Below are 144,179 nucleotides of genomic sequence, written 5' to 3'. Positions count from 1 at the left end.
TTGCCTTGTTCCTGGTCTTAAGGGGAATGGTTTTAGCTTTTCCCCATTGAGTATGATGTTAGCTGTGGGTTTATCATATATGGCCTTTATTATGTTGAGATATGATCCGTCTATTCCCACTTTCTTAAGGGTTTTTATCATAAATGGCTGCTGGATTTTATCAAATGCTTTTTCTGCATCTATTGATAAGATCATATTATTTTTATTTTTCATTTTATTAATGTTGTGTATCACATTAATTGATTTGTGGATGTTGAACCAAACTTCCATACCAGGGATGAACCCCACTTGATCATGGTGTATGATCTTTTTAATGTATTGATGAATTCTGTTTGCTAATATTTTGTTGAGGATTTTTGCATCTATGTTCATTAGCGATATCAGCCTGTAGTTTTCTTTTTTTGTGGTGTCTTTGTCTGATTTCGAGATCAGGGTGATAGTGGCTTTGTAAAAAGGGTTTGGGAGTCTTCCCTCATTCTGGATTTTTTGGAAGAGCTTGAGGAGAATAGGTGATAATTCTTTTTTGAACGTTTTGTAAGATTCACCTGTAAAGCCATCTGGTCCAGGGCTTTTGTTTGTTGGGAGATTGTTGATTACTGATTCAATTTCCCAGTTGGTAATCAGTCTATTCATGTTTTCTATTTCTTCTTGGGTTAGCCTTGGAAGGTTGTACGCCTCTAGAAAATTGTCCATTTCTTCCAGATTGTCAAATTTGTTGGCATATAGTTGCTCATAGTAATTTCTTAAAATTTTTTGTATTTCTGTGGTGTCTGCTGTCACTTCTCTTTCATTTCTGATTTTTTTAATTTGGGTCCTCTCTCTCTCTTTTTAAAAAAGTCTGGCTAAAGGTTTGTCAATTTTGTTTATCTTCTCTAAGAACCAACTCTTGGATTCATTGATCTTTTGTATTGTTTTTCTGGTTTCTATTTCATTTATTTCTGCTCTGATCTTTATTATCTCCTTCCTTGTACTCCCTTTGGGCTTATTTTGCTGTTCTTTTTTCAGATCCCTTAAGTGTGGAGATAAACTGTTGATTAGTGATGTTTCTTGTTTCTTTAGGTAGGCCTGCAATGCTATGAATTTCCCTCTTAGGACTGCTTTTGCGGCATCCCATAGATTTTGGGTTTTCGTGTTTTCATTTTCGTTTGTCTCGAGATATCTTTTGATTTCTTCCTTGATCTCCTGCTTGACCCATTCATTATTTAGTAACATGTTATTCAGCCTCCATGAATTGGTGTGTCATCCAGTTTTTTTCCTGTAGTTCATTTCTAATTTCATAACACTGTGGTCAGAGTAGACAATTGGTATGATTTAAAATTTCTTAAATTTATCAAGACTTGTTTTATGGCCTAACATATGGACTATCTTGGAAAATGTTCCATGTGAGCTTGAGAAGAACGTGTATTCTGCAGCATTGGGGTGAAATGCTCTGAAAATATCGATTAAATCCATGTGGTCCAATGTGTCATTTAAGGCTGTGGTTTCCATATTGATTTTCTGTCTGGAAGACCTGTCCCTTGTTGTCAGAGGTGTGTTGAAGTCCCCTACTATGATAGTGTTACTGTTGATCTCTGTCTTTATGTCAGTCAATATCTGTTTTATATATTTAGGTGCTCCTATGTTGGGTGCATAGATGTTTACTAGGGTTATGTCCTCTTGTCGGATCGATCCCTTTATTATTATATAGTGCCCATCTTTGTCTTTTAATATTTTCTTCATTTTAAAGTCTATTTTGTCAGATATAAGTATTGCAACTCCAGCTTTTTTCTCATTTCCATTTGCATGAAATATCTTACTCCAACCCTTCACTTTCAGCCTGTGTGTGTCTTTTGATCTGAGGTGAGTCTCTTGTATACAGCATATACAAGGGTCTTGCTTTCTTATCCACTCAGCCACCCTATGTCTCTTGATTGGAGCATTTAATCCGTTTACATTTAAAGTGATTATTGATAGGTACATAGTTATTGCCATTTTTAAATTTGTAGATTGTTTTCATCTTCTATTTACAGAAGTCCTTTTAGTATTTCTTGCAATGCTGGCTTGGTGGTAATAAATTCCTTTAGCTTATTCTTTTCTGGGAAGCTCTTTATCTCTCTATCAACTTTAAATGATAGCCTTGCTGGATAAAGCAATCTAGGTTGTAGGCCTTTGTTTTCCATCACTTTGAGTATCTCCTGTCACTCCCTCTTGGCCTTCAATGTTTCTGTAGAAAAGTCATTTGATAGTCTTATGGGAGTTCCCTTGTATGTAACCCTCTGTCTTTCTCTTGCTGCTTTTAGGATTCTCTCTTTGTCTTTAACCTTTGCCATTTTAACTATAATGTGTCTTGGTGTGGACCTGTTTGGGTTTATCCTGGTTGGAACTCTCTGCACTTCCTGGGCTTGTATGTTGGTTTCCTTCATCAGGTTAGGGAAGTTTTCAGACATTATTACTTCAAATATGTTCTCAATCCCTTGCTTCCTCTCTTCACCTTCTGGTATTCCTATGATGCGCATGTTGTTGCACTTGATGTTATCCCATAGGTCTCTTAAACCATCTTCATTGTTTTTTTTTTTTTTTTTCTGTTGTTCTGTTTGTGTGATCTCTGCTAACTTGTCTTCTAAGTCGCTGATTCGATCCTCTTCTTCATCTAACCTGCTGTTAATTCCTTCAGGTGAGTTCTTTATTTCGGTAATTGTGTTCTTTAGTTCTAATTGGTTGTTCGTTATTTCTACATCCTTCTTTATGTCATCTCTAAGTTCCTTAAACATTCTTATCCTCAGTGTTCTGAACTCTGTCTCTGATAGGTTGGTTACCTCTTTTTCATTTGGTTCCATTACTGGAGGTTTCTTCTGTTCTTTTATTTGGGACATGTTTCTTTGTTTCTGCTTCATCATTACCTGGGGACACTAAAGGGGGGGTGACCTGTGACATGCATTAAGGTCACCTCCTTTTTCTGCCCTAGGTCCCAGAAGTCCTGCCACATGGCTTGACCCCACAGTGGATGGTGTCCTACCAACTAGTTTTGGTGTTTCCATGTAGGGACCCACAACATTAGGCCCCGGAACACCACCCAGCTGTCAGTACAAATAACTAGGGGCCTGGACTCGTGGCTGATTACCATCCATATAGCCCGTAATTCAGCCCACTGGCTACTCTGGCTCATCCCAGTATCAAACCAAATGGTGTCTGTTTTGTGCTGCACACCAATAGCCATCCAAACAGCTGCAGCCCCTTGGCTAGACCCATCGGTAAACCAGGCATTCTCAGGTACTGGGGACTGTCCTACTTTGTAGGGTGAGGGCTCCAAGTCCTCCCCTCTAGGCAGAGCGCTTGGCTCAGCCTGGGATACAAGCTCCACAGGCCCAGGACCTGTTGTAGCTCTGTGCTCAAAGGGCTTGAACTAAGGGTGCTACATTGCTCCAAGTAGACACCCCACTTGGCGAGGGTGGTGGTCTGTGCCACCCCTGTTTTGGGCCCCTGGGTCCACATACGGACCCACCCCTGGATGGGATAGGTTGTTCGAACCAACACTCGCGCCGTTCTTATGATGGCTTCTGGGGCCACTAGGGCTGCGTACACAGCAGCCAGCTGTTTCTCTATGAGAGAGTAGCGGACCTCCGCTCCTTTCCACAATTGGGACCAAAATCCCACTGGCAACCAGAGACGTTCCTGCCGTTGCCAGAGGCCCCAACCGTACCCCTCTTGGGTTACGTGAACATCAAGTTCAAATGGGCAGCCAGGGTCTACTACTTGCAGAGCCTGTGCCTGCTGCACTGCCCGTTTCGTGGCAACGAAAGTTTGCTCTATAGCCTCTGTCCAATCCCATGAGGCCCCTTTTCTATCATGTTAATAAAGGGCCTTGCCATTTGTGCTAAATGGGGTACAAACACCCGCCAATATCCTAGCAGATCCAAATATGTCTGCAGTTGGGAGGCCTCAGTCAGCCAGGGAAAGGCTTTTATTTTGTCAATAATCGCCTCTGGTATGACCTTTGTCTTACCCGACCACACAACACCCAAAAATTTGACGGATAAGCCAGAGCCTTGGACCTTTTCTTCATTCACCGCCCAGCCACGTGACTTCAGGTGGCGGAGAAGATAGGGAGCTGCTTGCTCTAAATCTGAAAGAGAATCAGATGTTAATAAAATATCATCAACATAATGAAACAAAGCCACAGAGGACGGGTGATCCCACTGTGCCAAATCCTGGGCTACGCACCTGTGTCATAGAGTGGGGCTGTGCAAGTATCCTTGTGGAAGGACTTGAAAAGTCCACTGCCACCCGTCCCAAGTAAAAGCAAACTGCTTTTGACACTCGGGTTCAATGTCAATGGAGAAAAAAGCATTGGCCAAGTCCACTACATAGTGATATGTTCCCTGGAGGACAGTCAGACGATCCCTCAAATCGTGAATTGAAGGCACTGCCGTGTGCAAAGGTGGCATCACCTTATTTAACTCCCTATAGTCCACAGTCATTCGCCAAGTCCCATCTGGCTTCTTGACCGGCCATACTGGGGAGTTAAAGGGAATGCGTTGCCCTCACAATATGTGCCTTCTCCAATTCCAATATTGTACGACCAATCTCCTCCTGTCCTCCTGGCAGGCGGTACTGTCACACTGTAACCACGGGCCGGGGCTGTGGCAACACTTGAGGAGGATGGTGAGCATGCCCGCGTGTCACCGCTTTCACCACCCGGATCCGGAGACGGAGCTCTCCTACCAACGTCTGTAAGCTGAGGCCATGTAGCACATCCACCCCTAGAATATACTCTGGAACGGGGGAGACATAAACCTTGTAGGTACGAGGGGGAAGCCTCCCTATACCCAGTGGTAAGGAAATAAGTTTTACAGTCACAATCTTTCCCCCGTAGCCATCAATGCAGTTTGCTGGTCCGGGGAACATTTCTGGGTTCCCATAAACAAGACTGCAGTCTGCACCAGTGTCAACTAGGGCTAAAACACTCTGCATATTAGAAGGGGACCAATGTATGGACAGTTCCACGTGGGGCCTCTGGTCCCTGCTTGTCCCCTCTGACCAGGTACCTTGGCCCTACCCCTAATCAAGCTGAAAGTAATCAGCATCAAGTGGTCGCATGAAGTCCTGGAGGGACACGGGTCACACTTTTCCAGTCTTCTTCTTTAAGCTTCTCCGGAATTGCTGTTCTGGACGCAACTATTTCTAAAGTTCCAAAAAGAGTGCATTGGGTTATTCGTCTATTTTCTTCTGATCGACCCCTCCTGCCATGAGATCACGCCACATCTCTGTGCGTGTTACTCTCTGAGGCCCGCGACTTTGCCACTTTACTTTTGATTTGAGCTTCCGAGTCTCAACTCCTCGGACCTCTTGTCTTAACTTTCTTTGCCTCCGGCTTTCAACATCCCCTAGAGTGGCCATGGCAGTTGTAACTTCATGGATTCGTCGCCCCACATAGGGCATAAGAATGGCGACCAAGGATCCAAAAGCACTCACAGGGGCAGTATCCAAAACCAGATCTGTCATGCTGGCTGTAAAAAGCTCGTCATCTGGCCCCTGCATATTAGGGTTGACAATAGCATGTCTCATACCCATTTCACAGATGATTTGAGTAAGTTCCGTATATGACTGCCATTGAATCACAGTGTCTGGCAGCTCGCCAGCCTGTCCCCATACCATGCGTACCGCTGCAGTGAGCCACTCCATTAGAGAATGGTTGCCCTGGTCTTGGGCCAACCTATGGCAGTTCTGTAACCTTTGTCGCAGGGACGGATGCACTGTCACGAAGGCTAGCTTTTCCATTTCGCCTGGGGAGCAGAGAATGTTGTCTGCTCCCTCATCCCATAAACGTAGTAGCCAAGCCGAGACTGGCTCTCCAGGGCGCTGTGGGTACTGCCTCCCCAGCTCCTGCAAGTCAGTGGGAGTGCAAGGGGTGTGGGTTATGAACTCAGTCACAGCTGGCTTGCCGCAGCAATGCCCCTGGGGCCCAAAGGTTGCTCACATTTTACCTTCTGCTTCAAGATTGTCTGGGTTTGGGGGTTGGGAGCTCCATTGTCTCCACTCTCTTCCTCTGCCTCTGCCTCAGAGTCTCCACTGTGGGGCCCCTCTTTTAACAAGCGGACCCGAGCTTCCAGCACCTCCAACTGGGAGACCTGGTCAGGCACCTGGGCTATTTCATTAGGCGCATTTTCTATGTTGAGACTCAAGGCCTTGAGGAACATCCAGCCCACGCGGCCGGCTGTAGCCTTCTCCTCCTCCAGCAACCGCTCAGCTAGAGCCTGCAGGGCCCTCTCCACACTGGCCGGAGAGCCGTCCATGTCCTCCCACCCCTCCTTGGGTGTCCAACTCCTGAGAACAGTGGCCACCGAACACCATACACTGTGTGGGGGCCACACGTCCTCCTGCCCAGAGTCAGACGCCATTCCTACCTGGCTGGAATCCTGCTCGCCGTGCCAGGTATCTGAGTGGGTGGAGGCCTCTGTGTAAGATGTACACAACCCTTGGAGCCTAAGGCCACAGCACATTACCAAAATGAGGGCAACGCCTTCCATGGCCAAGAGGGTGGTGTGTCATCTGGAGGCTTGAGTCACCCAGGCAGACTGCACCTCCCGTTCCCAGTGTCACTCCTCATGGCCCCCCCGAAGCTGAGCTTTCACATGCACCAAGCGCTCCACCATCCTTTGGTAAGTTTTGGCTGGCACCATACCTTGCTTGCTGCGCCATTTGTCCTGCGGGGTGGCCTGTAGGGTCTCTAGTCCCGCTCCCCACATAAGAACGCAGGATATGGTGAGGCCAAAAACGAACACCCACGGAGCCATAGGTGGGGGAGTCATACCATTATAGTCTCACTGGAGGCACTATAGTCTCACTGGAGGCTGGAGTCACATGACCCACAACCCGCCGTCTGCCTGTCTGCCTGCCAACTGACCAACTGACTCGACTGGATTCTCCAGTGCAGCCACAGCAGTTATATCAGGGGCTAATTGGCTAACTTGTTACAGCTGATGGTCAATTAGCCACAGCTGACGGCCATCTACTACCTGAGCCAGCACCTTTCTACATGAGGCCAAGAGCCTGGAAACTGCTCTCTGGGGCTCTGTCCCTACAAATACTTTAAGGTATTTTACAGAAAATAGCAATAATACAATAACTCTGAAAGATCAGCTATGTGCAGCATGCAGGTGTTTACAAAATGCCGTATATCTCTGGTGATTATATTTCTCCTCTTTGTTGGCAACCATTGTTTTTGGAATGATATCAACACAGAATTAAGATTTACCTGCAGAAGTTTCTCTTGGGTATTCCTTCCAAGAAATTCTTATCTATATCTAACTTAAAAACATGGAAGAGTTCAGAGGTATTAGATGAGCTTGATGAAAATAGAGACAATAACCAATGGAGAAAAAAACACTGCTATAGAGCAGTGCTATGTTTGTATTGGAGTGTAAACATGTAAAAGAATTTATACAAAAAGTAAATTATGTTATGTTACCTTGGAAAATTGGAATTGAAGAAAAAATATTTCCTTTGTATTCCCAATGTATTGGAAATTTCCCTAGAAAATAGTAATAGCCTTTCTCATTAGAGAAATGTGAAGTAGAAATCTTACAGATTGTGTTTACTATTTGGTTGGTGATCACTGTTTGGCCCACAATATGCAAGAAATCTAAGAGAATTTTGCACAAATTAAAGAGAGCAGAAGAAAGATTTGATTATTAAACATATCTCTCAAAGTAAGATACAGCAGTTGAACCAATAGTAATTAGATAAAAATAATAATCTGGTTTATTCATTCATTTAAACATATTTATTAAAGCTGATTATATTCTTGATTCTATGAGTACAGTTATGAATATAACACAGTCTTTACCCTCATGGGGTTAACTTATAGTGAAGGGAAAGGATAATAAACATAATTAGTCACAGATAGTAATTAGGGCCATGAAGACAAATAAATCAATAAAATTGTGCAGTTTTTGAAGGCCATTGGATGCCTCATGGGCCATTATAAAGACTTTGGGTTTTGTTCTAATACTACTGGGAATCCCTTGGCTGAGTTTAAGCATAACAGTGAATTTCCCTCATTTATGTTTTAAAAAACATAAATGGAAATACTTTAGGTTCTCCCAAGATGGAGTAGCCCAGTTCATCCCTGGTTTTCCATATTGCAATGAAAACCCTAGAGACAACACAATAAAGAAGCATAGGGAGACTCTAAAAGGTTGACAGTCTGGAGACCCCAGAACTTAAGGAAAGACATGGTGTTGACTTCCAAGTGTTTCCTTCTTTCTAGATATATATCCCAGTAGGGCACTGCAAAAGTCTCCAACCCAGAAGTACCAGTGGGTTCAGACATGGGAAGCTCTAAGGAAAGCCTGCCCCACAGCCCTACAACACAGAACGAGGTGGTATAATAACAGAATACTTATTTTTGGCAATACACACCCTATCATATAAAATATCAAAGGAAAAACTGCAACCAAACCCCAGGATTTCAGCAGGTCTGAGCAAGAAGTGGCTATATTAATATCAGAAAATTAGTCCTCAGATCAAAGGAAATTTCTAGAGAGAAAAATGGTCATTACATAATGATAAAGTGGTTAATCCACCAGAGAGATAAAAATCCTAAATGTGTATGCACCAAAAACAGAAGATGAAAATACATAAAGCAAAAACAAATATAGCAATGAAAGTAAAAATAGATACATTGGACTACAAAAATATTTAAAACTGTGCATCAAAGCACACAATCTACAGAGTGAAAAATCAAATGTATAGAATGGGAGAAATTATTTGCAAATTATATATCTGATAAGAGGTTAATATCCAGAATGTATAAAGTACTCCTACAACTCTAAAACAACAACAACAACAACAAATTGAATTTTTTAAAATGAACAAAAGATTTGAATAAACATTTCTCCAAAGAAGGTATACAAATGTCCGATAAGTACATGAAAGGATGCTCACATAACTGGTCATTAGAACAATGCAAACCAAAACCATAATTAGAAACCATCACACACAGATTATGATGGCTACTATAAGAAAATCAGAAAATAATAAGTGTTGGTGAGGATGTAGAGAAATTGGAATCCTTGTGCAATCTTGGTAGGAATGTAAAATGAAATAACTGCTATGAAACAGTCTGATGGTTTCTCAAAAAATTAAAAATAAAATTATTCTGTAATCCATAAATTTCACTCCTGGGCATAAATCAAAAATATTTGAAAGCAGGGACACAAAGAGATATTTGTATACCCATGTTCATAACAGCATTATTCACAACAGCCAAAATGTAGACGCAACCTAAGTGTCCATCAACAATGAATGGATAAAGAAGATGTGCTATATACATATAATGGAATATTGTTCAAACTTAAAAAGGAAAGAAATTCTGACACATTTTACAACATGATGGAACCTGAAAACATTATACAAACTAAAATAAGTCGGTCAGAAAAGGACAATTACTGTATGATTCCACTTATATGAGGTACCTAGAATAGCCCAATTAACTTAGAAACAGAAAGTAGAATTGTAGTTACGAGGACTTAGGTGGATGCAGATTGGAGAGTTATTATTTAAACAACATAGAGTTTCAGTTTAGAAAGATGAAAAAGGTTCTGGAGATGAACGGTAGTGATGGTTGCAAAAAATGCGACTGTACTTAATGGCACTGAACTACAAGGTCAGACAATTAAGTTTGCATATTCACCTAGAAAAAGTGCTATCTACCTCATTGCTGAATATCACTAAGGTCACCATCAAAGTACTCCCCTTGGGAAGCTATGCACTGACGCCAGTGCATAGTCCACCCTTCAAAGCAATTTTGGAACTCTTTTTCTGGAATGGCCATCAGAGCTGTCATTGTATTACCCTTGATGTCCTGAAAGTCATCAAAATGTCTTTCAATATTTCCTTTATCTTGGGGTAAAGAAAGAAGTCATTGAGGGCCAGATCAGGTGAGTAGGGAGGATGTTCCAATACAGTTATTTGTTTACTGGCTAAAAACTCCCTCACAGACAGTGCTGGGTGAGCTGGTGCATTGTTGTGATGCAAGAGCCATGAATTGTTGGTGAAAATTTCAGGTTGTCTAACTTTTTCACACAGCCATTTCAGCATTTCCAAATAGTTAACTTGGTTAACGGTTTGTCCAGTTGGTACAAATTCATAATGAATAATCTCTCCGATATCAAAAAATGGTTAGCAACATTGTTGCAACAAGTTTGAGAACTTAACTGTCAGAACTTGTATACACTTAAAGATTGTTAAAATGGTCAATTCTATATTTTACTACAATACAAATCAATTTGAAAGAATAAATATCTAAGAGAAAATCTTTGGGACCCAGTCTAGAAAAAGAGTTTTTAGACTTTACAACAAAAACGTGATTCACAAAAAGCAAAGTTCATAAATTGAACCTCATCAAAATTAAAGAATTTTTACAGGTTAAAGAACCTGTAAAAAGAATGAAAACACAAGCTAAAGACAGAGAAAATGTTTGTAAACCCCATATCTGAAAAAGGACTATGGTCTAGAATATATAAAGAACACTCCAAATGCAACAGTAAATACATAAATATATAAATATAGATTACGTATATAATATATAATATTTATATATATGTATACATATATATGTATACATATATATAACTCTCAAATTGCAACAGTAAAATACATTATATATAATAATTAGAAAATTGGCAAAAAACTTGATAGACATTTTACTGTAGAAATGGCAAATTAATTATATGAAAAGATGCTCAACATCATTACACATCAGGAGAATGCTATATAAAACCACAATGAGGTATCACTACAAACCTATCATAATGGCTAAAATAAAAAATAGTGGTAACACCAATTGCCAATGAAGATGTAAAGATATAGATTTTGTCCTACATTGTCAGTGAAAATATAAAATGATTCAGATATTCTGGAAAACAGTTTGGCCTGTCTTAAAAAATATATACTATACGTACAATAATCATATGACAGATGGTTTGCACTCGGCATTTATCCCAGAAAAATGAAGAATTATATTAACACAATAACAAATATACAATGTTTATAGATGCTTTATATTACCAGGAAACAACCCATATGTGTTTCAATGGATGAATGGTGAAACAAATTGTGGTATATCCATGCTATGGAATACGTCTCAGCAATAAACACAAAAGAACTATTAATACACACAACAACCTGTATGTATCTCCAAAGAATTACACTGAGTGAAAAAAGCCAATACAAAAAGTTATACACTGTATGATTCCATCTATTTAACATTTTCTAAATGACAAAATTATGGAAATATAGAGCACATTACTAGTTGCCAGGCATTGAGGGGTGAGAGAAGATTGGATGTGAATATAAAAGGGAAAGAGAAGTTACCTAATAGTAAACACTTGAATAATACTTTGCTCTGACTGTTATGTGGATATAGACTGTGGAGGACAAAAACAGATGCAAACAGATCAGTTAGGAGCCAGTCATAAGAGTGGCTTGTCCTATAGTCATACCTATGGATGTTGCATAAGTGTCATACCTTGGGTACATTTTGAAAGCAGGACGAATAGGATTCTTGATAGACCGATATGAAGTATAAGAAAAAGAAAGAGATCAAAGGTGACTCTTAAGGCAACTGGATGCCATTTATTGGGATGGGGAAGCCATAGGAAAAAGCAAATTTCAGAAGTAGTGGTAATCTGGAGTTTAATTTTTCATGTATTAAGATAGAGATGCCTGTTGGAAATCCTAGTAGAGATGACAAGTAAGCACTTAGATATTTGAGTCTGTGATTCAGAATGGAGGTTTGAGCTGGAGATACCAATTTTGGAGTCTTCAGTATATCATTAGTATTTATAGCCATGAGACTAGATGCAGCCACTTAAGGATTTAGCAGGACTGAGCCCTGGGAATTTCTTAAAAGTAGACTTGTACAGAATTAAATAGATTAATTAATTTAAAAAGTCAGCAGGAAAAGAAAAAGTCTGTTGTCACAACAGTGAGATAGAAGACAAATAAATAAACATAATGTGAAAAAATAGCTTCCAAAAGGCAAGGAGTAATTAACTTAAGTCCAGTATTTCTGAGACACCTTGTAAGATGAAGACTGAGATTTGGCTATTGGATTTGGCAACATTGGGGGTCCTCGTCAAGAGACGTACTAGCAATTTTGGTTTCAGAAGATTGGGCCGAAAAAAAAGGTTAATTGAAGTAGTTCCAGGGGAAATCGTGATATAAAATGACATTAAGTTTAGCAGTTTATCTGAATATATCTTTTTACACTAAAGAGGAACAGAGAAATGGAATGATAGAGAGAGGCTGTATGAGAATTTTGTATTTGATGAATACAATATAGCAAGTCTGCATTTGGAAATGAGCCAAAGTAGTTGAGAAATTAATGATGCAAGAAAAAGAGAAATAATTATACAAGCAGAATCCTTGAGTATGAGAGAGGAGATGGGATCTAATGCACAGGTGGAATGGGGGTTATACAATTGAAGCAAGAAGAATTCTTCCCCTATAGCAAGAGGAAGAATAGCATCTTTTTATAGCTATTTATAAGTTGGTAGTTTTTGTGGTGGAAAATACATTTTCTATTTTTTTCTCAGTGTAATAAAAAGCAATTTCATCAGCTAAAACTGAGGATATAGAAGGAAACTGAAAGTTTTAAGATAGAGAAGATATAAAGTTATTTTAAATATTGAGAGAGTAAATTGGCTAGGCAGGATCACTGAATTTGACCAGGACGTGTTAAAGACTCAGTTAACATCAGTAGTCAAATATTTACAGTAAGATAACTTGGCAAGTTTGTGTGTGTGTGTGTGTGTGTGTGTTCAGACTTTTTCAGCTGCTTGGTACAGGTGTGGAGTGGATGGTATATTGGATCCAATCAGTGTTGTTTTTTTCAGAGATAAAGTGAGGGATCAGAGGATTGAGAGGGACAGAGTAGTTACTATAATAGAATGATGAGCTATGGAAGAATGCTGGGTAAAGAAGGATTTAAAAATATAGCATGAGTGAGGGACAGTGAAGAGCTGGTAAGGTCAGTAGAAGTCCCAGCAGATTTGGAGAATTATAGGAATGGAATAATAAAGATCAAGTTGGAAAAAATAGCAGTTTCAAAAATGTGTCAGTTGTATGAACCTGAGATTTTGGAGGTGATAATTATTGGTAAAGACAAAGCTATGACCATACACAGATGAGGCTGAAATGGATGGAGGGGGAAAAAATCATTTTAGGGGAGAAAGTAAAGAAATTCACAATTGATAATATTGGATTAATCATTTCTATGAATGTTAAAATCACTAAGAATCACCACATGAGTAGTGACGCTGACAGAGAACATGGTGAGCCAGATGTTGAACTATTCAATGAGTGAGAGAGAATGCCTGTGAGGATAGTAAATAACTACCGCAAAGAGGAATAGCAAGAGTCATCTAGCATGTATACATTAAGAAGGGGGTGGGGGGAAAGCTAATGAGAAATAAGCTCCAAGTTCTGATTTCGTAATGTTTTGAGAGTACGATCAGTGAAAGACTGACCCTGTAAAAGTAGAACTATAAATGTTTGGGGCTCTAATGTGAGCCCTGGACTTCTCTGGGAGTGTTAATTCTATTTTTTTTGTTTTGTTTTGTTTTGTTTTTTTCATTATGAAACTCATGCCTACATCTTTAGTGTTCCCCAGGACAGGACATATGGAGACTCTTGAAGAGAAAGCAAAGCATGGATATCCAAGCGATATCCATGACAGGCCACATATTTTCTGAGAGGAAAAATACGTATCTATATGATAGCGAGAAAAGATAGGTGGGTAGTCAGTATGATTTTTTTTCTTTCAAAACTTCTCAGCACAATTCATCTTAACAATCTTACAATTTTAAACATCATCTTCTTGTCTTCTCAAATAATAGCTAATATTTATTGAACACTTACTGTGTAAGGTACTGTTCTTACTGTTTCCAGGCTCTCGGCCTCACATGGAAAAGTGCTGGCTTAGGTAGTAGGTGGCCGTCAGCTATAACTGGTTGGCCATCAGCTGTTACCGCTTAGCCATTAGTCACTAATATAACTGCTGTGGCTAAACTAGCAAGCGTTGATTGCAGTTAGCAAGTGGTTGGTTGGTTGGTTGGTTGGTTAGCAGAGAAGTGGAAGGTGGGTTGCGGATCGTGTGGCTCCTGTTTCCTGTGTCTCCAACCCAGCCACCAGTGAGAATATAGTGGTATGATTCTCCTATCTATGGTTCCATTGGTGTTCCTTTTTGGCTTCACCATTGTCACGTGGGGTGTCATGTGGGGTCTTAGCTCCCACTCCCCACATAAGAACGCAGGACATGGTGAGGCCAAAAAGGAACACCCATAGAGCCATAGATAGGGGAGTCATACCACTATATTCTTGCTGGTGGCTGGGTTGGAGACACAGGAAGCAGGAGCCACACTGTCCTCAACCTGCCGTCCACTTTTCTCTGCCAACCAACCTCACTTGCCAACTGCAATCTGCTCTTGTTAGCTCAGCCACCATCTACTTGTTAGCCCCCATTTTCTGCTAGTGTAGCCACAGCAGTTATATTAGTCGCCAATAGCTTACTGGTTACAGCTGACGGCCAACTAGCCACAGCTGATGGCCATCCAATCACAGTTGATGGTCATTTACTACCTGAGCCAGCACCTTTCTATGTGAGGCCGAGAGCCTGGAACACTAGAGCATTTTTTGTTATAATATTTGACCTTTGATTCCAGTTCCTGACACAATTCCTAAATCCGTTGCAATTTTCTGGGTCATAGGAACATCTTTTGTTCTAATAAGGTGACTCTTGATAGGCTCCTAGATACCTTCAAAATGAGGGCTAGTCACCAGAAAGACCAAGCCATGATTAGCAGTTTGGAACATTCAGCCACCCCGTCCCCTCATTCTCCAGGAAGGGTAGAGGAGTTGGAGATTGAGTTAATGATTGATCATGCCTACTTGAGGAAGCCTCCATAAAATTCCCAAAAGTATGGGGCTTGGACAGCTTCTACGTTGGTGAACACATCCATGTGTCAGGATGGTGGCACACCCCGGCTCCATGAGGATAGAAGATCTGTACTTGGGACCCTTGGAGACCTTCCCCTATATATCTCTTCATCTGGCTGTTCATCAGTAGTAGTCTTTATTATATCCTTTATTATATAATAAGCTGGTAAACATAACTAAGAGTTTCCGAGTTCTGTGAGTCGCTCTAGCAAATAATTGAATCTGAGGAGAAACTGTTGGAGCCTTATAGCTGGTCAGTTGAAAGCACAGGTAATAATTTGGACTTGCTACTGGTGTCTGAGGTTGTGGGGGTGGGGCTCTGAGTGTTTAACTTGTGAGGTCTGTGATAACTCGAGTTTGTGTTTGAATTGAATTGTAGGACATCCAGCTGGTGTCACAGAGAATTGCTTGGTATGGGAAAAAATAAAATAAAAACAAAAACTGGTATCAAAAGTGAAGTACTGTGAGTGTGCATAAAGAAAAACAGTGAGTTTTCTCTAGGCACTATGCTAATTGTATTAACCCTGAGATGGCAAAGTAATCATGCCAAGATTTTATCTGTTGGACTTTTTCGAGTCAAATGTGCAATAGGATTTTGTATTAGCTGTTCCAGCCAGCCGCTCAGAGCAAACATGAAGGAAAGGTAACCCCAATGCCCCCGACTGAGTAGCTTATTTTTTTTGCTTGTCCTGTGAGAGATATTTATCTCTTTACCTAGCAATGGGAGGATACTATAATAAGCATTCAGGCTGTGTCATTAACCTAGGTTTATTATATGAGTAAGTTGTACCTTATTACTGAAAAATAATCTTTTAAGATGAAGATATTAAGAGTCCCGTCTCTCTGGTCTGACCCTAACCCTCTGAACATTCCAAAATAATAATGATAATAACACTACTAGCATTGACCAACCAAAGAGTATTAGAATGTGTTAGGCATCGTTTACATTTCTTGCATTTCTTATCTCATTTAGTCCCTGCAACACACCTATTCTACAGATAAGGACATTAAGACTTAGGTTAAATTACTTTTCCCAGTCACACAGGTGCTAATGTTAAGCTGTCTGATCACAAAGCTGTTGCTTTTAACTATTATGCTTTACAGATAGTACACTATAAAATGTCAGATGACATCAAAAAGAAGGTCTAACTACTAAGGGTGATGACAGAATCCAGATTCAAAATTATTTTGGCATAGCAGAATATTAGCTCACACTGATCACACTGCAAGAAATGAAATTTAACTGGTAGGAATTAAGATCTGATTTTAAGATTTTAATTAAAGTCAAAGAATGGAGGATGTCTTTCTTGGAAGCAATGTGAAAAAAATTTCTCAGGGGAAATGGTGGTGAACAAGTTTTCACTTGCCTATAAATAATATATGTATAACACAAAGTAATGTAACTATTATAGATGTGAATGAACTCTATTACTACATCACTAACATCACTAGAAGTGATTATAGTACCTGGTGACCTGTGACATTATGTTTAATTCCAGGCACTGAAATATCAAAGAGAATAGTCAAATTAAACTACTGTTTAGAGCAGAGGTTGGCAATCTATGGCCTGTAGGCCAAACCTAACACAGGACCTATTTTTGTAAATAAAGTTTTATTGGAACACAGTCACTAATATAAGTTTTGAAATTGTCTGTAGCTGCTTTTGCATAACAATAGCAGAGTTAAAGAGTTGTGACATAGACCACATGGCCTATAAAAGCTAAAATAATATGTGGCCCATTATAAAAATGTTTACCGACCTCTGCATTAGAGGAATGTCACCAGCATGATGAGATGATTTGGAAAACTGTGCTAAATGTCAACTAATTAAAGTAATTAGGGTTGAGTAACCTTTAGAGAAGAAATATAAGGGAATGAGAAGAAACAGTTACCTTTAAACATTTAGAACATTTTTCATGAGTAAGAGTGAATAGACATGTTCTGTAGCTCCAGAAAACAAACGTGACATGAATGGATTGAAGTTTTAGTGAGAAAAATTTGGCTGCATTATTAAAACTTTTCTTCCACTTAAAGCTGTATAACAACAGATAAACAATGGTTGCTTAATAAAATAGTGTAATTTGTCACTAGAAATATTTAAGCAGAGGGTAATTCACATATTAAGAACACTAGAGAGAAATACTTTTCCATACTCTAGCCACTAAACAAACAAACATTGAGTTATACACTATACTTTCCTTATTAACATTTAAGTTCAATATAGGGAGATGTATCAGAATAGTCAGTGGAAATTGTGGAAACGTTGAGAAATAAAGAAAGACAATGGAAGAAGATTGGAAATGATATCACAACAGAGAAAGCCACAGTTCTCTACTCCTGAGATGACCCTCAGAGAACTTTTAAGCTTAGAATGGAGACACAAGAAAAGAATACTGGCTCAGAGATAATTAACACTGTGATTGATTGAGGAACTAAATTCAGAATAGCAGAAACATCTGCTACCAAGCAGCCACGTATAATCTGTGTGAATGGCACTCCCTGCAGTTAGTTAGTGAACAATATGCACAGATGTGGTTGCCAGACCATATAGACAGAGTAGCTAAAAGCAATGAATTTACCTTCCAGCTGAACCCAAAGAACCGTTGTTGTTGTTGTTGTTGTTGTTTTTTAAAAAAAAAACTCCTATTAATTGTCCTGAAGTTTGAGAAAAAGTACATACTGATCTAACTCCACACCTCCACAATAAACTTGGAAGAATAATTAACAGACAAAAAGTAAAACAGGAAAAGCAACTATGCCCAGAATTGAAATACTCCAAGTGTTCCACTCCACAGTGAAAGCACTTTTTTAAGAAATGTGAGAATCCATCCTTGCTTGCCTGCTCTCTGTTCATGTACCCATAGGAATGCTCTGCCCACTTTGAATACAACCCGCAGTCAGAGGACTGTAGAAGAAAAAACTTACAAAATCTTAGGCGAACAACTTATTCTAGATGACATAGCACTATATTGGTGAATATGGGCACCCAGGCAAAGAATAACATTTGATAAAAAAATCAATAACACAGTAAAGGAATAAAGTATAGTTTCAATTGTTTTTAGTTTGTGCTCAGACACATTGGGGAAAAAAGCAATTTCATCAGCTAAAACTGAGGCTATAGAAGGGAATTGAAAGTTTTAAGACAGAGGAGAAGATATAAAGTTATTTCAAATATTGAGAGAGTAAATTGGCTAGGCAGGATTACTAAACTTAACCAGGATGTGTTGAAGACTCACTTAATATTGGTAGTCAAATATTTACAGTAAGACAACTTCAAACCATAAAAGATAAAAAGAAAATTATGAAAGCTTCTCTGAGAGAGAAAAAAAAAAAAGTATCTTCAAAGTTACAGGAATAGGCTTGTCCCTAGAATTCTCACAACCAGTGATGGATATTAGCAAACAGTAAGGCAATATCTATTTAGGGTAAGTTCTGAGGGGAAATATTTTCACCTATAATTCTATACCCAACAAAATTATCAATCAAATATGAAGCCAGAATAAAGAAATTTTCAGACATTTTATACATTCCTTATCACAGAAAAAAATATTCAAGAATTTATTGTAACCAAATATAAAAAGACTATATGAAAGAGGATGATGTGTAATGCAAGAAATAGAAGCAGCTAAGTATAAACTAGAAAGAAATAATAGAAGCTAGACTTCAACATTAAATAATGCATCTAGCAATAGTAGTCAATCGTTGCTTAAGTTAAAAGCTGATAGAAAACATTATAATGGATGTATTACACTGATAATAAACTCCCTGATGGATTAAGCATCAGAAAATTAGAAGAAACCAGATGCTATATGCCTCCTGATGGGATCGAATAGAAAGTTTATAACATGATGTGTGAAGCAGTCTTGCCAAAGCCTGAACTGGAATATTATTAAGCCTCATATTAAATTACAGTGTTACAGGAACCTAGGTATGAAGCAATGTGTTAAATGACATTAAAAGGGAGCAATCATCAGAGTCTACAAATGCAGAAAAATCTAGAAGACAAGATATGTGGTTTCTTCAGAAAATAAATATCAAAAAACAAAATAGGGACAGAAAAACCATTGAATTTACAAACACTTTGAGCAAATGTAATGTGTACATTTTGTTTAGATTATAGTTTTAAAATTAATCATAAAATAAAAATGAGACAATTGAAGAAATGTGAATTTTTTTTTTTATTAAGTTTATTGGGTTGATAATGGTTAGTAAAATTACATAGGTTTCCAGTGTACAATTATATAATATAATACATCATCTATATATCACATTGTGTGTTCCCCATCCAGAGTCAATTCTCCTTCCATCACCATATATTTGATACCCTTTTCCCTGTTCTACCATCCCCATCCCCCCTTACCCTCTGTTAACGACTAAACTGTCATCTGTGTCTATGAGTTTTTGTTTTTGTCTTGTTCCTTTGTTGCTTTCAGTTTTATATACCACATATCAGTGAAATCATATGGTTCTCTACTTTTTCTGACTGACTTATTTCACTTAGCATAATCTCAAGATCCATCCATGTTGTTGCAAATGGCAGTATTTCATCTTATGGCAGAGTAGTATTCCACTGTGTATATATACCACATCTTCTTTATCCATTCATCTGTCGAAGGACACTTTGGTTGTTTCCATGCCTTGGCTACTGTAAATAATGCTGCAGTGAATATTGGAGTACATATTATCTTTATGGATAAATGTTTTCAGATTTTTTTTGGTAGATACCCAGGAGAGGGATTGCTGGATCATATGGTAATGCTAGTCTTAATTTTTTGAGGAAGCTCCATACTGTTTTCCATAGTGTCTGTACCAATTTACATTCCCACCAACAGTGTATGAGGGTTCCCTTTTCTCCACAGCCTCTCCAACACTTGTTACTATTTGTCTTGTTGATGATCATTTTTTAATTGGATTGTGTTTCCCCAAAAGATATTAAAGTTGTACTGGCCAGAACCTGTGAAAGTGGCCTTATTTGGAAATAGGGTCTTTGCAGATGATCAAATTATGATCAGGTCATTAAGGTAAGCTCTAATCCAATATGACTGGCCTTATAAAAAAGGGAAATTTGGACACAGAGACATGAATATAGGGAAAATGCCATATAAAGATTGGAGTTATGCTGCCCCAAGCCAAGGAACTACCAGAAGCTAGGAGAGAGGCCTGGGACAGATTTTTCCTGAATATCTTTAGAGGAGTATGACCCTGTCAGCACCTTGAATTTTGAATTCTAGATTCCAGAACTATGAGACAATAAATTTCTGTTGTTAAAGCTACATAGTTCGTTATGTCAGTCCTAGGAAACTAACAGAACATTGCCTGGATATTTGATGATTAATAAGTGATTGTTGTTAATTTTGGTTTTTATAATGGACTTCTGGTCAGGTAAACAAATGAAGTCTTTATCTTTTAGAGATACATCCTGGATTTATGGATGAAGTGGTATACTAACTAGGATATATTTTAAAATAATTCAACAGAGTGGAGTGGGTGGGTCATGTGGTGATAATTTTTTAAGCTAAGTGATGGGCACATGGAGTTTATTATACAGTCATCTCAACTTTTTTATGTTTTAACATTTTTCATAAAAATATAAACAATATAAATTAGATTTTTATATCTCAAAGATACTCCTTAAGTAACAATGTTTAAATATATAATATTAAATATTTATTTCCGGTGGAATGTCCAACCTACTACTTGTTTCTATAATACACCATAGTTACATATATAATCATATGGTGCATATTAATAATTGTGATTTTATTTTTAGAATCAGTCAGTTAGATAAAGCATGTTAAACAATTATAATTATAGAACAGAATAAATATTATAGTCTTTTATCATATAAAATAATAATATAACTAATAAAAATGAAGGTGAGGAAGATATATGGAAAGAAGTTCTGTGTACTAATTTCTATAATTTTTATAGCATAATTAATTGGCACTGTGTAAAAGAAAATAAACGAAGACATAGAATTATAATAGATATTATTAGTGCTTTCCAACATTTCCAGCTCTCCTCTTATTCTCAATTACACAGAAAACTCTGTACCCCTGCCTCCTTTTAGTTATACGTGACAAATGATATGTGAATAGGAGTGACATGTGTCCATGTTAGGTGGATGCATTTAAGAGTCAATGATAGTTCTCCATGTTCTCTTTCCCTTGTACTACAAACCCTGAGCCTTTGTATTAAAATAGTGAAAACATAAAATTGAAAGCCTATTACAGAAGAGGTCCCTAAGTGACTGTGATGAACACAGCCTATTGATCTCAAGTGACATGTACTGTGAGTGACAAATAAACATATGTTGGTTTTAGTCATTGACGTTCTGTGGTTGTTTGTTACTGCAGTGTAACGTAGCCTATACTGGTTTGGTAAAAAGGATATAGGTATTTGGTTTAATATTATAATCAAGCCCACCAGAAGAACTAATTATGAAAATTATTAATGGTGGTCATCTCTACAGAGTGAAATTGTGGGTGAAGGTGGGGTTGGAAAGCAAGTATTTTATTTTTTATATCATGCTTTTCAATATTTTTGTAATTTTAGTGTTTATATACATTTATTTTATAATAAAATAATCAAATTTATTAGAATAATATATAGGCAGATATTTATACAAGCATTCAGTGAAATAATATGCAGATATTAAAATAAATGAGATAGATATTTCATTTATATTTATATTATATATTTCATATATATTAAGATAATATCTTAAATATATATTGTTGAAGGAAATAACATTGCGAAAGAAAATACATTATACCACTTGTATAAAAAGTATATAGCTACATTGATACAAATATATGCATATATTAAAATATATAGTTAACTTTCTGTTCATTTGTTTATGCATTAAAACATGGAAAGATACAAATTATACTTTATTATTGGTAACTTCTGGGGAGTGGATTTGGAGGGAAAGAGGAGGTCTTTTACCTGTTTATTAGGTTATTTGCCTTTCTTTTATCTGAATTTTTCTTTTTGTAAAAAGCATGCATTTCATATGTATTAATCAAAACATTTAGAACTATTTAAACTAGTTCAATACATTATGAAACATTTGCATTAGACAATTACCTGTATGAGTATGAAGGACGCAGTACTAAAAGATGTCATTATATATTTTTTTGTTATTTTCAGAAAACTAAAGTACATTACAAAGATGTTTTATCTTTTCTACCTCCTCCCTTTTGTCTCTTCTTTTAATTCTGTGCTAGAACAACAGCAGTTCTTTTGTTTTAACATGATAGACAGACATAGAGTATCTCATTTGTGATCACCTCCTCAGTCAAATTGCCCTCAGACTCAAAGGAGTAGTAATTTGGGAAGGTCGTGCATGTACTTAACAGAAGGCTAGAAACATTGTATAAAGGGTTGTTCACAGGAGAGATATTATGAGTAAAAATGATAGTTTTAATTTCCCTTTCCCCATTTTCATTATATTTGTCTCAAATCCTAAATGTTCTCCAGTTGTCAGTCACCTATGTCATGCCTTAGACATTAAGAGAATGGAAGGCTGTAATAGCAAATGGAAGGCTTTGATATCTTCACCATTTACTTTGACAAATCATTTAAACCCTCTGAAATTGGTTTATTTAACTTTATAATGGTTATTATACTATCATAATGAGGACCAAGAGAATGTAGTCTATTAAAGTCTCTTGCAGGAATATTATTTGTCATAAAAAAAAAAAAGAAATTTTGCCATTTGTGACATGGATGGACCTAGAGGGTATCATGCTATGTGAAATGAGTCAGACAGAGAAAGACAGATATCATATAATTTCACTTACATATTAAATCTAAAACAAACAAACAAACAAACAAAACAGAAACAAACTCATAGATACAGAGAACAAACTGATGGTTGCCACATGGGAGGGAGGTTTGGGGGCTGGGTGAGAAAGATGAAGGGATTAAGAAGTAACTATGCATGGTGCCAGGTGGATACTATACTTACCAGAGGGATCACTTCATAAATTATATGAATATCTACTATGCTGTATACCTGAAACTAATATAATATTGAATGTCAACTGTAATTGAAAAAAGGCTCTTGTAATCTTTAAAATGATAGCTACACTTAATTGGGAAAAAAACTGAAAGCTTTTCCTCCAATATCAGGAAAAATGCAAGGATGCCCACTCGTGTCACTTCTATTCAGCATAGTAAGAAAAGTGCTAGCCAGGGAAATTAGGAAAGAAAAATAAATAAAAGGTATCCAAATTGGAAAGAAAAGTAATATTCCCCTTGTTTGCAGATTTCATAATCCTATATATACAAAATGCGAAACACTACAAAAAATAGTTTGAACTAATAAACAAATACAGTGGTACCTCGGTTTTCAAACGTCTCCCTTGACGAACATTTCAGTTTACGAACGCCGTAAATTTTATGGATCTATGGTATCATTAGATAGTAAAATTCATGCTAAATTTGCAGTTTTAGGGGTTGATTTTAAAGGTCTGAAACAGATTAATCCATTTTGCATTACTATCTATGGGGAAACCATGCCTCAGTTTTCGAACGTTTCAGAACTCTAATAGTCTTCCGAAACGGATTATGTTTGAAACCTGAGGTACCACTGTACAGTAAAGATTCAGAAAAAGAATGAAACTAGACTGCTATCTGTCACCATGTACCAAGATGAACTCAAAATGCATCAAAGACCTAAACATAAGACTTGAAAAAATAAACTGTATAGAAGAAAACATAGGTACTAAGCTCATGGACCTTGGGTTCAAAGAGGATTTTATGAATTTCACCTCAAAGGCAAGGGAAGTAAAAGCTATCAACCTAAAAAGCTTCTGCACAGCAAAATAAACCATCGACAAAATAATAATAGGAGAAAACATTTGCAAACAATGCCTCCAATAAGGGAATAAACCAAAATGTATAAGGAACTCATACAACTCAACAACAAAAAACAGCAATCAATTAAAAAAATGGGCAGAGGACCTGAATAGACATTTCTCTAAAGAGAACATACAGATGCCCAATAGACATATGAAAAGATGCTCAACATCACTAATCATCAGAGAAATGCAAATAAAAACCACAATGAGATATCACCTCACACCTGTTAGAATGGCTATTATCAACAAGACAATAATAACAAAAGTTGGAGAGGCTGTGGAGAAAAAGGAATTCTCATGCACTGTTGGTGGGAATGCAGATAGGTGCAGCCACTATGGAAGGCAGTGTGGAGGTTCCTCAAAAAATTAAGAATAGAATTACCATATGACCCAACAACCACTCTCCTGGGTATCTACCCCAAAAATCTGAAAACTTACCTGTAAAGATATATGTGCTCCAATGTTCATTGCAGCATTATTTATGGTGGCCAAGACATGGAAACAACTGAAGTGCCCTTTGATAGATGATTGGATAAAGAAGATGTGGTATATATGCACAGTGGAATACTACTCTGCCACAAAAGATGAACTAGTGCCATTTGCGACAACATGGATGGATCTTGTTGTGTTTATAGACATCAACAAACTATCAGAAAGAGAAATTAAGAAAATAATTCCATTTATAATAGCATCAAAAAGATTACAATATTTAGGAATAAACAAGTAAGAAAGGAAAAAATCTTATATACTGCAAATTACAAACCACAGATAAAAGCTTCAGCACAGCAAATGAAACAATCAACAGAGTGAAAAGGTAACCTACAGAATGGGAGAAAATGTTTACAGATCAAATATTTGATAAGGGTGAAATACATCTATCTATCTATCTATCTATCTATCTATATATATATGTATGTATATGTATATATACATACATATCCTACAACTCAATAGCAAAAACAAAAACAAACAAAAAAACTAAAACTGGATTAAAAATGTGCAAAGGACTTGAAGAGACATTTCTCCAAAGAAGACATATAAATGGCCAATGGGTATATCAAAAAAATTTCCAATGTCACTAATCATCAGGGAAAAACAAATCAAAACCACAATGAGATATCACCTTACACCTATTAGGATGTCTATTACAAAAAAAGTCTTGGTTAGTATATGGAGAAATTAGAACACTTGCAGACTGTTGGTGGAAATGCAAATGGTGCCGCCACTATGGAAAACGATATAGAGGTTCCTCAAAAAACTGAAAATGGAACTCCCATATGCATATGCATATGAACCAGCAATCCTACTTCTTGGCAATTATCCAAAATAATTGAAATCAGGATCTTGGAGATGTTAGTGCTTCCATGTTAACTACAGCACTATTCACAATAACCAAGATGTTGGAAACAACCTAAATGTCCTTCAACAGATAAATGGATAAAGAAAATATGGAAAAAAGGGCTTCTGTCGTGAGTGGCACACGCAGGGCAGCTTGATTGTTCTGCGTGCGGAATCGACATCAAGAGATTTCGGAAGCATAATTTTTTGATACTTGGGCAGCTGGTGATCGTTGGTCCTGGCGCCCTTGTTTTAAAAAAAAAAAAAAAAAAAATATGGTATATACATATCATGTAATACTATTCATCTTTTAAAAAAGAAGGAATCCTGCAATATGCCACAACATGGATGAAATTTGAGGACATCATGGTGGGTGAAATAAGCCAGTCACATTAAGACACATACTGCATGATTCCAGTAATGTTAGATATTGAAAATAGTCAAACGTATAAAAGAAAAGAGTATAATGGTAGTTTCCTGGAGCAGGGTAGAGGAAAAAATGGAGTGTTGCTAACCGATGGCTATAAAGTTGCAATTATATTATGCAAGATGAAGAAGTTCTAGTGATCTGCTGTACAATATTGAACCTATTAAAAACAATCTTGCATTGTACATCTAATAATCTGTTTAAAATGTAAATCCCATGTTGTGTTTTTACCACATAATAAAAACAAAATAAAAAAAGAGTATGTTAATGTAATTACAAACCATTATGTAAATATTATCAACAATATATTTTCTATGAAGCAAGACAGACATCTGCCCAATATTCTGAATTAGAGAATATCTCCAAATTCAAAAATAGGCTAAAAATAAAATAAAATAAAATAAAATAAATAAAATAAAATAATAAAAACATAAAAATAAAAATAGAATCGCAAAAAAAAGAAAAAAAAAAAAGGAAAAAAGGCTAATTTACAATTGCATTGCCAAGATAATTCTTTCACAGGACTTGAATTTCCCAGCAGTACTAAAATTTTCTATTGGGTTTAGTGTTGGTGTGTGCTGAAAATAAATATCAAGCATGTACAATTTCATTATCACATTAAGATAGGTAATCTCAGTAGTGCCAGAATTGTATGTTTTTAATGGTGAGGAAGGTACATTAAAATTTAATACAAGTTTCCCCTGTTACTTGACAGTAGAGTGGTCCTATAAAACTTTTGTAAGCCACAATGGCATAAAGCTAGGAGTCTCCTTCACTTTCAGAATGTTTACATTATTTCCTTTTACAAAAGACCTGTATTAGTATGATAATAGCTGTTTTTGTAAAAGCAAAACTCCTGTTAGGATTTCTTTTAGTTAGTGATTAGGATTTCTTTTAATTAGTGAAAACAGATGTGTCTTTTGTAAAAGCAAAGTGGTACAACACAAGCTTTGAGAAAGTGGGATATACCTGTATAGGTGTATGTGTAATAGGAAACAAAGAAGGCATCAAAATTTTCTTAGACTACGGTCACCAGGTAAAATACAGGATGGCCAGTTAAAGTCAAATATCAGATTAACAAATTAAATTCAAATTTAACAGGAAATGCTGTATATTTATCTGCTAAATCTGGCAACCCAGTGTTACATCAGTCTTCTGTGTCATATTTTATATCTATAAGAAAATTGAATCTGCTCTGCTATTCCCAACAATAAGTAATGCATTATTTTTGAAATTATGATCATCCCCCATCCCAAAACATACCCTTGCACACTTATCTCTCCAATGCATCCAGAATAAAGCCAAGTAAAGGGAGTGTAAGTTGGGAAGAAACAACCTACAAATTTACCTCTAGGCCTTAGGCCTTAAGCATAAAGAAACTGTTTGTTTGTTTGTTTGTTTGTTTGTTTTAAATTTAAATTAACCAACACCACCCATGAGACTGATTTACCTCTTGTTCTATTTTATAGTTGGTCTACAGTGGCATCCATTTGTTTTGTACTTCTCTGGGAAATATTTCAATTTGATATAAAATCGTAGGAGACTGCTGGGCAGGTGAACCAAGTTGCCTAGTCCTCCATTTGTGGAATGACATGGATAATAAAGAGTAAGAAGCAGCTGATTTAGGTTGTCTTACTAGGGTCCAGGATGTAGGCAAAGCTTGACAATTGCTGCTGATCATTTTTCCTGGTTCTTTCAGGCACCAACTATATTGGATATTAGTATAATTACAAATTTGTATAATTTGCGTAATTGCTATTTCTTAGGAACGAAGAATTCCTTAACTTGTAAGGTTGTGCCCCCAAAGTAGAAGCCAGACATGCGTTCCCAGCCTACCTTGCAACCATGTCAGAGGCATACAACTTAAACTCTCCAATCAAGTTTCTGCAAGAAACTTTGATTGGGAAGATATGACATCAGTAAGCAGACATACATTCTGGTAAGTGTGTATTCAGTTTTCAGAGAAATAAATGGCAGAGTTTTAGTGCACACCATCAGAAGTACAAGCTGTAATGTTTAACTCAGCAGTGATGGTGGTACAGTCCTTCAAAGGAACAGTTCTGTGAAGTTGCACTTGTCCCTAACTATGCAACTTACAACCATTATTTTTGTGGCCTTATCACAAATTCAGTGAACTGCCTAATATTTTAGAATATATTGTTTGATGCTTACCTAGTTAGAGAGTTTTTTTTTTGGTAATTAAGAACATTAATTTATTTTTATATGATAGGAAAATGATTATATCTGCCAGTGCTAAGAATCTACAAAATCCAAGGAATTATGCCAGAACTTCTACATACATTAACTTGAATCTCTGCAATTAACTTAGAATGTGATTTTTTTTCTTACAAAACATTTTTTACTGAAGTACAATATACATACAATGCTCATATAATAAGTGTAGAGCTTAATGAATTTTTACAAACTGTATATACCAATCTACTCGCACCCAGATCAAGAAACAAACCATTAGCACTAGCACCCCAGAAGTCACCTTCCTGTGCTGGAACTTTAAATTGTAGAATTTTGATCTTATCCCATAAACATTTTAGAATAGGGAATGAAATAATAAATGGTTTTTTTATGAATAGAACGAAGGTTTCTAAAAATACTTAACTATGTATCAGAGACTATGAGAAGCCTCATTTTTATCCTCCAGTTATTCTCTGTGTTAGATGCTGATATTTCCCCCATTTTACAGTTGTGGAAACAGATTTAGGCAAGTTAAGTAATTTGCCCAGGAGTCCCAGTTGACAAATAGTAATAAAGATAGTAGTAATTCGCATATGTGATGGTAAAAAGTTAGACTTGACATCTTTGCATATAATATTTGCATATAATTATTTGTTGAACAAACTGATTGTTTGTTGAAGCCATTTGAATCCTGTTTTCTTCCGGATACCAGAAGAGCCGAGGCAGTATTAGGCCCTCCTTTCTCTGTTCTCTTAGCACTTTTTATTTTATTTTGTATTTTAAGATATTTATTTAAAAATATAGCTAGCATATAACATTACATCAATTTCAGGGGTACATCATAGTTTTTCAACATTTATATACCTAAAGAAGTGATCACCAAGATAAGTCTATAATTCATTTTGAGTTGATTTTTGTAAAGGGTGTTAGGTCTGTGTCTACACTCTTTTTTTCCCTTCTTTTTTTTGCATGTGAATGTCCAGTTGTTCCAGTATTATTTGTTGAAGAGACTATCTTTGATCCATTATATTGCCTTTGTTCCTTTGTCAAAGGTAAGTTGACTATATTTATAGGGGTCTATTTCTGGCCTCTCTATTCTCTACCATTGATCTCGCTATTGTTTCACCAATAGCACACTGTCTTGATGACTTTAAATTTATCATAAGTTTTGAAGTTGAGTAGTGCCAGTCTTCCACCTTTGTTTCTTAACTTCCATATTTTGTTGGCTATTCTGGGTCTTTTGTCTATTCACATAAAATTTAGAATTAGTTTGTTAAAATCAATAAGATAACTTGTTGGATTTTAGTTGGGATTCCATTGAATCTATAGATTAAATTTGGATGAATTGACATCTTGAAAAGTATAGAATATCTCTCCATTTATTTAGTTCTTTGATTTTATTCACTAGAGTTTTGTAGTTTTTTTCATGTATGAGTAGATCTTATACATGTTTTTTGTATATTTATGCCTAAGTATTTTATTTGGGAGGGTGTTCTAATATAAATGGCATTGTTTTTTAATTTCAAATTCTGCTTGCTTAGTGTTGGTACATAAGAAGGCAATTGAATTTTTTATATTAACCTTGTATCCTGCAACTTTGCTATAATCACTTATTAGTTCAGGGAGGTTTTTTTGTTGTCATTGTGTTGCTGATTTTTTCAAATTTTCTATATAGATAATCATGTTATCTGCAAACAAAGACTGCTTTATGTCTTCCTTCCCAGTCTGTATAGGTTTTATCATTTCTTCTCTTGCCTTTCTGCATTAGCAAAGGCTTCCAGTCTAATGCTCAACAGCTGTGGTGAGAGGCGACATCCTTGTGCCTGATCTCAGTGGGAAAGCTTTGAGTTTCTCACCATTAAGTATAACACAAGCTGTAGGTTTCTTGTAGATAGCCTTTATCAATTTGAGAAACTCTCTTCTATGTGTAGATTACTGAGAGTTTTCATCATGAAAGCGTGTTGGATTTTATCAAATGCTTTTTCTGCATCTCTTAATATGATCATGTAATGTTGCTTTTTCAGTCTGTTGGCATATATAGCACTCATTTAAAAAATAATAGTGTCCACCTCTTGAGGCTCTGGGCATTCCTAACATGTTTTATTAACCAGAATGCTACCTAATTCTCTCTCTATCTCTTTGGCAAGTGAGTGGGTAAACCTGTGTGTGTGTGTGTGTGTGTGTGTGTGTGTGTGTGTGTGTTATCTTTTGAGTTCAAGGAAAGGCCCAGAATATCCTGCTTGGACCTTCCTCAAGGAGCTGATATGTAATTTTTTTTTGTAAAGATTTCATTCTGTAAGTGATGAATTCTCAAATGAAAAATATTGGAAATATAATCTAATCAGATAGTGCTATACTATTCTAGTAACATCCAGCAATACAATAATTCTGAAAAATTACTGAGTTATAGCCAATTATGATAAAAATACATTTCTAGAATTCCAACAATATCAACTACCAATTAAGTAGCTTGAGAAACACTTTAAAATATATAATGCAAAATAACAATAATAATATTGAATGAATCATATTTTTAAAAAGCTAATAAAATCATCTCTCTAGAGAATTGTGTGATATCAAACAGAATTTGGATGGATTCAAAGGGTGATAGCAAGGAGAAATTTCGAGGAGTGAGATATTACTTGTTTCCTCTCATATCTCTGCAAAATCAATCTGAAGTTTTCTTAGTTAGCCGGAGGCTATTGGACCCTTGCCTGCCTGCCCACAAGCATGTTCTAACCAAGCCCTTCTCTATAAATTTTTATATTCTGTGAATAAATTATGAATAAAATTTCCAAATGTCACTAAGCAGACTATCAATATGTATCAACATCCTCAAGCTACTTTTTGGCAATAAATATCAGAAGAAATTTTTATGGGTTTTAAAGCTTATTTGCAATTTAAAATGAGCTTTTTGAAGGACCCATTATTTTATGAGTGAGAACAACTGTCAAATAAATGTATTTGTAATGTCAGGACTTTTCTTACCACATGACTAGAGGCTAAAGTCTAGGTGCTAAGCTGCTCCTGGGTTATCTCTCAGATAACTTTTAAAATATGGGGTATTCCCTTACAACTTTTAATACTTTTTATTTACCCTTTTAAATTAATAATTTAACTTATATTTCTTAGTACCTTGTTATCACTCATCTATTTCATTAAGGAATCATTGCAGCATCAGAGTTTATAGCTTTACAGGCAAGGGAAATATATGTATTAACCAGTAGTTTTGAGTTACGCAGCAGTAGCTGTAATTTGCAAGCTGAGCCTAAAGCAATGTGGATTTTACGTCATTAGAGATCTTTTCATCTTTCTGTATTTAAACCAGAAGGATGGTTTTAATTCTTTCTCAGAATAATTTATATCCTGTAGATTTTTTTCTTATTCAGCAATGAGGCTATAATATTAAGATTGAATATATAAATCTCATAATTCAAAAGAAGAGAACTATAACTACTTGAGAACATTTTATTATGAATGGGATTCTGTCATAGCCTTAAAAAGGGTACATTTAATACAAATTAAAGTCTTAGAAACTTATTCTTTAAGTACTTAATTTTGTATTTTATAAAATTCAACCAGTGCAATGTTGTTGTTATCTAAAATATTGAAAAACTAGTAAATATAGGATGAATAGTTTTCTTCCTGACGAGCTATTCTTAAATATTTTTTTTTTTTATATTACTGATCTGTGTAGGTAATGGAATTTATAATTCTATTATTCAAATTATAGGACAATTCTGTTTCTTTTTAATACAACATTATAGACCATCATAATATTTTCTAAATTCTATTTCACATTGAATTATTTTAGATGGCGAAACTTGTGTTCTACACAGTTATCATTAAGACGAATCTTAGAGATATTTGAAATGAGCATCATTGTTTCTAAACCAAATTATATTAATTATATAGATTAGTGGTATTTATAAATTACAATTGCTTCCTCCACTCCCATCAACACACACACACACACACACACACACACACACAACTTCTATCTTTGATTTCTGATGGTACTGTCTTAATTAGTACTATTAATTCTGGTGAAAATTAGACTTATGAATTTCTTTGCTTACATTCAAAAAGATAAAGCCATTTGAAGAACACAAAATATTAAATCTTGATAAACTCTACTGTAAGTCAAAATAAGTTCACAAATTGTATATCAGACTGTGTGCATGAAAACATCATAATGATTCATCATTATATGCCATAATTTTATAGGCTCATGCTTTACCTAGTTGTAACTGAGCTATATATGACATCAAATTTTAAAATAGCAAATGTAGTCCAAATATTTTGTCACAGTGATTCATACCAGCTTGTTTTTCCCCCATAAATTGTATAATTGCATTTGAGTTCTATAGAGCACTCAGTGCACAAAAGGTGGAATATTGAGACAACATTTAATGTGTTCCTGAATATACACCTAATTTCTGTCTTAATGTGAATAAATCTCATTTTTAAGACTAGCAATAAACTTAAGGTGAAAAGACAAAAAGTACTTTATTTTTTATAATGGGTGCCTGTTGATAAAGATTTTATAGCAAAGTAAATCAAGGGATATATATACATATATATATATATATATATATATATATATATATATATATACACACACACACATATATACATATATATACACATATATACACATATATATGTATATATATATACATACATGCACACACACATATTAGTATGACGAATAAATAATGAGATATAGAAGAGATAATTTAGTATGTATATAATCTAATCTTCTGGGTTACTATTTTTTTCAGTAGGGAAATATCCATTTTAGTCTTTTGATATTCTTTTTCCATCTGCTTTATTGTTGAGTGGGTGGTTGCTAAAAACTAGCAGAAAACCTAAGATTTTAATTTGAAACAAAATTATATTCAAATAAATGCTTTAGTCTCTGGTTTATATAATTAGAATACTACAGTTATAATAATAATCACATTATTTCTAGGTATCAATTGGGACACTTACAAATTATTTGTCAATGACAGAGTCAGAGCTTTAGTTGGATTCTTTGTCATTATCACCTGAAGAAAATAAGCAGTACTTTAAAAATGAAGTCATGTTTCTTTTCTTTCAACCTTCTTAATTTCCCCTATTTTATGGTATTATTTGGGATGTTGCCTTAAGACTACATCACTGCTAAAGAAGACTGGGAAAGACTTGGCTAGAAGACTGTCAGTCCTGTTCCTAATTGGCTATAGAAATCAATAAATCAGCCCCTTGCTCACCTGAGGGTTTAATACATTCCTTCTGCAGAATATGTAGTCCCCTATGATCAGAAAGTTGGATAGCAGGCTTGGTAATCAGATAGTATTAAGTATTTTCATTACAAGTAAAAATACCTTAAGATCTCCTAAAATTTGGAAGAGAGAGAGAAAGAAGATTGTCCAATATACATATGCAAAATGTTCATAGCTCAAAATTTAAAAGCATGTTTCTGATTAAAATATCTCCATTCAAAAACATAATTTGAAAAAATAAACATTGATGGATAGTATATTGTGTGGTGCCTATAATTTATCTAACAAAGACTTCAGAGTAGTCTTTATAAATATGTTTAAAGAACTAAATGAAACCATAATTAAAGAAGAAAAGGAAGGTATAATGTATCATCAATTAAATAACATAAAGAGAGAAATTATTGTAAAAGTAGAAATTCTGGAGTTGAAAAGTACATTAAGTGAAATAAAAATTTTATAAGGAGGCTTAAAAGTAGATTTGAACTGGCAAAAGAGAGTTAGCAAACTTGAAGACAGATTGATAGAGATTATGTATTCCCAAAATCAGAGGGAAAAACATGAGTAGAGAAAACCTCAAAGAAATGTGGGACAGCAATAAGCACAAGATACGTGTAATGGTAGTATCAGAGAGAAAGGGGTAGAAATAATGTTTAAATTAATAGCTAAAAATTTCCAAATTTAATTAAAAACATTAAACAAGAATTTCAATGAAGCCAAATGGGATAAAGCAAGGAAATCTACACCCAGACAAATCATAGTAAAAATACTGAAAGCCAAAGATTTAAAAAAAAAAATAAAATTGTAAAGCAGCAAAAGAAAATGACTCAGGTAGAAGGAACTCCAATAAAATAAACCACTGACTTGTCATCAGAAAAAATGAAAGCCAGAAAGCATTAGGATGACATATTCCTCTGTTCATGTTTTTCTTCTTTTATTCGCTTGTAAATCCAATCTAATTAGCTTTTGTTTCTACCACTCTACCCAAACAGCTCTTGACACTATCACGTTTGGCCTCCACATTGCTAAACACCACATTAAATTCTCAGTTCCTAACTTACCTGACTTCTCATCTTAAATCTTGAAATACTATCTTCACTTCGTTTCCATGACATCAAATGTTGATAATAGTCTCCCTGCTCAACTATCTGTTGACTCTTTTCCTTTAATGTTCATTTTCTACTGGATTCATTTATCTTACCTTTTATTCTCCAGCCATTTTCATTTTCATGGTGATTTCACATAGTTACTTGGCTTCAAAAAGTATTCATATGTTGATGACTTCAGAATTTATATATTACCCCTAAGTATTCAGCTGGAATACTTGACTGCCTACTCCACTTTCCTATTTAGATATAAAAAGACATAGTAACATGCCTTAATCTGAACTCATTAGGTTCACCTGATCCAAGCCTATGACGATTAATACTGTTTTTTATCTCATTTAATTATTCCAGGTTATCAGATAAAAATGTTTGATTTCCTTGACTCTTCTTTGTTTTATAACTCATATCATAATGATTAGAACATCCTATTAACTTTCCTTTTAAGAAATACCCAGGATCTGACTATTTCTCACCATCTCCATTGCCTCTACCTAGTCTTGACATCATTGTGTCTCATTTGGATTATTGTAGTAGACTTCTATCTGGTTTTCATGCTTCTACTCTTGTCTAATTTTGTTTCAACAGCCCGAGCAAACCTTTGCAAAAACATAAAGTCTATGTCACTACTTTGCTCAAAACCATCCAATATCTCCTTATCTCAGAACAAAAGTCTAAATCTACTGTGTCTTACAAGACTATATGATCTGCCCCTTCTGCCTTACCCCTCTGACCTCAGTTTCTCCTACTTTTCATTTCTCTCTCCTCCTTCTCACACTGGCCTCCTATCTGTTTCTAGCACCGGCCGTGCTTTTCCTAGGCTATGCCCCACCCATTTCCCCTCTTGTAACACTCTTTCCCACATATCTGCATTGCTCACTACTCATCTACTTCCAATTTTTGGTTTGACTTAATCTTGCGGATAAAATCTACCCTAACCTTTCCAATTAAAGTGTACTCCTGATCTCTTTTACCTTTTGGGATTTTCCCATATTACTCACTGCATTTTAACATATTATATAATTGCTTAATATATACATTGTTCATTGATTCCTTCCTTTCACCAGAATATGCACTTCACAGTTTCATTGTTTTTGCTGTTTATTTACTGATGTGTCTCTATTACTTAGAATAGCCTCTGTCATAGTAAATTCTCAAGAAATATTTAAGTAATTAAGGAATGAATAAAATATTTGATATCCAAAAAATGTTTACATGAGATCAGATTTAGATGTTTTTATTTGGTAAGTGCCCTCCCAAGCTCTTCACAACCTAATAGATGGATCTCATGAAGGAGACTAAATTGGTTATAGAAATACAGGAGCCAATAACGTCCTATTTGCTTTGTATATCAGAATAACTTTTATATGTATGTGTGTGAATTTTGATTACATAAAATGTCAGTATTTGTCCAGTATTCCTAAGAATGCATGTGCAAAGTACAACCTTGTTATAGGTTGATTATATACCTAAACTAGAATATAAAGTCACCTTGAGACCAGAACTTGCAAAAAAAATGCGGAAATTGATTTATTACAGTCAATATAAGGAAATGGAAGGGCTTGAAAGTCTACTTCCCTTGCCTGGACAATGAATTTTTCAGAGAAGAGAATCTAATTCTAGGGTTAGTAACCCAGGCACAGTGTGTAATGGACTGGGACAAATCTAGAGAGCATTTATTTTGGGGAAGAGACTAGTTGCTTCAGTGAAGCATAGAAGAGAACTCAGTAATATAGAAACTAAGGTTATCTTGGCAAATCTCAGGAAGGCAGAGAATGGACGCACACTTGTTTTAGGAGAGACAACTGAGTGCACATAATTTTCCTTTTTAATATACATGCAGAGATCAGACTGAACAATGATTATTTCAAGAAAGAGAGAGATTGGAGTTGATGCCTAATCCACTTTCTATTGACTTTACTCACTTTACTAAGAGACATGTTCCCATATCATAATGATGTCAAACCACCAAAACATAATTCTAGGGCAATTTCAGTTTTGCCTGATGATATGGTTTAACTATGTGGACTATCCATGTGGCTAACAGAAGGAAGTTAAGCCTATAGGAAATGAAAACCTCCAATGGTAAGAGTTACAATTTTCAGTTGATACCCTGGATGCTGAATAAAAATGGAAGAACATAGGGCAAGTAAAAGATAAAGAAAATAGATTTTTGGAAGCAGAAGTACCAAGATGATGTTGAATTCTCTATGGAAACACAAATGCTTATTTGGGAAGCAAATATTAATGATAATAATTTTGGATTTTCCCTTATCATGAAGCCGTTTTTTGTCTTTCCTCCCTTTCCACCTTTAAGTTCTCCAGGGAAGGCAATTGAAAACAATGCCACCTCTGAATGGAGGAAGATAGTATATGTGAGAAGTATCTGCTAGATAAAGGAAAGAATCATGATTCCCTAAAAATAAGACCGAGTCTTATATTAATTTTTGCTCCAAAAGACACATTAGGGCTTATGTTCAGAGGATTTCATCCTGAAAAATCATGCTAGGGCTTATTTTCTGGTTAGGTCTTATTTTGGGGGAAACACAGTAAAGTCCAGCTTTACTCCCCAGCTAGAGTTGTGGGGAGGAGAAGAAAGAGAGGTAGGCAAAGCAGGTCATCATGAGTGGATGTGTCCTGAGTTGTCCTCTCTTGACCAACTCCCAGAGAAGCAGGGATATTAAGTTGAAAGAAACATCAAGAGCAGTGTTGCACTGATTCCTGTTTTGATCCCTGGGATGAGATAGAGACACCACCATGTAAGATGGCCTTGTACCAAAATAGGAAGTGAGGTAACACATCTGAAGTAGATATGGAAAACTATTACTAGATATGTGATTGTGTATACATTTAGACAAACTTCCTCTAACTTTCCTACCTCTTACCAGCAAGAAATATCTGAGACTCAGAAATAAGTAATTTGTTTAAGGTCTTATGGTTTGTTAATGGCATAAATGGTAACAAACTCCAGAATCCAAGTCCATGATTGTCCAACTTCTCTAGAATTCTTTTATTAAGCCCTTCTTATCTTAGCCATTTTTATATAACCCATGAGTAAGTATGCATCTTTAGGTCTTGAAAAATATAATCTCAATCCATCTCACATCACCACCAAATACATAATGATCTAATACACATACTAAACCTTTCTAAGATAATCTGCATCTATAGAGCAAGGACGATAAAAATCTACTGTCTAAAACATTATCTCCAAAAGCAATAACTCCTAAATAATAATCAGAACTTCTCTATTTGTCAAAGTGAGTGCAATAACTCTCCCAAAGTAGTCCTCAAAACAAAATATTAGGTAAATACTATGCCTACGGCCTCCCAGGATCACATAAAAATTACGAATAAAGAACAATCAACCTCAAGAATCATCTGAAGACTAGCTGAACAGAAGCCCTATAACTGTGGATCTGGAGAAGAGGCCATATCAAGAATGATAGGAACTGTGGAGATGTGAAACAGGCTGACTACAAGCCCACAGATAGTGGTTGAACACCAGGAGGGACACCTCATGGATGGAGGTTCCCCCAAAGGAGAGAAAAGTCCCAGCCCCACAATGGGCTCCCCAGCCCAGGGGTTTTGTGCCAGGAAGAGGAATTCCCAAAATATCTGGCAGTAAAAATCAGCAAGGACTCTGTCCAGCCCAGGGAGACGGAAGGTGCCTAGAAACCAAGACACCCTTTTAAAGGGCCTGCACACAGATTCAATTGTTGCAAACACTTACCTGGTCTCCAGTGGAGGGGTGACAGCTCGAGAGGGGCCAGAGACATACTAGGAAAAACTGATTTTCAGGGCAAAGGCTGGAGAGACAGTAGCCATTGTCCCTGTGTGGAGCCTGCCTCACGTGTAGCCTACAGGAGGTCACCATCTTTTCTATGTTGAACCCTCCCACAAAGGACCAAATCTGAGATCACATTGGGCTGGTAAAATCAGCATGTGCTCACCACATTGGTAATGCCCTGGGTCCCCAACCCACATAGCCAGGACTGCATTGCCAGGGGTTCTCTCGGCTCCTAGACTGCTGGCCCTGCCCCACAAGCTGCAGAAGACTTTTAAAGCAGCAGACAGCCTGCAGCTGCCCAGAGAACTTTTGGTGATAAACAGTGAGCTACAACTTGTGCTGCAACCTGTCTTGGGCAGCTCTCAGGGAACTGTAGGGTAGAGGTGAGTGGTGGCAAGCTGTGGTGTTCTCAGGGTGTTTTGCGAAGTGGTCACAGGCCAGGCACTGGTGCAAGAACTGAATCTGCATTAACCTTATAAAAACCACCAGCCATGCCCTGTGGACTCTCTGGGACCCTGCTCCGCAGAGTTAGTGCTATATTGCCGGAGGCACTCTCAACACTGGGTCGACCAATCTGGCTCATGAACCTAAGGAGACTCTTTCAACGGTTAAGCCACATGGGCAGCCAGCGGGTGGCAACAGGCCTTGGAGTTCCTGCGCCATTTGCTAAGCTGCCTTGGGCCCCATACTCTTGGTAGCCAGCCTCAATTCATAGCAAGGTCACCCCCACATGACTCTAGGTCCAGCAAATGCGTCAACCAACCACATATAGCTTTGTAGCTCCTACCAAGTAGCCCCAATCCGGTCATAGGTAAGGCTGAAATTGGCCTGCACAGGAGCCCCTCCCAAGAGATACCAGAAACAACACACACAGAGGCCAGCTTCAGACCACACCAGAGAACTACCTGGTTAGCCCCACAAGAGGCACATACATAGGGCAGCCTCAAAAGACACAAGAGCCCACCGGGGTGAATCCCTCTCTGAAGGGTGAGCCTCCACATAGCAACTCATACACTGAGGGCATAGACAACCCTCACAGTCAGTCAACATGGGAGTAAGTTCCACTCACTGGCACACCAAAAGCAATCAAGGCTCAAATACAACAGGAGAATACACAGAAAACACTCAAGGGGCACTCCTGGAAACATGCACAGGAGACCAGAGAGACTGCGCCATTGGAACACACAAGACACATACTACATAAGTCTACCCAGCAAAGACATAGAGGCATAGAAGATTAACCTGATACATAGAAGCAAACACAGAGAGGCAGCCAGAATGGGGAAACAAAGAAACATGTCCCAAATAAAAGAACAAGAGAAACCTTCAGAAATAGAACTAAATGAAGTGGAGGCAGCCAACCTATCAGAGACAGATTTTAAAACACTGGTTATAGGAATGCTTAAGGAACTTAGAATTTCAACAGGGAGTAAGCATAAAGGACATAAAAACTATTTTTAAAAAGTCAGAAATAAAAAATACAATAACTGAAATGAAGAATACACTAGAAGAAATCAACAATAGCTTACATCAAGCAGAGAACTGATTCAGCAATTTAGAAGACAAAGTAGCAGAAAACACCCAATTGGAACAACAAAAAGAGGAAAGAAAAAAAAGAATGAAGATACTTTAAAAGACCATTGGGACAACATCAAGCATAATAATATTCACATCATAGGAGTACCAGAAAGAAAACAGAGAAAGCAAAGAATTGAGACTTATTTGAAGAAAAAAATGACTGAAAATTTCCCTAACCTAACAAAGGAAATGGACATACAAGACCAGGAAGTGCAGAGTCCAAAACAAGATAAACCCAAAGAGGCCCATACATTATAATTAGAATGGGAAAGGTTAAAGACAAAGAGGGAATCCTAAAAGCAGCAAGAGAAAGACTAGTTACTTACAAGGGAGCTCCCATGAGATGATCAGCTAATTTCTCAACAGAAATGTTGCAGATTTTGAAGGAGTGGCAGGAAATATTCAAAGTATTGAAAAGCAAGGGCTTAAAACTAAGACTACTTTAATCAGCAAAGCTATCATGTCAAATTGAAAGAAAGATGAAGAGCTTCCCAGACAAGAAAAAGCTAAAGGAATTCATCACCACCTAGCCAGTATTACAAAAAATATTTTTTAAAAAATTCTTTAATCAGAAGGAGAAAACAAACAAACAAATGAATATCAAGCATGAATAATAAATGGCAATAACTATGTACCTATCAATAATCACTTTAAATGTACAGGGGTTAAATGCTCCAATCAAAAGACATAGGGTAGCTGAATGGATAAGAAAACAAGACGCATGCTATGCTGTCTAAAAGAGACCCATCTCAGATCGAAAGACACACATAGACTGAAAGGAAAGGGATGGAAAAAGATATTTCACACAAATGGAAATGAGAAATAAGCTTCAAGAATTATACTTATATCAAACAAAATAGACTTTAAAATAAAGAATATAATAAGAGACAAAGAAATACCTTACATAATAACAATATTATAATAATCAAATAAGAAGACATAACTCTGGTAAACATTTATGCACCCAACATAGTGCACTTAAATATACAAAACAAATATTGACCAACATAAAGGCAGAGATCAACAGTAAGACAATCATAGCAGGGGATTTTAACACCCCACTGACAGCAATGAACAGATCTTCCAGTCAGAAAATTAATATGGATGATGTCATAGAAATGGCAGCATGAGGTGAGCCTCTTGAAATCTCCCCTGGAATTTACAACAAATTGAACAGCTATAATTCCACAAAGGACTCCCCGTGCAGCAGACAGGCAAGACTAAGAGAGGTACAACTGAAATCATTTAAAGGTGGGCAAGTTGGGTGAGTGGAGGAGGAGGGAAGCAGTAAGTGGGCAGACACGGGCCACAAGGGTGCAGGACACAGACTTAGCTCAGAGCTTGCTGCATTCCAGAGCTGTTGCAGCCATGTTGTGGGGACAGAGCCAGGACTGCAGTTTCCAGGCTCTTGCCCTCACGTGGAAAGGTGCTCACTCAGGTAGTAAATGGCCATCAACTGTGATTGGATGGCCATCAGCTATGGCTAGTTGGCCATCAGCTGTAACCAGTGAGCCATTGGCCACTAATATAACTGCTGTGGCTATGCTAGCAGAAAATGAGGGCTAGCAAGAAGATGGTGGCTGAGTTAGCAGGCGGATTGTGGAGTGTGGCGGATTCTGTGGCTCCTGCTTCCTGTTTTTCCAACCCAGCCACTAGCGAGAATATAGTTCTATGACTCCCCTACTTATGGCTCTGTGGGTGTTCCTTTTTGGCCACACCCTATCCTGCATTCTTATGTGGGGAGCTGGACAGGAGACCCCGCATGACACCCTGCATGACACATGGGAGAGGGAAGAATTAATTTGGACTGCTAGTGGCCCACAGTCCCACCTGAGGGATTAACATATAATACCACTGAACCCAAGGCTCACGACAGAGACCTTGGAACAAAGACTGAGGGAAGAAAGGTGAAAATGGAGGTTTAAGCACTCACTGCTGAGCAGAGAATGGATGGCTTAGTCACGGAGCACAGACGACCACACCCCACATTACCAGAGCTCGTTCCACCCCCACCATCCCAGTGCTAGAAGTGGAGCAGTAGCAGTGTCAGAGCAAAAGAACAGAGTATTCACAGTTCAGAGAACTGTGAACACAGCCACGGACACACAGTCCAAATAGTTCCAGTGAAGGGGAGAGAGCCTAGGGTGCCGACTGGCTGTGGTGGTGGTCACCACTATTGCTCTGGGCCACATCTCACAAAACACCCCACCCCTGTCCCAACTTATCTGGGCATATCCCTGCAGGAGTAAACAGCGCTGTTGAAACACAAAGGCTCTGAAACTAATATAGGAAGAGCTTTGGAAATTGAGAAGCTCTCCACATCCCTCCAAGGAGGCAGTGCCCTATGACCCAGGAGACGTGTTCACACAGGAGTAACCCAACTTCCAGGGAGTCCTGCCATGTGTGAGAAGCCAGAACAGTGAAGAGAAAATATAACACTACAGTGTGAGAGAGAATAAAAAGTTGCAATCAGAGAGAAAATAAAGCATTCTACCAATGCCTACTGGAAAAAAAAAAAAAAAAAAAAAAAAACTCTTCCTATCAACCTGTCGCAGAACCACTCCTTTAGATGAAAGACAAATAACAATTCACTAATTGCCAACAATGACCAAGGTAACAAGACAGCTCAGAGAGAAAATGAAAAATCTCCAGAAAATGAACTTAAAGACATGGAAATATGTGACTTAAATGACAGAGAATTCAAGATTGCAGTCCTGAAAAAACTCAACGAGATACAAGAAAACACAGACAGGCAGTTCAATGAACTCAGAAACATAATCAAAGAACAAAATGAGTATTTTACCAAAGAGACTGAAATTTTTAAAAAGAACCAAATAGAATTTCTGTAGCTTAAAAACTCAATAAAAGAAATGAGGAATGAAATAGCCAGCTTAGGTAATAGAGCTGACCAGATGGAAGAAAGAATCGGTGACATTGAAGATAGAAATCTGGAAATGACACAGATCAAAAAACAGAGAGACTTGAGAGTTAAAAGAAATGAAAGAGCTTTACAAGAACTTTCTGACTCCATCAGAAAGAGCAATACCAAATTAACAGGCATACCAAAAGGGGAAGATATGGAGAAGAGAATAGAGAGTATATTCAAACAAATAGTGAACGAGAACTTCCCAAACTTGGGGAAAGAACTGGATCCTTGAATCCAAGAAGCATATAGAACACCTAATTACCTCAATCCCAACAGGCCTTCTCAAGGCACATCGTATTTAAGCTGTCAAAAATTAATGACAACAAAAGAATCCACAAGGCAGCCAGGGAAAAGAAGACGGTAACCTACAAAGGAAAGCACATTAGGTTATCATCGGATTTTTCAACAGAAACTCTACAAGCCAGGAGGAAGTGGACACAAGCATTCAAACTATTGAAAGAAAGAAATTATGAGCCAAGAATAATATATCCAGCAAAGATATCCTTTAGACAAGGAGGAATAAAGACCTTTCCAGACATACAGATGCTGAGGGAATTTTCTAACACATGACCTGCACTACAATAAATACTGAAGGAGGCTATTCGACCAGCATAAATAGGGATAATTTGTGACAACAAAAAATTAAAAGGAGAGAGAATAAAGGTCTGAACTGGTGTAAGGGAATGGAGAAAGTAAGCATGTTGAAGAAAATGGAATACTCAAATATGAAACTTTCTTTTACATAAACTTAATGGTAACCAAGCAAAAAAAAAAAAAATCCAGAACTGAAATATGTAACATAATAAAAGAACAGGAAAAAAAAAAACCATACAATATTACCACACTGAAATAATAGAGAGCAACAAAAAGGCATAGAAACAATAGAGACACACTCCTACCATAAAACCACAGATAGAATGATAGGAAATCCTCATATATGAATATTTACCCTAAATGTAAATAGACTGAACTCACCAATAAAAAGGCACAGAGTAGCAGATTGGATCAAAAAACTAAACCAAACCATATGCTGCCTCCAAGAGACACATGTCAGCTACAAAGACAAATGTAGACTCAAACTGAAAGGCTGGAAATTCACACTCCAAGCAAATGGTATTCAGAGAAAAGCAGCTGCAGCCTTACTGATATCAGATGAAACAGACTTCAGGATAAAAAGGGTAATAAGAAAGAAATCTTACCATTTGCAACAACATGGATGGACCTAGAGAACATTATGTTAAGTGAAATAAGTCAGAAAGAGAAAGACAAATACCATATGATCTCACTTATATGCGGAATCTAAAGAAAAGAATAAGTGAATGAACTAATCAGAAACAGTTTTGGAAACATGGAGGAAAAACAGAGGGTTGCTAGAGGGGCGGGGGGGTGGGGATAAGGGGAAGGTGAGAGGTTTGGGGAACGTACAGAGGGATAGTGGATGGGGGGAGGGGGGTTCACACAGTGTGAGGGATATAAATGATAAATGTCTAAGTTTTGCTTTGTCTTGTGCACCTGAAACTAATTAAAAAACACACACACACACACACACACAAAAAAAAAAGGGTAATAAGAGACAAAGATGGAAATTTCATAATGACAAAGGGGACTATACAACAAGAAGACATAACAGTCATCAATATTTATGCCGCCAATCAGGGAGTACCAAAATATACCATGCAACTACTAACAGAACTGAAGGGAGAAATTGACCAAATCACAATTATAGCAGGGGACCTAAATACATCATCGACAGCTTTGGATAGATCATCCAGACAGAAAATAAATAAATAAATATCAGCCCTAAATGACACATTAGATGAAATGGACATAATTGACATTAATAGAGCATTTCATCGTGGACCATCAGACTATATACATCCTTTTTAAAAAAAAATTCTTTATTTTTAATTAAAGTTTATTGGGGTGACAGTTATTAGTAAAGTTACATAGATTTCAGGTGTACAATTCTGTATTACACCATCTATAAATCCCATGGTGTGTTCACCACCCAGAGTTAGTTCTCCTTCCATCACCATATATTTGATCCCCTTTACCCTCATCTACCACCCACCTTCCCCCTTAACCTCTGGTAACCACTAAACTATTTTCTGTTACTGAGTTTTTGTTTCTCATTTGTTTGTCTTGTTTTTTCATTGTTTTCAGTTTATACACTACATATCATTGAAATCACATGGTTCTCTGCTTTTTCTGTCTGACTTATTTTGCTAACCATTATAATCTCAAGATTCAATCATGTTGTCACAAATGGTCCTATTTTATCTTTTCTTACCACCGAACAGTATTCCATTGTGTATATATAACACAACTTTTTTATCCATTCATCTATCAAATGATATTTTGGTTGTTTCCATGTCTTGGCCACTGTGAATAAAGCTGCAATGAACATTGGAGCACACGTGTCTTTATGGATAAATGTTTTCAGATTTTTCAGGTAGATAACAGGAGAGGGATTGCCGGGTCATATGGTAATTCTATTTGTAATTTTTTGAGGAACCTCCACACTGCCTTCCATAGTGGCTACACCAGTTTCCATTCCCACCAACAGTGTATGAGGGTTCCTTTTTCTCCACAGCCTCTCCAACACATGTTACTATTTGTCTTGTTGATGATAGCCATCCTGACTGGGGTGAGGTGATATTTCATTGTGGTTTTTATTTGCATTTCTCTGATGATTAGTGATGTTGAGCATTTCTTCATATGTCTATTTGCCATTTGTATGTCCTCTTTGGAGAAATGTCTCTTCAGGTGCTCTGCCCATTTTTTAATTGGATTGCTTGTGTTTTTGTTGTTGAGTTGCATGAGTTCCTTGTATATTTTGGATATCAGCCCCTTATTGGAGGCACTGTTTGCAAAAATCTTCTCCCATTCAGTTGGTTGCCTTTTTACTTTGTCGATGGTTTCTTTCGCTGTGCAGAAGCTTTTAAGTTTGATATCGTCCCATTCGTTTATTTTAGCTTTTACTTCCTTTGCCGTTGGAGTCAAATTCATAAAATGCTCTTTCAACCCAAGGTCCATAAGTTTAGTACCTATGTTTTCTTCTATGAAGTTTATCATTTCAGGTCTTATGCTTAAGTCTTTCATCCATTTTGAATTAATTTTTGTACATGGTGACAGATAGCAGTCCAGTTTCATTCTTTTGCACATGGCTTTACAAGTCTGCCAGCACCATCTATTGAAGATGCTGTCTTTTCTCCATTGTGTTTTTGGCTTCTTTATCAAAAATTATCTGTCCATATTTATGTGGTTTTATTTCTGTGTTCTCTGTTCTATTCCATTAGTCTGTGTCTGTTTTTCTGCGAATACCATGCTCTTTTAATTATTGGTGCCCTGTAGTACAAGCCAAAGTCAGGAAGTGTGATAGCTCCAGTATAGTTCTTTTTTCTTAAGATTGCTTTGGCTACTCGGGTTCTTTTGTGATTCCAAACAAATCTGATGATTTTTTTTCTATTTCTTTTTAAAATTCCACTGGTATTTTGATGGGGATTGCATTAAATCTGTATATTGTTTTGGGTAATATGGCCATTTTAACTGTGTTGATTCTTCCAATCCATGAGCATGGAACATTTTCCATTTCTTTGTGTCTTCTTCAATTTCTTTTAAAAATATCATAGTTTTCAGTACATAGGTCTTTCACATCCTTAGTTAAGTTTATTCCTAGGTATTTTACTCGTTTTTCTGCAATTGCAAAAGGAATTGTGTGTTTTGTGTGTGTTTTTTTCACTTTTTTTTCTGAGATTTCATTGTTAGTGTATAGGAATGCAATGGAATTTTGTAGTTGATTTTGTAGCCGGCAACTTTACTGTATCCGTTGATTGTTTGTAATAGCTTTTTGGTGGAGTCTTTAGGGTTTTCTATATATAGCATCATGTCATCTGCAAAGAGTGATAATTTAACTTCTTCATTCCCAATTAGGATGCCTTTTATTTCTTTCTCTTGCCTGATTGTTCTGGCAAGGACTTCCAACACTATGTTGAAAAGCAGAGGTGATAGGGGACAACCCTGTCGTGTTCCTGAACGTAGAGCAAAGGGCTTAAGTTTTTCTCCATTAATTATGAGATTAGCTGAGGGCTTGTCGTATATGGCCTTTATTATGTTAAGGTGTTTTCCTTCTATACTTATTTTATTAAATATTTTAATCATAAATGGATGTTGTATGTTGTCAAATGCTTTTTCTGCATCTATTGATATAATCATATGATTTTTGTCCTTTATTTTGTTTATGTGATGTATCACATTGATGGATTTGCATATGTTGATCCATCCTTGTGCCTCTGGGATGAATCCCACTTGGTTGTGATGAATAATCTTTTTAATGTATTGGTGCATTCGATTTGCTAGAATTTTGTTTAGGATTTTTCCATGTGTATTCATGAGAGGTATTGATCTGTAGTTTTCTTTTTTTGTGCTGTCCTTACCAGGTTTTGGTATCAGGGTAATGTTCACCTCGTAAAATGAGTCAGGAAGTACTGTCTCTTCTTCAATGTTTTGGAAGAGTTTGAAGAGGATTGGTATTAGATCCTCTTTGAAGGTTTGGTAGAATTCACTAGTGAAGCCATCTGGTCTTGGACTTTTGCTGTTGGGAAGGTTTTGGATGACTGATTCAATGTCATTACTGGTGATCGGTCTGTTTAGATATTCCAGTTCTTCATGGTTCAGCCTTGAAAGGCTATATGTTTCTAAGAACTTGTCCATTTCTTCTAGGTTATTGCATTTGGTGGCATATAGTCGTTCATAGTATTCTTGGGTGATCCTTTGTATTACTGTGGCATCCGTTATTACTTCCCCTTTTTCATTTCTGATCTTGTTTATTAGTGTCTTAGTGTCTTTTTATCTTAGTGAGCCTAGACAAGGGTTTGTCAATTTTGTTAATCTTTTCAAAAAACTAGCTCTTTGTCACATTAATTTTTTCTATTGTCTTTTTTGTTTTATATTTCATTTAGTTCTGCTCTGATTTTTATTATTTCCTTTCTTCTGCTACTCTGTGCCTTTTTATTGGTGAGTTCAGTCCATTTACATTTAGGGTTATTATTGATATGTGAGGATTTCTTATCAATCTGTCTTTTATCTTCTGGTAAGACTGTGTCTCTATTGTTTCTTTGCCTTTTTGTTGTTGTCTATTATTTCTATGTGGTGGTATTCCATGATTTTTCCCTCTGTTTCTTCTTTTATTACAGTATGTATTACAGTTCTGGATTTTTTTTGACTAGTTACCTTTAAGTTTATGTAAAAGAAAGTTTGATATTTAGAGTATTCCATTTTCTTCAGCACGCTTACTTTCTCCATTTCCATATTCCGGTTAAGGCATTTACTCTCCCTGTTTTTATGTTTTGGTTGCCGCAAATTGTCCCTGTTTATGGTGTTTGAATAGCCTCCTTCAGTATTTTTTGTAGTGCAGGTTGTGTGTTAGAAAATTCCCTCAGCTTCTGTATGTCTGGAAAGGTCTTTATTCCTCCTTCATATCTAAAGGATATCTTTGCTGGGTGTATTATTCTTGGCTCATAATTTCTCTCTTTCAATAGTTTGAATATTTGGTTCCACTCCATTCTGGCTTGTAGAGTTTCTGCTGAAAAATCAGTTGATAATCTAATGGGCTTTTCTTTGTAGGTTACCATCTTCTTTACCCTGGCTGCCTTGTGGATTTTTTCATTATCATTAATTTTTGACAGCTGCAATACAGTGTGCCTTGGAGAAGGCCTATTTGGGTTGAGGTAACTAGGTGTTCTATTTGCTTCTTGGATTCGAGGATCCAGTTCTGTCCACAAGTTTGGGAAGTTCCCATCGACTATTTATTTGAATATGCTCTCTGTTTCCTTCTCTCTTTCTTTTCCATCTGATATGCCCATTATTCTTATATTGCTCTTTCTGATGGACTCAGAAAGTTCTTGTAGAGTTCTTTCATTTATTTTAATTCTCAAGTCTCTTTCTTTTTCCATCTGTATCATTTCCATGTTTCTGTCTTCGATGTCACTTATTCCTTCCTCCATCTGGTCAACTTAAGCTGGCTATTTCATTCTTTATTTCATCTATTGATTTCTTATTCTCCAGAAATTTTATTTGGTTCTTTTTCCTTTCTGTGTTTTCTTGCATTTCGTTGAGTTTTTCCAGAACTGCAATCTTGAATTCTCTGTCATTTAAGTCACATATTTCTATACCTTTAAGTTCATTTTTTGGAGACTTTTCTCTTTCTCTCTGAGCTGTCTTGTTGCCTTGGTTATTCATGGCAATTAATGATTTATTATTTCTCTTCCTAGGCATCTACAGGAGTGGGTTCTGCAACAGGTTGAGAGGAAGAGGTCTTTCTTTTGTTTTCCAGTACTTGCTGGTAGAATGTTTTATTTACTCTCCAGCTGCAGCCTTTTTTTCTCTCTCACAGTGTAGTGTTGTTTTTTCTGCAGTACTCCAGCTTCTCACACAATGGGGGGATTCCATGGAATGTGGGCTTCTCCTCTGTGAACAGTTCACCTGGGCCATAGGGCACCACGTCCCTGTGGATATGCGGAGAGGTTTTGAAGTTCCAAAGCTCTTCCTGCACCAGATTCAGAGCCCGAGTGTTTTAGCAGTGCTGTTTACTCATGCAGGGATCCCCCCAGTTAGGTGGGGAGAGGTGCGCAGTGGGTTGTGAGAGGTGGCCCCAAGCAATGGCTGTGACCACCACCACAGCCGATCCTCCTTCCATAGCTCCCTTCCCTTTGCCGGAACTAGTTGGGCTGCGAATCTGTGTCTGCGGAGTACAGTTTTCAGAACTGGAAATTTTCTGTTCTTTTGATCTGACACTGCTGCTGTTCCACTTCTAGCACTGGGCAGGTGGGGGTGGGGTGAGCTCTGGGAGGGTAGGGAGGGGGCGTCTAGTCTCAGTGCCTAAGGCTTCCATTCTCTGTGGCAGTGAGGGCTTAAACCACCGTTTTCAGCCTTCTTCCCTCAGTCTTTGCTCTGAGGTCTCTGCTGTGAATATTGGGTTCAGCCGTGTTACATGTTATCCCCTCAGCCCTGTGAGCCATAAGCGGAGCCCTAGCAGTCCGAGTCCTTCCCTCTCCTGCAGCTGTGGTAGTTCCGGGATGCGGCGAACTTGGAGCACTGAGCGAGGTCTGCGTCCTGCGCCTCACAGCCCCGTCTCCACACTTCTCCCTTCCCTCCTACCCTGCTCACGCAGTTTTACCACCTTTAGGTGAATTCAGTACTGAGCCTCTTTGTCTTGTCTGTCTGCTGTGCAGGGAGTCCTTTGTCTATACATTCTCTTCTAGTGTACATGAAACATTCTCAAGGATAGACCATATATTGGGAAATAAATCTAGCCTCAGCAAATTTAAAAAGACTGAAATCATACCAAGCATATTCTCTAACCACAAGGCTTTGAAATTGGATATCAACTGCAAAAAGATAGCAGGGAAAAACACAAATATGTGGAAATTGAACAACATGCTTTTAAAGAACAACTGGGTCAAAGAGGAGAGACAGAAAGAGGAGAGATCAAAAGATACATAGAAACAACTGACAATGAAAATGCATCCTACCACATTTTTGGGATGCAATGAAAGCAGTTTTAAGAGAGAAATTTATATCATTACAGGCCTATCTCAAGAAACAAGAAAAATCCCAGATAAAAAACCTCACGTTACACCTTAAAGAACTAGAAAAAGAAGAAAAAATTAAACCCAAAATCAGCAAAAGAAAGGAAATGGTAAAAATCAGAGCAGAATAAATGAAATAGAGAACAAAAAGACAATAGAAAAAATTAATGCAACAAAGTGCTGGTTCTTTGGAAAGATTAATAAAATTGGCTAGACTCATTAAGATAAAAAGAGAAAAGACACAAGTAAACAAAATCAGAAATAAAATGGGCAGTTATCATGGATGCCACAAAATAGTGTTTGAACATACATTTGGAAATGAAATTCCTATTTCTATATTATTCATAAATTGAAGTCATAAAAATTTAAAATATTTATATCTGAAAAAAATGTCAATGGTGTGAATAAAAATAGATGTAGCAAAAACAGTATTTGAAGTAAAACTATTTGTCTTAAATGCTTATATAATGAAACAGGAATCAGAAAATTCTTTCCCTAAAGGCCCAGGTATACAATTATTTTCGGTTTTGTAGGCCAAAAGATCTCTGTCACAGTTGTTCAATTCTGCTTCACCTCAAGGAGCCATATACAATACGCAAACACACGAGTATGGGTGTTAAAATAAAACTTTATGGACATTGAAATTTGAATTTTATACCGTTTTCATGGGTTACAAAATGCTATTCTTATTGTTTCAACCATTTATATGATGTTATTAATCAATATTACCTCAATAAAATAAATTAATAAAATAAATACATAAATAAAAATAAGAAAATAAAATTTAAATTTATAAAAAAGGAGCTTTCTACATCCTAATCTGACTCTATTCTTCTTTTCCCATTCCCTTTCAAACTGCATCCTCTTCCATACATGGAACTTTTTATTTTTGTGGCTATAAGACTCTATTAGGGTTTTATATATATCAGATCACCGGGAGGTGATAGTATTCTAAGATTTGGTTTAAAAGAAAATCATTTTCCCATTCAGTCCTCAAAATTAAATAGCGTGAACCAAGAAAGCTTTGTCTTTTCTACTTATTGAATATATTTAGCACAGGACCAGCTAATAATAAAGCTGTACTTTAATTATAGTTTTGTTATTTTCCCTTGGTTTTAAAGCTCTATTTAGACCTTTATATTAAGGAGGTGTGGTTGGTTAGGGCAAGATTTGGACTATTTCTTTTATTCCAGCCAAATTAATAAAACATTTTCAAAACCTCACCATGAGATCTAATATCTGGCATTTATGTCCAGATAGCTGGTAGTTATTAATATTAAAGTTTTTGATTAGGGATATTTGTATTTCTAAAAATAATTTCACACCTCAATCCTATGAAATGAAAGCAAGTCGCAACCTAAAATCTGCCACGTATACAGATATTTGTTAGCAAGCAAACCCCAAATGCAAGATAAATTAACCTCAAATATTTTTTCCTTTTAGATGCTCTTATTTCATCTTGCGTGTAGCAATTCATTTTTGTCTCTCCAGAGTGTGGTAACCAAGAGTCCTCAAAAGTCAGTACCTAAACCCAGAACCACTTAGAAATCAAACCTAAGGGGTCATCTTTAATGCTCTAGACAACTGAGGTCACTAAATGTTTATGCCTGTGCATGGAAGTATGATAATAACCTTAAAATACTTCTACGCAATGCACATATTTTGAACTGCAGAAATTTCACCAATGAAATTTTATTTATAACAGCACTATGCTATTTAACAAAGTCTCTACATGGCCCATGCATGGATGGGTATATCAGACACTGCTTACTCCCCAGCTCATAGCCTCTCAGCTCAACTTTTATCCCATCTACTACTTAGGCCACCAGCTTCAAGTAGGTGTAAACTGACAGCTTCAGTTTTTGGCTGAACAATGCATCTCTCACATTCTGCTTCAGGCTTCACTAAATCTGTGGAAAGGATGTTTTCAGAAGCCTGCTTAACACTTTCTTGGTGCTCAAACCTGGAAGAGGATGAAATCCAGAGGAAAAGTACTCCTCTCCTCCATCCCTAAGGTGGACATTTCCCAGGCACAATCAGCCCAGTTTCTCAAAGGGCTCCAGCCTAATTGACCCATAGTTGCCCACACCAGATATCAGCTCAGTAATGCACCCTGCCATGGGATCGCTCTCCTTCCCTAGTTCACTCTGCCTTATTTTCCACTTCAATTTCCTGGGATCATTTTCAGGAATAATCAACCTGGACACAAATTCTTAGACTTTGATTTCTGTGGAAACCCAACGTAAGACAGTGATACTGACTCTAAAATATATCTAGCCAATCCAGATATCAGGAATATTCTGAATTTCACCAATGAATATCCATTTGTTACATTCAGTATGCTAATTTACAAAACCCTCTGTGTTGATCAGAGATAATGCTCATGGAAGCACTAGCAGTAGCTACCTCTACAGTGTGGTCTTTTTTGCAAATGCTAGCTAACCACTCCTGGAGTGTCCGTTCATGAATAGGATGATTGGGTCACCCAAGGGTGCTGTTTAAAACTAATGTACAGAAGTATAACATATTATGAATGCTAAAATAAATGAAAAAAAAAAAAAAAAAATATATATATATATATATATATATATATATCTCAGAGAGCCTATATTTGAGAGCCTATATTTAATTTTCCATAGTACTCCTTCATATTATTTGGGGAAATAATTCATGAACATTTAATTTTCTTTTCTAAAAGGAGCTGCAAGTTCTGAGGTTCCATTTTATTGTTATATCTGTATTAAAAAAAGAAAAGTTGATCAAAGTTGATTAATTAAACTTTGGGAACTTTCCTTGGGACTAAATGGGATTAAAGGTTAAGATAATTGTGAGAGGAGGTTACATTTGGCAAAGATAAAAGAAATGACAGAAAACAAAGTAAGACAGATGTATATACACTTATAAGTAGGATGCAAAGTCTGTATGAGTACATTACTCAGGTGATCTATATCAGAATCATCTAGGGCATTATAAAAATATGCAGATTACTAGTCTATACACCAGACATATTGAATCAGAATTTCACAGGGTGGAGGCCAGAAATTGCTATATTTAACAAGCTGCACAAATGCGGAATGTACACCTAAGTTTAAGAACCATAATAATAAAAGGTAGTCACGTCTTGAAAATTAGCTCTTGGTTTTAAATTTTCGCCTTTCCTTCTTTTCGCTGTGGCTTCCTTTTTGTCTCATCTTTAATGGATCCTTGGCATAGAAGGGTTATCACTCTGGTTCATTATAACCACAGTGGTCAAGAAAGATTTGTGACAGCCCTTTATCTCCATTAGCCTTAAGTTTGGGGAATGCCACATACCCCCTCCATGGAAAAATGCACTACTGTACCACCAGCCAAAGCCTCTGCTGGAAGCTGCAAATCTATTAGACAGATTCCTTAAGGACATCCTGGTGTTTGCATTTTGATTGGGTTAAGTTATGGTATTGCATCAGAGTTAATTTATTTGGTAACATCTTATTGCTGAGTTTCAGAGAGAAGTCCCCTGAGGGTGTGAGGAACAAGTAAATTTTGATGGGAGACTAACAGAAGAAAGGTGAGGTCTAAAACATAGTATCACTTCATATGGAAAGACAGAGGAACCGTGAGGTCACACGATATCTGTGTATGGTTATATTTGTGGTAAGGGAAAAAGTACCAAAAAGCCAAGGATATATGAAAGTTGGAACCATGAAAAGGGGATGAAAATGAAACAAATTTGCCTAATGCAAAGTTGTGATATATTACTAAGAGACCATCATACTTATTCAAAATGGAAACTCAGCCTCATGTAGCCCTACATTTTGTTTTAATTTGGAAGCTAAAAAAGCTTTCTAGCTATTTTTAAGTGTTTTCAATAGTTCAGTGCATTTGTAACTTAAAACTGACAGTTTCAAACGTGAGGTTGTAAAGGGGAACTAATATAATGTACAAAAAGAATCTCTTATGTTCAGGGCCATATAAAATTATTCAAATAAACTTTGTAAATGCTGACCATTACTGTTTTAAATTAGATTAGATTGTGTTTATGGGATAGTTCAATTGGATGGCAGGTAAAATTAGGCATTCAGTTTTGTATACTGTTGCAATTTGTTATTTTTGAGATGTTTAGAGACATTGCACATTTCTCTCTTTATGGGGAAAATGTCAAACTTATTTAAAGAGACATTGAGAACTATCAATTGTACATTTCCAGCCATAAATGTAATATGCTTCTTGCTGATAAAATTTCTAAAATGACTACTAAAAGCACTATATTCTCCTGGAAATCTCAGCTTAAGCACACATGTACACCCTTCTTTAACTTCCTCAAAGTTATGTATCAGAGTTTAAAAGCACTGATAAGGAAAAGTATCTGGTTTAGGTACATTATGCTTCTATACTTGATAATTTATCTACTTCATTGGTGCTAAAAAAGTATTGATTAATATCTTTTTTTGTGCCTAGCCCTTTGCTATATACTTGTAACAAGTGAAGCAACATTTGGAGTGGAAGCTGGAACCTAGGACTAAAGAAACATAAGATTATCTCACTGCCATTGATGAGTTTACAATCTAGGTGAAAAGAGACATGCAAGCATAAATCCAAGAGAAGAAAACAGATAATATGATCATGAGTCATTTTTTATAGTATGTTTAAGCACTAGAGGAAGTCAGAGAAGGGGCCAAGTAGGCTGGAGTAGTCATAGGAAGTTTTACAGAAGATGTGAGGCTTGAATCTAACCTTGAAGAATGGGTGGAATTTGAACAGAAGAAAAGGAAAGAGATGATATGCAGGACAAGAACAGTATGAACAAAGTTGTAGAAGAATGATTAGTATGTAATATTGTTCTGGGAAGCAATAGGGAGGTAAAGTGGGATTATTTAGTAGTGAAGAAATTTATAATTTCCTTTTGTTTCTCACATCTGACAAAATCACTATCATTATTACTATAATCGCATAGTATAATTAATTTTTAGTGAATGTGGATTCACTAAAACATTGAAAAAATTAGCAGAAAGACAGACAGACAGAAACAGTCTAAAAGTCATATTACCACTCACTTGGAAAGGGCAGCTACAGAAGAAACTTGCTTAAGGAATATTGATAATGCCAAAATGTCATGACATTATTAGAATTAGAAATTTGGCTTGGACCACATGAACAAGACATTCCAAATTGTTGAAAACCTCAGACATTTTGAATTCTTACCTAATTACTCTGCAGCAGAATTAATTTGCCTTAGAAAAAAATTTCCAGTTATTTCTCAGTATGAAGTTATTCAATATTTCTCCTTCATTCTTTCAGTAATAATATAAATTTATTAAAGCATTTTACTTTATATATATATGTGTGTGTGTGTGTGTGTGTGTGTATATATATATATATATATATATATATATATATATATATATATATATATATATGTAGTCTTCCTTCATTGATTCTCAAACCACTGTAGCCTACATTTGGTTCACACCAAAATAGTGACTATCTCTTAATTGGGTTCATGAATACATCCTGTCAAATGTAATGATATTTTCATGTACTAATCTAAACAGTTTTGACACTGACAGAAATATGACATTTTTGACTACTTCATCATTCTTAAAACTATCTCCTTGTTTGGCTGTTATAATGTATACCTTGTTTATCTTTCACTGTTCTTTATCAGGTCATTCATTACCTTTATTCTTCAGCCTGCCTTTATGTGTTGGTATCATATTATATTCTCAATCTATTCTTTGGGCAGTCTCATCATTAAAAAAATAATAATGTCAAATATATCAACCTATCATCCCCTCTGCAACCAGCTTCCAAACTTGTTCTACCTTCCATATTCCCTATTTTAATAAATTACATAACATTTACTTATATGCCCAAGCAAGAATTCCTAAGATTAACCTAACCCTTTTAATTAAGTCATTATGAAGTTCAATAAGTTCTCACTCTAAAATGCCTCTCAAATCTACCCTCTCATCCCTCCAGAGACCCATGTTCTCATTCCATCTGGCCTAAATTAGCCAATGAACTCTTCACTGATCCTTGTCCTCAATTTCTTTGCTTTTCTTTTATATCCTCCTTAGTGCCCCCATAATTAACTCTGATCACGTCATTTCCCTGATTATTGTGGTTCAACCTCCACTGACTACAGTGATTTTCAAATTTCTTAGCATGGCTTTCATGGTTCTTCTCCTATCATCCTACCAGTATCTATGAATCTATTAATCCCTTCTCCTCAAAATACATTCTGCATTTAGCTGAAAAAAAAAAAAAGAAAAAAGAAAACACACACGAAAATCCCAAAATACCATCTAGTGGTTTCCTCTCATCTTAGCAGTAAATTCCTTACTAAAAAATGTTAACTTATGACTATTTAAGATGTGAGAACTCCTAGGAAGATCGGCATTTCAATAAGACATTTTTGAAAATGAAAATATTTTCAAATTTCACTCTCTCCAGTGAGTACATTTCAGGTACCATATTAAATGATGAAATGTTATGTTCATATCAAGAATTCTGAGTTTCTGTGAATAAGAAGAAATAATATTTATTGATCAGCTGCTATGAATTACTCACTGTAGCAAATGGTTAATATATGTTAGCCTACCTAATCCTCACAAAACAAATATATTATTTACTCTAGTATTAGTGGTCTTTTACATCTTATGTTCTTATATTAAAATATAGTGGATTTTTCTTTCTAAAACTAGGTCAATCTTAGTTTGTCCAAGAATTATCCCCAAATCTTTGAGCAGACTGCTACTATTTTACAATAATTTACTCAGCTTTTAAATAAGTTGTAAAATATAAATACTGCTTATTGGCATGATGACTGATACTCCAGATTTGCACACAATCCAATTATGAATGCATATTACAATCTATAATGAGTGTGATACTTGAATTCACTTTTTAATTAAAACCTTGTAGATGTTACATAAATTACAGTGAGAAATAAAATGTCTAATATTTATAAGCAACAGTTTTAGAACAAGTTGCTCTCCTATAGAGAGAAATTAGTATGTTTTCTCCATCTTACAGTGAGAAAAGTTAAATTTAAGAGTGTTTGTAAGTTGCTAAAATTGCACAGCTAGTTAGTTGCAGAGTAGGATTCTAATTTAGGACCACATGAACCCAAAACCTAGTCTCGATCTATTCTACTACACTATCACAGCACAGGAATTGCCACATTAGCCTCATTGCCTGGAGGTTGTCAATTTGAACCTTGCATAGGACGAAATACTTACACTGAACAGAAAGGACTTTAAAATAATCTGTCTATCTCTCTGTCTGCTCATTTAACCATCCATCTATCCATCCATCTGTCCATCCATCCATCCATCCATCCATCCATCCATCCATCCATCCATCCATGTGTCCTTCTTTCTATTTGTCCATTTATTTCATAGGCATGGTATGCTCCAGTGTGGAGATTTCAATTTATTTTGTTTGGCTACGAAAATCTTTGGTCAAAAAAACTGTTCAAAATAATATAGATTAAAAACAGAATGCATCTAGTCTGGAGATATAATGTATTATGTGATTCCATTGATATGAAATGTCCAAATATAGGCAAATCTATAGACATTGAAGGTGGATTACTAATCGCCTAGGTCTGGGTATTAGGGGGTAAAACGGTAAGAGCTAAAAGGTATAGGGTTTCTTCTTGGGGTGATGGAAATGTTCTAAAATTGATTATAGTAATGATTGCAAAACTATATATGCTAAAAACCTTTGAACTGTACAATTTAAATATATGATTTATGTGGTATGTGAGTTGTATTTCAATAAAGCTGTTACTCCCTGAAAAAAAAAAACAAAAAAAAACAGAATGCAACTAGTTAAAATTGAGGTTTGAATTGTTGAAAATTATTTATTCAATATAGTTATAAGTACATGTCAAAGTTTTATTTCAAACTTACAAGGAAAGGGACTAAAGCAGGTTAAGTCAAAGAATACCTCCTGATAAGTACATTTCATAGAAAAAGAAAAATTGTTACATAATTAATGTTAAACTGGATACAGGGAAGAGAATGACTCACATTAAGCTGATAGTCATCCAGGTGAGGCAGGAACCAGAAAACTTACCTATAACATTAGCAGGGACTGAAGCAAGTGTATACATGGAGGTCCAGATACCATAGGTCTGAATATTTAAAATTTATTAACCAATCTAACAAACTGTTTAACAAAATATATTCTCCTTGACAAAAAAAAACCTTTCATAAAGACCTGGAAGGTCAGATTCTAAGTCAGAATAATCAGACTCCTTGGCTATCTTTACCAAAAGGTGGCAATTTCAGGAGAGCTGGTCCATAATCTATATGTTATCTTTTCCCACCCCTGACTTCCCTGAATTCTTTCTCAAGGAGGCTTTCATGTAAACGTGTGGACACCCCAGCTTGCAAGTGTAAGCATTGTCCACACCTCCACCCTGGCCTTCAGCTACCTCAGACCTAGAGATGTGTAAACCAGAAGACGGTCTACCTTAGTTGGATGAGTCCAGGGAAAAATGTCATCATGGTCTTGGAAGCAGGCTCAGAGCCATTTGGGTAGAGAATATTCCATATTCTAGTAGATATAGCATAGCTTAGAAAGGAAGCGGTGGCTAGGTGCTTAGGTGGGCAGGTACTCTTTGCCTGTGGACTCCTCATATTGTGGAGAGTGGCATGGCCCTATGAGGGAGGGGCAGAGTGGGACCCTCTAAAGAGCACAGAGGTCCAGGGCATGGGCCCTTTCTTGCTTGGGTCTTAATCAGGTACCTAGTAACTAGTTTCTTAGAAGAGTTCTTAGTCATGTCAAAGTTTATCTAAAAATTGCTTAAGAATTTTATATAAAAACTTTTTTTCAGAATTTATATCACACAAAAATGTTTTATTATATACTAGGTTTGTGATAATCTTATTTATTAGGAGTAGTAGCTACCATCATCTGCTCTCCCTCAAAACACACACACACACACACACACACACACACACACACACACACACACACAGAATTATAAATACAGCTAGTAGGTTTCATCAGAGTTTCCAAGAAGCATAACACAAATTTCTGGTCTACTGAATTCAAATATCGGTTGGCCCTTGCCTTTTTGTGTAAACTTGAACAAGTTAACATCTCTGAACTCAATTTCCTATTTACAACATAGGGAGTTTTAAAAATGTTTTTTCAACAAGCCGGGAGGTGGGGGAAAGCATGTCTAAATTTACCTTTAGTTACCAGACATCCACTTCCTGAGGTCAAGTTATTACAAGTTACAAAGCATAGTGATTTGGTGACATTTGTAAGGAGATTCTACAGAGAAAAACAACCTCTATGAATCAAAATGTGAAGAGTGGTCTCCAGTGTATATATCAGACTTTCTCAGTCTGACTTATTTTACTTAGCATAATATTCTCTAGGTCCACCCACATTGTTGCAAATGGTAAGATTACATTCTTTTTTTATGGCAGAGTAATACTCCATTGTATAAATGTACCAAAATTTCTCTATCCATTTGTCAATAGACAAATTCGATAGACATTTTTGTTGTTTCCATATCTTGGCTATTGTGAATAGCACTGCAGTAAACATAGGAGTACATACATTTTTTTGAATTAGTGTTTTGAGTTTTTTTGAATAAAGTAAATACCCAGGAGTGGAATTGCTGTGTCATAAGGCAGTTCTATTTTTAATTTTTTGAGGAACCTCGATACTGTTTTCCATAGTGGCTAAACCAATTTGCAATTCCACCAACGGTGCACAAGGGATCCCTTTTCTCCATATCCTCACCAGCATTTGTTGTTTGTTGATTTATTGATGATAGCTATTCTGACAGAACTGAAGTGATAGCTGATTCTGGTTTGTATTGGCAATTTTTTTCTAATGATTAGTGACATTAAGCATATTTTCATATATCTATTGGCCATCTGTATATCCGCTTTGGAGAAAGAGGTCATCTATTCAGGTCGTCTTCCTAGTTTTTAATCAAATTGTTTGTTTTTTGGTGCTGACTTGTATGAGTTTTTTAATAAATTTTGTATATTAACCCCTTATCAGATGTATCAGTGGCAATTATCTTCTTCCATTCACAAGGCTGTCTTTTCGTTTTGTTGATTGTTTCCTTTGCAGTGCAAAAACTTTTCAGTTTGATGCACTCCCATTTGTTTTTCTTCCCTCCCCCACCCAAGGAGATATATCAGTTAAAATATTTTTAAGGGTAATGTCTGCTAGTTTCCTTCCTATATTTTCTTCTACCATGCTTCCCTGAAAATAAGACCTAACTGGAAAATAAGCCCTAGCATGATTTTTCAGGATGACATCCCCTGAACATAAGCCCTAATGCGTCTTTTGGAGCACAACTTAATATAAGGCCAAGTCTTATTTTCGGGGAAATGCAGTAGGAATTTTGTGGTTTCGGGCCTTACATACAAGTCTTTAATTAGTTTTGAGTTTATTCTTTTATATGACTTAAGAAAGTGGTCCAGTTTTATTATTTATTTTTTGCATATATCTGCCCATCTGCCAGTTTTTTCCACCACAATTTATTGAATAGATGGTCTTTGCCCCAATGTAAATTCTTGCTTCCTTTGTCGTAGGTTAAATGACCATATAGGCATGGATTTACTTCTGGGCTCTCCATCCTGTTCCATTGATCTATGTGTCTGTTTTTATGTCAATACCATGTTTTAAATTTAATTTGATATCAGGTAGCGTGATACCTCCACCTTTGTTCTTTTTTCTCAGGATCACTACGGTTATTCAAGGTCTATTATTGTTCAGTATAAATTTTAGTGTTATTTGAACTAGTTCCGTAAAAACATGTCACTGGTATTTTGACAGGGATTGAACTGAATCTATAGATTGTTTTGGGTAGTATGGAAATTTGAACTATATTAATTCTTTCTATGCATGAGCATGGTATATGTTTCCATTTATTTGTATCTTCTTTAATTTCTCTCTTCAGTGTTTTATAATTTTCTTAGTACAGGTCATTCACTTCCTTGGTTAAATTTATTCCTAAATTTTTTGTTTTGTTTTGTTTTTGGTGTGTTTTTTTATGCAATTGTAAATGGGGTTGTTTTCTCAATTTTTCTTTCTAATAGTTTATTATTGGTGTATAAAATGCAACTGATTTCTGAATATTTTTCATCCTCCTACTTTATTAAATTCATTTATGAGTTCTAATAGTTTTTTGGTAGACTCTTTGGGGTTCTCTATATATAGTATCATGTCATCTGCAAATAATGACAGTTTTACTTCTTCCTTTCCCATTTGGATGCCTTTTATTTCTTTTGTTTGTTTCATTGCTATGACTAGGACATCCAGTACTGTGTTGAATAAAAGTGATGAAAGTGGACATCCTTGTTTTGTTCTTGCTCTTAAGGGGAATGCTTTTAGCTTTTCCCCATTGAGTATGATATTAGCTGTGAATTTGTCATATATGACCTTTATTATGTTGAGATACATTCCCTCTATTCCCACTTTGCTGAGAGTTTTTATCAAAAATAATGCTTGATTTTGTCAAAAGCATTTTCTGCATCTATTGATATAACCATATAATTTTTAATTTTCATTTTGTTTGTGTGGTGTATCATATTACTGATTTTTGGATGTTGAACCAATCTTGCATACCAGGAATGAATCCCACTTGATCGTGGTATATAATCTTTTTAATATATTGCTGAATTTGGTTTGCTAATATTTTCTTGAGGATTTTAGCATCTATGTTCATTATAGGGATATCAGCCTATAGTTTTCTTTTTTGTAATGTCTTTGGTTTTGGAATCAAGTAATGGTGGCCTCATAAAATGAGTTTGGGAACTATCCCTCCTCTTGGAATCTTTTGGAATAGTTTGAGGAGAATAGGTGTTAGTCTTTTATGAATGTTTGGTAAAAATTTACCTGTGAAGCTAGTTGGTCCAGCACTTTCATTTTTTGGAAACTTGTTGATTATTGATTCAATTTTATTAGTAGTAATTGGTCTGTTCAGATTTTCTGTTTCTTCTTCATTCAGGCTTGGAAGATTGTATGCTCCTAGGAATTTATGCATTTCTTCCAGATTATCTAGTTTGTTGGCTTATAGTTGCTCATAGTATTTTCTTTAAATTTTTTTGTATTTCTGTGGTGTCCATTATCACTTCTCCTCTTTCATTTCTGATTTATTTATTTGGGTTTTGTCTCTTTTTTTCTTGATGAGCCAGATAAAAAATTTGACAGTTTCTTTATCTTTTCAGGAAAGCAGCTCTAGGTTTCATTGATTTTTTTAAAATTGTTTTTTAGACCCTATTTCATTTATTTGCCCTCTGATCTTTATTATTTCCTTCCTTGTATGCACTTTGGATTGTTTGCTATTATTTTTCCAGTTTCTTTTGGTATAAAGTTAGATTGTTTATTTGAGATTTTTCTTGTTTCTTTAGGTCCTGCATTGCAATGAATTTAACTCTTAGGATTCCTTTTCTTGTGTCGCATAGGTTTTGGGTCATTGAATTTTCATTTTGGTTTGTCTCAAGATATCTTCTGATTTTTTCCTTTATCTCATTGTTGACCCTTTTATTATTTAGTAGCACGTTATTTATCCTCCATGTGTTTGTGTGTTTTCCAGTTTTTTTCTTGTAATTGATTTTCAGTTTCATACCATTGTGGTCAAGGAGACACTTGATTTGATTTCAGTCATTTTAAGTTTATTGAGAATTGTTTTGAGTCCTAACATGTGATCTATCATAGAAAATATTTCATGTGCACATAAAAAGAATGCATATTCTGCTGCTTTGGGGTGAATTACTCTAAAAATATCAATTAAATCTATCTGGGCTACTGTGTCATTTAAGGCCACGTAATTTCTTTTTTTTCTTATTTTCTTTTTTAATTAAAGTTTATTGGAGTGACAATTGTTAGTAAAGTTACATAGATTTCAGGTGTACAGTTATGTAATACATCATCTATATATCACATTGTATGTTCACCACCCAGAGTTAGTTCTCTTTTGAAAACCATATATTTGATCCCCTTTACCCTCATACCACACCCCTCCCTCTTTACCCTCTGGTAACCACTAAACTATTGTCTGTGTCTATGAGCTTTTGTTTCTCATTTGTTTGTCTTGTTCTTTTGTTGTTTTCAGTTTTATATACCACATATCAGTGAAATCTTATGGTTCTCTACTTTTTCTGTCTGAGTTATTTCGCTTAGCATTATAATCTCGAAATCCACCCATGTTGTTTCAAATGGTGCTATTTCAACTTTTTTTTTACGGCTAAATAGTATTCCATTGTGTATATATAACACAACTTCTTTATCCATTCATTTATTGAAGCACACTTTGGTTGTTTCCTGTCTTGGGCACCATAGATAAAGCTGCAATGAACATTGGAGCACATATGTCTTTTTGGATAAATGTTTTCAGATTTTTTATGTAGCTATCCAGGACAGGATTGCTGGGTCATATGGTAATTCTATTCTTAATTTTTTGAGGACCCTCCATACTGCCTTCCATAGTGGCTGTACCAATCTGCATTCCCACCAACAGTGTATGAGGGTTCCTTTTTCTCCACAGCCTCTCCAACACTTGTTACTTTTTGTCTTGTTGATGATAGCCATTCTGACTGGGGTGAGGTGATATCTCATTGTGGTTTTTATTTGCATTTCTGTGATGATGAGTGATGTTCAACATTTTTTCATATGTCTATTGGCCATTTGTATGTCCTCTTTGTAGAAATATTTCTTCAGGTGCTCTGCCCTTTTTTTAATTGGATTGTTTGCTTTTCTGTTCTTGAGTTGTATGAGTTCCTTATATATTTTGGATATTTGCCCCTTTTCAGAGGCATTGTTTGCAAATATCTCCCGTTTGATTGGTTGCCTCTTTATTTTGTCGATGGTTTCTTTCGCTGTGCAGAAGCTTTTTAGTTTGATATAATCCCATTCATTTATTTTAGGTTTTAGTTCCCTTGCCTTTGGAGTCAAATTCATACAACCCTAGATGAACCCAAGGTCCATAAGTTTAGTACCTATGTTTTCTTCTATGCAGTTTATTATTTCAGGTCTTATGTTTAGGTCTTTGATGCATTTTGAATTAATTATGGTACACAGTGAAAGATAGCAGTCTAGTTTCATTCTTTTGCATGTGGCTTTCCAATTCTCCCAGCACCATATGTTGAAGAGGCTATCTTTTCCCAATGGTGTTTTTTGCTTCTTTGTACAAAATCATGTCCATATTTACATGGGTTTATTTCTGGGTTCTCAATTCTATTCCATTGGTCTGTATGTCTGTTTTTTGGCCAATACCATGCTGTTTCAATTATTGTTGCCGTGTAGTGCAAGCTGAAGTCAGGGAGTGTGATACCTCCAGCATTGTTCTTTTTTCTCAGGATTGCTTTGGCTATTCAGGGTCTTTTGTGGTTCCATACAAATCTGATGATTTTTTTTTTTTGTTCTATTTCTTTAAAAAGTGGCATTGAGATTTTGATGAGGATTGTATTAAATCTGTATATTGCTTTGGATAATATGGCAATTTTAACTATGTTGATTCTTCCAATCCATTAACATGGAACGTCTTTCCATTTCTTTGTGTCTTCTTCAGTTTCTTTTAAAAATGTCTTATAGTTTTCAGTACTTAAGTTTTTTACATCCTTGGTTAAGCTTATTCCTAGGAATTTTTTGTTGTTGTTGTTGCAATTGCAAAAGGAATTGTTTTTGTTTGTCTGTTTTTTTATTTATTTTTCTGAGGTTTATTTCATTGTTAATATATAGGAATGCAGTGAACTTTTGTACAATGATTTTGTAGCCAGTTACTTGACTGTATCCATTGATTGTTTCTAATAACTTTTTGGTGGAGTCTTTAGGGTTTTCTATATATAGCATCATGTCATCTGCAAAGAGTGATACTTTAACTTCTTCATTCCCAATTTGGATGCCTTTTATTTCTTTCTCTTGCCTGATTGCTCTGGCAAGGACTTCCAACACTATGTTGAAAAGCAGAGGTGATAGGGGACAGCCCTGTCGTGTTCTTCATCCTACAGCAACAGGCTTCAGTTTTTCACCATTAGTTATGATATTAGCTGAGGGTTTGTCATATATGGCCTGTATCATGTTAGGGTATTTTCCTTCTATACCTATTTTATTAAGTGTTTTAAACATTAATGGATGTTGTATCTTGTCAAAGGCTTTTTCTGCATCAATTGATATAATCATATGATTTTTGTCCTTTATTTTGTTTATGTGATGTATCACATTGATGGATTTGCATATGTTGATCCATCCTTGTGCCCCATGGGTGAACCTCACTTGGTCGTGATGAGTAATCTTTTTAATGCATTGTTGTATTCGATTTGCTAGAATTTTATTTAGGATTTTTGCATCGGTATTCATCACAGATATTGGTCTGTAGTTTTCTTTTCTTGTGCTGTCCTTACCAGGTTTTGGTATCAGGGTAATGTTGGCCTCATAAAATGAGTTAGGGAGTACTGTCTCTTCAATTTTTTGGGAGAGTTTGAGCAGGATTGGTATTAGATCCTCTTTGAAGGTTTGCTAGAATTCACTCGTGAAGCCATCTGGTCCCGGACTTTTGCTTTTGGGAAGGTTTTGGATGACTGATTCAATTTCGTTACTGGTGATCAGTCTGTTTAGATTTTCTAGTTCTTCATGGTTCATCCTAGGAAGGCTATATGTTTCTAAGAACTTGTCCATTTCTTCTAGGTTATTGAACTTGGTGTCCTATAGTCCTTCATAGTATTCTTGGATACTATGTATTCTTAGATACATAGTATTCTTGGAGTGCTAGCAGTCTGAATTCTTCCCTCTCCCGTGGCTGCAGTGGTTCCGGAATGCAGGGAGCTCGCAGTTCTGTGCTAGGTGTGCATCCTTCTTCCGCACGACCCTCGTCTCTGCACTTCCTTTTACCCTCCTCCCCCACTTGTCCAATTTGCCCACCTTTAGATGATTTCAGTTGCACATCTCTTTGTCTTACTTGTCTGCTGCACAGGGGAGTACTTTGTGGAATTATAGTTGTTCAATTTGTTCTAAATTCCAGGGAAGATTTCAAGAGGCTCACCTCATACTACCATTTCTATGACTTCATTTCCAAATTTTTATATTGATAAATTTGTTTTGCTTTTCATACCTAAAAAAGTGGAAGTTATAATTTCCTTCTTCTTGAATTATATTATTTAGAACTTACTTTAGTGGAGGTTTTGCTGGTGGTAAAATATTTTCTTATTTATACAAAATTATATTTAACTATTCTATTTGAAATAAGTTTTTTAGGATACTTAATTCTAGTTTTAAAGCTATTTTTCTGTCATCATTTGATATTATTGGATTTTTTCCCCCTTTGGCTTCGATTGTTGCTGTTGAGAACTCTGTTATCAAACAAATGGTAACAGAGGAGGTAACAAAACTGAATATTTAGAGGTACCTTTTGCAAAGCTTATAAATAACCTTTAACTTATGCCTATAAAATGGAACCCAGAGGCTTGCTTTGTTTGTTTTATTTTATTTTTGCCCATCAACAAGAAGATGCTATTAAGTTCTCAATGGGAAAATTATCCAAAATTATCCTTCTTAGTAGTAATATGTGGTATTCATTTGACCCCGTGTTATGACTTTGTTAAATTAACATTTGTTCAGTGGAGCACACGGTGCCAGATTGTGAGTCACAGTTCGACAACAGAGCTGAAGAAAAATTTAGATAGAGAAGTTATTACTCTCAGGTCCTGGAGGAAATATATGGCATGCCTCCAGGGGCCACATGGGGAGGTCAAGGCAGAATACAGACAGAAAGAGCAATAGAACCCAGGGCACATGCCTTTATTAAGGTCTGTGTGTAGAGTGCTTTGGGGTTCCCAAGCTAAGGCTGCATTGGTCAATTCAAAACAGAAGAATGGTGTTCTGGTAAGCTCCACAGGAGTCTTATCTAAAGGGCACACAAGGGAAAGACCCTGAGGCAGAAGAGAATGTTGATCACCAGGGCTGTTGATGAAGTCATGTCAGGAAATTATATTTTCTTGTGACTCCGAGGGCTGTTATCTAGGGCATGTGCTTGCATGAGAGGGCTAGTGTCAGTTTAAGGTTCCTGCAGACCCATTGGCCAAACAAAATGGATGCTGAAGCAGCAACATCACGGGAAGCTTAGCTAAATTCTCAACACCCATAATTTTTATATTTAAGAGTTATTCATCTTTACCAGGTACTCTGGCTGAGGAAAAATGCAAACAAATAAATTACATGACTGGCAATGAACATTTCCAGCTGAATCTTCCAGTTAATTTCCAAATTAGGCTCCTAACTCCCTAAGACTCTCAAGCACCTGCTACTCTTTAAATTTCTTTTATTTCTTCCCTGCCCCTACGCCCGATACACTCAGACTATCACTGGATATTAACTCCAAAATGAACTATATTTGAAACATGTTTCTTTCTAAATACCAATGGTTATGAAATATCCAGAGCATTAAAACCTCCTAGCAGGCAGGAACACTGTAAGAGCTGGTAGCTTTGTTTTCATCTTCTGTGCTGGGCATGTTTGTGAAAAATCCAATTCTTTTTCCTCTAGGGTACTTTCATTGGGACAGTTAATCTAATTTCTTGCTGCTTTATACTTTTGTCCTATCATTTTTTCCTCTGACTGCAAAGATTACAGGACTTCAAAAAATATTTTATGCTGCTGACTATAGATAGATTTATTGAGGAAGTTACACTGACTAAATTCTCATCTTATCCCTGTTCTCCTCCACATCAAAGGGTGAGGCAAAGGAATGCTCTTGCTAAAAATCCTCTTTAGTTTATCCAACTGCTAAATTATTTACCACTTTGGTTTCTGTATAAAATCTTTTGATAGAAATGAAAGCCTCAGCAATAAAGTGTGATTACTTTTTGTAGCTCAAATGATCACTGCTCAGAGATGCAGTATGAGGATGATTTTGTGTAAATCATTTTTTGAAGAAAAAATATATGGTGTATTAAGAATCCTGTTCAACATGGCTTTATGTGACATACATTCAAATATACCGTGGGTCATATCATGACCTCTAACAATTTACTAGTCATGGTAAAATATAATAGAATATAGCTGGTTTCTTCCTTCAACATCAACATTAGAAATAATTCTGTTATACCTTCTAATATGAGATGGCATAAGTTACTTACAAACAATATGGCATTAACTGCTCATTCATAGTCAGACTCTGTCTCTACATACTCTTACCTGTTTTCTTTTGACTATGACTTATTAGTTGTTGTAGCTATACTGTCAATGAAGTCCTGATCACAGAACTAAAAACAGAATTTTTGAGACTCAGTTTTTGCTTTCTTTTTCTTTGAAACACAGTATGGGGAATATAATCAATGATGTTGTAAAGATTGTGTAGGATGCCAGATAGGTACTGGACATAGCATCATTAACTTTTTGTAGAAGAGTGAAAAGAAGAGCAAAGAAGACCCGAAGAACCTGATTTCTAAGTGTAGCTCTGCCACCAAACAAAGTCAGTTATTTCGTTTTTCTGGATGTCAGTGTCTTCAACTGAATACAATAAATGTTGAATCACTCTAGTTCTTTAATAATTCCTGAATATTCACAATTATCATTATTTGGTATTCAACAGTATAAATGTGAAGTAGAAATAGTTCTTATTGAAATAAATATAAGTAAAGATGAATGACAATTAGTATTAAAATATATAGAAAATAACACCATGTATGAGTGAACTTGAGGAAAGAAGCATAGCTTTTGGAAGCAGGATTACCTAAGGTTTAAAAGCATAAGCTTTGGTCTCAAGCACAACTGGATTTATATATGTAAATTGGCATGAGACCAGGTAAGTAGAAATCATGTAAGATATTATAATTAATATAAAGATTTTGACTTTTTCTTTGAATGAGATGGGAAAGCACTGGAGGATTTTGAGCACAGTAATAACCTGATATGAGCTATAATTTTTAAAGACAACCCTGGCTGCAGTGTCTAGAATAGACTTGGTGTAGCAGGCAAAAGCAGAAATAGATAGACTATTTTGGAGGTCTTGTTTATTTTGAGAGGCTACTGAATTTTATAATGAACTGAATATGTAGTGTGAATGAGAAGAATCAATGATGATGCCAGGGTTTTGGCCTGAACACCTGGATGGTTGGTGGTACAGTATTAATGATACAGAGAACAATATGCAAAGGATAATTGTGGAGAGAAACAGCATATGGTTGATATACATAATTAACTCCACACGTATTTTAGACCTTCAAATAATGATGAGACTAGGCATTTAGATATATGAGTCTAGAGATAAAAAGAGAAGTCCAGGTTAAAGATACAGTTGTGGGAGTCACCAGTATATCGAAGGTATTTATGTACATTGGACTGGTTGAGATCACAAAGAGAATTAGTACAGACAGAAAATGGAAAGGGTCCTAAGATGAGATGTGATTAAACAATATGGTGGATGTTTAAATAAAAACAATTTCATTATAGTAAAAGACCCATTGCTATTAACAGCCCTCAAAATACTGCCTCTCGCTTCAAACACACCCCATCATTCTTGCCACTTTCTGAAGCAGTTTTGGAATTCCTCTTTCATAAATGTCTTTGGTTGTGCTGTCATTGCTGCCTCAATATCCTGAATCCTTTTGACTTCGGGGAGGAGCCAGAAGTCGCATGGTGCCAGATCTGGTGAATAAGGTGGATGAGGACACACCATAATGTTCTCATTAGATAGAAATTGCATATACCAGAAGTGATGTGTGACATGGAGCATTGTCATGATGGAGAATAATTTACAGCACACTTTAAAACACACCTCTCAACCATAGCTCATACTCGACTGACTGCACCGAACAAGTTGAAACTTATCACACACTGTTACTAAGGTTTGATGTGCTGCTTCCCATATTGAAGATCCCTGCCCTTCTGTTGGATGGCACTCAGCAGCAGCAGTCACAGTATTTTGTGATCACAACAGAAAAGCTCTGGATCACATAATACTTCTGATATGGCAATATCTATCAAATAAACACATGATGGTGTACCACAACTTCTTTATCCAATCATCTATCAAAGGACACTTGTTTCCATGTCTTGGCCACCGTAAATAAAGTTTCAATGAACATTGGAGCACATATATCTTTACGGATAAATGTTTTCAGATTTTTTGGGTAGATACCCAAGAGAAGGATTGTTGGGTCATATGGTAATTCTATTCTTAATTTTTTGAGGAACCTCCATACTGCCTTCCACAGTGGCTGCACCAGTCTGCATTCCCACCAACAGTGTATGAGGGTTCCTTTTTCTCCACAGCCTCTCTAATACTTGTTAATAGTCTTGTTGATGATAGCCATTCTAATTGGTATGAGGTGATATCTCATTGTGGTTTTTATTTGCATTTTACTGATGATTAGTGATATTGAACATTTTTTCATAAGTCTATTGGACATTTATATATCCTCTTTGGAGAAATGTCTATTCAGGTCATATGCCCATTTTTCAACTGGATTGTGTGGGTTTTTTTTGTTGTTGTTGTTGAGTTGTATGAGTTCCTTATATATTTTGGATATTAGCCCATTATTGGAGGTGTTGTTTGCAAAAATCTTCTCCCATTCGGTTGGTTGCCTCTTTATTTTGTCGATTGTTTCTTTTGCTGTGCAGAAACTTTTTAGTTTGATACAGTCCCGTTCATTTATTTCAGCTTTTATTTCCCTTGCCTTTGGGCTCAAATTCATAAAATGTTCTTTGAACCCAAGATCCATAAATTTAGTGCCTATGTTTTCTTCTATTCATTTTGTTGTTTCAGGTCTTACGTTTAGGTCTTTGATCCATTTTGAACTAATTTTGGTACACAGTGAAAGATAACAGTCTAGTTTCATTCTTTTGCATGTGGCTTTCCAATTCTCCCAGCACCATACATTGAAGAGGCTGTCTTTTCCCAATTGCATGTTTTTTACTTCTTTGTCAAAAATTATGTCCATATTTACATGGGTTTATTTCTGGGTTCTCAATTCTATTCCATTAGTCTGTGTGTCTGTTTTTCTGCCAATACCATGCTGTTTTGATTATTGTTGCCCTGTAGTACAAGCTGAAGTCAGGGAGTGTGATACCTCCAGCACACAATGGAGTACTATTCAGCCATAAGAAAATATGAAATAGTACCATTTGCGACAACATGGATGGATATTGAGATTATTATGCTGAGCGAAATAAGTCAGACAGAAAAAGTCAAGAACCTTATGATTTCACTGATATGCGGTATATAAAACTGAAAACAACAAAAGAACAAGACAAACAAATGAAGAAACAGAAATTCATAGACACAGACAATAGTTTAGTGGTTACCAGAGAGTAAAGAGGGAGGGAAGTGGGAGATGAGGGTAAAGGGGATCAAATATATGGTTTTCAAAAGAGAACTGACTCTGGGTAGTGAACACTCAATGTGATATATATAGATGATGTATTACAGAATTGTATACCTGAAATCTATGTTACTTTACTAACAATTGTCACCCCAATAAACTTTAATTTAAAAAACAAACAAAAAAAGTTATGTTGTGTCGTCATCCACCTTATTCACTAGATCTGGCACTATGCAACTTCTGGCTTTTCCCCAAAGTCAAAACGACCATGAAAGTAAACGTTTTAATTCGATTCAGGACATTGAGGCAGCCATGACAGCGCAACTAATGACACTCACGAAAGAGAAATTCCAGAACTGCTTCAGAAAGTGGCAAGAAGGATGGGATAAGAGTGTCCAAAGCAAGGGGGAGTATTTTGAGTGGCATTAATAGTAATGTGTCTTTTACTGTAATAAATTTGTTTTATTTAAACATTCACCATATTCTTTGATCACACCTCTTATATATTCCAAGAATAAGTAATGTTGTTGGTGCCCTGCCCATATCCCTTGGCACTGACATTTTTGTGCAAACCAATCCAACTTTCAAGAGTCAGCACTGATGTATCTGTTTTTGTTTTGGTTTTTCCTTGGGGGGAGTTGTTTTTCTTTTTTAGAATTATCTTTTAACACTAAAGTCCACTCTGTCATTAAATACAGAAAACTGATAGTTTTTGGGTATTTAATGCTACTCACCCAGGAGTAGATGCCAACATAAGTTAAGAGTTGATAGATAAATGTGTTAATTTTTTTCATCCCTTGTGTGGGAGAAGTACAACGTGTATGCTATACACTGCCTCTCATAGTTTCCAAGTAGAATTAAGTTTCTCTAGCACAGAATGAAAACCTGCTTGATAACCAACCTTACATTTTCCTCTTTCCTTGTTTTATTTCTGTTACTTTTACTGATATTTACACAGGTTTTTCGGGTGGGGGAGGTAATGAGATTGAAATATTGTAATATTTGGATGTTGAGCAGATACAAAGAAAAAATATCAAGGTGGCTCAAAATAAGTGGGTAGTGAGATAAGAGGAGAATACTTTATCACCTGTGTTAGATGCTACTGATAGACCAGGTAAGGTGAACGCTGAGAATGGCTATTGGATTTATCATTATACAAGTGATTGATGACCTCGGAAAGAGTGGTGGGGGCAAATTTTTGTTTAAAATGAGTTGAAGAGAATGAAATAAGAGAATTTGAAGAGAATATGTTATCGACCACTTGTTCAAGAAGGTTTGCTCTAAGGGGAGTGGGTAGAGAAATGCATGGTAGCTACAGGTTGATTGTGGGGACAGAGCCAGGAGTGCAGTTTCCAGGCTCTTGGCCTCACATGGGAAAGTACTCACTCGGGTAGTAAATGGCCATCAACTGTGATCAGATGCCCATCAGCTGTGGCTATTTGACTGTCAGCTGTAACCAGTGAGCCACTGGCCACTAATATAACTGCTGTAGCTACACTATCAGCGAATGGTGGCTGGCAAGTGCAGATTGCAGTTAGGAAGTTGGTTGGTTGGCAGAGAAGCAGAAGGCAGGTTGCGGATCATGTGGCTCCTGCTTCCTGTGTCTCCAACCCAGCCACCAGTGAGACTACAGTGGTATGACTCCCCTATCTATGGCTCCGTAGGTGTTCCTTTTTGGCCTCACCATGTCCTGTGTTCTTATGTGGGGAGCAGGAGCTGAGACCCCACATAACACCCTGTGTGATAATGATATAAGACAAAAAACATGTACTTCGTTTTTAGATTAAAGAACTAACAATGTTTTCATTCTGATGAAAATGATCCAGTAGAGAGGGAAATTTTGATCATTAAGGAAAGTGAGGAAATAGCTAGAGTGATATGCTTGGGTAGTTTAGTGTGGCTGAGCCAGAGTGCACAGAATAGTTGGCCTTACGTAGAAAGGACCGCAGAAAAGTCGCTCAGCAGTGTAAGGAAAATCAGAATATACAGAGAGGTTGTGTGGTGAGACAAGCAGGAATATCTAAAAATTATCCTCAGAGTACAGGATGGGTTGCCTGGACAATGATACAGCTGGTTCTAGTGAACAATTTCATCTCCCAGCAGGATGAGCTGTACCTGAACACAGCTTCATAGGTGACTGTGGCTCTCTGTCCTGTTCTCCATCCAAGAAGGGGAGTTTTCATCTTCACTCAGGTCTTCAAGATGCCAGGGAGTTCACTTTCCAAGATACCTCTTCCAAATTGTTGTCACCTAAGTTCAGACATCCTGACACCCAGTAGTTTAATTATCCTTTTATGTGTGCTTCTGCATAACGAATTACCATTAACTAATCAGTTTAAAACAACACTATATAATATAGTTCTGTAAGTTGAAAGTCTGTGTGGTCTCAGATGGGTTCTCTGCTTAGGTCAAAATCAATGTGGCAGTTTGACTAGATATGTATCTGGAGGCCTGGGGAAGAATTTCCTTCCAAGCTTATTCATTCAGGTTGTTGAAATAATTCAGTTACTTTTAGCTGTAGGACAGAGATCCTTGTTTTCTTGCTGGCTGTCAACTGGTGCTGTGCTCAGCTCATAGATGTTGTTCTCAGATGTGTTCTGTGTGACCCTTTCCATCTTCCATGCTAGCAATAGAATATCTTTCTCGAGTTGAATCATTCTCAGCTTCTCTCAAGTTGTCTGTACCTTCTCCTCGCTTTTGAATTGTCCAGAAATCTCTCTACTTTCAAAGGGCTCATGTGATTAGGTTACCCCACCCCCACCCCCAGATACTCTCCGTTTCTTAAAGTCAAATGATTAGTAAATTTAATTACATCTGGAAAGTTGTTTTTGCTATGTAATATAACATAATCATGGGACTGACATCAGGGAACAAAGGACATTTTACCTATCGTGGTCTAGCTTCTGGTTCCTATGATTTATGTCTCTTTTACATGCAAAATATATTTGAACCATCCTAAATTATCCAGATTTTCATCTCATTTTAATATCAGCTCAAGTACAAAATCTCATTTAAATATGCCTTATTATCTTATTAGGCGAAGTTAAAAATCTCATTTAGATTTTCTCAGCTATGAAGGATAGCAGAATATAGTGCCCCAAAATATGCCACTTTGTCTTAAGGATTATTTTACCTGAGGCAATTGAGAAGAAGCAGATACAAAAAAAGCACCCTGCCCACCTCCTATTTACCCTGAAGCAGGACATAAATTTACAAAGGTGTCCCCTCTCTACCAGGAAGGACAAAGGTAAATAAATTCCCAGAGACAACTTTAAACCTTTATCAGTGGAGAAGACACATAATTAAATCTGCCTAATGAACCTTACTCTTATTTACCTTGATTTTCCTGGTAACGTCCCCATAACTGGCCTCCCCACACCACATTTTTCTTTAGCTGAAGATGATATTTCAGCTGAAGTGCTAAGTCACCTCTTTGAGTTACTCATTGTTTCCCTGGCTATCTCCATGAGATATATGTGTTCATAAACATCTGTTTGTTTTTCTTTTGTTAATCTGTCATTTATTATAGGAGTTTCAGCCAATGACTCAGAAGGGTAGAGGGAAAATAATTGTTTTCTCCCCTATAGCTCAAAGCTCAGAATCTCATCATTCAATCAAGCGTTCAGGTTAGGATGAGGCTCCTGGGTATGAAAATTCCTAGGGTACAATTTCTCTACATCTCTCCTAAGCTATCTGCCCCCATTACTCCCCACATACCATGGTGATATAAGCATAGGGAAACATTTATAGACATTAGGTTTCAAAAAGTGGAAAATTGAAGGTATGAAAGTGTCATGGCTCTAAACAGTTTGGGAATCCAGCCTGGGAATGTAGGTTTTTCTTAATTGGGTTTCAGGGCTTAACAATAATTCCCTTTAGCTTTTGGTTTTCCCTTCTGAGGTGTTTTTTAGCATCTTTGGACTATTTGTTCTGTCCTCTGGGCTCTTTCTTTTGTTCATGAATGGTAGCATGTGTATGCATCTCAGTAGTTCTTTTAACCCACTACCTGCCATTAGAATTTTGAGGGCCAGACAGACTTCTCTTATTTTATACTTTCTTTATCTCTCTCAGTTCCAGCTAGCATTGTTTCTGCTGATGTAATTTATTCCAAGAACCTTGTGGGCTATGCATATATTGTAGTGGTTTTCACTCCATTAGACAAAAGGCTGGTCCATATATATTTCTGAGAGAGTTTCTTCTTTAATTTTAGCTTTTACCTAAATGCCTGAGGGACAATACTCTTAAGCTTCATAGAAGACCTCTGGTTTGCTGGAGAGAACATGTGAATCACATGCTTAATCACTTCCAAAAGCCTTTGTATGGTTGCTACTTTGATCCTTTCATCTTCCTGAGGTTTTAGTAAAAGGATATAGAGACACATACCCAGTTTTTCTTCTATGCCATACTTTTAGCAGCCATTTCTTGCTCTTAGCATTTTTTTTTTTTTTTTTTGTCATCTTGAGAGGCTGATAATCTTCAAAATTATCAGATGTTGGTTTATTTTTATTTAACAGTTCTTCCATTGACTTATCTCCTACTTTTCTCATATTTGCAAGTAGACAAAAGAAACCAGGCAGCACCTTCAGCAATTTGCACAGAAATCTCCTTAGCTATATATCCAGGTTCATCGTTCATAAGTTGTGCTTTCTACATAACTGCAGGACACATTTTTTTTTTCCTAAACATGCTGATTCTACATAACAGGCATCTACTTTCCTCCAGTCTCTAATAGTACATTCCTCATTTCCTTTTGAGCCTTTACCAGCAGTCTTTAACAACACATTTGTATTAACAGTGTGTCTACGGCAATACAGACTTAATTTCACATCCTTGAAAATTCTTCTGATATTTCTCCATGTCCCAATTTCCAAATAACTTTCACATTTTTAGGTATTTGTTATGGCAGCAGCCTACTTCCAAATACCAGCATTTGTGTTAGTGTACTACTGCTGTGTAAGGAATAACTACAAACTTAGTAGCTTAAAGCACTACCAATTTGATATCTCATAGTTTCTGTAAATCAGAAGTAAGAGCACAGGATGGCTGGATTTTCTGATCAGAGCATCTCTAGACTAAAATCAAGCTGTTTGTCTGGATATGGTTCTCATCTGGGGCTTGGTGAGTTCTTCCAATCTCACTGTTGCTAGAATTCATTTTCGTGTGGTTGTAGGACTGTGGACCCATTTTTCTGCTATTTGTTTTTCAGGGTCCATTCTCTGCTTCTAGAGGTTTCTTGCAGTTCCTTGCTATGTGGAACGCATAGGCAGTTCACAATATGGATACTTGTTTTCTTGCAGGCCAGTTGGAGAATGCCTCTCTGACTTCCTTTTTTGTGAATAGCCAGAGAGAACTTGTGCTTTTCAAGGGCTCACTTCCTTAACACGTTGCGTACGGCGGGGTTTAAATCCCTCATACCCCTCTGTTCCGGCAGGTTTTTAAAAGAAACTACTTTAAAATGCACTCTTCTCTTTAAAGCGTAAATGCTTCTATGTCATGTATTATTTTTCTATAAATAATAGATTCTACAAATAAATTATTCTATAAATAATTATTCTACAAATAATTCAATAAAATATGCAAAGTAAAAAGAGTCAACAGTAAAAACGAGAATTCTCGTTATCCGTCCTTAACGCATGGCTCAGAAAAAAAATGAAGATTCTCGTGATCCGTACGCAACATATTAAGTTAGGTACACATAGCATAATCTCAATATATGACATACTCACAGGGAGGCTGTCTCATCAGATTCACAGATTTTATCCATATTAGAAGTGGAGGGGTTTATATAAAGGTGGGGGTTATTTTAGAATTCTGCCTACCATGCCCTACAACACTGGAGAACAACTGTGGGATAGGGTAACTACACCAGAATATAAATCCACTGCATATCTAATAGATTATTGGGCTTCAGCATACCTCTCTAAGAGGTGACAAAAGAACAGGGCAGATCATATGCTTCTTCTAATATACTTCTTGATGAACATCACTTTTAAATTTTATCAATAAAGTCTATTTCTTAATTTGCTTTGTGTGATATTGTTGGATTTTTCAAAATTTTAATAACATTTTTTAACACAGTACTCGTATATCCATGATATTAGTATTTCAACATGAAATCAGTGGAAGCAATTATTAATCAGATATTTTATGTTCTGGTCTTCTTACTCAGTCTTTGAAATTCAGTGTGTAGTTTGGACTTACTGCACATCTCAATTTGAAATAGCCACATTTAAAAAAACGTAATTTTCCAACTTTATGGAGATATAATTGGCATATAATATTGTGTAAGTTGAAGATGTGCAATGTAATGAATATATGTATCTATATCTATATCTATGCCTATACCTATATATATCTATATCTCTGCATATAATCTATATCTATATCTATATCTATATCTATCTATATCTATATATAACTATATATCTATCTATATCTATATCTATATATCTATATATCTATATATCTATATATCTATATATCTATATATCTATATATCTATATATCTATATATCTATATCTATATATATATAAATAAAACAGGGTCAATTAATACCTCCATTACCTCACAAAATTACCATGTTTTGTATATGTTTGTGTGTGATGAAACCATTTAAGATTATTCTTTTAGCAACTTTCAAGTATATAATATACTACTGTTAACTATAGTTACCATGCTGTTCATCCGATCCCCAGAACTTATTCATTTTTTAAACTGGAAATTTATAAGCTTTGACCAACGTCTCCCCATTTCTGCCATCCACCACCATTTGTGACAATCACCACTCTACTCTCTGTTTTTGTGACTGACTTTTTTTAGATTCTACATTTAACTAAGATCAAGAGTATTTGTCTTTCTCTGTCTGATTTATTTTACTTAGCATAATGCCCTCAAGGTCCATCCATGTTGTTACAAATGGCAGAATTTCCTTCTTTTCATGGCAGAATAATATTCCGTTGTATATGTATACCACATCACCTTCATCCATTCATTTATCCATGGACACTTAGGTTGTTTCCATGTCTTGGATATTGTAAATGATGCTGCGATGAACATGGGAATGCAGGTATCACATCACAATAGTGATTTTATTTCTTTTGGGTATATATTCAGAAGTGGGAGTGGTAGATTATATGATAGCTCAATTTTCAATTTTTTGAGGAAACTGCATAGTATTTTCTCTAATGGCTGTACCAATTTACATCTCCACCAACAGTGCACAAGTGTTCCCTTTTCTTCACATGGTCACCAGCATTTACCTCTTCACTTTTTGGCAATAGGCATCTTAATTGGTGTCAGGTTATATTGTGGTTTTGATTTGCATTTCCACAATGATTAGTGATGTTGAGCACCTTTTAATTACCTGTTGATCATCTATCTGTGTTTCTTCTTGAGAAAAATGCTTATTCACCTTCTTGGCCCATATTTTAATCACAGTTTGTCTTGTTCCTATTGAATTTCATGACTTCCTTATATACTTTGGGTATTAATATCTTGTCAGAGAGACGGTTTGCAAATATTTTCTCCCATTACATAGGTTGCCTTTTTTTTTTAACATTGCTTTAGTTTGATACAGTCCCACCTGTTTATTTTTGCTTGTGTTGCTTGTGCTTTTCGTGTTACATCTGGGCTTTTGATGTTTATATCGGTTAAAGAGCCCGTGTTTGCTTCTAGGAATATTACAGTTTCAGGTTTTACATTAAGTTTTTAATCTGTTTTGAGTTAATTTTTATGAGCAGTGTAAGATAGGTGTCTAATTTTGTTCTTGCATGTGATTATCCAGTTCTCCCAACATCATTTATTGAAGCAAATATTATTTTCTCATTGAATATTGTTGGTTCCATTGTCAAATAGTAGTTGATCCCACATGCATGGGTTTTTTATGGGCTCTTGATTTTCTTCTGTTGATGTATGTATCTGTTTTTGTGCCAGTACCATACTGTTTTAATTAGTACAGTTTTGTAATATAGTTGAAATCGGGAAGTGAAATGCCTCCAGCTATATTCTTCTTTCTCAGGATTGCTTTAGTTATGTGGTGTCATTCAAATTGTGGACTGTTTTTTCTATTTCAGTAAAAAAAATGCCATTGGAATTTTCATAGGAATTTCATTGAGTCTATACATGGCATAGAGTAGTACAGACATTTTAACAATATTAATCTTTCAAATCCAAGAACATGAGGTATCTTTCCATTCACTTATGTATTTTCAATTTCTTTCACCAATGTCTTATAGTTTTCAGTGTACAAATTTTTCACTACATTGGTAAAATTTATGCCTAAGTATTCTTATTGTTTTTGATGCGGGATTGTGAATGGGATAATTTTCCTTATTTGCTATCTTTTGTTTTCATTTGTTTCAACATCATTTTTATTTTTATTTTTATTTCTTCTTTGATCCATTGGTTTTTCAGGAGTCTGTTGTTTAGTTTCCACATATTTATAAAATTTTCAATTTTCCTCCTGTTATGTATTTCTAGTTTCATACCATTGTGATTGTAAAAGATACTTGCTATGATGTGAATTGTTATATTTGCTAACACTTCTTTTGTGTGTTCTAATATATTATTTATCCCAGAGAATGATCTGTGTATGATTGAGAAGAATGTATTTGTTGCTGTTGGATGGAATGTTTTTGTGTTAGGTTTATATGGTCTATAGTTCAAGTGCAAAGTTTGCAAAGTTTTTTTATTGACTTTCTGTCTGGATGATCTATCCATTTTTGAAAGTGCAGTATTAAAGTCCCCTACTATTATTATATTGTTGTCTATTTTTCCCCTCAGGTATATTAGTGTTTGTTTAATATATTTATATGCTCCAATGTGTCAGGGATATGTGGTGTGTGTGTGTGTGTGTGTGTGTGTGTGTGTGTGTGTGTATGACTCATATATCTTTTTGATGAACTGACCATTTTATTATTATATAATAACCTTTTTTTTCCTTTATTAGAGCTTTTGAGTTAAAGTCTATTTTGTCTGATATAAGCATAGCTATTCCTGCTCTCTTTTGGTTTCCATTTGCATTACATAATTTTTCTGTCCTTTCACTTTTAACTAATGTGTGTCCTGAAATATTAAGTCTTTTTTAGGCAGCTTACAGTTGGGTGTTGCTTTTTTTTTTTTAATCCATTCTGCCAATTTATCTCTTCTTATTTGAGAATTTAATTCAATAATATTTAAAGTAATTATTGATAGGTAAGGACTTACTAATGTCATCTTATTAATTTTATTTTTCTGGATCTTTGTAGTTCTCTTATTCCTTGTTGTTTTCCTTTGTGAATTGATAATGTTTTTGTAATGGTGTGCTTGATTCCCACTCCTTATCTGGTTTGTATCTATTGTAGGTTCTTGCTTTGTGGATACCCTGTGGCTTATGTAAATCATCTTATAACTACAACAGTCTATTTTATGTTTAAAACACCTTGTCACACAAAAAACTCTACTTTTTTAAAAATTAAACTTATTGGGGTGACACTGGTTAGTAAAATTACATAGGTTTCAAGTGTACCTTTCTATGATATCTATATGTCACATTGTGTGATCACCACCCAGAGTCAATTCTCCTTCCATCACCATATATTTGACCCCCTTTACCTTCTTCTACCGCCCCTCTTCCCCCTTACCCTCTGGTAACCACTTCTTCTCACCATTAATGTCTTTGATGTCATAGTGTCACAATTTACCTCATTTTATATTATGTGTCCATTAGCAAGTTATTGTAGCTATAGCTACAATATTTTTAATACTGTGTTAACATATATACTAGAGATAATTGATTAACACACCATCATATTACAGTATTAATGTATTCTGCATTTGACTATATACTTACTTTTCCAGTGTATTGCATATTTTCACGTTTTTGTGTTAATCATTAGCATCTTTACATTTAAGCCATGAAGATCTCCTTTCAGCATTTCTTTTAAGGCAAGCCTAGTTTTGATGAACTCCCACAGCTTTTGTTTGTTTTGGAATGTCTTTCTCTGCTTCATTTCTGAAGGATAACTTTTCTGAGTAAAATATTGTTGATTAGAGGGTTTTTTGTGTTTTTTTTCTTTCAACATTCTAAATATATTATCCCACATTCCTGGTCTGCAAATTTTCTGCTAAGAAACCCACTGATAGTCTTCCCTTGTATGAGATATTTTTTTCTCCTGCTGATTAAAATTTCCCTCTTTCTCTTTGATTTTAGACAGTTTTATTCTAATGTTTCTTAGAGAAGATAATTTTAGATTTAAGTTGAGTGAGATCGACTAGATAAATAAATCTGCCCAAATCTTTCTGTAGATTTGAGAAGTTCTCAACCATTATTTATTTAAAATGCTCTCTGCTCCATTCTCCCTCGCTTCTCCTTCTGGGACTTCAATAAGCAAATATTTTTTTTTTCTCTTAACCCATATTCACATAGGCTTTCTCCACACTTTTTCATTCTTTTGTTGTCGTTCTCCTCTGATTGGATGCTTTCAAAGGTCTTATCTTCTAATTCACTGATTCTTCTGCTTGATCTCTTCTCCTGTTAATATTCTCTGTTGCATTTTTCATTTCATTCATTGTATTCTTTAGCTCCAGAATTCCCATTTTAAAGATTTCTATTTCTCTGTTAAACTTCTCATTTTATTCATGTATTTCTTCCCTTCATTTAGTTGTTGTTTTGTCTTTTCTTGTAAAACTCATTGAACTTCCCTAAAATAGTTATTTTGAATTCTTTATTGGACAAATCACACATTGTAATTTTGGGTGTCAGATACTGCAAAATTATTATTTTCATTTGGTGGTATTATGTTTCCTTGATTTTTCATATTTCTAGAAGTCTTGTGTTGCTGCCTAAACATTTGAAATAGGAGTCACCTACTCCAGTCTTCACTTACTCTCTTCAAGAGAGAAAAACCTTCTGTTAGCCCTGCTATGGATTCTGAGGCTGTCTCAGACCTTTTTTATGAGTATGCCTACTTCACACTTCTTGCTACCTTTTGTTGCAGAATTCTTAAGCTTGCATGCCTTCTCTTGATTCTGTAAATTCAGGCTAGGTGTCCATAGCCTCCCTTTTGCTTTCTCTAAGGTGGTGCTAAATGCTCAAGCTTGTAGTTTCTCCCAGTCCTGCAGATTCAGGCCAACATTTTGCACATGCTCATTAGCCATCTGCTCTCTTTGCCACTATTGAGAGTACACATAGGGGAAGGTGCATGGGGTGGGAGGGTGTGTGGGTTGAAGTATGTGGTGCACTGGGGATGCCTGTTAGTTGGGGAAATGTGCAGGTGAGGCATCCCCAGAAGCTCATGTGTGAGCCTACCAAGAGAGCCTGTGTCACAGTTAATAGGATACACATCCCTTTGATGTATTCCATCCTTAGCCCTGGCTACTGTTCTCCCAGAAGCTCACAACTCAGTACTCTGGATGGTTCAAGAAAAATGGGCCTCATCACCAGCATTTTTCCAGAGTTTGGGATGTGGAGAAGTTGGGTACTCACTCACATGTTCTTACTTTTCCCAACCAGAGAAAGCACAGGCCAAGAAAAGCTCTCTTGGCACTGAGCTGTGCTGCCAAGCACCTCTTGGGGAAGAGGTGATATATGTAAAGTCAAATCGTTCCTCCCACCCTTCTTCAATGCCTCCAATTTCGGGTGTGTTTTTTCCCTCCAACAGTTTCTGGAACTTCTCTGTTACACTACAGGACTTCCATACTTGGCTCTTTCATCCATGGGTAGTTGTCAAAAATCAGTGCTCTTTGGAGGTAGGATAATAGAAAACTCTTATTCTGACTTTTAATGGCATCACCCTCTGATATTGTTGGATTAATTCTGAGCCCATGAGTGACAACATTGAAAAGTTGCAGATCAGTTTGATAGATATGGTGGAAGGCGCAGAAGATCTCTTCCTTTTTTTAAAATTGAATTATAATTGACATATAACATATTAATTTCAGGTGTATAACATAATGATTCAATATTTACATATATTGCATAATGATCACCATGATAAATCCAGTTAACTAACATCCATCACCACAATAGAAACTGATAAACTAAGAAGGAGGGTTAGCTGTAGTAAACTTTATTTTCTGTCTTAAAAACTAAAGTAGCAGGTGTGTCAAAAAATGTATACACATGATTTGTATTCATCTTTTGTTATTGGTGTTATTGGTTAATTTTTTTTTTCTTGTGATGAAAACTTTTAAGATTTACTCTATTAGGAACTTTCAAATATACAATGAAAGATTATGAACTATAGTCACCATGGTGAACATTATATATCTATGGCTTATTAACTTCATACCTGGAAATTTTTACCTTTTGCCCATCCTTCTCCCCTCCCCCCTGGAAATTTTATTCTAATTGCTTCTATTTTCTATTGACAAAAGGGGCAAGAGAATTAACTAAGAGTGAGGATGAGGTGAGATGTTAAAAATCTGAGGTGAGAGAAGAAAAGTGAAATAGTCCTTAGCAAATAGGAGAGAGTATGGGCCTGAAAAATGTAATAATATTACTGGGCAGTTAAAAGCACACATGAAGTTGCCTGTGGTCATATATTTAAAGGGAGTCCAGTCATATCAGTGTGTCTAACCTCACACTGGGCCAGCCAGGAAATAAGGACATTCATGCCGTTGATCCCCTGAATAGTTACTGATATGATAATGCTTTGCTGTGTCTTCCCATAGTTGTTAGAATGTGGAAAAATTCCATAATGTAACCCACAAAAGCCTTCATGTTGTAACTCCTGCTCACTGCTCTAACCTTATCTCATACCGCAGTCAAGCTTTGCTCTTATAAGCCGTAGTAATGTGGAGATTATTTTTTGGTCTTCAAACTTAGTATACTGTATCCCTGCTCAGAAGCTTTGCATTTTTTTTTCTCCCTGGAATGTTCATACCTCTACTCTTTGCCTAATAAATGCATAGTCATCCTTCAAAACAGCTTGCTCTCTAAAGGCTTTTCTGATTTTCTCCAGGCTAGATAAAGGCTTCCTGTTATTGCTTTTTATGGTATATTGTTTTAGAATTCCAGCTCAAAGTAGTCAGGGATCCTGCCTGCCACATTCCTATACTAGATACTTAAACACTTTGTGAATGAATTCTTTTTTCTTAATTCTGTTTCATGTATAATGTGTTATCAAAAAGACTAACTGAATATTTTGTGACAACTTTTTTAAATTGCAAATACGTTCAATCTTAACTACAGAGATTTTAAAAAGAAAAAAAAGAGAGAGAGTTTTCATTTGGAACAGACTATCTACAATCTGGAGTGAGTGGGTGTTGGAAAAAGAAAATAAATATATACTGTATTTGGGAGACTAAGATATAAAATTATTCCAAATAATAAAGCTGTTTTTAGTTAAATTAGGAACATAAGGAAAGCATATTTGGGGTTTTGCAAAGCATTGTGAATTATACTTTAACATCTGTATAATCAGAAAATGTCATATCCATTCATGTTAAACCTAAGAATAAACACAAATATTGATCATTTTGCATATATTTATACTCTTTCTTTTTTAGGAAATAGAAATTTAATTTAATTATCTCTAAATTTGCATGAATTTACTGATATTATATGACCTTGCATACTTTACTGTCATATTAAGTCAACTAGAATTGTAAAGTTCTGTCTCCTGGTCTCAGACAAGATCAATTTATAATCATAATAACACATTAGTTTAATATTTTATCCAGAGGAATACATGCCATGAATAAAGAATTTTAAGTACATGGAAAAATATGTGCATCGTTTCTGGATGACTATCCATTCCTTTATGCAATAGAAACTGATAAACTAAGAAGGAAGGTTGGCTGTCGTAAACTTTATTTTCTGTCTTAAAGATTAAAGTACCAGGTGTGTCAAAAAATGTATACACATGATTTGTATTCATCTTTTGTTATTGGTATATATTGAGTATTACAATTTTAATTCAGTTTTTTTTTCCTTTCTTAAAATGTATATACATTTTTTGGCACCCTCTGTATATAAAACACAATTCTAATTCACATTGTTAACTTTAAAATAACTTCAAATGGGCACAAGAATATTCATTCACCCTCTCACTATTATTGAAGTGTTGGGAATTGGAAAGGAAATATTTGCTGATGGAAATAAATTTTAAAAGATAGGGGATGACACTCTTCAAAGGGATACTAGGGTCAATAGCGTTCACGGGTGAATTCTCTTTCTATCACTGATTTATGATAGAAATCATATGTTACTTCCACTAAACTGTGAGCTGCTCAAGGATTTCTCTGCATATGGGAATCCGTGGCATATAGTAGGTTTCAACTATTTTTTGCACTGACCTTTCCAAAGTTTTCATAAAACCAGAAGCATAGATTCTTTTGTTTCCTCCCCTCTTTATAGCTTGTAGAGCAAAATTCTTATACACCTTTCTTTAGCTACTAGGGACCTTTCTTCACACAATTTCTGGGGCTCACTAGTGTGCTTTTTAGCATTCTAATTATACAAACAGGCTATGTTTTGTTTTAACAAGATTTACATATATTTTATAGTAATGGTTTCAGTAATATCATGTTCTAAATAAATTCTTGTTTTTGCCTTGGTTTTCACTATTTTTGATGTACTTTTACATTATAATAATCCGAACTTCACAATAACCCTTTGGGATAAAATGAGAGCATATTTTATCTTTATCCCCCATTTATAGATAATAAAACTAAGTCTCAGAATGATTAAGTGATTTGCGAAACCCTGCATTTTCCCTTCCCCACTGCAGGTCCCAGTAAGTAGAAGAGGTGAAACTTGATCCCATGTTCTATCCACTTAGTTCAATGCTCTTTCCCTGCACTCATTTATAGTAAGCAATGGAGTTTTTCCCAACATAATTTTTACATGAAAAGAAAACAATTCAAAATTAGCTTATGTTGTGGCTTCAAATGATAACCAGTCCAAATATGTGATTCTGTTGTGTTTAACTTTAGGTCATACAAATATCCTATTCATCCAACTTTTATTTACTGAATATTTCCAAAAATTATATTGCAGACATTTATTTAGGCACTGATGATATATTAATAATAAATGGGATCATCATGATCTTTACCTTCATGAAATTTAAAGTCCAGTGGAAATTATAAGGAATTGTGTAGGTCTTTAAAATAAATTGAGTTAAGCAGGCAATGAGAGAAAAGGTATAAGGTGCTAGGGGAGTACAGAAGAGAATCATCTAACACAGATAGAGTGGAGCAAGAATGCCTTCTTAGCTAATGTGCTTTAAAACTGAGACCAAAGTTTAAATAGGGGAAGGAAAGCATTTTTTGAAGATATTCCAAATTGTCCATATGCTCTTGAAGCACATGCATAATCTGCAGATTATACTTACCAATGTCTTATGGTGCCTGTCATTGTAGCAATGGCACCATATTGATGATGTTAGTTTGGGTGTGCAAAGAAGTCTGGCACTCAATTAATTTCTGTTAGTGCAGCAATGAGCTGTTCACTAGTCAATTCATTGCTTTTATAAGCTTTGTTGAAAAAGCCTTTTTTTTTTCTTAGATCCCTAGTAAGTATTATCTAGAATAGCCTCAGTTGTTAGGAATTTCCATCTTCATTGTTAATCTAAATTGTAGTATGAAAGTGACATTTATATAACTGTTAACCGCCATGTTATTTCAAGAAAAGGAGAACCCTAGAAAAATTAAGGACAACAAAATAAATGAATATCTATTGTATTACTTTATGCCAATAACTTTACATATGTTACTTAATAAAATATAGTCCTAAAACTACTAGGAGTTAGGTGATATTATTCTCATTTTAGAGAGAAAAAACTGAGGATCAAATCAGTTAAGAACTGGTTTAAGGTGATTTCTAATAAGACATAGGGTCAGGAATAAAACCTGGATTTGTTAGAAGTCTTTTTTTCACCACAGAGAGCTGGAAGAATCTTTTAAAATTCAGAGAGTCATCAACCATATTTCATTGATATGGAAACTGAGATACAAATTAAGTAACTTGCCTAAAGGCATACATCATAGGGGAATGAGAAAGATAAAAAGATAAAAATACAGTGGTTTATTTGTATAATGAATCACCTTTCAAATATGAAGTAAAATTCAGGGGAAAAAATATTTTACCATGAGTCTCTGAACACATGCATCTTGAGCTTATAATTTTACTATATTAAATAACATATGTGTTTCGTATTCCTATAACAAGCACATTGGGGGTTGACTAAACATTCACATTTGAAGTTCCAGTGAAGACTGATATTTGATTCCCGCCTGAGGTCAGTGCTGTGGAAAATATGCAGAAGATAGGCTTTGCCCATTGGGACCATTAAGGATAGTAATGTGCCACATAACATTTTGGTCAAAGATGGATCACATGTATGACGGTGGTCCCATAAAATTATAATGGAGCAGAAAAACTTCTGCTGCCTTGTGATGTCCTAGCTGCCATAGTGTTGTAATGCAATGCATTACTCACGTGTTTGTGGTGACGCTGGTATAAGCAAACCTAGTGTGCCACCAGTCAGAAAGTATAGCACATGTAATTACAGTAGTAGGCTGTACCATCTATGTTGGTGTAAGTACACTCTATGATCCCACAATGACAAAATCACCTAACAACACATTAGGCAGAAGCATCGCTATTGTTAAGTGACACATGACTGTAGGAAAACTTTGAAACGTCTTAATAAAAGAAAAAAATCTATAGGGATACCTTGTTTTATTGCACTTCACAGATGTTGCATTTTTTACAAAATGAAGGTTTATGGCAACCCTGCATCTAGCACTCTATCAGCACAATTTTTCCAACAGCATTTGTTCATTTCATCTCTCTGTCACATTTTGGTCATTCTCTCAATATTTCAAACTTTTTCATTATTATTATAATTGTTATGGTGATCTGTGATCTTTGAGATTACTATTGCAATTGTATTGGGGTGCCACACTGGCCATATAAGATGACAAACTTAATATATAAATATCGTGTGAATTCTGACTACTCCACCACCAAGCCATTCCTATGTCTCTCTCCCTCTCCTCAGGCCTTCTCTGATACACAACAATATTGAAATTAGGCCAATTAATAAACCTACAGTAGCTTCCAAGTGTTCAAGTAAGAAGAGTCATATGTCTCTCACTTTAAATCAAAAACTAAAAGTGATTGAGCTTAGTGAGAAAGGCATGTCTAAAGCCAAGACAGGCCAAAAGCTAGGCCTCTTGAACCAGGTACCCAATTTGTGAATTCAAAGGAAAAGTTCTTGAAGGAAATTAAAAATGTTACTCCAGTGAATGCACAAATGATAAGAAAATGAAACAGCCTTATTGCTGATATGGAGAAAGTTTCAGTGGTCTGGATAGAAGATCAAACCAACCACAACATTCCGTGAAGCCAAAGCTTAATCCAGAGCAAGTCCCTGATTTTATTTATATTAGTTTCAGGGGTACACCATAGTTATTGAACATTTATATACCTAAAGAATTGACCACCATGATAAGTCCAGCAACCATCTGACACTGTGCTATATAGTATCACAATAGTATCGATATTCCCTATGTTGTACATTACATCACCATGATTATTTGTTTAATACCTAGAAATTTGAACCTCTTATTCCCCTTCACATTTTCAACCCTTTTTAAATTTTTTCAATTACAATTGACAATCAATATTATTTTATATTAATTTCAGGCATATAGTATAGTGGTTAGACATTTATATAATTTAAGACATGATCCCCCTGACTAATCTAGTACTCACCTGGCACTATGCATAGTTATTACCATATTATTGACTATATGCTGTATGCTATACCCTACATCCCCATGACTACTTTGTAATAACCAATTGGTACTTCTTAATCCCTCACCCTTTTTTACCCACCCTAATCCGCCTCCCGTCTGGCAACCACCAAAATGTTCTCTGTATCAATGTGTTTGTTTCTGTTTTGTTTGCTTATTTATTTAGATTTTTAGATCCCATATATGAGCGAAATCACATTGCATCTGTTTTTCTCTGGCATACGGGGTGTGATCAAAAGATGCGGTGAACGTTTAAATAAATAAAAAATTATTAGAGTAAAAGACTCAGGGCCACTAATCTCCCTCAAATTGTTCCCCCTCGCTTTGAACACACTTATCCCATCATTCTTGCCACTTTCTGAAGCAGTTCTGGAAGTCATCTTTCATAAGTGTCTTTACTTCATCCTCCATCATAGCAATGCTCCATGTCACACACTGCTTCTGGTATGGCAATTTCTGTCAAATAAAAACATGGTTTCTTTTCATCTACCTTATTTACTGGATCTGGCACTGTGTGACTTTTGGCTCTTCCCCAAAGTCAAAATGACCATGAAAGGAAAACATTTTGAATTGAGTCATGACTTCAAGGCAGCCATGATAGTGCAACTAAAGATACTGATGAAAGAAGACTTCCAGAACTGCTTCAGAAAGTGGCAAGAAGGATGGGATGAATGTGTTCAAAGTGAGGGGGAGTATTTTGGGAGGGATTAATGGCAATCTGTTTTTCACTCTAATAAATTTTTTTAAATTAAACATTCACCGTATTTTTTAATTACACCTCATACTCCACTCAACACAATACTTTCCAGGTCCATCATGCTGCCACAGATGGCAACAACCCATTCGCTTCCATGGCCAAGCAATATTCTATTGTATATATGTACCATCTACTCATTATCCATTCATTCATTCATGGAAGGAAACCCAGACTGTCTCCACATCTTGGCCATTGTAAACAATGCTGTAATGAACATATGGATGCACACGTGCCCTTGAAATAGCATTTTGGGTATCTTAGAAAAAATACTCCGAAGTGGGATCACTGGATCATTCTTTATCCCTTGTTATAGCCTTTGTATCAGTGTGGCTACCCAACTGTTTTGTTTGTTTCCATTTTTATAACACATCTGTGTGTGTCTTTTGATCTGAAGTGAGACTCTTGTAGGAAGCTTATGTAAGGGTCTTGTTTTCTTAATCATTCAGCCACCTTATCTTTTGATTGGAGAATTGATCCATTTACATTGAAAGTAATTATTGATAGATATGTAGTTCTTGCCATTTTATTATTCATATTTTTTAATTCTTTCTTAAAGGAGTCCCTTTAGGATTCCTTGTAATTCTGTTTTGGTGTTAATGAACTCCTTTAGCTTTTTCTTGTCTGGGAAGCTCTTTATCTGTTCTTCAATTCTAAATAACAGCTTTTCTGTGTAGAGTAATCTTAGTTGTAGGACCTTGCTTTTCCTTACTTTGAATATTTCCTGCCAGTTGCTTCTGGCCTATAAAGTTTCTGTTGACAAATCAGCTGATAGTCTTAGGGGTTCTCCCTTGTAGATAACTGCTTTTCACTGGATGCAAATTTAAGATTGTCTCTTTGTCTTTAACTTTTGGCATTTTAGTTATGTCATGTCTTGTGGGCATGTTTGGGTTCATCTTATTTAGGACTCTCTGTGCTTCCTGGCTTATATGTCTATTTCCTTTGCCAGATTAGGGAAGAATTCTGTCATTATTACTTAAAATACGTTTGCAATTCCTTGCTCTCTCTTTTCTCCTTCTGGTACTGCTATGATGCAAATGTTGTTATGCTTGATGTTATGTCAGAGGCCCCTTAAACTACCCTAACTTTTTTGGATTATTTTTTCCTTCTGCCACTTTGTCTTCCAAATTGCTGGTTCTGTCCTCTGCTTCATCTAACCTATTGTTGATTCCCTGTAATGTATTCTTTATTTCCATTATTGTATTCTTTATTTCTGACTAGTTCTTCTTCATGTTTTCTATCTCCATTTTAAGGTTTCCTATCTCTTTGTTGAAGTTCTCACTGAGATCATTGAGCATCCTTATAACCAGTGTTAGGAACTCTGCATCTGGTAGATTGCTTGCCTCCATTTTATTTAGTTCTTTTTCTGGAACTCTGTTCTGTTCTTTCATTTGGGATATGTTTCTTTCTCTCCCCATTTTGGCTGCCTCACTGTGTTTGTTTCTATGTATTAGGTAGAGCTTTTAGATTTCCAGGTCTTTGTCAAGTGGCCTTATGTAGTAGGCGTGCTGTCGGGCTCAGTGGCACAGTCTTCCTGGTTACCTGAACTAAGAGCTCCAGGTGTGTCCCTTGTGTTGGTTGTATGTGCCCTCCTGTTATAGTTGAGCCTTGGTTGCTGTTTACATATCAATGGGAGAGATGGATCCTCGGGCTGATTGGTTGTGAGGACTAGCCCTGACTTCAGTGGAGGAGCTGTTGTGCAGGGGCTGACTCTATGTAGCAGGATTCGCTTCAGCAGGAGTCTGTTGTCTGCCCAATGTGTTATTTAGGTGTTTTGGCCCTGGAGGTGGCCGGGTGATGCTCTGGCTGGGTCTGAAGCTGGCCACCAGAGGTGCAAGCCCTGGGACATACTGGTAGGGCCCCCACCACAGGCCATATTCAGCCCAAGTTCATCCAGAGCCTGTACTCTGTCTAGGGCCACCTGACATGAGCCACAAAGTAATCTGTAAATGGCTGTCACCCACACTGGACTTGGAGGTGCCTGGCAAAGCCAAGCCACAAACTGAGGCCAGGTGTCACTTGTGCCGAGCTTAGGGCAGCTTAGCCAGAAGTATGAGACACACTGAAGCCATATGCTACTTGTTTGTGTTTTGTAAACCTTTGAGAGATTTTAGGAAAGTCCACAGCATGAGCCAAAGCAGGCCATTCATACGAAAAAGCTGCTGGAAGCAGCTTTGGTGGGCCCAAAATTTGGGTGAGGTGGGATCTCAGAGGATCAGGGCAAATGAACAATATTAGCCAAATTGATGGAGACTCAAATATGGTGGCTGCCTGCATCTGCACACTGAGAAGGGGGAGGGCTCAGCAAAGAAACAATGGCTTTCACCATCTCCTCCATCCAGGAGAAAGTTACCCTTCTAGCTCTAGCCTTGAAACCAGACAATTCACTTCCTCCCTGTGTGTCCCTGGTGGCTTTTGAGCTGCTGCTGCAGCACTGGAGCTCAGAGCAAGTGAGTCCATCAGCAAGTAAGTCCATGCCTTGGCCTTTTAAGAGGGGCACCTGGGACTGCAGCTACCCTCTGTTTCACTCAGATACAATTTCTACTGGTTTTCACAGCCAGAAGTTATATGGGCTTTTCTCCCTGGCATTGAAACCCTGGGCTGGGGAGCCTGGTGTGGGGCTGGGACCCCTCATTCCTCAGGTGGGGGGGTACCATCACAGCCACCGACAATATCCTTGCTGATTTTTAATGGTCACACGTGGGTGTGGAACCAGCCTGTTCCACATTTCCACCCCTCCTACCAGTCTCAAGGTGGCTTCTTCTGTATGTCCTTAGTTGTGGGGCTTTGGTTCAGGTAGAATTCAGGTGATTCTCAATGATGGCTGTTCTACAGTTTAGTTGTAATTTTCATAGAGTGATGAGAGGAGGCAAGCACAATATTTAACTACTCTGCCATCTTGACTGGATCTCTTGGCCCTGACTTTCTTTAATTTTATGAATGCTGAGAGTGGTAAGCAAGCTTCAGAAGAAAAGTCTGAAGCTAGCTGAGTTTGGTTCATGAGTTTTAAGGAAAGAAGCCATCTCTAAAACATAAAAGACAAAGGTGAAGCAGCAAATGTTGATGTAGAAGCTGCAGTAAGTTTTCAGAATGTTTCACTAAGATAATTAATGAAAATGGCTACATGAAACAACAGGTTGTCAATGGATGTAAAACAGCCTTATTTTAGAAAAAGATGCCATCAATACTTTTCATAGCTAGAGAGGAGAAGTCAATGTCTGACTTCAAAACTTCAAAGGACAGGCTGACTCTAAATGCAGCTGGTGACTTTAAATTGAAGCCAATGCTCATTTGCCATTCCAAAAAATCCCAGAGCCCTTAAGAATTTTGCTAAATCTAATCTGCCTGTGCTCTATAAATGGAACAACAAAGCTTGGGAACAGCACATGTGTTTACAACACATTTGATTAAATATTTTAAGCCTACTGTTGAGACCTAATGCTCAGAATAAACACACACACACACACACACACACACACACACACACAAGGTCTGACAATTAAGTTCACGAACATGTTGCAACGATGTTGCTAACCTTTTTGATATTAGAAGGATTATGTATTATGAATTTGTACCAACTGGACAAACAGTTAACCAAGTTGACTATTTGGAAGTGCTACAGAGGCTGTGTGAAAATGTTAGATGACCTGAACATTTCACCAACAATTCATGGCTCTTGCATCACGACAATGCACCAGCTCACATGGCACTGTCTGTGAGGGAGCTTTTAGCCAGTAAATAAATAACTGTATTGGAAAACCCTCCCTGCCCACTTGATCTGGCCCCCAATGACTTCTTTCTTGACCTAAAGATAAAGGAAATATTGAAAGGAAGACATTTTGATGAAATTCAGTACATCAAATGTAATACGATGACAGCTCTGATGGCCATTCCAGAAAAAGAGTTCCAGAATTGCTTTGAAGGTGGACTAGGCACTGGCGTCAGTGCATAGCTTCCTCAGGGGAGTACTTCGCAGATGACCATAGTGATATTCAGTAATGAGGTATGTAGCACTTTTTGTAGGATGAGTTCACGATCTTAACTGTCAGAATATATATATATACACATATATATATACACAGACATATATATACATATATATACACACACAGACATATATATGTGTGTATATATATATATATATATATATATATATATATATATATATTATTACTGGGACTGACAAAAAATGTATACAAATGGACACTTTGGTCAACGTTGCTCACGCTGTAGTTCACTATAATCAGAAGTGTCTGGACACTGATGGCAACTACTTTGAGAACATATTGTAAGTGCAGAATTCAAACGTGGCTTGTATTCATCTTTTGTTATTGGTATATATTAATACAGTTTTTTTCTTTCTTAAAATGTGTGTAGATAGATAGATAGACAGATAGACAGACAGATAGATAGATATAATTTGAAAATATTGCTGTTTTTTGATAATGCAGCTTCTCATCACCCAAGAGCTCTGATGGAGATGTACAATAAAATTAATGTTGCTTTCATACCTGCTAACACAACATTCATTCTGCAGCCCATGGATCAAAAAGTAATTTTTACTTTCAAGTCTTTTTATTAAAGAAATATATTTTGTAAGGCTATAGCTGCCATAGGTAGTGATTGTTCTAATGGATCTGGGCAAGGTCAATTGAAAAACTTCTGGAAAGGATTCACCATTCTAATGCCATTAAGAACATTTGTGATTGATGGGAGTACAAGAAAATATCAACATTAACAGGTATTTGGAAGAAGTTGATTCCAACCCTCATGGATGACTTTGAGAGGCTCAAGACATCAGTCAAGAATGTAATTGTAGATGTGGTGGAAATAGCAAGAGAACTAGAATTAGAAGTAGAGTCTGAAGATGTGATTAAATTACTGCAATCTCATGAGGAAAAAAAATTAATGGATAAGTAGTTGCTTCTTCTGGATGTGAAACAAACAAACAAACAACAAAAAAACAGTGGTTTCTTGAGATGTAGTCCACTTCTGGTGAAAATGCTGTGAAGATTGTTGAAATGACAAGAAAGGATTACATAAACTTACATAAACTTATTTGATAAAGCAGCAATAGGTTTTGAGAGCATTGACTCCAATTTTTAAAGTTCTACTGTGAGTAAAATGCTAACAAACAGCATTGCATGCTACAGAGAAATCACTTGTGATGGAAAGAGTCAATCAATGCAGCAAACTCCTTTGTTGTTTTAAGAAATTGCCACAGTCACCCCAATCTTCAGCCACCAGCACCCTGATCAGTGAGTCACCATCAACATCAAGGCAAGACCTTCCACCAGTGAAAAGATTATTACTCACTGAAGGTTCAAGAAGATGGTTAGCATTTTTAGCAACAGAGTATTTTTTAAGATATGTACAGTACATTGTTTTTGTTTAAACATAATTATGTTATACACTAAATAGACTACAGCATAGTTTAAACATAACTTTTATATGCACTGGGAAAGTGAAAAAAATATATAGATGAATGTAACTAGATTATGAAAGTCCTTACTGTATAATTCCAAGTAACAACTCACATTGCTAAGTGTATAATGTTGCAGACCCATCTCATATTTATAGACACATAAAGATGAAATGTAACAATGAAAAAGAGTATATAAGAAAGTAGTTGCCAGGTGGAAGAGGTGTAATTATTTTAATAGGAAGGGAAAGGATGCTGATATATTCATTGAAAAGCATTAATTCTTTTCCCACCAACATTATACATTATCATGATACACCCTCTTTGTAAGTAAGAATATTTTTGCCCTTCTGTTTCTCTTCAGCTCTTCTCTCCTGTTTTCATTGTCTCACTAGTATCTGTATTTTAAATTTAATGCTGTCTTGTCTATAATTGTGATAAATTTTTTACTCTGTATATGAATTATTTTAATTGTTGAAAGGCTACAGTGTTTATATTACTGTGGCCCTGCTGCAGAGCCATTGTTAACTAGAAGTTGTTATTTTAAAGGGTATTCCGCAATTGCTATTTTGATTTAATATTTGTTCAAAGTGCTTTTCAGGTGAGAAAAGGACTAATGTTCTGTTTCCACATTTTTTGTTTTTACTTATTTGTTTCATCTTTGATATTTTTTGTAGTTATAGTGTTTTGTGATCATAAAATATATTTTTTCTAATTCTTTCTACTTTTTGGAATTTTTTTCAGATATTAATAACATAATATCCAGTCAATTATTATATATGTTTAATAGAGGTATGAAAAGAAATTGTTATATGATTATAGGATGTGGAGTTCTAAATATGTCTATTAGAAAAAGCATATTACTGTATCACCCAAAACTCTATAGACAATTATTAGTGTACTGGATCAGGTAACAACTGAGAGTAAGTTAGAGTTTTATACTCTTATTATTGTTTTTCTTTTTAAATTTCTTGAATTTCCACCAAATTAATTCTTATATAATATTTATCAAGCAGCCTTAGAGTAACATTCAATAAATGCCAGTTATTGTAATTATATATTGGATGCATTATAATTTTTACATATAGAATCTTGATTTTATATCATTATGAATTATATACATCATCATTAAAAAGCAACCTACTTTTTTTATTTTAAAATACCTTTGTTTGTGAATTCAACTTTTTCCGGTATTTGTCTTTTGATTTTTTTGAAAATTTTATTAGATAATATTGAGGAACAGTGTGTTTTTCCAGGACCCATCAACTCCAAGTCAAGTCGTTGTTTTCAATCTAGTTGTAGAGGGCACAGCTCACTAGCCCATGTGGGAATCTAACCACCGACCTTGATGTTATGAGCACTACACTCTAACCAACTGAGCCAACTGGCCACCCTGATATTAGTCTTTCAACTACTTTTTTCGCATTTGAAATTCAAACTTTCAGAAGCACATTATTTTATTCATGTCTTTTGTAAATATCAAAAAACAACTTTGTTTTTAATATGATACTGAGTACTTTTCTTTTAATAATTGTAATTTACTCTAAAGTAATTGTTATGATGCTCACAGCCTTCCTTTTCTCAACTTATTATATATGTATTTAAGTTTCCTTTTTTTCTATATTCTAGTATAATTCTGCTCCTCCTCCCCATAATTTTGAAGCTATATATTTTATTTTCATTTCAATTAGTAATAGAGTTTACCACTCAGGTTTATATTTGCATTGTATTTTATGAACTTCAGGAACAAAATAGTAACTATAGTTTTCCTGCTTATGAGATATATTAAAATTAATTTGCACCAATTTCCTCCTGTCTGTACTCACATATCTAATTTTTAAATCTAGTCTTAACCCATTTTGGTTATTTATTTGGCTATTATTTTTTATTCTGTAACTCTTCTTTCATGACTGGTAAAACTGTCTGTTTTTAAAGTATAATTGACACAGTTACTTAGACTTATTTTTAATTTTAAGGTATTGTTTTCTTTCTGCAAGTCCTTTTATATAATGGGTCATTTGTTAACATTTTTATTTTGACATTTTGATATTTGACAGTTTCAGTAATTAAGTAAGTTTCTTGATCTTTCTAGACTGATGTCAATTCTAACATATACAAGTTTAACAAAATATTAGTAACTGGTATCCCTGGAATTTTTTGGATATATGCATATTTACATTTTCTAGGAAGAGTCATTAGCTAATATAAAATTATCAAATTACTATATTTGAATAATTTTTTAAAGTTATGCTCCAGGACAAACTAGGAGGGAGGGAGTTTAGAAAGTATACTCAAATCTATATGAACATATGCATATTAAAAGTACAAGTATTGCACTAATAATCTTTAAAAGTTTTGGTGTTAAAGGAAAGTTCTTATATTGGAAAGGTTATAATTTGCTTTTTTTTTTTCCCTTTCAGAATGGTACACTTGAAACCTATATAATTTTCTTTTTAATTTCAGCACAGTCGAAGCAAAATTGACAAACAATATTGTGATATATTTAAAGTGTACAACATGATTAATTGATATATATTGTGAAAGGATTCTCCCCATCAAGTTAATTAACACATTCATCACCTCACATATTTAATTTGCTTTTGTGTATGTGTTAGAACTTTTAAGGTTCACTATCTTAGAAAATTTCAATTATACAATACAGTATTATCAACTATAGTCATCATGTTATAGATTAGATCTTCAGACCTTATTCATTTTATAACCAAAAGTTTCTATGCTTCTAAAAATTCTCCCTATTTTCCCCACCACACAGCTCTTGGCAACCACTTTTCTGCACTTTGTTTCTATGAATATATACATATATATATATATATATATATAAAATTCCACATATGCGCGATAGATCCATGGAGTATTTGTCTTTGTCTGGCTGATTTATCTTACTTAGCAGTATGCCCTCCGGGCTCATCATCTTGTCACAAATGTCAGACTTTCCTTCATTTTTATATCTGAATAATACTTGAATATATTCAAAGGATGCCAAAAAATATATATACACATTTTAAGAAAGGATAAAACTATTGAAATTATGCTGATGGTAACCACTTTGAACATCTCTTGCAATTGCAGAAGTCAAACGTGACTTGAATTCATCTTTTGCTATCAGTATATATTGAGTATTACAGTTTTAATAGTTTTTTCCTTTCTTAAAATGTGTGTACATTTTTTGGATATATATATCTATATATAGATATAGATATAGATATCCATTTCTTCATCCATTCGTCCGTGGAAGAACACTTAGGTTGTTTCCTAACCTTGCCTATTGTGAATAATGCCACAATGAACATAGGAGTATAAATATCTCTTCAAGATAATGGTTTCATTTCCTTTGGTTATATACTCAGAAGTGCGATCACTGGATTTTATGGTAGTTCTATTTCTAACTACTTGAGGAAACTCCATACTGTTTCTCACAGTGGCTATACCAGTTTGCATTTCTACCAATAGTGAAGTGTGCAAGTTTTGCCTTTTCTCTACATTTTCTGTGGTTTTCAGTGTGCAGAATTTTACCTTTGTGGTTAAATTTATTTCTAAGTATTTTTGATGTTATTATAATGGGACCATTTTTTTAAACTTCTCTTTCTGACAGTTTCTTGTATACAAACAGAACTATATTTTTCTTACTGATTTTGTATCTTGCAACTATACTGAATTCTTTTTTAGTTTATTGGGGTGACAATTGTTACTAAAATTGCATAGATTTCAGGTGTACAATTCTGTATTACATCATCTATAAATCCCATTATGTGTTCACCACCCAGAGTCAGTTCTCCTTCCATCAGCATATATTTGATTCCCCTTACCCTTGTCTCCCCCCCCACCCCTTACCCTCTGGTAACCAGTAAACTATTGTCTGTGTCTATTAGTTTTTGTTTCAAATTTGTTTGTCTTGTTCTTTTGTTGTTTTTGGTTTATATACCACATATCAGTGAAATCATATGGTTCTCTGCTTTTTCTGTCTGACTTATTTCGCTTAACATTATACTCTCAAGTTCCATCCATGTTGTCACAAATGGTCCTATTTCATCTTTTCTAACTGCCGAATAGTATTCCATTGTGTATATATACCACAACTTCTTTATCCATTCATTTATCGAAGGACATTTTGGTTGTTTCCATATCTTGGCCACCGTAAATAAAGCTGCAATTAACATTGGAGCACACGTATCTTTATTGATACATGTTTTTGTTTTTTTGGGTAGATACCCAAGAGAAGGATTGCTGGGTCATATGGTAATACTATTTGTAATTCTTTGAGGAACCTCCACACTGCCTTCCACAGCGTCTGCATCAGTCTGCATTCCCACCAACAGTGTATGAGGGTTCCTTTTTCTCCACAGCCTCTCCAACACTTGTTACTATTTGTCTTGTTGAAGATAGCCATTCTGACTGGGGTGAGGTGATATCACATTCTGATTTTTATTTGCATTTCTCTGATGATTAGTGATGTTGAGCATTTTTTCATATGTCTATTTGCCATTTGTATGTCCCCTTTGGAGAAATGTCTCTTCAGGTCCTCTGCCCATTTTTCAATTGAATTGTTTGTTTTTGTTGTTGTTGTTGAGTGGCATGAGTTCCTTGCATATTTTGGATATTAACCCCTTGTTGGAGGCGGTGTTTGCAAAAATGTTCTCACATTCACTTGTTTTCCTCTTTATTTTGTCGATGGTTTCTTTTGCTGTGCAGAAGATTTTAAGTTTCATATAGTCCCATTCATTTACTTTAGCATTTACGTCCCTTGCCTTTGGAGTCAAATTCATAAAATGCTCCTTGAACCCAAGGTCCATAAGTTTAGCACCGATGTTTTCTTCTATGGAATTTATTGTTTCAAGTCTTATGCTTAAGTCTTTCATCCATTATGAATTAATTTTGGTACATGGTGACAGATAGCAGTCCAGTTTCATTCTTTTGCATGTGGCTTTCCAATTCTGCCAGCACCATTTATTGAAGAGGCTGTCTTTTCTCCATTGTATGTTTTTTGCTTCTTTGTCAAAAATTATCTGTCCATATTTATGTGGTTTTATTTCTGGGTTCTCAATTCTATTCCATTGGTCTATGTGTCTGTTTTTCTGCCAATACCATGCTGTTTTGATTATTGTTGCCCTGTAGTACAAGCTAAAGTCAGGCAGTATGATACCTCCAGCATTGTTCTTTTTCTTAAGATTGCTTTGGCTATTTGGAGTCATTAGTGGTTCCAAACAAATCTGATGATTTTTTGTTCTATTTCTTTAAAAAATGCCATTGGGATTTTGATGGGGATTGCATTAAATCTGTATATTGCTTTGGGTAATATGCCCATTTTAACTATGTTGATTCTTCCAATCCATGAGCACGGAATGTCTCTCCATTTCTTTGTGTCTTCTTCAGTTTCTTTTAAAAATGTCTTATAGTTTTCAGCATATAGGTCTTTCACATCCTTGGTTAAGTTTATTCCTAGGTATTTTATTCTTTTTGATGCATTTGCAAAAGGAATTGTTTTTTGTAATTCTTTTTCTGAGATTTCATTGTCAGTATATAGGAATGCAGTGAACTTTTGTACGTTGATTTTGTAGCCGGCCACATTAATATATTCGTTCATTGTTTCTAGTAGCTTTTTGGTAGAGTCTTTAGGGTTTTCTATATATATAGCATCATGTCATCTGCAAAGAGTGATAATTTAACTTCTTCATTCCCAATTTGGATGCCTTTTATTTTTTTCTCTTGCCTGATTGCTCTGGCAAGGACTTCCAACACTATGTTGAAAAGCAGAGGTGATAGGGGAAAGCCCTGTCATGTTCCTGAACGTAGAGCAAAGGGCTTCAGTTTTTCACCGTTAATTATGAGATTAGCTGAGGGTTTGTCATATATGGCCTTTATTACGTTAAGGTATTTTCCTTCTATACCTATTTTATTAAGTGTTTTAATCATAAATGGATGTTGTATCTTGTCAAATGCTTTTTCTGCATCAATTGATATAATCATATGATTTTTGTCCTTTATTTTGTTTATGTGATGTATCACATTGATGGATTTGCGGATGTTGAACCATCCTTGTGCCCCGGGGATGAACCCCACTTGGTCGTGATGAATAATCTTTTTAATGCATTGTTGTATTCAACTTGCTAGAATTTTGTTTAAGATTTTTGCATCTGTATTCATCAGAGATATTGGTCTGTCATTTTCTTTTTTTTGTGTTGTCCTTACAAGGTTTTGGTATCAGGGTAATGTTGGCCTCATAAAATGAGTTAGGGAGTGCTGCCTCTTCTTCAATTTTTTGGAAGAGTTTGAGCACGATTGGTATTAGATCCTCTTTGAAGGTTTGGTAGAATTCACTAGTGAAGCCATCTGGTACTGGACTTTTGTTTTTGGGAAGGTATTGGATGACTGATTCAATTTCGTCACTGGTGATCGGTCTGTTTAGATTTTCCAGTTCTTCATGGTTCAGCCTTGGATCTTGTCCATTTATTCTAGGTTATTGAATTTGGTGGCATATGCTCTTTCATAGTATTCTTGGATGATCCTTTTTATTTCTGTGGCATCCGTGATAACTTCCCCTTTTTCATTTCTGATTTTGTTAATTAGTGTCTTCTCTCTTTTTATCTTAGTGAGTCTAGCCAAGGGTTTGTCAATTTTGTTAATCTTTTCAAAGAACCAGCTCTTTGTCACATTAATTTTTTCTATTGTCTTTTTGTTCTCTATTTCATTTAGTTCTGCTCTGATTTTTGTTATTTCCTTTCTTCTGCTGACCTTGGGTTTCATTTGTTCTTCTTTTTCTAGTTCTTTAAGGTGTAACATGAGGTTATTTATTTGGGATTTTTCTTGTTTCTTGAGATAGGCCTGTAATGATATAAATTTCCTTCTTAAAACTGCTTTTGCTGCATCCCAAAATTTTGGTAGGATGTATTTTCATTGTCATTTGTTTCTATGTATCTTTTGATCTCTCCTCTAATTTCTTCTTTGACCCAGTCATTCTTTAAAAGTATGTTGTTTAATCTCCATGTATTTGTGTTTTCTCCTGCTTTCTTTTTGCAGTTGATATCCAATTTCAAAGCCTTGTGATCAGAGAATATGCTTGGTATGATTTCAATCTTCTTGAATTTGCTGAGGCTGATTTTATGTCCCAATATATGGTCTATCCTTGAGAATGTTCCATGTACACTAGAAAAGAATGTATAGTCTGATGTTTTAGGATGAAGTGCTCTATATATGTCAATTATGTCCATTTCATCTAATGTGTCATTTAGGGCTGCTATTTCGTTATTTATTTTCTGTTTGGATGATCTATCCATAGCTGTCAATGATGTATTTAAGTCCCCTAGTATAATTGTGTTTTGGTCAATTTCTCCCTTTAGTTCTGTTAGTAGTTGCTTGGTATATTTCCGTGCTCCCTGATTGGGGGCATAAATATTGATGACTGTTATGTCTTCTTGTTGTATAGTCCCCTTTACCATTATGAAATGTCCATCTTTGTCTCTTGTTACCTTTTTCACCCTGAAGTCTGTTTCATCTGATATCATTATGGCTACACCTGATTTTCTCTGGATAACATTTGCTTGGAGTGTCAATTTCCACCCTTTCACTTTGAGTCTATGCTTGTCCTTGTAGCTGAGATGTGTCTCTTGGAGACAGCATATGGTTGGGTTTAGTTTTTTGATCCAATCTGCTACTCTGTGCCTTTTTATTGGTGAGTTCAGTCCATTTACATTTAGGGTGATTATTGATATGTGAGGATTTCCTGTCATTCTATCTTTAGTTTTCTGGTAAGGCTATGTCTCCGTTGTTTCTTTGCCTTTTGTTGTTGCTTATTATTTCTGTGTGGTGGTATTCTATGATGTTTCCCTCTGTTTCTTCTTTTATTACAGTATATATTTCAGTTCTGGATTGAGTGGTTACCCTTAAGTTTATGTAAAAGAAAGTTTGATATTTAGAGTATTCCATTTTCTTCAGCACGCTTACTTTATCCTTTCCCATATTCCAGTTCAGGCCTTTACTCTCACACTTTTTATGTTTTGGTTGCCACAGACTGTCCCTGTTGATGGTGGTTGAATAGCCTCCTGTTGTATTTCTTGTAGTGCAGGTCGTGTATTAGAAAATTCCCTCAGCTTCTGTATGTCTGGAAATGTCTTTATTCCTCCTTCATATCTAAAGCATATCTTTGCTGGATGTATTATTCTTGGCTTATAATTTCTCTCTTTCAATAGTTTGAATATTTGGTTCCATTCCCTCCTGGCTTGTAGAGTTTCTGCTGAGAAATCTGATGATAATCTAATGGGCTTTCCTTTGTAGGTTACTGTTTTCTTTTCCCAGGCTGCCTTGAGGATTCTTTCTTTGTCATTGATTTTTGACAGCTACAATACAATGTGCTTTGGAGAAGGCCTGTTGGGATTGAGGTAATTAGGTGTTCTATTTGCTTCTTGGATTCGAGGATTCAGTTCTTTCCATAAGTTTGGGAAGTTCTCATTGATGATTTGTTTGAATATACTCTCTGTCCCCTTCTGTCCTTCTTCTCCTTCTGGTATGCCCATTATTCTTATATTGCTCTTTCTGATGGGGTCAGAAAGTGCTTGTAGGTTTCTTTCATTTCTTTTAAGTCCCAAGTCACTTTCTTCTTCCATCTGTGTAATTTCCATGTTTCTATCTCCGATGTCACTGATTTTTTCCTCCATCTGGTCAACTCTACTACCTAAGCTGGCTATTTGATTCTTCATTTCTTCTATTGAGTTCTTAATCTCCAGAAATTCTATTTGGTTCTTTTGTAAAATTTCAATCTCTTTTGCAAAATGTTCATGTTGTTCTTTGATTGTGTTTCTGAGTTAATTAAACTGCCTTTCTGTGTTTTCTTGCATCTCATTGAGATTTTTCAGAACTGCGATCTTGAATTCTCTGTCATTTAAGTCACATATTTCCATACCTTTAAGTTTGATTTCTGGAGACTTTTCACTTTCTTTCTGAGCCTTCTTGTTGCCTTGGTTATTCATGGCAATTACTGATTTATTATTTCTCTTCGTAGACATCTACAGGAGTGGCTTCTGCAACAGGTTGATAGGAAGAGGTCTTTCTTTTGTTTTCCAGTATTTGTTGGTATTATGTTTTGTTTTGTTTTCCAAAGACTTTTATTGGGGAAGGGAACCAGGACTTTATTGGGGAACAGTGTGTACTTCCAGGACTTTTTTTTTTCCAAGTCAAGTTGTTGTCCTTTCTATCTTAGTTGTGGAGGGTGCCGTTCAGCTTCAAGTTGTCCTTTCAGTCTTAGCTGTGGAGGGCGCAGCTCAGCTCCAGGTCCACTTGCCATTGCTAATTCCAGGGGACGCAGCCCACCATCCCTTACGGGAGTCGAACCGGCAACCTTGTGGTTTAGAGGACGCGATCCAACCAACTGAGCCATCCGGGTTCTCACCTGCAGCTCAGCTCAAGCTGCCATGTCAATTTTCGTTGCAGGGGGCGCTGCCCACCATCCTTTGTGGAACTCGAGGAAGTGAACTGGCAGCTTTGTGGTTGAGAGCCCACTGTCCCATGTGGGAATTAAACCGGCAGCCTTCGGAGTTAGGAGCATGGAGCTCTAACCGCCTGAGCCACTGGCCAGTCCCGTGGTAGAGTGTTTTATTTTCTCTCCAACTACGGCCTTTTTTTCTCTCTCACACTGTAGTGCTATGTTTTCTCTGCACTATTCCAGCTTCTCACACAATGGGGGGATTCCCTGGGAGATGGGCTTCTCCTCTGTTAACCGTTCTCCTGGGTCATAGGGCGCAGTGTCCGTGTGGGTATGCATAGAGCTTTTGAAGTTCCAAAGCTCTTCCTGCACCAGATTCAGAGCCCATGTGTTTCAGCAGTGCTGTTTACTCCAGCAGGGATCCACCCAGATAGGTGGGGCCAGGGGCAGGGTGAATTGTGAGAGGTGGCCCAGAGCAATGTCAGTGACCACCACCACAGCCGTTCCTGCTTCCACATCTCCCTCCCCTTTGCCAGAACTAGTTGGGCTGCAAAACTCTGTCTGTAGACTATGGTTCTCAAAACAGCAAATATTCTGTTCTTTTGATCTGACACTGCTACTGTTCCGCTTCTAGCACTGGGCAGGTGGGGGCGGGGCGAGCTCTGGGAGGGTAGGGAGGGGGCGGCTAGTCTCAGTGCCTAAGGCTTCTGTTCTCTGCTCAGCAATGAGGGCTTAAACCACCGTTTTCAGCCTTCTTCCCTCAGTCTTTGCTTTGAGGTCTCTGCCATGAGCGTTGGGTTCAGCCGTGTTATATGCTGCCCCCTCAGCCTTATGGGCCATAAGCGGGGCCCTAGTAGTCCGAGTTCTTCCCTCTCCCGCAGCTGCGGTAGTTCTGGGATCAGCGAGCTCAGAGCACTGAGTTAGGTCTGTGTCTTGCACCCAGGCGGCTCCGTCTCCGCACTTCTCCCTTCCCTCCCCCACTCGCGTGATTCGCCCACCTTTAGGTGAATTCAGTAGTGGGCCTCTTCATCTTGCCTGTCTGCTGTGCAGGAAGTCCTGTGTGGATTTATAGTTGTTTGATTTGTTGTAAATTCCAGCTGCGATTTCCAGAGGCTCACCTCACGCCGCCATTTTGATGACTATACTGAATTCTTTCATTAGTTCTAACAGTTTTTTGGTGGAGTCTTTAGGGTATTCTATGTATAATATGATGCCATCCACAAATAGAGAACATTTTATTGTTATTTTGTGACCTGTGTGCCTTTTATTTCTTTGTCTTGCCTAACTGCTCTGAGTAGGACTTCCAGTACTATGATTAATAAAAGTGTCAAGAGTAGATATTTTTATCTTGCTCCTGATCTTAGAGGGAAAACTTCCTTTTTTCACCCCAAACAAAAACTGTTATCTATGTAAAACTTGTTCCAATTTTTAGACTACAAAGTCGAACGCTTTTAAAATTCACGTGGAAATAAAAACATCCCAGGTTTTCTAAAATTGCATACTAAATATGAAATAGCCTATTAAATAGCATTCTACTGCCTGTAATTTAAAAAACAAAACAACTGAAAAGTTCTGAATCGAGGTGGTGGCATACATAATAGAAGCATGTCTTTCTAGAGTCACTTTTTGGGACTTAATATGAATGGGGGTTACATATCAATATTATTCATCTTGGTTTTCAGAACTTGAAAAATCTTGTGCCACTTACTTTTGGCTTCCATGGTTTCTGATGAGGTATTGGCTGTCTTTTTTTTTTTCCTCTGGTTGCTTTCAAGATTTTTAACTTGTCCCTTAGTTTTCAGAATTTAATTATGATGTGTCATGGAATGGATTTCTTTGTATTTATTCTGTCTGTGATTCTCTTAGCTTCTGGGATTTGCAAGTGTATGTCTGTTGCCAAATTTGGGGAGTTTTCAGCCATTATTTTGGCTCACATTTTGTCAGCCTCATCCTTTTCTTCCAGGACTCCAATGACACAATGTTAGATCTTTGGTTCCACAGGTCCCTGCAGCTCGGTTCATTGTCATTCAGTCTATTTTCAATCTGTATGTCAGATTGGATAGTGTTTGTTTTTTTCTATCTTCCAGTTCATGGTTTCCTTCTCTTCTTCCATTCATTCACCTGTTGAGTCTATCCACTGAACCTTTTATTTTGGTTATTGACTTTTTAAGTTCAAATTTTTCCATTTGGTTCTTCTTTAAATATATATTTTGCTGAGACTCTCTCTGTTTTTCATTTAAGTGTGTTCATGATTGCTCATTGAAGAAGTCTTATAATGGCTGCTTTACAATCTTTGTCAGATAACTCTAACATCTCTGTCATCTCAGAGTTGGCAACTACTGATTACCTTTTATGATTCAGTTTGAGACCTTTCTGGTTCTTGTATAATGAGTAATTCTTTTTTTTATTTTTATTGAAACTTGGACATTTTCATACCATGCTATGGGATTCTGGATTTTTCATAAACATTCCATTTTAGCTGGCTCCCTCTGACACCATCCCGGAGGGTCTGAGGGGGCTAGGGTAGGCATTGCCTCTTTCCTGACAGTTGGAGACAGAAGTCCAAGTTCCTCACATAGTGTCACCAGCACCATAAATTGAGAGGACTCACTATCGCCTGGCAGGGATGAGAGTGTGTCTCCCTCCTCAGTCTCCTCTGATACCACTATGAACGTCTGACTTCTTCAGCTCCAAATCTGCGATAAATGTGGCAAAAAGAAAACCCAGGGACTCACCACTGTGTCATTCTTTGGATCTCAAGGTCCCTGGCCAGGCTGCCTTTTTCTCTCCACTTTTAAGAGTCTTATGTTTTTGTATATGACATTCAAAGGTTTTATCTGTAATTAATGGGAAGACTGGGGAAAAGTGCATCTGCTCCATCTTCCCAGAAGTAGAAGTCCTGATGTGCTATTCTTCATCTCTAAATAGACTTTTAATGATATCAAAGTCGAAAGAGATGAGTTCCTAAAGAGATGTTTTAAGGACACATATGATTAATGCCACAGATCAATATTTACTTACCATGCACTCACTGGCCTAATTTAACTCCAATATAGGTCTCACGACAATAATATTTTACACTGATTTTATCATTCAGAGTCAATACACTGTTAAGAAAATAAAACAGCTAATTTTGGCCACTCCAGATTTTTCCCATTGCTTTCAACACTTCCATTCAGCAAAAAGTACTGTGGAGTAAAATGCTAAATTCTATGGAGAACATAAAAATGGAAAACCCAATTTTCTCTCTAGGAGTTTGTAAATCAAAAGAAAGACAAACGAGTAACAAAAATAGATAAAAGTCAGAATACAATAAGGAATAACAGGTTACTTTGTAGCACAGTCTGGAAGAAGGAGGAATTCTTCCTCTGCTATATGACCAAGGACTGCTTCACAAAATAAGTGACATTGAAAGATGGGATAAAACTGAAGTTGCACATCTCCAGGAGAGGGGATATTCCCAGAGAAAGAGACCATAAATGAAGGTAAGAATAGAGGGAAGACAGACATGTGTAATGAATTAACAAGTACAGGCACACCTCCGAGATATTGCAGGTTCAGTTCCAGACCACCGTAATAAAGCACATATCGCAATAAAGCAAATCACTCTAATTTTTTGGTTTCCCAGTGAATAATAGTTATGTTTATACTATACTGTAGTCTATTCAGTGTACAGTAGCATTATAAGTAAAAATCAATGTACCTACCTTAATTAAAAAAATACTTTATTGCTGATGCTCTCTCTTTACTTCCTCCATCCCTTTCCCACTGTCTATTTCTCACTCTCCTCCCTTGTTCTGTTCTTTCTCTCCTACTTCTTCCATTTGTCTGTTTCTCACTATCTCTGTCTTTTCTCCTCCTCATCCTGCCTCCTTTCTGCTACCTCTCTATCTCTTTTCTCCCTCTGCCTTTCTCATTCCCTGAATCTTTATATAAGCTCTCTGTTTTTCACTCCCTTTCTCTTTGTCTCTGGATCTGCCTTTCCCACTGTCACATTCTTTTGCTTTCTCACTGTCTCTATTTCTCTATGATTCTAAACCTTTCATGCTCAGTTTTTTTCCTTGTTTCTCTTTCTCTCCTCTGGGACCCACCCCCATGCTGCCCTGCCCTTCTCCCTTTCCCCTCATCTCTCCTCATTCCCTTGGTCCCTCTCTCTCCCCAGTAATTACCAGCTCTGGCTGGGTCACCACAGCCTGTTTGAGAATGAAGACACAGCACAGTTGGTCCAGGTCAGTAAGAGCTTCCCACACCCTCAACTCAACCTGAGCCTCCTGAAGAACCACACCACCTATGCAGAAGAAGACTACAGCTAAGATCTCATGCTGCTCCACCTGGCAGAGCCCACCCAGATAACAGATACTGTGAAGGTCCTGGACCTGCCCACCAAGGAACCCTAACGGGAGCAACTGCTATGCCTCTGGCTGGAGCAGCATCGCACTAGATCCATTCGTAGTTGAGTACCCAGATGAGCTCCAGTGTGTAGACCTCAAACTCCTGCCCAACAATGTGTGTGCCAGAGCCCACCCCCAGAAGGGGACAGACGTCATGCTCTGTGCTGGACACTTGCAGGGTGGCAAGGACACCTGTGTAGGTGACTCAGGGGGCCCACTGATCAGTGATGGTGTGTTTCAAGGAATCACATCCTAGGGACACACCCCGTGTGGGCGACCCAATATGCCTGGCATCTTCACCAAACTTCTGCCCTTCCTGGACTGGATCAAGGAAATCTGGACTGAATCAGACAACCCCTGAATGCCCCCACCCTGTCCCTGACCCCCAGTAAAACCAGATAAGCATCAAAAGAAAAAAATACTTTATTGCTAAAAATGCTAACCATCATCTGAGTTTTCAATGAGTTGTGAGTTTTTTGCTGGTGGAGGGTCTGGCCTGGATGTTGATGAAAACACAGTATCTGAGATGTCCCAAATGGAGATTTTGAAGGAGCGCCACTGCTTCAGGTGCCCACCATGCTGACTGTGTCAGTGAAGCACCGCTCCATGTACCTCTGCAGCAAGAATGTCTTTCCTATGCTCATGTCCCCCCAAAGCACAATCTTCCCATCAGGCATCCTTATCTTCCTGCAAGGAGACTCCCTGCTATTCCCCGTACTTATCCGACCTTTGTGGCTGGGAGCAACTGGCCACTGCTCCTGAGACCGCTTGAACCCAAGACCACTCTGACCTAAGACTGCTTGGAGTGGGGATTCATGGAGATCTAAACTCACAGGGTCCCAGACTCTGGGGGATCCCAAATTTGTGGGGACCCACTAGGACCTTTTAGTCGGGACACCTTGGATCCCGTTAAGAAGTGTGTGTCCGTGTTGGGGTGAGAACTGAGGAAAACCTTTCAGCTTTTAACTACTGAGTATGTTAGCTGTGGGCTGGTCATATATGGATTTTATTATGTTGAGGTACCTTCCCTCTTTACCCAATTTGTACACATAAATTATCATGAAAAGATGAATTTTGTCAAATGTCTTTATGCATGAATTAATATGACTATATAATTTTTATTGTTCATTTTGTTAATGTGGCATATCACATTGACTGATTTGTGGATGTTGAGCCATCCTTGCGTCCTTGCAATAAATTCCACTTGATCATGGTGTATGATCCTTTTAATATAATGTTGAATTTGGTTTCCTACTATTTTGTTGAGGATTTTTGCATCTATATTCATTTGGAATATTGACCTATAGTTTTCTTTTCTTAGTGTTCTTATCTGGCATTGGTATCAGAGTAATGCTAGACTCAAAAACTTAGTTTGGAAGAGTTCCTCCTCTTTTTGGGGGGGAAAGTTTGAGAAGGATTGGTGTTGATTGATCTTTAAATATTTGATAGAATTCACCAGTGAAGCCATCTGGTCCTGGAGTTTTCTTTGTTGTGAGGAGTTTGATTATTAATTCAATCTCCTTACTACTAGTAATTGGTCTGCTCAGATTTTTCCATTTTCTTTGTAGATTCAGTCTTGTTATGTTGTATGTTCTTAGTATTTTATCAATTTCTTCTACGTTGTCCAATTCATTAGCATATAATTGTTCACAGTAGTTTCTTATGATCCTTTGTGTTTCCCTTTATCTTTTGTATATTTACTATAGGTTTTTGCTTTGTGGATACAATGAAGCTTTCATAAAACATCTTATAGCAGGTTATATTAACTTGATAACAACTTAACTTCAAACACATAACAAAGCTCTACATTTTGCATTGCCCTCCCATATTTTATATTTCTATGTCACAATTTACGTCTTTTTATGTTGTGTATCCATTAACAAATTAGTTATACTAACTTTTAATACTTTTATATTTTAATATTCATACTAGAGTTATAAATGATTTGCCTACCATCATTATATTATACTGAATTAAACTTGATTTACTTACCAGTTAGTTTTATACTTTTATATGTTTTCATATTACTAATTAGCATTATTTTGTTTCAGTTGAAGAACTCCCTTTAACATTTCTTGGAAGGTTGGTTTAGTGGTGAATAACATCCTCTTTTTGTTTGTTTGTTTGTCTGAGAAAAATCTGTATCTCTCCTTCAATTCTGAAGGACAATTTTGTCAGGTATTCTTGGTTGACTATTTTTATTTTTCAGCCCTTTAATTATACTATTCCACTCAACTCTGGCCTGAAAGTTTCTGTTGAAAAGTATGCTAATTATGCTATAGGGATTCCTTTGTATTGTAGCAAGTTGGTTTTCTGCTCATTAGCTAATACAGCCATCTCTCCCAATCTTGACATTGTTTTAAGTAGAAGATGAACTTCATCATTTGTCTAGCCTAAGCTCCTGGTTGTCTCAAAATTTTTGTGATTGTCCAAGCTCCTTCCTTCCTTCCTTCCTTCCTTCCTTCCTTCCTTCCTTCCTTCCTTCCTTCCTTCCTTCCTTCTTTCCCTCCCTCCCTCCCTCCTTCCCTCCCTCCCTCTCTCTCTCTCTCTTTCTCTCTCTCTTATTAGGAGCTCCTGGTAGATGATATGCCAAGACCTGTCAGTGTCCCAAAGGGGTTGATTGGTTAGCTCCTAGGTGCAAGCTAATCAGAAACTGAATCCTCAGGCAGCATCTGGAAACGTATGTAGATAAGCCCCTTCCAAGGAAAAACTGGGAGATGGGCATTATTGCCTGCTCCTTCTGTGCTGAGTACAAGTGCATAGCTGCTGGGGGATGCTCCTGCACCTAATTAAAAATTGCTTCTTTCTTTGCTGTATTTCTGTGGTATTAATGAATGCAAGCCATATTGATAACAGGGCTAAATGATTTGGGGGCCTATCAGCAGCCACAAAAGCTGGGGCACCTGACAAGTATATAAGCTTCTTCCAAGGAGGTACTAGTGATTTTGTTTTGTTGTTGTTGCCAAAGGGAGAAGGTAGGAAAAGTATCCACTGACTTCCCCATTCTCTGGGAAGGAATGCAGCCAGCACTTAGATGTTTGCTAAATCAGACCAGGCCCTCAGGCAGCTGCTTATAAAGTATGCAGTTAGAACACTTTTCAGGGAAAGAATGAGGAATGGGCATTTATGCCTGCTCCTTCTGTGCTGAACCCTTGGGAGACAGCTGTGGTGAATGCTTGCGTGTTCACACCCATTAAGAACTGCTTCTTTGGTTTCCACAGTCCTGTGGAACTTAGCAGTGCAAGCCCCATTGTCTACCTGAGCCAGGCCATCTGGGGGATTGTAGCTAGAGTGGCAGCTGTGAAAGCTGGGGCGCCCAATATGTATATCAGCTCCTTCCAGGAAGACGCTGGTGATTTGGTTTTATTGTTGTTTATCTTCGGCCAGAGGCAGAAGGTTGGGCAAGTGTCCACCAGCTTTCCCAGCCTCTAGGGGAGGTTTGCTGCCATCCCCTAGATATATTCTAAATTAAAAATCAGATTCCCAGGCCACATTTAGTAAAATATGCAGTTAAACCCCTTTCAGAAAAAGGCTGGGAGATGGGTATTTTGCCTGCTCCCTGTGCACTGAGCCTTGGAGGGTTAGCTGTGGCCAGTGCTTGTATGTCTCTAAAGAGCTGCTTCTTTTTTGGCTATAATCTTGTGGGTCTTGTGGATACAAGCACTGTTGGCTTTCAGAGGTAGGTGTTGGGAGGCCTGTCCCTTGAATAGGAGTCTTAAATGTTGGGACACTGGATGTGTGGTCCAAAACCTTAACTCCTCAGGGAGACTCTGGGAGTAGGATCTTCCCTTCCAATTGTATGGTGCTGTGCCAGGGGTGGGGTGTGTGATGAGAGTGAGTCTCAGTGTTTTCTACTTGTTTCAATGTGGGTATTTTCTTATTGACTTGAGCACAAATCACTCACCTAGCGTTTGGATTTTTTAACGGGATATTGCTCCTTGTGTAGCAGTATATTCAATGCATTCATGGAAGGAGGGATGTTCAGGAGACTATTATTTTGCCATCTTGGTTGACTCTCTATAATCTGCTTTATTAGTAAGCTCCATTGCAAAGCAGACATCTGGATTTCATTTGCTGGTTAAATATAATATATTAAATACATATTTGTATTCATATGTTTATCAATTAAGATAAGTTATTTACTCAACATGTATGCAATGAATCTCATTTTTTCTTGTAAATCTCTATTTCTACTGTTTCTCTATTTTTACTGTTCCTAAAATTCTCATAGTCACCTACCTCTTTTTGCATTTCATTTCTTCCCATATCGCATCAGATATACAAATCACCAAGTCATGTTTTTTGTCCTTCCCTTTTCCCTTCTTTTTTTTCTCCCCTTCCCTCCCTTTCTCTTCTCTTCTTCTTTCCTTCCTTCCTTCTTTTCTTTCTTTTGTTGCTCCCTTCCTTCCTTTTGTCCTTCTACCCTGCCTGTATGCTTGTCTAAAAGAAATATCTGACAGGCTCTATCCCCAGAACTGGGAATACTGCTGTAAACAAAAATTTGAGCAAGAAATGGACAAATTGGAACAGACTATAGCAAAGCCATTTACAAAAACACACTCAAGCCCTAATGGAATCACAGAGTAATCTAAAGTTGCGATGTCTCAAAAGTTCTTTGAAAAGAAGTCCTATCAAAAGCAAGATTGAAAGCTGAAAAATGAAAGAGGCTGACCACTTAAGATGTATACACTAGAGCAGATATAGAAACAAATTTCTTGTCACTGGAGACTGTCAAACAGACAGAAATAAGACATAGAACTTGGTATACTCAAAAACATAAGCAAAACTAATACCTAAGTAGGCAATATGCATCCTAGAAATGTATAACTGAACCAAGAAACCCAAGAAAACATATAAATTAATGTGTTGGAGTTTAGGCGAATGAAGCATACTGAAAGAATATTACTAAGGACATTTTAAAAACCACAAATAGCTATGGTTTTGATTACCCACTTCATCTATATAATATGAATTACATACTTGACCAAGGTCATTGTCTCATCCGATAGAGGACTCATTATTTTCTTGACTTTATTTCACATGGGGAAAATATAAAAAACAATTAAAACCCAGCTGGTTTCAAGGCAAGAAAATAAAGAAGTCTAATGCCAGCTACATTTGTTCTTTCTATGTGGATAAATACTATAACCACATTCTGCTTTGCATAGATGTGGGGAATAAAGAAGAGGAAATGTTTAAAGTAATGGAATAAATAGAGGGGACCCTGTTTCTCTGGAGAGCGCTTTATTGAGGAATTCCTAATGAAAGATTGGTCCAATGAATGAGAAGTTCATTTTCTGTCATTTTTCAACTGGCAACACTTTAATTTTATGAGATAAAATCAAAGTGACTCCTCTCTTTCCTACCTGTCCTCATACTCTCATTTCAGTTAAATAAATTTTTTTCTTAATTTATTCATTTTGCTGCTGTATCATTCCATACCTGACAGAATTTGCATACACACATTTGTAGGCATCATTTCCAATAATAAAATATTATTAAAATATGACTTCAATTTTTATGTAAGAGAAATATTCCCTAAAACAAAGGGAATAATAATAAGCTAAGGTTTTCATGTGGATAAATTGCAGTTTGCAATCTTTGAGCATGACTGCTTCAAGTGAAGAATACATAAAATTAACATTAACATAAGTGCCTAATTTCAAGAAAAAATTAAATTATGCCAGATATTAACATGATAATTTTTCATAGCATAATTTATTTGCTATGGAACTGAGGAAGATAGCAGGACATTAATAACTCTCTCTACAGGAATCTCTTTTAATAGGGAATAGCAGAAAATGAGAAAATGAAGAATGTAAACTGGTTTCTCTCTACTTTCACCTACTGCTGGTTGTAAGTTTGGCATAAATGGGACTTGAAGATGTAGTAAGTTGATTTCTATACAGAAAAAAAATACAGACTTAATATCAAAAAACAGTAAGAATACTGTACAGGTCTCACAATATCTGCTGAAGCTTTTCCCCAGCTACTGGTCAGCAATGTTTTTTACTGATATCTGGGAGTCAGTGCTTCTCCTTTAGTTAAGGAAGGTGCAGTAGCAGACTTTCTAGAGGCAAGCAACAATGTCAAATTTTATCCTACTTCTAAAATGTTTTATCAGCATCATTTTTAGGATTGGTCTATATTCAAGACATTGTTTGCTTTAGCAATCATTTCATGTTGATCCCACACCTTATTCTGAGAGAGCCTACCCCTACACACATTTCAGAAAGCCTGTGTTTGCAGCTTTTGCTGAGAGGGTAGTGGTACACATTGTCCCAATCTCCTGGTATAAAATAGACCAGTCAGAAATTGATAATTGAAAAGTGGAACTTAGGGACTCCAGGCATTCTTTGTTGGGTGCTCAGTGGCAGCCATGTTTGACCAATACACATTGCAAATCAATAAAACCTAGTGTCTTAACCTAGTGTGTTAGGGCTGCCACAACAAAATGCTACAAACTGGTAGCTTATAAACAACATAAATTTATATCCCACATTTCCAGAGGCTGTAAACCTGAGATCAGGGTGCCAGCATGGTTTGGTGATGGCCCTCATCCATGTCCCAGACTTCTCATTGTATCCTCTTATGTCAGAGGGGGTTAGGGAGCTCTGTGGGGCCTCATTTATAAGGGCACTAATCCCAACTACATGAGCTCTGCCCTAATCACTTAATTCTCTCTTAAAGGACCCACCTCCTAATATCTTCAGGATTAGGGTTTCAACATATAAATTTCAGGGAAAAACAAACATTCAGACCATAAGATCCCAATTCTGGCCCCTAAAATTCATGTTATTGTTACATGCAAAATATATTCATTGTATCTCAATACCCCACATGTAATAATTCATTTCATCATCAACTTAAAAGTCTAAAGTCTCATCTAAATCAGATACAGATGAGAATCCAGTATGATTTATTATAAGGCAAGTTGCTTTCCGGTAGTGAACTTGTGAAATCAAACATGTTACATGCTTCCAAAATACAATGTTGGGACAAGCATAAGATACACATTACCATTTTAAAATGGAGAAATAAAAAGGGTGGGGGGAAGGAGTAACAGGTCCAATGTAAGTCAAAACCTAATAGAGCAAACAACAGTTTTCCAGAATAATCCTCCTTGTCTCATTGCCCCACCTTCTGAGACTACTGGGGTGGGGATTGGGCCCTCAAGGCTCAGGGAGGCCCTATTTTCACGGCTGTGCTGGGCACAGACATGCCACAACTCTCACGGGTTAAAATTTTGCCTGCAGTTATTCGGGGCTAAAATTTCATGTCAGTGGCTCTACTGCTCTGAAGTCATGGAGGTGACCCTGCTCCTGGGGCTCTGCTGTGCAGTATCTTAGTAGGGCCTCACCCCTACAATGGCTTTCTGCCTTGGTTGTATACTCATGGCTCCCTGTGGCTCCATCCTATAAAATCTCAGTGGGGGCAGCCATTCCCCCGTCCAACACCCATCTTTGCTGGATGTAGCACTGTCTGCACAAGAGTCTGCTGGAGCCAGATCTGAGGTGGCCAGAAAATGTGGTGCAGGAATTCAGGGAGAGGAGGCTGCAGCAGTGGCTCTTCCTTTGTAATTAGTTGGCACCCCAGACTCTTGCATGTTGGACCTGTGTTGAGAGGGGCAGCCAGATGATCTCCAAAATACATTTGGGATCATTCTTGTCTTGTCTTGGACAATAGGTCCTGGTTTCTTATTAGATGGTTAACTAATCCTCCCATTGTATTGATGAGCAGCTCCTAGATTCTCTTGAGGAAGCTAATCCATAATATCCTTGTCAAATTTTGCTACACCTTTCATATTCTCTCTTAAACAAACTTTTTTATTCCTTTCAATATGGATAGGCGGTGAATTTTCTAAATCTTTAATTTTTCTTCCTTTTTGATTAACACTTCTGTCTTTAAATCATTTCTCTCTTCTCACACTTTACTACTAGCATTCAGGAGGAAACAGGCCACTTGTTCAACACCTTGCTTAGGTATTTCCCAGCCAAGTATCAAATTTCATTGCTCACAAGTGCAGCTCCCCACAAAACATTAGGACAGGAACATAATTCAACCAAGCTCTTTGACACTTTATAACAAAGTTCACCTTTCTTACAGTTTCCAATAACTTGGTCTTCATTTCTATCTGAAATCTCATCAGAATGGCCTTTCCTATCCATATTTCTACCAACATTCTGTTCACAACCACTTAGGTATTTTTTAAGCAAATTAATACTTCCTCTATACCTCTCCTCATTGTGATTTCTCACCAAATTGATTTTTAATGGTCCATTCATGGCAATGCTGGCTTTTACTAGCACATACCTTAAAACTCTTCCAGTCTCTATTTACTACCCAATTCTAAAACTTCTTCCACATTGGGGTTGTTAGGGCATCGACCCAACTTCTCAGCATGAATTTTCTGTCTTAGTCTATTTGGATTACTATAAAAAATACCATAGCCTTGGTAGATTCTTAAAACAAACAAACAAACAAAACAAACAAACAAAACAAAAACCCCATAAATTTATTTCTCACAATTCTGGAGGCTAGAAGGCCTTCCTCTGGATCACACACTTCTCATTGTATCTTCACACGGCAGTAAGGGGCCAGAGAGTTCTGTAGGGCTTCTTTCATAATGGCACTAATTTCAGCCATGAGGGCTTCACACTAATTTCCTCCCAATACCTCATAATATTCCTACCTCATAATATTACCTCTTTGAGGATGAAGATATCAACATATAAATTTCAGAGGGATACAAACATTCAGACCATAGCATCTAGTCTGTAGAGATAGAGATGATAGATGATAGATAGATAGATAGATAGATAGATAGATAGATAGATAGATAGATAGATAGATAAACTTCTGCATAAAGGATCAGAATTGAGACCCGTTATGCCTCCAGCAACATGTAGGGTTCTCTAATTTCCAACTTCAAGATCCAGCCCTCTGTTAGACTTAGCCATACTTCCCATTACTGACTTCTTGGAATACCTCTGTATACCTAAATATACATACACATCATATTTAGTTCACATGAGTTCTGTTACTTGAATCTAAATTATGTCCACTGAAGTCATGATCCATGATCAAATGTACCTGCCAGCAGACTAAGGCTGGCAATAAAACCAGAACAAATACTGCACATGTATTAGACACTTAGTACATAGTTATTAGTGTGAATTGAACAGATTTTTTAAAAGCTACTTACCCAGTCAGAAATCATCCATGCTGATCCTTACGAGCAGTTATTTTCTTTTAAAAAATATAAATTGGGGGAGGAGAAAAGCCATAAGATTTATGGCTATCTACCAAAGGATTATTTTAAAGAAAAGGAACCTAACCTTGTTAAATGACTATTTATAGATCATTAGGTACTTTACAGAGAATTTGGATGGAGAGGGAAGTGTAGTGAAGCCCAAGTCAATGGTGACTGAAGGTTAATTGGAAAGAAACTTAAAACAATTCATTGGAAAGCTAGAGTTACTGAAATGATGTCAACTTTTCTATAGTTCCTAGTTAGATATTATTGTCTGCTCAGGTTAATGCTCTTCAAAATGGCCATACCAAATACAACTATAATTCCTCCACCTTTGATAAAGGTTGTTTGGACCAGGGATGGACACATGACCCAAGGTCGACTAATCAACCGACCTGTAATCAAGTAGATACTCTCTTCCAAAAATTTGAGCATAGAATCTTGTCAGTTTGTAATATGTTAAAGCAAAAAGATCATGGAGAAACTGCACTAAGCATGGCTTTATGGTATATCAAAGCCATATTCAAATAGAGATTATTAAAGAAAATGCTAAGGAGTAATGAGAAAAATTCAGATGGCAAAAAGAATGGCAACTTCAGAGTAAATACAGACAGACAATATGTGGCCTTGCCAACAGAGAACCACTGAAAGTAGCTGTCTTCCCTTCCAGTTCGCAGCTCTTAACTTTGCATGGCTAAGTTGTAATTCTTGATGTTGGATTTTATGAGATTACTTACTTCTTGGCCTAGTTTGAGTTTCTAAACTATCAAATAAAAGAAAAGCAGACTAGAACCTTAGCACAATCTTTATTATATACAATCATTCAATTGCAAGGCACATTTTTGATACTTTATAATAGTAGATATGCTAAGAAAAGAGCAATTTTGCTTCACTAATTTCTCAGGTCACCTATCCATCTGTTTGTAAACACCCTCCACTGCATTATACACAAATATACACTAGCAATCTTCCAACCCCTTATACCTTGACCAAAAGAGAGCTATTAGCATCATGATAGATACTGCTAGCTGCAAACCCAGAATCCATTACCCTTACTTTCTTCCTTATCAGGAGCTAGCTCCCTTCCCCCATACATCCATTTATCTCAAGGGAAGCCACAACCATTAGGTTCAAGATTGGCTCTAGTTGATTTAAAGATAATCCATTCTGTTTCCAGTTTTTGATTCAGGTCCATATATGTAATACAATCTGGCTAAGGAAATATGAGAGCCTTCTGTCTTGCTTCTGAAGAAAAATTATCTTTCCCAAGAAAGAGAGAGTAAAGATCTGGTCTTTAATTCCTCTTCATATGTGTATGATGTATACAGTTTCAGGAGCTATCACACTCAGAATGGTTCTGTACTTGTTTTAATGCTCTGCTGTAGCTACTTGAATTTTTTACTAATGTTTGAACAAGGGGCCCTGTGTTTCAATTTTGCACTCGGGCCCCCTAAATTATGTAGCCAGTACTCTCTGCATATTTTCATGATCTAGATTAAAAGCATGTTTTGATATTCTCGAAAATTTGTTTCCAGTGCTGTATAAAATGAAAAGACTAGCTAAAGACATCCTGTTATCTGCCTCAAGAGGTGATTATCATGTAGAATGGCAGACTTGTGAAAAAACAGAAAAACGAAAACAGTTTGTTTCCTTGAAGGTATCATTGAATTACTAAGTCAGTCTATTCTATGGTCTGGACTCTACCTCTGGACTCTAGATTTTCTCTTTTATGGGAAAATAAATATTCTTGTATTTAAAGCCAGTTTGAACCAGACCTCCTGTCCCTTAAAGATGAAAACACCTTAATTGATACAATAATAAATAAAAACAATAAATAACCATCAATTATTTTTGTGCATCAACAATCCAATCAGGTAGCAAGATCTTAAGAGGTTGGAGTGCAGGAGGTATATATGGGGTAAGATAAAGTTTATCTTAACATCCTAGTAGAGAATCATGAAAAATTACAGGAGTACTGGGCATCTGGCAATAGACTACATAGAAACAGGAATTGGCACAGAAAATGGTTGGCAAGCATGATGGTTAAATTCATATTTTGACTTGGCTAGACTATGGTGCCCAGTTTTTTTGTCAAACACCAGTCTAGATGTTGCTATGAAGGTTTTTGTTTTTCGTTTTTTCTTGGACGTTATTAACATTTAAATCAGTAGACTTCAATTAAATCAATTACTCTTCATAATGTGGGTGAGGTCATACAATCAATTAAAGGCCTTAAAAGCAAAGACTGAGCTTTCTCAAACAAGAAGGAAATCTCCTCAAGAATACAACATAGCAAACCTCACAGAGTTTCTAACTTGCTGCCCTGCAGAATTTGGCCTCAAAACTACATCAACTTATAAGAATTTCCAGTCTGCCAGCCATTCTTAAGAATTTCAGATGGGCCAGCCCCCAAAATCACATGATTCAATTCCGTAAAGCAATTCCCGCCCACCCCCCAACCTCTCTTACTCTTTCCCTTCTTTCCTGTTTCTCTGGAGAACTCTGATTTGATACCAAAGAGTGATTCTAGAGAAACAGAATCTTAAGGATAAATTTTCTGAATTGGTTTTGGAGATTCTGAATTTGGCTCTCTACTCTCTAATCTGATTAGATTTGAAGACACTAGTAACTGTTTCCTATAGTAAAATGAGCATGGATAGTCTGTGGTGTGATGTGGCAATAGAGATATTCAAAATATTACCATTGCATACTCCTAACAAATACTTGTAAGAGATGAAGTTCTGTGTAAACATGTATTTGATACGTTAGAACATTTTTGTCAAACTGATAAGTGTAATGAGATTGGCTGAATCTTCTTGCTCTGGACAAAGTGGAAAAAGAAAAGGATAAGCTCAGGGATTCAAATTCTCAGATCAAGTGCTGAATAAATTATCTGAAATTTTCCACATCAGCCATGAAAGAAAATCTTATCTCCTATGGCTGCAGAGATAAAATTGCAAAACAGAAAACAAACAAATCCAGAGTTTGTGAGTGGCTGAATTACAATACAAGTTGAATTCCCAATGTTGCATGTTGTTAAAGTGAAAACACTGATTGGGAAGAAATGGAACTCTGAAAATTGGAATGGGGACATATGCACCAATGAAGCTGGGAATATTGAACTCATAAATTCTGCTGTGTCTTCGTTGCCAGTTGAAGGAGCCATTTCACGTTCATCGGAGATTAACCCTGCTTTGCCTGAGGAAACTATAATGGTCTCCACTTAGGTAGTTGCCAGGTAAGACACTCCTGATTCTCCTCAAAGCTAACCCAACCACCCCTATTTGCATCTACACCTATAACTAGACTCAAGTTCCATCCCATCCTGAAAGGTATGGTACAATGTGTGACCCATGAGGAGATGTGCTACAGTTCAAAAGAGCTATTTGATTTTTCCAATTTATACAAACAAAAATCTGGGGAATGGATATTAAGGGTGTGAAATAAAGGTGGAAGAAAGATAAAGTTGAATCAGGCCAAATTTATTAATATGAACCCACTAAGCAAAGACTCAGGATTTACTATTATAGCTTGGGGGGTTACAAATAGATCTGTAAGTTTTGTTTGTTGGCTAAAACATGGACCAAAAAGTCACCTTCACTACATTAAGTTGAAATGCAGATCTGCCTTGATATATTGTACAGAAAAGGATTCAAAGGCATAGGCAGAATGTTAAAGTGGATTTATAATTTAATATTTACTTGTACACCCTGGCAGGGTCCAGAGGATATGTTTTTCACAACTGGGAGAAATAAATTTGTGAGAGGAGTCCCAGCATCTTTGAAGAGTTCTGGTTGCTCTTCTTTTTCAGTCAAAAATTACAGAGGACACTGCTGCCATTACATTGGAAAACCTAAATCCAATGAGGATAATTGAATCCCAAGATAGTCAGAGCCAAGTGGTAGCACTTTAACTGCTCAGGGCAAGGTGGGCATGGTTACTGTAATGGACAGCAGAGTCAAAACAATAATCAGAATAGTCTGACTCATAGAGACCTATGATATCAAATAATTGATCATGGTGTCCCTAGAAATTCAATAAATGGGAAGTGTAATAAATTCTTATTTAATTTGTATAAGCAGAAGAGTTCTTTGTCAAGTGAACAAAATTCCAAATTGAATCTTAAACAAGAGACAGTCGTGGCTCCTCAATTAATTCCAAGACTTTAGCTAGTTTAGAAATCCGGAACCCCATTGAATGAAGGGGAGACTGGGTTCCCCTTGAGTAAACAACCATTTACACAGACAAAAACTAATACTGTTGATAGAAAACTAACAGTCTTCCACAAAAGGATCTATGGCCTTTCATCAGGGACTGTTCATTAGGGAAAATAAAATAATGAGGTATTTCAGGGATTACTGGACACTGGCTCTAAACACTAATTCCAAGAGAGCAGAAATACCACTGTGGTTCACCAGTCAGAGTAAAGACTTATTGAGGTCAGGTGATCAATGGAATGTTAGCTCAGGTCTACCTCAGTGGATCCATTGGATTTATAAACCCGTCCTGTGATTATTTACCAGTTCTGGAATGCATAATCCAAATAAACATACTCAGAAACTGGCAGAATCATCACAGTGGTTCCCCAACCTGTGAAATGTGGGTTACTATGGTAGGAAAAGTCAAGTGAAAGCCATTGGAGATGTCATAGTCTACGTAGGAAAATAGTAATAATAAACCAAAAGCAATACCACATACCTGCAAAGATTACTGCTACCATCAAGGACTTGAAGATACCAATTCCCACAGCATCCTCTATTTAACTTGCCTATTTAGTCTATGCAGAAAACAGATTCCTGAAAATGACAGTGGATTATCATAAGCTTAACCATGTTGTGACTTCTGTTTTAGCTGCTGTACCAGATGTGGTTTCATTGCTTGAGAAAATTAACATATCTCTTGTTACCTGATACACAAATACTGCTTTGTAAAATGTTTTTTATTCTCCACACCTGTGAATGATAAATACCAGAAGCAGTTTGCTTTCAACTAGCAAGGCTAGCAATATACTTTTACTGTCTTAACTCACGGATATATCAACTTTCAAGTCCTATATTATAATTTAGTATACAGGAAACTTGACAACCTTTCCTTTCCACAGACATCACACTGGTACATTACATTGATGATATTATGCTGATGGGAATCTGGTGAGTAAGAAATTGCAATTACTCCAGACTTACTGGTAAGACATTTGTATGACAGAAAGTGGGAAATAAATCAAGCAAAAATACAGGGCTATTCTATCTCAGAGAAATTTCTAAGGTCCAGTGGTTGGTGTTGATTATATTGATATATCCCTTCTAAGGATAGAAGAATAAGTGATTGTATCTGGCCCCTTCTACATCCAAAAAAGAAGCCCATTACCTAGTGAGCCCTCTTGGGATTTTAAGGGCAATGCACTCCTCATTTAGGTATGCTATTCTGTCCCAGTTACCAAGTGACCTAAGAAGCTGCTAGTTTTGAGCCAGGCCCAAAGGAATAGGCTCTAAAACAAGAACAAGCTCTCATGGAAGCTTCTATGATACTTGGGCCATATGATTCAGTAGATTCAGTGGTGTTTGAAGTGTCAGAGGCACACAGACATCCCTACAGGTGAATCACAGCACAGATCCTTAAGATTTTGGAGCAAAGCCTAGCAATCCTATGTAAACAACTATTCTTTTAAGAAGCAGCTTTTGACTTGCTGTTGGGCCTTAGTGGAGACTGATTGCTTAACCAAGGGCTCCTGAGTTTCTATACAACCTGAGCTGACATCATGAACCAGATATTGTCCGAACCACCAAGCCATAAAGTTAGGCATGCATGGCAGCCTTTCATTATTACATGGAAATAGTATATGCGAGATTGGGCTTGAGCAAACCGTGAAGGTACAAGTAAGGTGCATGAGCAAGTGGCCCAATGCGCATGGTCCCCACTCTTACTGTGTTGCCTTCCCATTCCCAACCCATGCCTATATCCTCATAAGGAATCACTATGATAAGTTGACTGAGAAAGAGAACACTAGGGTTGGTTTATAGATGGTTATGTGTGATATGCAGGCATCACCTGAAAATGGACAGTGATAGTACTACAGCCCCTTTCTGTGACACCTTTGAAAGACAGTGGTGAAAGAAAATCCTCAGAGTGGGCAGAACTCTGAGCAGTGGTTGTTTATTTTATTTGAAAGGAAAAATGGCCAGTTGTGTGATTATATATTGATTCATGGGCTGTGGCCAATAGATTGGCTGAATGGTTAGGAACTTGGCAGCAACATGATTGGAAAATTGGTGACAAGAAGATATGAGGAACAGGTATGTGGATAGATGTATGTAAATGAATAAAAAGTGTGAAGATATTTGTCTCCCATCTTAATACTCACCAAATGTGATCTCATCAGAGAAAAATTGTAATAATCAAGTTAGTAGGACAACCCATTCTGTGGATACCATCAGACTCTCCAGCCACCCTGTTATCATCCAATAAACTTATTTAAAAAGTGTCCATGGTGTCAATGAAGGAGATTATGCATGGGCTCAGTAACGTGAACTTCCAATCACCAAAGCTGACCTGGGTATGGCCACTGCTGAATGTCAAATCTACCAGCAGCAGAGACTAACACTGAGTCCCCAGTATGGCATCATTCTCCAGAATGATCATCCATCTGCTTGGAATCAACCTGGAAGCAGGTTGATTACATTATACTATTTCCATCATAAAAGAGGCACTATTTGGTTCTTACTGTAATTGACAATTTCTCAGGGTACAGAATTGTCTTCCTTTTAGACAATGTTTCTGTTAAAACTACCATCCATGGACTTACAAAACATCTTACCCACCATCATGGTGCTACACCACACAGTATTGCTTCTGATTAAGGAACTCAATTCACAACAAATGACGTATGTCACTGGGCCCATGCTCATGGAATTCACTGGTCTTACCATTTTCCCCACCATCCTGAAGCAGCTGGCTTAATAGAATGGTAGAATGTCATTTTGAAGATCCATGTACAGTGCCAGTTAGATAATAAGCAATACCTTCTAGGGCTGGGGCAAGGTTCCCTAAGTGGGTATATATTCTCTACAGCAGCATCCAACATATGATGCTGTTTTTCCCATAGACAGGATTCATGGATCCAGTAATCAAAGGGTAGAAATAGGGATGGAACCACCCACTATTACTCCTAGAGATTCATTAATAAATGTTTTGCTTCCTGTTCCCATGACATTATGCTCTTCTGGTCTGGAGGTGTTAGTTCTAAAGGGAGGAATGTTTCCACCAGAAGACCCAACAATGGCTAATTTGAATTAAAAGTTAATAGTGTCACCTGGTCACTTTAGGCTCCTCATGCCTGCCTCTAAATCAACAGGCAAATAATATAATTACTATACTTGCTATGTGATTACCTGACTGACAAAGGGAAATTGAACTGACACTGCATAATGGAGGCAAGGAACAGTATGTCTGGAATACAGGAGATCCCTTAGAGCATCTCTGAGTACTATCATGCTCTGTAGTTAAAGGCAACGGGAAACGGTAACAACCCAATTCAGGCAGGACTATTAATGACACAGACCTTCATGAATGGAGTTTTGGGTTACCACCCCACCAGGTGAAGAACCAAAATTGAGCTGAGGTGCTTGCTGAAGGCAAAGGAAATATGTTGTGGATAGTAGATAAAGGTAGTTACAAATACCAGCTATGATTGCATGATCAGTGTGGAAATAATCTCTGTAATTTTTATGAATTTTCTTTCTTATTCTTTATAAATGTGTGTGTGTGTGTGTGTGTAGTATGTGTAGGTTGTGTGTGCATTGTGTATAATCTTTGTTTTCTTCCTGCTCTTATCCCCTTATATAAGTTATATTATCTTATTTAAACATACATTTTATTTACAGTATTTAAGTTACATGATTATTAAGGAGAAATGTGACGATTATCCAAGAACTTTGTATTTTCTTCTGGGGAAAGAGTATGTTTTCATTGCATGTAGGGGGTAACCATATCATGTTAGATGGGAGTATAACTGTTATCATGTTTATTGGAGATTAAAAATGCTTTAGTGAGATGTGTATGGGTGCCAAATTGACAAGGTATGGCTTTGTGATAGTTAATTTTATATGTCTATTTGGCTAGGTTAGAGTACCCAGATAGTTGGTCAAACAGTATTCTAGATATTTCTCTATAGGTATTTCTTAGATGGTATTAACATTTAAATCATTAGCCATTAAGTAAAGCAGATAAGCCTCATAATATTGGTTAGGCCTCATCCACTCAGTTGAAAGCCTTAAGAGCAAAGATTCAGTTTTCCAAATAAGAAAAAAATTCTTATCCTTAAAACTGAAGAAAATCTTATCCTTAAGACTGCAACACAGAAACCCTGCCTGAGTATCCAGACTGCTGCCCTGTTGAATTTATATTCAAGACTACAGATCATGTCTTTCAGGAATTTCCAGTTGCCATCCTGCCCTAAAAAATGTGAGACTTTCTAGCCCCCACAATTACATGAGCCAATTTCTTAAAATAAATTTAAACCTAATCTCTAATCTTTCTTTCTCCCTCTTATTTACTTGGGTATAAAATAGGATATAAAATCATATCCTATTGGTTGGTTCTCTAGACAACCCTGACTAATACAGCAAGACAACCAACTTAACATTGTCCAGAACAACCTTAGCCTGATCTTGACCTTGGTGTGAAAAGCATATTCTTCTGTTATAATTTTCAGGTTTGTACAATTGTCCAATTTCATTTATTCTCATATCCTTTACCTAGAATTTGGAATTCCTTTCACTTCACCTTGCTGTATAAAGCCTATATTTCAGTTCAGTGTCTGTTTAAATATTTTGTCCATTTTTGTGATTGGGCTGTTTCATTAATATTGAGTTTTCAGAACTGGTCAGGTTAAATTAATACGTATTTTTCTTTTGGTTTTCTGTTCATCCAATCTGTTATTTGTTTTCTTTTTCTTATTCTGCCTTCTTTTGCAATGAGTATCATTTTTTTAATTCCGTCAAATTTTATTTTTTTATTATTAATTTCAGGTATACATAACGTACAAAACAACATAGTGATTAAACATTTGTACAGCTTACAAAGTGATAACCCCAACAAGTCTACTACCCATCTAACACCATATCATTGACTGACTATATTCCCTATGCTGTACTTTACATTCCATCACCATATATGTATGTGTGTGTGTATATATATATATATATATATATAGTTTCATTCAGTATTATTTTATAGTAGTATAAGGTGTACAGCACAGTGGTTAGGCATTTATATAATTTACAAATTGATCCCCCTGATAAGTCTAGTATCCATCTGACACCATACATAGACTTTACATTATTACTATATTCCCTATACTGTACTTCACATTCCTGTGACTATTTTGTGACTACCAATTTGTACTTTCGAATCCTTTCAACTTTCTCACCTATCCCTCCAGCCCACTCCCATCTAGCAACCATCAGCTTGTTCTCTGTATCTATGAGTCTATTTCAATTTCGTTTGTTCATTTATTCTGTTCTTTAGAGTCCACATATAAATGAGATCATATGGTATTTGTCTTTCTCAGTCTGACTTATTTCACTTAACATAATATCCTCTAGGTCCATGCAAATGGTAAAGTTTCATTATTTTTTATGGCAGAGTAATTCTCCACTGTATAAATGTACCAAAATTTCTTTATCCAATCTTCTTTTGATGGCATTTCAGTTGCTTCCATATCGTTGCTATTGTGAATAGCTCTGCAGTAAACACTATATTTTTTCCAATTAGTGGTTTGGATTTCTTTGGATAAATACCCAGAAGTGAAATTGCTGGGTCATAAGGTAGTTCTATTTTAAAATTTTTGAGGAACCTCCATACTGTTTTCCATTATGGCTGCACCAATTTGTGGTGCCACCAACAATGCACAATGGTTCCCTTTTGTTAGTAGTAATCAGTCTGTTCAGATTTTCTGTTTCTACTTGACTCAGCCTTGGAAGATTGTCTGCTTCTAGGAATTTATGTGTTTCTTCCTGGTTGTCCAGTTTGTTGGCTTATAGTTGCTCATAGTATTTTCTTTAATTTATTTTTTGTATTTCTGTGGTGTCTGTTGTCACTTCCTTTCATTTCTGATTTTATTTATTTGGGTCCTATCTCTTTTTTTCTTGATGAGTCAGGTTAAATATTTGACAATTTGTATATCTTTTCAGGAAAGCAGCTCTTGGTTTCATTGATCTTTTTTATTGTTTCTTTAGACTTTATTTCATTTATTTGCACTCTGATCTTTATTATTTTCTTTCTTGTACTCACTTTGAGCTTTTTATGCTATTCTTTTTCCAGTTCCCTTTGGTGTAAAGTTAGACTGTTTATTTGAGATTTTTCTTGATTGTGTAGGTAGGCCTGCATTGCTATGAATTTCACTCTTAGGACTGCTTTCATTATGTCCAATAGATTGGGGCTCATTATGTTTTCATTTTTGTTTGTCTCAAGATATCTTTTGATTTCTTCCTTGATCTCATTGTTGACCCATTCATTGTTTATTAGCATGTTATTTAGCCACCATGTTTGTGTGTTTTTCAGTTGTTTTTTTTCTTGTGATTGATTTCTAGTTTCATACTATTATGGTCAGAGAAGACACTTGATATGATTTCGATCTTCTTAAGTTTATTGAAACGTGTTTTGTGGCCTAACATGTGGTCTATCTTGGAAAATATTCCATGTGCACTGGAAAAGAATGCATATTCTGCTGCTTTGGAGTTAAATGCTCTAAAAATATCAATTAAATCCATCTGGTCTAGTGTGTTATTTAAGGCCACTGTTTCTGTGTTGATTTTTTTTTCTGGAAGATCTGCCCATTGTTATCAGTAGGGTGTTAACATTCCCTACTATGATTGTGTTACTGTTGATCTCTGACTTTATGTCAATCAATATTTATTTTATATATTTAGATGTACTATGTTCGGTGCATAGAAGTTTACTAGGGTTATGTCCTCTTGTTGGATTAATCCGTTTATTATTATGTACTGTTCTTCTTTGTCTTTAATTATAGTCTTCGTTTTGAAGTCTATTTTGTCTGATATAAGGAGATCCCACATCTGGCATTTAAAATCAGCGAGATGGAAGGTGGTTGGAAACACAGATGTCCTCTTTAAGGGCCTACACACAGACTCACTCGTTTGCAAGCACTCACCTGGTCTCTGGTGGAGGGTGTTGAGAGTGCCTCTGGCATTGCAGCACTAATTCTGCAGGGTGGGGTCCCAGGGAGTCACAAGGTGTGGCCAGTGGTTTTTATAAGGTTAATGTAGATTCAGTTCTTGTGCCAGTGCTTGTCCTTGACCACTTCACAAAACACCCTGAGAATATTGCAGACAGCCACCTCCGGGTAGTGCCTGGCCTGTGACCACTTTGCAAAATGCGAAGAAAACACTGCAGCCAGCCACTGCTCACCTCAGGCCTGCAGATCCCTGAGAGCTGTCCAAGATAGGCTACAGCACATGTTGTGACTCACTGCCCACCACCAAAAGTTACCTGAGCAGCCATGGGCCATCTGCTGCTGTAAAAGGCTTCTGCAGCTTGTGGGATGGCGCCAGTGATCCAGGAGCTGAATGTGCCCCTTACGATGCAGTACTAGCTGTGCTGGGCAGGTACCCAGGGTATCACCAACGTGATGAGCACACACAGATTTGACCAGCCCAATGTGATCTCAGATTTAACCCTTTGTGAGAAGTTCAACATAGAAAAGATGGCACCCTCCTGTTGGCTACATGTGAGGCAGGCTCCACACAGGGACAATGGCTCCTCTCTAGCCCTAGCCACAAAGCAATACAATTCAGTCTTTTCCAGTATATCTGTGGCACCTCTCAAATTTCTCTCCTCCACCAGACACCAGGAGAGTGTTTGCAAATGAGTGAGTCTGTGAGTAGGCCTTTTAAGAGGACATCTGTGTTTCCAACCACCTTCCATCTCACTGATTTTCACTGCCAGATGTGGGATCTCCTCTTCTCAGCACAGGATCTCTGTGCTGGGAAGCCCCATGTGGAATTAGGACCCCTCCCTCCTCTGGGAGAATCTCTACCTATGAGGTGCCCCTCCCAGTGTTGAACCACTATCTGTGGATTTGAGGTCAGCCTGTTTTGTGTTTCCACTCCTCCTACCAGTCTCAATGTGGCCTCTTCTTTACATCTTTAGTTATAGGGCTTCTGTTCAGCTAGTCTTCAGATGATTCTTGAGGATGACTCTTCTATAATTTATTTGTAATTTTGGTGTGATCCTGGGCGGCAGTAGACATAGCATCTACCTATTCTGCCACCTTGGACCTTCCCCTAGGAGCTACTTTAAAGGTTAAGTGGGAATAATGGTAAATAAAAAATAACTCAGCTCAGTATTTGGTCCAAAATAGATTTTCAATAAATATTAGTTCTCCTGCCCCTTCATATGTCAAGCTAAACCATATAAGATTCCTTTCAATTACAGAATTCTGTAGCTGAAATATTTATGCATTTATTGAATCAGACCAATTATCAAGCAACAGACATAATCAGTAGATTGAAACAACACATTGTTTTAGGTTTGTTGTTGTTTTTTGGTAAGATCTGAGAAGGAAGAGATTGAAAATGATAAAGCTGGTTTGGCTGAGTGGACTTTGGTCAGCAAACAGTTCTTAGTGGTTGAAGTGTACTTGTGTCCTTAAGAACGGGGTGGGGGTGGGGAAGAAACAGAAGGGTGTGTGTAGAGGGGTAGTAAATGAAAAAATTAACTTTAGAAACACTATTACTATGCGTCAAATATATTTCAAAAGGAAGAGAAAGGGCGTAAAAGACAAATTTACCTATAATCAAATATATTCTTTTATAGCCCTTCAACCAGCCCTTCTTGCTAATTGATAATACAAGGAAGTTTTAACATATAATGATTCATCTACATTGTATTGGACCTTTAAAACAAAATATTTCACTAAAAAGCACTTTAGAAATCACAGTCCAAACCACTTGACTATCTTATAGTTATAGCGTGTTAATTTATTTCTTACTTTTGCCCAGCAATCTATCATGTGTAATATACTTGCATACATACATCATCTCTTTTGAACCTTAAACTAACCCTATAAATTAGAGATTGTAAGAGTCTTATTATATTAGTGTGACATAAATGTCTAATGCTTCGGAGAAAACTTTTCATGTGAAAATACACTAGATCAAGCTATCTTGTTTGTCTTCAAGAGTTTTATTTTGTTTGCTGTTTGTTTCACTAGATTGCCTTCCATAAATATTTATGGGCTTTTCCATAAAAATTTTACATGGTCTACAAATCCATTTGTGGCGTCCCTTACCACCAGCCTCTAAACTTGTGTAGGACATACTTATCTATTAAAAGCTGGTTTCCACAAACTGCTATGGCTTTTTTTCATACATCTTCCTGCTAAACATGGGCTGACACTCTCCACTCAATTCCCCACAACAAACACCAAGATTCAACTGTAATCTTTAATAAGATTTTATTTAAGTCTTTGTTGTAAGGAAATGGAATTACCACATAGAAAAACTTCAACTGAATGAAGCTTTTCTTTGAATCTACAGATCTAACAACCTTAGCTAGCTCACCTTTATCCCTTGGGAATACTATTGAGTATATCTCCTCTCCCAAAGTCTTGTTCCCTACAACTCTAAATTCCAAAGAAAGTTAACTTAATTTGAAAAATTGTAACATAATTGTGCAAGGTAATTTAAGCTTATTTTCCATTTCATATTAGAATCTAGATTTACTTTGGCATAAACCAAAGATTCATTAAGTGATTTCTCCATTGCAAGTGACATGTCTTTCCTCATGAGGAAGTTAAACCCTTATATGTAGAAACACAAAATGTGCAGGCATTTTTTAAAATGGCAGTTTTTCCTCCCTGCTAGTAGTTAACATTAAAAAAAAAAAAAAAAAAAGTGGGGTTCAATTTTAACTAGAGCACCTTACAATACTACATTACAGTCACTTTATAGATAAATAAATTGAGACCAAAAAAAAACAAAAACGGTGACCTAATTCAGTTGAACAATAGTTTATTGAACACCGAAATCATACAATTAACACATGGTAAATCTAAAAACAAAAATTAGGTCTTCTGACTCCTTATCCAAATCTCTTTCTACTCTTGTCACGTGACTTGACAGAGTTAAGACACATCAACTTCAAACAGAGCAAAATACAATTTTATTTAAGCAAAAATGAGTTTATTCAGGCATAGTAGAGGAATTGCAATTCGGGACAAACAAATTATGGCAAACCATAAGTAAGTCCAAGGAGACAGAAGGGTGGCCAGCTTTTATTATGTACTGTGAGGAAATTAGGGGTATAATTTTTAACAAAAGTTCATTGGCGAATGGAAGTCCAGGGTCATGGTAGTTTCTTATTGGCTGTAAGTGGCAGACAGTTTGCTCTTACTGAGGTATGCAGAAATCTTCCTTCTTCCTGCTGATTATGCAAACTGAGATGATTGGTATATAAGAACTCACATTTCATTGCTTCTTGGCTTTTGAATCAGGTTTTCTTATCCATTTTTGATAAATAGAAGCACCTTTTCCAAAATGCTAACCCAATAAATAGTCCATTTGATTATACCAAGTGATCTATGTACCAACCAAGTTATATTTTTGTGTTTTTTTCAAACATTGTTAAAGAATTAAATTATTATGTAGGACTTCCAGACTGGACAAGATTGTGTAGATTCCTCTTTCTCTGCTTCTCCCTGCTGAGTATAACTATAAACCCTGGACATAACAGAAGAGAAAAACTGAAGGAGAACTCTGAAAGGTAGTAAGAGAAAGGTAAACTGGTTTGAGACCCAAGGAATGAAGGAACAACACAGGGGCAGGGCATCTTATGTCCTCTCCACATTCAACCAACAGAAGAAAGCCACCCAGACCAGCATTTCCTAAGCCCTAACCAAGTAAGAGTTGGTAGACCAGGTAGCCTCACGACTCCCCTCATGACTGAACAAGAGTCCTGACAACAAGAAACCAACCTGCAGCACCATAAGGAGGACCAGTAAGGACCCCACTGACAATAGTGGCCGGGGAAAACACCCCCCTCTCTGGTCATCAGCATTATACTTGAGATTCCCTACTCCCGCCAGACACTGAAACTGGCAAAGGGAATTCTGCCTCAATAAGCAGCCCTGCCCAGTAGTACTTTCAGTCCCACACAGGCAGAAGAAATCCCAAAACAACGAATGCCCAGCTTGGGAAGCACTTTTCACCATGTGAGCGGGAGGCTCTCTTTCCCCACCTAGAAGGTACCAGAATGCCCTGCCTGGCAGAGACCAGTGGGAGCCTCGGCAACACCAGACAATCCAAGCAGAACAAAGTAACACTACAACAGCTCCAAAAATTAAACGACCAATAAAACCAAAACTCACAAAAGACGAACCTTTCAGTTAGAACATGGGCAAATGACATAGATATTTCAGTGAAGAGAATACACAGAAGACGAGAAAGCATGTGCAAAGATGTTCAATGTATGATAATTAGCCATCAGGGACATGCAAATTAAAAGCACAATAAAGTATTACTACACACCTATCGGAATGCCTAAAATACAGTGACAACACCCAATGTAGGTGAAGATATGGTGAAACTAGATAACTTAAACATTTGCTAATGGGAATATAAAAACAACATTGAAAATAGTTTGACAGATTCTTATAAAACTAAACAGATGACTGCCCTACAACCCAGTAGTTGTACTCCTGGGCATTTATCACAGAGAAATAAAAACTTAAGTCCACACAAAAACCTGCACATGCATTTGTATAGCAGCTTTATTCATAATAGTCAAAAATTAGTTGAAAACTGGCTAAAAAAAAAGCTTAACAAAACAGTGGTATATCCATACTATGGGATGATACTCAGCAATAAAAACTGCCAATTGATCCATGCAACAGCTGGATGACTGTCCAGGGATTAAGCTCTGTGGGAAAAAAAAAAAAACAACACCAAAATGTTACATATTGTAGGATGCCATTTCTATAACATTCTTTAAGGAACAAAAATTTAGAACTGGAAAATGGATTAGTAGTTGAAAGGAGTTAGAGACAGATAAGAAGGGAAACGGGTGTGGTGATAAAAGGATGACAGGAGGGATTCTTGTGGTGATGGAAATATTCTGTATCTTGAATATCTGATGTTAGTTTTCTGGTTGTAATTTTACTTACTATAGTATTGAAACCAGAGGCCAAATGAGTCTGGGGCTCGTGCTGCCTGCTCCACTCAGCCATTATACCGACACAGGAGTTGGGTCATAGAATAAGCGTTTATTATCAGAGCACCGGTTGTCTGAGAAGACAGCAGGTGAACACCTCCAAAAACTGCCTTCACATTCTCAGACCAGCTTGGGGTTTTTAAGGGAAAATCTGGCCATTCCTCCAGAGGGTTCCAGGGGTCTTCAGGGAGCCTTCCCTGTAGCCATGTGATTCTATTGTGGAGTCAGCAACCCAGAACAATGATGGGAGTAGCCTGGTAGACCACTGAGGTTGTGATAAAAGAGCCTAAGGGTATTAATCATAAGTTTCAGGGTAATTTTCTAAAACAGGGAACTGGGTGGGACAGGGGACATTCTAGGCTTAAGCCACCAGCGGATGATCTATTGTTAAACTATTATAGGTAGGTCAAGGAAAAGTGAGGCCAGGGACCTCTACTGGTGGAGAGGCCTCTACTATGGAGGTGCCAACCGAGCCCTGTTTCAGTATTGCAAGATGTTTTCATTGGGGAGACTCGGTAAAGGGTACATGAAACCTTAGCATTATTTCTTATGTGTTTGTGAATCCCAGTTGTCTCAAAATAAAATATGAAGTTAAAAATGCTATATGATTTTTTTGAATTAGAAAAATGTTAAAGCTAATTTAGATAAGTAATGTCTTAAAATTCTAAGGAATAAGACTTATTTAGAGCATTTAGTTTTTCTTTCAGTCTTCATTAGTATCATAGTATTCCTGAGACTAGTACCTCCTTTCAAATTTATAATGTATTTTCACTGAATATCTTAAGAAATATAGTTCTGGTAACTTTTTCCTTGGTACATGTTGTGGACAAAAAAGGGGCCACATACTAAATCTGACAAGCACAGCAGATGCCAGCATGGCAGGCCCTACAAACTCAGAGACCAAAATCAACCACATAGGATGGTCTGAACATAAAAATTCCTAACTAAATTAGGAATGGGTCAGGGCTGACAGTCACATCCTTGGCCTGTAGCTTCCTTCACAAAGGTCAATCTTTACCTTAAATGAGCCTGTCTATTGTCTTTTTGCATCTAAGATAACATATCTTCGGAGTGTCAGAGTAATCCCTTTTTTCGGACCCCTTGGGGCACATCCTGCCACACCAGAGCAAGAGACCACAGAATCCCTCATTGTTATTCTTATCCCCTAACTACCATCGCTATGTGCTGTAAAATGCTATTAACTATCCTGTACCCACCAGTGTAAAAGAAGTATGTGTCTCTCCAATTTAATTTTATCCAATCCCAGAGATTTGTCCTCTTTGCTTTCTCCCACCCCCTTAATCTACCACCAATGGATTTCATGTAATCTTCCTCCTTTGATTCTAATGTATAAAAGTTGCAAAACCACCATATTCCACAACATTTTCTCAGTCCTTTGTGATTTTGGTTCCCAGCAATTGTCATCAGTTTGGCTCAAATTGAGACAGGTTAGCTAGCATGATCCTAGGTAGACAGGGAGGTCCCTGGTGGAATAAACAAAGACAGCCATATCCTGAAACTCCAGGTTTTGAAATCACTCCTTTGCTCCAGGACAAAATGTAAAAATACCTTGAAGTTAATCATAAAATTCCTTTTGGCCTGACAAATGGAGTAGATCTGATAGATAAGCATGGGTTATTTTGCTAATGCCTTCAGGATGGGCAAGCAGAACAAACCTGGTAGACGAATTTCATTAGAAGGCGACAGTTCCCTTCTTCAAACAGCTTCCCTTCCCCAAGCAGGCAGGAAGGTATAAAAGTAAGAGCTTTTGCCTCAGTCATGGGGCACCCCCAATTCAGGGCCCCCTCCCACTCGGGAGCTCTGACCCTTTGCTTTCAATAAACTGTCCTCTATTTAACACTCTTTGCCTCTCCTGGGTCCGTGTTTCCATTCTTCGGTCTCACGAGACACGATCCCGGCACTCACTCACTCCAAAGTCCCCTACATCATTTGGGGACTCACAGAGACATATTCCTACTTCAAAATGAACTCATTAAACTTCTCTACAGATTTGGATGTTTCTTACATCAACAATGGCCATACGCGTATATTACTTTCATTGCGATCCTTTTCTTCTTTGTCTTTCGATTGTGCACCAGTTTGTGAACCTGTGTTTCTTGTTATTGTATTTTAGTCAAGTTTAAATCCTGTTTGTTTGGGGAACTTGTCCATAACTGATGTAGTCCCATGGATTACCATCTCCTTTGAATAGCTAAAATTTTAATTATACTCTATCTTGTCATATGTGTTGATACAATCTCCCTTGTCCTTAAAAACATTCATTTATCTAAAGCAATGATTCTCAACTGGAGGTGATTTTGCTCCCCATTACAACCTCCAGGAGATATTTAGCAATGTCTGGAGACATTTTTAGTTATCACAACTTGGGAGCCAGTACTATAGGCATCTAGTGGGTTAAGGCCAAGAATGCTGCTAAATGTCCCACAATGCTCCTAGAACAATTACTTGGCCCAATATTTTAATAGTGCTGAGCTTGAGAAGCCCTACTCTGGTTGCTAGCAAAATACTTCTCCACTGTTGGTCAGAAACAAACAAAACAAGCAAACAACTTGTTTTCTATGACAAACAAAAACCATTTAAATTGACCTTCTGGACATCCCCATTTTGTTTCCAATTTTTTCAAGCTAATTATGTGAAAAACAAAAATCATTAATGTCTCCCCCATGCTTTATGTATTAGTAATACAATTAATTTTATCATCATCTCCTTAGTTTTGTAAATTAAACATTGGAGGATCAAATTTAAAATCTTCTCATTCCTGAAAGCACCACATTTAATGAGCTAATAAAATCAGTCACAATCTGATGCAAACATAATGAACTTTTCATTGCCCTTTGAACTTCTTGCCCTTAAATATCTAAGGCCTTTCCACATATACTGTCTTTTTCCATGATTTTATTCCCCCTGTTTTGTTTTTAACCCACCATATATATATATATTTTTTAACCTGAAAAGTTTCCACTTCTTCAAGATCCAACTCCAGACCACTTGTGTGGGACCTTTCTTTGACACACGTTCTGGGCGTTCACAGAATTTTTATAGCACTTATTTGTCTTTTATTTATTCTCACATCTCCCATCTTAATAAGGACAAATTATTATTCATCTATCTATATCTAGCACCTAGTACAGTACCTGGCATATTGCAGAAACCCAGAATAAGGATGCTGACTGACTGACTTAATTAACAAGTAGATAATTGGATAAATGTATGAATATAAAACAAGTTAACACAATTCAGACTAGAGTTTATACAGATTTTTTTGTCAATGCCAAAGGAAAAAAATGCCTTATGAATTTCATATAATATCACCAGTAATACACAAAATATTATTTAAAAATAGATTTCAGAAAGTTAACATTTTCCAATTTATTAAAATTTCCATTAAAGTAAAAATAAAGTCTTCATGAATTATGATCTGTTAAATATGCTCTAAGATCTCCCTCTAATTTTGTATGAGCAAACACTCTACTAGATAGGCCACTCACAATAACATTCACCAATTAATGAATATTTAATATTTTTAAATTCTTGTTCATTAAATTTTACTCAAACAGAGGTAGTCATGCTAGTCCAGTTAGAATAAACTAATATTAATAATTTTTGTTACCAAAAATTTGTTAATTGTGTTTTTCTTATATATAAATTGAAGATGACTTTTGCTTTTAAGCAAAAATTATTTCAGATTCTTGAAAAGTCAATTGAAACATTTTTACATAATATACCTTTTCTATATTTTCCTCTAAAGTTATATTAAGGTAAAGTAGCCGAGTAATTTGCTACTTTATTAATGCTTACACTTTACACATTAATATGAGTGCTTATTTTTCCATATCTAAATGTTTGCTATTGCATTGAGGAAAAGAAGAAAATGTCCATAACTACTCACAGACCACACACTTCTTATGATATCCTTAGACATAGTCACTTGCAATCTAGTTCCTAGAAAACCTCACATTCTCCTAAACTAAAGAGAGATAATTTGAGCTATAATTGTATCTGTATCCCAACTTGATTTTATCTATCTATCTATCTATCTATCTATCTATCTATCTATCTATCTATCTATCTATCTATAGATATATCTATAGATATATGTATAGATATATATACCAGGGGTGCCAAAAAAATGTATACGCGTGACTTGTATTCATCTTTTGTTATTGGTATATATTGAGTATTAGAATTTTAATACAGTTTTTTCCTTTCTTAAAATGAATATACATTTTTTAGCACTTTCTGCATATTTAATCAAGGCATTTTCAGATTATAAGAGGTAGCAAATAGTGGTCTATGGTTGCCAGCCCTTAGGGCATTACTCATTCATTCTCCATTGGAAGGTAGATAGGAAAAAGCAAAGGACTTGAAATTCAAACTAGCCATCTTTCTTTGTTAGTAACTTGCTAAAGGGTTTCTGGGAGAAGATATCAATTTATTTGAATAAAATGAGGTTTAGATTACCAATCAAGTTCAGTTATCCCTATGCCCTAAACTATTTTTCATCAAATTGAGTAGAATGATAACTTACTTTAAAATAACTTTTCAGAGTAAAGTTTCCAATTCAAACTTTAAAGAAAATTAAATAATTAGAAACATCTATCATTCAATGCAAATATTACTAATTTAAAATTACAGGGCAAGCAGTGTCTTAAATGAGTAGATGATCATGGTACTGATTAATACAACTCTGTGTTATATATAAAAAATTCTTATATAACTTATTGTGAATGTGAATATATGAATTTATTCATTCATTATTTCTATATGAATTAAATATTATATGTAACGTTGTGTTTGACACTGGAATTATAAAGATGGTTGCTACCCAGGCTTTTCCTCAAGAAACTCATGGAGTAGGAAAAGTGACATATATGTATAAGAAACATTTGCATAAGGAAAAATGACATCTCTGTATTTCTATACTCTAATTAATATTAAGCCAGATATATTAACAAATCTGTTTTAGAAATTTTTTCAGAAAATCTTTTGTGCACTGAAAAAAATTAAATACAGGATGCATGAGAAAGAAGAGTTTTAATTATGACAACAAAGGGAAAGAGACCATGATGAGTTTAAGAATCATCTGTTTCTAAAGGTGATAAGCCATAGTAATCCCCTTTAAGACATTATTAACATTAAGTGTGCTCAATAATTTTTAACCTACTAAGTGATTAATACTTGATTTTAAATCAACTGAAAATTTAATCTAGGGATTTTGTAATTTCCCTACATGAGAATTAAGTTGGACATTTATGGATTAGTAACAAATGGCATTATCTCTCACATGTAAGGCACAAAAATAAAGAAGATTGCACACACATACACATGCACATACATATACACCAAAGAGTTTTTTAAAAGTTGCTTTCAATTTTCTCCCGTATTCTGTCCTGGAGCCAAAAGAAAATAAATTTTGATTGCTCTTCCGCTATATGCACCAGCTGGAGCTCTTTCACGCCATCTCAAAGCCAGCGGAACTAAACTCTTCTTGGCCAGTGAACTAAGAACTGTTTTGCATGCAGCAGAATGGCTGGCAACTTAGTCTCCAGACACACTTCCTTTAGGGTCCAGTGTGTTTAGGATTATGTATGAGTAGTGATCTAACATAAATTCTCTCTGCCTGAGATTTGTAGGGGCTACAAGCATTCCATCATGACTTCATAACAAACTACTTCCAGCATCCCACTCTGTGGGAAGAGAAAACAAGAAATTGGATGCAAAACTAACTTTCGCAGATGATTCAACACAATCTTGTTGTTGGATTTAAAATATCTATCAGTAACCTATCATTTTTTTGCATATGTCTGTTCAGTTTTGCCCAAACCATTTACTGAGTAGACTGTCTTTACCTTAGTGTATATTCTTGCCCCCTTTGTCATAGATTAAATGACCATACAGGCATGGGTTGATTTCTTGACTCTCTAGTCTGTTTAATTGATGTATGTGTCTGTTTTTATACCAGGGCCGTGCTATTTTGATTACTATGGCCTTGTAGTATAGTTTGATATCGCGTTGCATGATACCTCCAGCTTTGTTCTTCTTTTTCAAGATTGCCATGGCTATACAGAGTCTTTTATGGTTTCATATAAATTTTAGGGTTATTTATTGTAGTTTTGTGAAAAATGCCATTGGTAATTTGATAGGGATTATATTAAATCTATAGATTGCTTTGGGTAACGTGGACATTTTAATGATGTTAATTCTTCTTATCCACGAGTGTGGAATATGCTTCCATTTATTTGTATCTTCTTCAATTTCTTTTTCTAAATGTCTTATAATTTTCCAAGTACAGGTCTTTTACTTCCTTGGTTAAATTTATTTCTAGGTTATGTTTTCGATGTGATTGTAATCAGGATTGTTTTCATAATTTCTCTTTCTGATAGTTTATTACTGGCGCATAGAAATGCAACCAGTTTCTGAATATTAAGTTTGTATTCTGCTACTGTTCTGAATTCATTTATCAGTTCTAATAGTTTTTTGGTGGAATCTTTGGGGTATAGCTTTGTTTTAAAATTTTTAACTTTATACAGTGCTATAATATACATTGAGTTCCAAAAAAGTAATATATAAGAGTATTTTCCCCTTGCATATATGTACTATATTAGAAAACATTTATTTTTTATTTTTGTAAAATTATTATACTTGTCACTCATGAAAAACTATCCCTGAATTTTAATTCTGGTTGTGACCATTATTAATTTTCAAAATTTCTAGGCCTCTAATATCAAGTACTCAATTAGGGGTAGAGGGAACCAGAATTATTTAATTAAGTTTCCCTATTTTAAAAATGAATTTGAAGTCCAAAGGCTTAAATATGACCCTAATATTTTGTATGTACATAATAGTAGAATAAGGACTAGAAACCAGATTTGTTTACTACTCATTTATTATTTTCCATCATTGGCTTCCTGCAAACTAAAAGAAAAGAACAAAAACTTTACAGAAATGAATATCACTATTGTATATGTATTTTATATATTTTTCTGGGCTGTTAAATGACAGCCCACTCCTATCTCCACTAATGTGGGTTTTTATCCCCTTTTAAACATTCATAAATTCAAGGTGGAGGTAGAGAAGCTTTACAGTAGAAGTTCACCAAAAATTTTCCATATCTCCTTAATTTCCAATCTTTCAGGTATATATATATATACATATATATATATATGTATATATATATATACATATATATATTTGATGTGATTGTAATAAGGATCATTTTCATAATTTCTCTTTCTGGTAGTTTATTTTTGGCATATAGAAATGCCACCATTATCATTCAGTAGCATACAATACATTGTGACCAGAAGTCATGGATAAGGTAGCTGGGGGTAATTAATAAAAGTAATAATCAAATGAAAATAAAATATAAAATACAATGTGAAGAAAAGAAAGGGAAAAATAATCATGAATAGAGAATAGGAAATTTTATGGATTCAGCGAAGTGGTCAGGACGTGTTTAATTCTCAGTTTTTCACTATTCTGTCACATTGATATTATAGAGGAAAAATGAAACAGTCATTAAATGTATTAACTTTTCAGCCACTTGTGTTGATTCCATGTATCCTATGCAATTCCTTCTTAATCCTCAGGAAAAGTCCAAATTGCTTTTTAGCTGACTTGAGATTGAAGAATAGTGGCTATCTCCTTAGTTGGACATGATACAAATGTAGTTAAGGCAGCTTTGGGACAACTTTCACTCAATTGAGGCTCAAGTGGGTTTAGTTAGGTTTTTAAAAAACAACAAATATGACAGGAGAAAATACCCTTAAAAGCATCTTTTGCTCGTTATCTCAAATTGATTAAAGAATTCATTAACATTAATATAAAGATTAAATACACATGAGTGGTTATCTCATCTTTCCCTAGTCCAATGCAGTAACTTACCAACGAAAGATTAGACAAATAGAACCTAGTGAACCTCCTGAGTGTTTCTGTTCAGTTCGCCAGGTGCATAAATGTGCTGTCTGTTTGAGAGAGTATGTTTTCTTCCTTGACACATAATTGATAATTAGAAACATTGAACAGTATTCAGTGAAACAGGTTTTTTGGTTGTTGTTTTTTTTGGGGGGGGAAGGGAACAGCAGAACTATAGGCTGATAGTCCTTGGAAATGGATTAGCTAAAAGACAATGATCATATTTAGATGTTCGATTCAAATTGTAAAATGTACTTGTAATGAAAATTTGAGAAAAAAATATTCAGTGTCTTAGTACATGATAATAAAAAATGTGGCCTATTAGAAGAAAACCACTCATATAGCACACCTGCTAAGATCTCTAAATTCCTGTCAAAATTTGTAATTAATTAGATTGCTGTGTTGTTTCATGTAGTTTTAAATCAATGCAGTAATTAACTATTTAACACAGAGGTGTGTGTGTCACCATTTGCAGATGTACTTTTATCAATAGATGCAAAACAGATACATTTCTTTTTTCTTTTTTTTTTTTTTTTTTTAAGATTCTATTGGGGAAGGGGAAGAGGACTTTATTGGGGAACAGTGTGTACTTCCAGGCCTTTTTTTTTTTTCCAAGTCAAGTTGTTGTCCTTTCAATCTTAGTTGTGGAGGGTGATGTTCAGCTTCAAGTTGCTGTCCTTTCAGTCTTAGTTGTGGAGGGCGCAGCTCAGCTCCAGGTCTAGTTGCCGTTGCTAGTTGCAGGGGGCACAGCACACCATCTCTTACGGGAGTCGAACTGGCAAACTTGTGGTTGAGAGGATGCGATCCAACCAACTGAGCCATCCTGGAGCTCAGCGGCAACTCAGCTCAAGGTGCCATGTTCAATCTTAGTTGCAGGGGGTGCTGCCCACCATCCCTTGAGGGACTCGAGGAATTGAACTGGCAGCCTTGTGGTTGAGAGCCCACTGGCCCATGTGGGAATCGAACTGGCAGCCTTTGGAGTTAGGAGTATGGAGCTCTAACCGCCTGAGCCACCGGGCTGGCCCAGCAGATACATTTCTGGTTGGTAATAGGTTAAACTGCTTTTGGGAAACCTTACTTTTATTAGTTTTTCTGTTTCCTCATTGGTGGATAGGTTCCATAGTACCTTTTTATTTTTTACTTATAAATATCACATGTAGCTAGCTATAAAGGAGAATGATTTTAAAAGCATTTAATGAGGTGTTATTTCACTAAGATAAAAATAGTTATCACATCTAATTTCTTAATTATTAGCTGAATTTTAAGTGAGAAACGGTTGTTTTTTTCTTTTAAAAACTATAACATAGCTTTGGAAAATATATGATTTCTCTTTCTGTATAAAATAAAAAAATTGAGTTCTAATTCATGATTGAATAAAGTAATGCAGGTTCCTCTTTTGCTAAAACAAAACAAAACAAAACAAAGAAATAGGCTATAATAAATATATTTTACAAAATTAATAGCTATACTGACAAGAAAAAAAAAATTCCCAAGTTCTAGAAACAAAGCAGAAACTCAATGCCAGGAGAGAAAATTAAGGTGAATATTTCAGTTGGCCTGGTGGCTATTAGGCCTAGGGCTGAGAGCTTGGATTTTAATATCTAGAAAGATGGAAGATACATGGCATTAAGCCTGCACCAAGTGGAATGCTGGTCCTAAGAACTTGAATAAAACCAAGATCTT

The 144,179-nt window shown here is 36.4% G+C and overlaps 1 non-coding gene and 1 pseudogene across 1 annotated transcript; both read left to right on the top strand.

Moving 5' to 3' along the window:
* The first annotated feature begins 25,299 nt into the window (after positions 1–25,299).
* Positions 25,300–25,433, top strand: LOC141569790 (U11 spliceosomal RNA). The gene has a single exon (XR_012493585.1). It is a non-coding gene; the product is annotated as a U11 spliceosomal RNA (small nuclear RNA).
* Positions 25,434–38,452: 13,019 nt separating this feature from the next.
* LOC109436351 (glandular kallikrein-3, submandibular) lies at positions 38,453–109,442 on the top strand (annotated as a pseudogene).
* Positions 109,443–144,179: the final 34,737 nt, after the last annotated feature.

The sequence above is a fragment of the Rhinolophus sinicus genome, chromosome X (assembly GCF_036562045.2).
Source record: "Rhinolophus sinicus isolate RSC01 chromosome X, ASM3656204v1, whole genome shotgun sequence".
NCBI classification, from domain to species: Eukaryota; Metazoa; Chordata; class Mammalia; order Chiroptera; family Rhinolophidae; genus Rhinolophus; species Rhinolophus sinicus.
Note: the sequence above shows the minus strand (reverse complement) of the source record. Positions and strands in the feature narration are given on the sequence as shown.